At 46.0% G+C, this 144,179-nt stretch overlaps 1 protein-coding gene across 4 annotated transcripts; it reads left to right on the top strand.

Moving 5' to 3' along the window:
* Nucleotides 1-34,876: 34,876 nt before the first annotated feature.
* LOC114602651 (tetraspanin-15-like) lies at nt 34,877-125,820 on the top strand. Of its 4 annotated transcripts, none has more exons than XM_028741106.2 (8): nt 34,880-35,109; nt 54,886-55,071; nt 74,176-74,250; nt 78,966-79,061; nt 92,671-92,784; nt 114,060-114,113; nt 115,062-115,178; nt 125,289-125,820. In XM_028741106.2, exons 1-8 carry the CDS (start codon nt 35,026-35,028, stop codon nt 125,517-125,519), a joined length of 957 nt encoding a protein of 318 aa, XP_028596939.2. In that variant the 5' UTR covers nt 34,880-35,025; the 3' UTR covers nt 125,520-125,820. The 4 variants fall into 4 exon arrangements, with proteins under 4 accessions (XP_077787357.1, XP_077787358.1, XP_028596939.2 ...); XM_077931233.1 differs by lacking the exon at nt 34,880-35,109 and adding an exon at nt 54,187-54,315; XM_077931232.1 differs by lacking the exon at nt 54,886-55,071 and having other exon boundaries at nt 34,878-35,109.
* The last annotated feature ends 18,359 nt before the right edge of the window (nt 125,821-144,179 follow it).

Here is a 144,179-nt window from a genome sequence, read left to right as displayed (position 1 = left end):
GTGCTATGAGTTGCTCCTCGAAGTCAAGTCGCAACTGTATTAACGGTTTTAAGAAAAAGGAAACAAACTTGCAAGACGTTTCCGTCTTGCGAAGCAAGCCCATAGGGAAATTCGTCTTGCGAAGCAACTCAAAAAACCAAAAACCCTTCCGTCTTGCGAGTTTTCCGTCTTGCGAGGCATTCGTCTTGCGAGGTACCACTGTACTATGAAATCCTCCAAAAGCAGCACCATGGACAGTGACACCTCAAAGCCCTTGAAACCCTTTGCTCTGAGGGTGCAATGCCCTTCCAAAAAAGGTTACCTGGCACCTTCTCTGGTGCCAGCCAAAATGCCTCTTTTATTTGCCCGGTGAATGTCCGAGTCCCCTGAATTTTTAATCTTTTGTATGTATACTATACACGCTGGCCACGTGACCCGGAAGTGTCTCCAGACAGCGCTGGCCCCCGGCCTCTTAAGTGAGATGGGCGCACAACCCTAGAGTCTGTCAAGACTGGCCCGTACAGGCAGGGGTGCCTTTACCTTTATGTATACTTTTAAAGATGCTGCCCTTTCCTCTATGCTAATTACCCCTTAGCTGCTGGATTTTTTGGTGTTGCTGCTGAAATCATAAACTGAAATTAATTTATATTTACTGTGTGATGATTATTGTTTTTCATTGCTTCTGTTGTTCATCAGCAGCCCAGAGGCTTCTTCTGGACTCCTTGATGTGGATGTGGGTGTGCTTGAATCCTCAAAGGCTGGGTGTGAGCCGCTTGCATGGCACCGTGTGGGTAAAATGGCTTGCATTCATGCTGATTTGAATAGTATAGTTTTGTTACTTAGAGATGGGTGTAGCTAGGACACTATCTGGTCATGTGGTTATGGAGCCCTTCAACTGCAGGTTATCTTGGAGGAAACTGAGTATTTATATCGTTTTCAATCTGGATATGGGACAGAAACAACTCTGGTCATTTGGTGCTATCTGTGGAAGAACAGTTGGCAGTAGTGCCTTTATCAGCTTAGTCTGGTATGCCGACTGCACCCCTGACAATATCACCCCACCCCAAGATTCCTCTGTAGACCAACAGTGCCATATAGAGCACCTGGGACTTGGTACCCCATTCCTAAATTGATAAACATCCTGAGTTTTTATTCCCAACCATTTCCCCAGTTTAATTCTTAATAATAATAAAAAAGAGCTTGGCTGGTTGGAACTGGCTATCCTTCATACTAGAAGTTCAGAAGGTTGAATCAGCCTCCAAAGTAAATATCTGACTGGCTACTTAGACCAGTGACAGCAGAGATGGAGCTTCTTTCTCCTTTGATTCCATCTAAGAAATGAGGCCAGCTTTTATTGGTTTCAAATTCATCTACATTCCCTTATCTCCTTGGAACCATTCAACTCAGGTGATCAAGATGCCTTGTGATGCTCTGTTTGAACATCTTTTCTACAAGGAACACTGTACATGCTCTGAAACCCTAGAGTCAACTCAAGTAGGTAAAATATAGCTACCTAAGTTAATTGGCTCTTTATTCTTTATTGGAACGTCTGTATATGATCTGTTGTTCTCCCTTCCCCTTCTTTTCTCAAATAAACCCATTTATACACTGGTGGTTTAATCAGTTTAAAAATGTTATTTCTCTAGAAATTATCACTAAAGTGTTTTCCACGTGCTATACTACATGCTTATTAAGCTACCCTTGTGCTCTAGGATATCCCACAAGGTTTTGTTAAACTCTGTCTCCATTGTGCTTTGAGAAAGTAAATCTAAAGCTCCCTTATTTCTATAAAGGATCATGTATAGATCTGAGCTTAAGGGAAGTGGTCCTTAGGGCTTAGAAAGCACCATCCTGCCTGATAGGCTTGATGGTTGGGTAAGAGCTGAGCTAAAAGCAGGCTGCAGGGTGAGAAGCTGGAGAGAGAATTCCATGCTTCATTTGTGCAGATCCAAGCTGTGACTAATGGAGGAGCAAGATCTCTTGGGGCGTTAACGCTGCGAGCCCCTCCATCTTAGGCTCAGGTTGTATATATTGTGTAAATAAAACCATATATCTTAAAGAAACCATAGTCTCTGCTGACCTTCATTCCAAGGGAACTGAACCTTGAGTAAGTTCTTGGAACCCCTGGAATGTCTCACCACCCAGATATCGGAGTGGCATGTAACATTAATTTCTACTCCTAAGCTTTCTATGCCTTCTTGCAGCCATCCTCTTTCTTCATCCCTCTTTCAGCCATATTTTGCTCTGATCTAAGTGAGAAATGAATTGGGGAGAAATCTAAGGAGGAGGAGAACAATAAAGGCTCATTCCACCATTAGTTCAGAAATGAAAAGCCATCCTGATAGCAGCAGCTGGGAGATTGATGCCTCTGATAAAAGACATAATGAAAATTTAATATAGAGAAATGCATGTGGAAAGAGAAACATATACAAAAAGCACACATGAAAAAAGGAATCCTTCCTTAGCAGCCGAGGAAGAAAACAATCCAAGCTCAAAGGATGTGCTCACCCCAGAGACACGGATGGAAATGTATTCGCTTCTTGAAGCTTTAATAAAAGCAGCAGGGATAGGGAGAAGAGTCCCGTCTTGTTCTGTCTCTGTAACAACCTTGCATAGAAAACCTTGATCAAACAAAACCACCTCCATCTTCATGGCACATTAGAGCCCTGGTGAGGAGGTCATTTTATTAGCTGTTTGCTTAAGCAGAATGTTAAATAAGACTGCATAAGTGAATAGGGGAATATCCACATTTCCCAGCACATTCCATTGTGCCAAATACGGTGTTTTTCTTTCATAGATCCGTTAATAATGTGGTATGAATTATGCAAACATCTGAAGATGCATGATGTAAAGTCACACCATTGGTCCATCCCACTAAGTTACCAAATCTTCTCTCTTTTTCGGACAGCCCTTCTCTCTCTTTCTCACCCCCTCCACCAGTGGAGAGGGCTGGATTGCTTGCTTGCAGAGAGCTATTCAAATCAAGCTAAGTGATGCCTGAAATTGGGCTGAAGGCTGTCCATGACCCACAGGTTGCCCACTTCTGGTGTAAGCTATAGTTTGATGAAATAACCCAGAGCCAAACTATAGTTAGTTTCTGATCCTGGGTTCCTTTAACCCTTTAAAGCTAACCTGTGTTTCCGGTACAGTACAGTTTCCAGTGCAGATGAAATCACAAGCTCAGGTTCACTGGAAAACAGAACCTGGCATTTCTGATATTTTCCTTGCAGCTGCTACAGAGGAGAGCAGAACAGGGAGTGCCCAAGTCCAAGGCTTGAGCAGGATCAGCCAATTAGTGTCAAATACCGTTAATGGTTCAGCAATACGCCCAACCTGAGCTTTTGTTATCACCGCACAGGGAGAGCTCTTTGCACTCTTCTGTCTAAGGCATCGTGACGGGCTGATTTTTCCTTGAGTTGTCATATGAGGCTTTTGAAAACTCCTCAGCCTCTTGAGCACTTGATAGTTTAATTATTTAGCAACCTTAAGATATTTTGAAATCCTAAGTAGCACTCCAGAAAAGAGACTCGCTTTGTCTACTGCATTGATCTGCAGCTGTAGATGTATTTCTTTGTAAGAGGAAGTTCATGTTTGTTAACTCTTTTCAAAATAACAAACACTTCAATAAAAATACCAGTATATTTTCTTCTTTTGTGAAGGAACTAAAAAAGATTATGTTTTGCCTTGACTGAGTAGGTGAACTGCTTATTTGAAATGCTCTACAAACAGAGAGCCCAATTCTCACTTCTTTGGGTTCTCTTGGAAAACAAGTTACGTATACATCCTCTATGTGGTAAGTGGATGCAAACTAAATCATACCTATGGGAGGAGCTGGAACGCTTGCCTAATGATTCTCCTCACCATATTTTCTGCACTTCAGTGTCACTGCCTCCCTTCTGAAACCGTCATGCATTCTCTGAAATCTGAAATATTTGATCTAATCACAGAGAGATACAGATAATTTGGAACATTAGAGATACACTTAATTCTCACTCTTGAAAATTGTGAGGGCAAAAAAGAGACTGGGCGAGAGCCTCCTCCTCCTCCGCCATGATTTTGTCCAGTCCTCTTTTAAACCCATCCAGGCTGGTTGCCACCACAGCCTCCGTGAGAAGGAGATCCATAGTTTAACTAGGCTCTGTGTGAAGAAGTCCTGTCCTTTATCTGCTCTGAATCTTACAGCATCCAGCTTCCTTGCATGTCCATGACTTCTCATGCTATGAGAGAGAGAGACAGAGAAACCTTTATCCACTTTATCCATGCCATGCATAATCTTATAAACTTATATCATGTCACCTCTCCCTTTTTCTCCAAACTATAAAGTCTGAGCTCTGCACCCTTACTCCACACCATAATAATAATAATAATAATAATAATAATAATAATAATAATAATAAATTATTTATACCCCACCCATCTGGCTGGGTTTCCCCAGCCACTCTGGGTGGCTTCCAACAGAATATTAAAATACAAAAACCTATTAAACATTAAAAGCTTCCCTGAACAGAGCTGCCTTCAGATGTCTTCTAAATGTCTGGTAGTTGTTGTTCTCTTTGACATCTGGTGGGAGGGGGTTCCACAGGGTGGGCGCCACTACCGAGAAGGCCCTCTGCCTGGTTCCCTGTAACTTGGCTTCTCACAGCGAGGGAACCGCCAGAAGGCCCTCAGCCTTGATCACTTTGGTTGCCCATTTTTGAACTTTTTCCAACTCTACAATATACTTTTTGAGGTGAGGCAACCAGAACTGTACACATTATTTGGAATGCAGTTATTGTACCATAGATTTGTACAACAGCAATCCCAAACTGGGAAGCTAAGAAGAGCTGTTCTGCAGGAGGCAGGCGGCCTTTTGCTATAACAGTGGCTTGGTAAATGACAGAGGAACAGCAAGACAGATGTACACACAGCTCATTACTCTTCGACAATGAGCAAGATAATTAATCTGAAAATTTATTCTGCTGTATGCAACAATTCCCTGCTACAATTAATGTGTTGAAAGGAAATGGTGGGAGGCCGATATCCCACATATCCGCAGTAATGTTCGTTTGTGTCCCAAGTTACTGCAGTAATGTAATTAACGCATTAGGATGAATAGAAGAGGATTTAATTGAGCTGAGCTGGCTTGGACCCAGAGCAGGAGATTGCAGGTCAATGGCAGATGGAGATGTGAATGAACATGCCATAAATGTCTTTAGGGCTGAAGGTACAGAGTGGATATTTATCCAGAAGTTAACAACTCATAACTTGGAGGCTGCCCTCAAATTCCCTGTTCTACAGTAGACAATTTCTCAGTCACATCAAAATTTAAAGAACATGGAGAAGCAGGTGGGTCAGTTTTATCACTTGTGTAAACAAAGAACAAACAAAGCCACAATTGCATTCTTAAATGCCAGTCGAGCCTCCTTTTCCATTCCTCCTCTTTGAATCTGAACATGGAAGTTCTGCATGGGGATCCTTTCCGAAATCCATTGGAGCTTGTTCATAAATGATCTGCACTTGGGGATAAGACACCACATCATTTAAGGGATTGCAAGGTGCTCCAAAGAGATCTCTTCAAACCGGGCAAATGGGCTTTAAAATGGCAAATAAACCACTTAAAAACATCAACTTCACATATACAAGCATAAAATTGTATAACTGGAAATAGACTTTGGTGGTCTTCTCTGCAAGATGCAACTGCAGCACCTCTGGGGGATGGTTGGCCAGCCTCTGGCAACAAATGCCATGTCCGTGGAGATGGAAGCAAAGTCAATGTCATCTTGTCACTGCCCATAGTCAATGAAGCAGAAGTACCGTATTTTTCGCACCATAGGGCGCACCGGACCATACCATAGGGCGCACCCAGTTTTTTGGGGGGGAAATAAAGGGGGGGAATTATTTTTTCCCCCCCAGGCATGGGGCTGGGGCGGGGGAAGCTCGAGCTTCCCCCGACCCCAGCCCCCAAGCAGGCAGCTCTCTGCAAGCCGTGGGAGCCCAGCGCTGGCTCCTGCTGTTTGTGGAGAGGTCTGCGAAGCCTGGACGCGCTGATCTCAGCGCGTGCAGGCTTCGGCATGCCGGCAACTCTCCACAAGCAGCGGGAGCGGTCCCGCTGCTTGTGGGGAGGTCCGCGAAGTCTGGACGCGGTGCGCAGGCTTCGGCATGCCGGCAACTCTCCGCAAGCAGCAGTTTGGGATTGCTGTTGTCCATGTGTCTCTTGTGTTGTTGGAAAAGAGTGTTTGTGATGACCAGCTTGTTCTCTTGGCAGAACTCTATTAGCCTTTGCCCTGCTTTGTTTTGAATTCCAGGCCAAACTTGCCAGTTGTTCCTTTTATCTCTTGATTCCCTAGTTTAGCATTCCAATCCCCTATTATGAGCAGAACATCCTTCTTTGGTGCCATTTCTGGAAGGTGTTGTAAGTCTTCATAGAATTGGTCAATTTCAGTTTCTTCAGCACCAGTAGTTGGTACATAAACTTGGATTACTGTGATGTTAAAAGGTCTGCCTTGGATTCGTATCGAGATCATTCTATCATTTTTGAGATTGCATCCCAGTACAGCTTTCACCACTCTTTTGTTGACTATGAGGGCCACTCCATTTCTTTTACGGGTATCTTGCCCACAGTAGTAGATGTGATGGTCATCCGAACTGAATTCGCCCATTCCCGTCCATTTTAGTTCACTGATGCCCAGGATGTCAATATTTATTCTTGCCATCTCATTTTTGACCATTTCCAACTTACCCAGGTTCATGGTTCTTACATTCCAGGTTCCAATGCAATATTTTTCTTTACAGCATTGGACTTTCCTTTCGCTTCCAGGCATATCCGCAACTGAGCGTCCTTTTAGCTTTGGCCCAGCCACTTCATCAGCTCTGGATCTACTTGTACTTGTCCTCTGCTCTTCCTCAGTAGCATGTTGGATGCCTTCCAACCTGAGAGGTTGGTTCATCTTCCAGAGTCATAACTTTTACATGCCTGTGGTCTTTGTCCATGGAGTTTTCTTGGCAGGGATACTGGAGTGGCTTGCCGGTTCCTGCTCCAGGTGGATCATGTTTGGTCAAAGCTCTCCACTATGACCTGTCCATCTTGGGTGGCCCTGCACGGCATAGCTCATAGCTTCTCTGAGTTATTCAAGCCCCTTCGCCATGGCAAGGCAGTGATCCATGAAGGGGAGGGGTCCCTTTACCTTATTATTCTATTATATATTCTCTATTAACTATTAGCCTACGTGTTGTGTTTGTATTGTTGTGATTGGTTCTTATTGCAACACAGGGGTTTGTTTTTGGTTCGTTGTGGTTCAGTCCTAACAGGAGAGCAGATGTACGCTGAGAGAGAGAGAGAGAGAGAGAGAGAGAGAGAGAGAGAGAGAGAACACAGAGAAAAGTTCAGGAAGGGCTTTGCACACACACTCTTTCTCTTCATCCAGTGCATTCCCACCACAGATTCAGGAAGCAGTGTGCATATGATGTGAAACACAATCCATAGCCACCCTGTCATTTCCTATGAAATACTGGGTTTGGGGCGTCCCCCTCCATTAGATTTGAACTGAATTGAGAAAAAGGAATGACCTAGCTGTGTTCTAAACATGTACCTAATGCATACACTACTTTAGAATCTGCCTTCTGTCACCCACATGTGCATACTGGCTCTTGCTTGGGTTTATTTCCAGTTTTGGAATCAATCTAATCAGTGCTAGATTCCTCTGCACAGGGTGCCGAGCCAAGGATAATAATAATAATAATAATAATAATAATAATAATAATAATAATAATATCTGTATTTATATGGGTTCCTCCTGATAAGATCCATAAAAAGCAACTGTACCAAAATGAATTATTGTGAAAATAAGAAATATTTAGGAGAGGGTGCCAAATTTTGTCCTCACTCAGGGCACCATATTATCAAAGTCTGCCCAATCTGCATTTCCCCCTTCATCACTCATGCCTTATCTTGCACAGTTTTGGCAACCCTTTTGTTAATCCACTAGCACTGACAAAATGTTTTTTGCTGGCCATGATAGGGGAAAGATGGTATAGATAGAGATCAAGCCACGTCCCCCTTGCTTTTGCCCATCCAAAGCTGCATTAAATCTGTCTGTAAACTTCAAACATCAAGGCTGCGTTGGCATCAAATATGTTGGCTTGGCTGGAGGCGATGCCTGTGTGTCTAAGATACAGATTTGAAGCCTTGGCTTATTTCAACACTCCAATAATTCTAATGGCAAAAGAGCAACACCAAGTCCTTCATGTATTTAGCAGTCATTACCTTATTTCTCTAAAGATTTTTTAAATCAGTTACAGCTCCCAACTCTTGACATGCCATCTGAGCAAAACTGATTATCTCTTGCGTTGTGGATTGGCTATGTGTCAAATGTGGTTTAGCTATCAGATCCTTGACTCTGAGATAGTCTCCATGGCTTATGATGCAATTCAGGCTTAGCTAGTCTGGCAAAGTGAAGGAAGACACACAGAAAAAAGGCTTGCATGTTGTTGTTTGTTAATCTTATCATGTTTAAAATATACATGAATTCATCGTGTTTAAAATAAACTACAGCAAGTGGTCTTTTTGTAAAGATGGATCACTGCTTTAGGACAAATAAAAGAAAGTGCTTCTTCACCTGGTGCATAGTTAAAATGTGGACTCCCACAGAAGGCATTGGGGTCAGCAGCATGAATTGCTTTAAAAGATGATTAGACGAATTCATAGAGGAGTGAGCTCTTGATGGCTACTAGCTATTTGGTGCCTCTGCAATTGGAGGCAGGAATATTGTTGAATACCAGTTGAACCACAGGAGGTAAGAGCGCTTGTGTTCTGGTTCTGCTTGCAGGTTTCCTACATGCATCATTAATAATAATAATAATAATAATAATAATAATAATAATAATAATAATATTTATACCCCACCCTCAGGGCAGCTAACACCATAAAATTACAGTAAAAATATAATAGGGGAAAAACCCAATTTAAAATACAGGTTAAAATGCAATTTAAAATGCAGCCTCATTTTAAAGTAGTCAATAAATCAAGACCATAAGGGGAGGGAAACAAAAGGATCAGACTGAGTCCAAACCAAAGGCCAGGCAGAACACTTCTGTCTTGCAGCCCCTGCAGAAAGATATCAAGTCCCGCAGGGCCCTGGTTGCTTGGGACAGAGCATTGCACCAAGTTGGGGCCACGGCTGAAAAAGCCCTGGCCCTAGTTGAGACCAGTCTAATCATCTTGCAGCTTGGGACCTCCAAAGTGTTGTTATTTGTGGACCTTAAGGTCCTCCGTGGGGCATACCAGGAGAGGTGGTCCCGTAGGTACGTGGGTCCTAGGCCGCATAGGGCTTTAAAGGTCAAAACCAGCACCTTAAACCTGACGCTGTACTCCACCAGGAGCCAGTGTAGCTGGTGTAGCACTGGATGAATGTGATCCCACAGCAAGTACCCCGTAAGAAGTCTTGCTGCAGCATTCTGCACCCGTTGGAGTTTCTGGGTCATCTTCAAGGGCAGCCCCACGTAGAGCGAGTTACAGTAATCAAGCCTGGAGGTGACCGTCGCATGGATTACTGTGGCCAGGTCAGGGCGAGAAAGGTAAGGGACCAACTGCTTGATACGGCGGAGATGGAAAAATGCCACCTTTGCTGTGGCTGCAAACTGCGCCTCCATGGAAAGTGAAGTGTCGAAGGTTACACCCAAGCTCCTGACAGAAGGCGCTGGCACTAATTGAGCCCCCGCAAGAGATGGTTGTCTGCTGTGAGAACAGGATGCTGGACAAGAGGGGCCATGATCTTGGTCCAGTAGGCTCTTCTTCTGTGTTCTTAGGGATCAGATGCAAATAAGGACTCACTTCTACCCTGTGCCTGGAATGTTTGTGTACAAGAGGAGACTTTGCCTCTCCTCCATGAATTTGTCTAATCCTCTTTTAAAGCCATCCAAGTTGGTGGCCACCACTGAGTCCTGTAGGAGCAATTTCCACAGTTTTACTATGCATTGTGTGAAGAAGTACCGTATTTTTCCATCTATAAGACGGCTGCATGTATAAGACTGTTGGGATTCGCAGGATACTGAGTAAGTCTGCAGGCTTCAACAGGATGATGCAATACTCTGTGAAGTGCTGGGTCAGAGTGACTCAGCAGGAGTGTGATTAATGTGATTAGCTATCACCTGTTTTAAAAAGGAAAGCCTGTTCAACAGTAACTGTGGTGGTTGTGCTATGGTGTGGCGATGCTGTGGTGGAGAGTATTCGTTTGCCTTAAGGAGCAGGTACTCTGTATGGACTGTTTTTGTAAATACTTGTATATAGCTCACATTTAAAAGACTGCACTGAAAAGAAACCTGGGACTCTGAGCGTTTCTGCTAAAAGGAGATGCTATCCGTGTATAAGATGAGCCCAGATTTTGAACATTATTTTAGAGTAAAAAAACATAGTCTTGTGCATGGAAAAGTACAGTACTTTCTCCCTTAAGCCATTCTTCTCATTGGTACCTAACACCCCCTAATCTTCCTTTTGACCAAGCGCCATGTTCTTCCATTTGTTGCCCAAGTCATTCCAAACTGGAATGGAAGCAAATGAATGAACTGGTTCTTATACTGCAAATCATGACTCTGTGTGTTTTAAAGTAGGTCCCCAACACAGACCCTTCCACAATGTTTTCCAAACCTGACTTTCTTTGCCATGCAAGTTTAATGAATGAATTCGGGCATTTAGTACACAGCTGAATGAAAGATACTTTGGAGAGGCAGTTATACTGGTGTTCTGAGATGGCTGCCTGGAGCTTTAGAGGCAAGCACTGATTAAAGTTCTGAATGTTTGCCTGCAATAGTGCAAACGATGGAACAGCTGTTACCAACCAGCTTGCAAATGCAGTAGCTGCAAAGGCCACATGAGTATGGATGGGAGAAGACTTTGCAGTAGGAGACCAGCAATTGGTGGAGGGTGGGGTTTGGGAAGCTATGAGCAGGATTAAAAGTGCCAGTGGGTAAGAGAGCAATTTTCAAGTTTGAGGACCACCCAGGTTACACCCATAGGAGATTACGTTTTAATAACTGAAGGTAAATGAATCAAAGGCTAGAATGAGTTTTTTCTTAAGTAATGCACTGCATCATGCTATTTTACAGGTTCAGACCTGGCCAGTATAGGAAGTAAAGGTAAAGGTAAAGGTACCCCTGCCCGTACGGGCCAGTCTTGACAGACTCTAGGGTTGTGCGCCCATCTCACTTAAGAGGCCAGGGGCCAGCGCTGTCCGGAGACACTTCTGGGTCACGTGGCCAGCGTGACAAGCTGCATCTGGCGAGCCAGCGCAGCACACGGAAACGCTGTTTACCTTCCCGCCAGTAAGCGGTCCCTATTTATCTACTTGCACCCGGGGGTGCTTTCGAACTGCTAGGTTGGCAGGCGCTGGGACCGAGCAACGGGAGCGCACCCTGCCGCGGGGATTCGAACCGCCGACCTTTCGATCAGCAAGCTCTAGGCGCTGAGGCTTTTACCCACAGCGCCACCCGCGTCCCTAGTATAGGAAGTAGGACTGTTCAAATGCTAGGCTGGGCATGGTCTGTGTGGATTCTACAATCCCACGGCAATCCCCCTAAAGAAAAAGCAGGCAAGCACAGGACAGGGGCATGTAATCCAGCTCCCTCAGAACCTTGCCTCTCCAGGCACATGCAACCTGCTCTGAAGCCACCTTTTGTATTTTGTATCTCAGAAGTTTTCTCAGCTGTATTATATTTGCTGCCTGCATTGAAGTGTAAATAGACCTATATGGGTTTTTTTTAGCTTACTAAAAATTGTGGTTTATTCTCTGCAATGGGTGTGAAGAGGAGAAGTCAGCAGACCACAAATAAAAAGGACAAAAAGGTGTAATTGCCACATTCCTAAGCTTTAGTAAGCTGCAAAACATGTAAGTGTTTTATTCTTCTAAAAAGGCTTCACGGCCCACTTCCTTTTCGCAGGGGTGAAACTAGGCTTTATTTCACCCGGGTCAAAGTCTCAGTTTGGCACATAAAGACCCCCCACACATTTGCATACACACGGAGAGAGAGGGGGGGGGCTGGGAGCCTCAATGGTGCCCCTCTGTAGGCTTCATCTGGGTCTGGCTAGTCTGTCCTCCCCACCCCACCCCACCGCCGTAGCTCCGGCACTACATTTGTATTTCTTCCACATACATGGGATAAAGGTAAAGGGACCCCTGACATTTGGTCCAGTCATGAACGACTCTGGGGTTGTGGCGCTCATCTCTCTTTACTGGCCGAGGGAGCCGGCATACAGCTTCCGGGTCATGTGGCCAGCATGACTAAGCTGCTTCTGGCAAACCAGAGCAGCGCACGGAAACACCGTTTACCTTCCCGCTGGAGCGGTACCTATTTATCTACTTGCACATTGACGTGCTTTCGAACTGCTAGGTTGGCAGGAGCAGGGACTGAGCAACGGGAGCTCACCCTGTCACGGGGATTTGAACCGCCGACCTTCTGATCGGCAAGTCCTAGGCTCTGTGGTTTAACCCACAGCACCACCCGCGTCCCGATACATGGGATAGGAGGCTTGAATTTTAATCTACAGATTTAATCCTCAATCCATCTCCTACATAAAGACATGTGCCTGGGTTGATGATGATGATGATGATTAAAATTTGTATACCACCCTTCATCCGAAGATCACATGGCAGGTCACAATGTCTAGGATGCTTCCACCTTTCCTGTCCTTTCCTTTGCCTCTGCTCTGCCTTTGCTACACAGGCAATGAGACCTGAATGAGCCGCCACCCCCATCTCACAAGCATATGGAGCAGCAATCATCTTTATTCATGCAAAGGTCCACAAAACTACCTGGGCCTCACACAGAGCAGGGCATCTCCCGCAATATATTTTGAACACTTTGCCTCTACCGTTGCTTGGAAGTTTTTGCTCTTGAAAAGCAGTTATATCCCAATCAAGACATTGATTTCTGGCCATTCAGCTGCCATACTTCAATCAAGTGACATTGTAACACACACCTGGGTAGTCACTTCTTCAAAAGGCACAAAACGAGTGCAGCACCTGCAGCTCCTTTTCAGCTTCGGGAAATGGTTCGTCTTGGTGCCTCAGTTCATTAGACTGAATGCAAAGGTAAGATGGGAGCCAGAAATCTTAGAGTCTCTTGTGAATAAGCATCAAAAATGGGATCCGCTTGCCTCCACCTCCAACAGGGAAAGCAAGTGACGCAGGGCCAAACTAAGCGCAGGAGAACCACAATCCATCTCCACTGGGGAGTCCCCCCCCCTTTTAATTGGAGTGAAGACGCAGGAGGGAGAAGATGAAAATTTCATTGGCACAGTAACAGCAGCAGCAGCAGGGAGAGGATGCTTGCAGTTTTTCTTGGATCAAAGCCACTTCCCAAGCTTTCACAGAGGTGGAAATAAATGAGATACTCTTGAATTTAAACCCTGCAGGGGGATAAGCGGCCAGAAGATTGATGTGTAAAGCTTGTAAGGGTTAAGCACACACACACACAGCATTGCCACTTCTTCAGTCCTATTCACAGCTCTCTGTGTTCTGTTTTTCAGGGTGGGGGGAAAATAATCAGAAGATTGCTCACACACCTCCCACATTTTATCATCATTTCAACCTCAGTATAGGGGAATAGCATGAAAATAAAGAATTACAAGCAGTACCTGGAACATTCTTCCATGTGGCATGCACTGAGCATGCTCAGTCCTCCGCTGGCTACAGTGCTTTCCCTCTCTCATTTTGGGGTTGTTGGGTTTTTTGCGGGGGTGAGGATGGGGTGGATCTACCTGTGCCCATTCCTAGCTAGCTTAAAATTCTTTAATTTGACACATATGTCTATGAACAACACTCTCTTCCATCTGTGAGAACATTAAAAAATAGAGTCTTGGTGTGAACCATAAATTGATGTATCCAGACAATCATGTGGCTCTTTCTGCTTTTGAAATGTATTCATGTGTCCTCCAGTTCCAACCACTCAACCCTATTCCCCTCCACAACCCAGTTGTCAGGGTCACAAACGCTCCCCATTTACTCGTTTAACACTCCATGCTATTGAAATATTATGGGGCCATTTTAGAGTTCCACTCCATAGGCTTTTCCTTTGCACATTTCTGCACTTGAGTGTACTCCTCTCTTGTTGGCATAGGTGGTATCATGAGGACTCTAATGCTTCCTCAGGGGGAGAACCATTTGTATTTTATTTGAGCTCCTCCCAGCCAGAAGATACAGCTTTGCCACCAGAGGATGTGTCCCTGAAATAATGATTTCCCTAGCATTGCAGAACAAAAAGACTAGAAAAGAAGGTGAGGACCTTTAACTAGCCTGTGAGCCGGCCTCCCAGGATGGTGGAGCCTACCCTACTCCAGGTCTTGTCCACCTAACTAAGGCTTCACTTGACTCTGGTTCCCTCCGGAGACAACATATTCTGCAGCTGCCTTAGGAGGAGAAGGCCTCAGTCCACAGGGCTCTCTGGAACTGTCCAAGGTCCTAGACTTGCACACAACCCTGTTTCCCTATGAGTTTCAAGTTCCCATGGAACTGGGCAGGTGGTAAGTCTCAAATCAGTATTAGCCTGCTATCTTGTTGCACACAAAGCCCTTCCACACCTCTCCAGTCTCCACGAGTGGTGTGAGATTCCAGCAGTTGCCGGCATGCCTTTTGGACAAATGAGGCACAGCAAAGACTGTGGTGTATCTATGATTGTTGTTTAGTCGTTTAGTCATGTCCGACTCTTCATGACCCCATGGACCAGAGCACGCCTGCACTCTTGTCTTCCACTGCCTCCCGCAGTTTGGTCAAACTCATGCTGGTCGCTTCGAGAACACTGTCCCACCATCTCGTCCTCTGTCATCCCCTTCTCCTTGTGCCCTCCATCTTTCCCAACATCAGGGTCTTTTCCAGGGAGTCTTCTCTTCTCATGAGGTGGCCAAAGTCTTGGAGCCTCAGCTTCAGGATCTGTCCTTCCAGTGAGCACTCAGGGCTGGTTATGATATGTGGTTTATTTCTATGATATATGATATATGGTTTATTTACACACATTTACAGCCTGAGCCTGCTGTGGAGGGGCTTCCGAGTATTACATCCAAAGCAATGCCAGCTTCTTTCAAAGGCAGTAGCATCCTTCCCCCTTCAGCTTTCCTTTCCCCAAGCGCAGTCACATACCACCTGTTCTAACCTTGCTAACCTAAGCCCTTTTCTAACACAGAGAGAGACCTCATTCAACTGCATCCTCACATCTAGTTCTTTGATGTTTTGTTGTGCTAATGGCTCATTACCCCCAGGCTTTCATCTCAAAGGAAATTAGGCTGACTCCATTACCTTTGAACCCGTGTTGATTTCACAGGATTAAGGACATCTGGCACACAGTCCAGCACACGGGTCTGACTTAATTAGCCTTCACACATGAGAATTATGCTCCAACAACTTAAATACACACCTGGATCTCTCTTAGAACTGGGAAATAACTAGACTCAGGTGTATTTAACGCACAAGCTCCAATTAAATTCTAACGTTTACTGAACCCAGACATTTAAAACCCACATATCTATTACAGTACATTTTGGGAAGTGGTTAGTCTCTCCCTTCGGACTTGAAAAGCTTGACTGCCTCTCAGACTAGGAACACCAAGCTTGGCACGAGGGTTCCTGAGCTGGGATTGGCTGTTTTGGTTAATGTTGGGAGGCTGGCTCCCATTTTGAATATGGCAGACCCCAATGTGACTTTGGTATAACGTCACCCAATTTTGGGCATGACAACTCCAAACTGCATCAGTTTCAAACTCAGCATGGAGGCTCCCAAGGTGGGGAAAGCAGTCTTTGGCAACAGTGGGATGCAGGGCATCATTCTGAATCAAAATAGCAGGCTGAAACCTGACTTGGTTTGGCTTCACCTGATTTTTAGTGTGACAGGTGCAAACTCACAAAATGCATCCATTTAAAAATCGCAGTAGTTTTTGGTTTCCACAAAGTCCTGGACAGCCCTAGGCGCTCCTCACTATTATTCAATAACCTAGTTCAAGATAAGAGTTAAGGCTATCTCACATTGACTTGCATTCCACAAATTTGGCAACTGGAGGTTAAGGCTGATTGTAAGCAAGAACCATTGCTGATTATGCACAATGTCACTAATTGTACTTGCTTAGGACTTACCCTCTTTGCACCCACGTTTTTCCTTGGCCTTTCAGGCCCAAATCCAGACAGGGAGGGTGTGGTTCATGTCCTACTCTCATATTGCCTTCTGAAGCATTACCTTACTTTCTCCTAAAGTATGCATTTTTGAATGTGTTATTTAGTGGGAGAACTGCACTTCAAAATTTGAACAAATGTGTGTTTTGAAAGACAGCTGCATTTGGGTTCATGTATTGTATAAGGGAGTTAGAATCACATCTAAATTGAACTGAAGCTAATTTCTCCCCATTCCTAATTTGACCACACTGGACTGTCAATATGACACTGCCTGGTCTTTAAACAACAACAACAATAATAATAATAAGTCCTTCTCTCTGACCTTTGCCATTTCCTCTTCTCATTAATTTGCCCACATTAATTACCGGTAGATCATCAACTTTGTATCCAGTAATGAGATTGTTAACTAATTTTGCTTAATTGTTTTAGCTTAGCAATGGTTAAAGAGGCAAGGTTTAAATGCACCAAATCTATTTAGAAGGAAGCAATCAAGATTATTAAATATCCAGAGCAAGTGGGAAAGCAAGCTGAACAGCACAGAGGAGAAGATTGCTTTTTCTGCTAATATTTGCACTGGCTTCAAAAAGCTACAGATCTTAATAGAAGCCAACCTCAAAGATTTGGGGAGGATGGGTTGTAGTATTGTAATTAGATGAATCTTAGTGGGACTGAGTGGAGAAGACATCAATATTTCATCTTCCTAGTTTCCATTTCATCCTCTAGCCATCTACTCATTGTTTGAAATTCTTTGCTATTCTGTTTTTATTAGAGCTGCTATCACCTTTCACCTTAAATGAAATATTGAGGGAATTTGGAGGTCCATTCCTAGACAGAACACCCGAAGAATTCTTATTTCAGATAATTCCAATAATTAAAGGGACAGCGATTTTTAAGGAGTGGCAAAGAACAATTTCAAGATATATATGGCAGGGCAAAAAGCCGAGGATACAATTTAAGTTATTAACAGACTCAAAGGAAAGAGGAGGCTTTGCCCTGCCAGACTTGAAATTATATTACGAGGCTTCGTGTCTCTGTTGGTTAAAAGAATGGATTAAACTAAAAAATACTAAATTGTTGGATTTAGAAGGATTTGATAACAGATTTGGATGGCATGTGTATTTATGGTCAGAAAAGAAGAAAAGTCATAAAGGCTTTGAGAACCATATCTTCAGAAGATCTTTAATAGAAATATGGGATAGGTATAAAAACCTATTAGAACCAAAAGTTCCACATTTGTTGTCTCCACTAGAGGTTATGAGTGTAAAGAAAATCAATATGAGAGGGAGTTGGGTTACATATGGAGAACTTATAATTAATGAAGGAGGAAAATGGAAAATGAAGCCATATGAACAAGTGAAAGAATATGTATTTGATTGGTTGCATTATTTCCAGGTAGATGAAATGTTTAAAAAGGATTTCAAAGAGAGTGGATATGCAGAAAAGGATTTGAAATTTCAAAGGGAGATAATAAATAATGATTACAAGATACAGTGGTGCCCCGCAAGACGAATGCCTCGCAAGACGAAAAACTCGCTAGACGAAAGGGTTTTCCGTTTTTTGAGTCGTTCCACAAGATGAATTTCCCTATGGGCTTGCTTCGCAAGACGAAACTTCTTGCGAGTTCTTGCGAGTTTGTTTCCTTTTTCTTAAAGCCGCTAAGCCGTTAATAGCCGCTAAGCCACTCAGCCGCTAATAGCCATGCTTCGCAAGACGAAAAAACTGCAAGACGAAGGGACTCGTGGAACGGATTAATTTCGTCTTGCGAGGCACCACTGTACTGTCAAAAATGTATAAGATGTTGTTGGAATGGTATACGATGGATGAGGAAGTAAAGTCGGTTATGATACACTGGGCCAGAGATTTTGGATACAATATACAACTGGAGGATTGGGGGAAAGTATGCAATGAAAATATAAAACTTACAGCATGTACTGCGTTAAAGGAAAATATTATGAAAATGGTATATAGATGGTATATAACACCGGTTAAGTTAGCAAAAATGTTTAAAACGTGTAACAAGTGTTGGAAATGTAAAGAAAAAGAAGGATCATTTTATCATATGTGGTGGGAATGTAAAAAGGTGAAGGGTTTCTGGGAGATGATATATAATGAGTTGAAAAAGATGTTGAAATATACATTTGTAAAGAAACCAGAAGCCTTTCTGTTAGGAATAACAGGATGTGAGATAAATAGAAGGGACTTTAAACTTTTTCAATACGCAGTTACAGCAGCAAGAATATTAATGGCTCAGAAATGGAAACAGGAGGAACTACCGACCCTTGAAGAGCGGAGAATGAAGCTTATGGACTATGCAGAGCTGGACAAACTAACTGGGAAGATTAGATACCAACGGGATCACAAGTTCATTGAGGACTGGGGAAAATTCACAGAATATCTGAAAAGTATATGTGATGAACAAACAATGCTAGTGGGATTTAAAGAAGTTTTGTGAAAGTCAGAGAAATATTGTTAAAAAGAAACAGGATAGTAAGGGTATGCTAAAAGGCAATATTATATACTGGGAATGCGTAAAGTATGTAAAAATATGGATGATTGGCAGAGAAGCTGATGGAAGTCTAAAAAGTTGAAATTTGTGAAAAATATGTAATATGCTAAATTTGTATAATGGAAATTTGAATAAAAATTATTATATTAAAAAAAAAGAATTTAATCAAAAACAGTTTCAGTAGGACTGGCAAAAATTTCTCCCCAAGGTTCTTTAGGGTATAAGCAGCTTTGCACGCCTCCAGTGAGCAGTCATCAGCGTTGGGAATAAAAGATAGTCAGGGGGGAATAAACTTTGTGGTTTCCCTCCAAAATCCCAAGCTCCAGCACTTTATCTTGCCCCCCCCATGCCTCTCTTCCTGCATGAAGCAACCATGAAACTAGCTTGTACTATGTAGTCTTAGAATCTGAAGTCATCCTTAGAAATATGAAGAAACTGTAAGAACAAATGGGACCTCTGTACATTTTATTTATTCTTTTGAGCAATGCTAGGTAAAGGGAAAGGGACCCCTGACCGTTAGGTCCAGTTGTGACCGACTCTGGGGTTGTGGCGCTCATCTCGCTTTATTGGCCGAGGGAGCCAGCGTACAGCTTCCGGGCCATGTAGCCAGCATGACTAAGCCACTTCTGGCAAACCAGAGCAGCGCATGGAAACGCCATTTACCTTCCCGCCGGAGCGGTACCTATTTATCTACTTGCACTTTGACGTGCTTTGGAACTGCTAGGTGGGCAGGAGCAGGGACCGAGCAAAGGGAGCTCACCCCGTCGCGGGGATTCGAACCACCGGCCTTCTGATCGGCAAGCCCTAGGCTCAGCGGTTTAGACCACAGCGCCACCCGCCACCTGCCCTTAAGCAATGGTAGTGGTGTGCAAATGAGACAGAATGAGTGGTAGTGAGACTGGATAGCTCCAAATTCCAAGCACTTTTAACTCTGCTATAAATCAATTTTTATTTTTAAAACCAAATAGTTCTCGCATACATTAATATAGAGCTACTGAGGAAACCGTTCACATCAGGGGGTTAAGAAAATAGGAAGGACCCTGTTGGATCCGACCAGTGGCGTAGCGTGGGGGGTGCAGGGGGGGCGGCCGCACTGGGCGCAACATCTGGGGGGGGGCGCGCTTGCCGCCTCCGGAGTCGCCGAAGAGCCTTGGGCGCAACTCGCCTCAGATCACCTGACACGGACCCGCCGCCGCCGCCGTGGCTACCTTACCATAAATACCCCAGCCCAGGCAGCAGCAAGAAGAAGCTGGCAGCAGTGGCAGGTTAGGGGTTAGGGGGCGCAAATTACTTGCCTTGCCCCGGGTTAGGGGGCACAAATTACTTGCCTTGCCCCGGGTGCTGACAACCCACGCTACGCCGCTGGATCCGACCATCTAGTCCAGCATCCTGTTCTCATAGTGGCCAACCAGATGCAAGCAGGATCTGAGCACAACAACCCTCTCCTCACTTGTGACCCCCACCAATTGGCATTCAGAAGCAGCAGAGCCGACCTGGGCCCCAGATTATGGGTGCCCAGTGGCATGCGCGACATAATGTGATGTCGTAACGGAACGTTACATCGCACATGCCTCAGCGGCTCCTGGAAGACCCAGAAGTCACATCAGAGGCCCTGTGGTATGGATACTGAGCACCCACAACATTTTTTTGTGGGTGCCCATACCCCCAGGGCCCCCTGGAGTTGGCGCCCGTGTTCAGAAGGGAGAGGAGGGATGGCCTCAACACGCAGTTGCCATTTTCAGCAGCAATCCCTTGCAGATCACCACATGGTACTCTAGAGATTTTCCAGAGCAGTTTGTGGAGTGGTAGTGGAGGGTCTACTGTTCAAAGGGAAGCAAGTCAAACATCCCCCTTGGACAACCTACCCCACCAAAGACCTTTGCCTTGGAAGGCGTGTTAGCTACATGGGCAGAATGCGCCCCTGAGCAGGTTGGGTCTCAGTTTCAGCTCTTTGTCTGAATGTGGGCATAACTTCTCCTTTGCTAAAAATGATAAGGAGCAAATGAATATATACCAGTATGCTGTGTTAACCACTTAGCATAATACAATACTCTGACACAGCAGTTAAGTCTTTTCTTTGAAATAAAATTTAGTGCCTTGTGAACATAACAGCAGAAGTCACTTCAATTTTGTTTTTAAACCCTTTTAATAAAATGAAACTTTTAAGTCCATATGCTGACTTCCAAGTCCCAGCGCTGCATTTCAAGCAGGGCTAATGAAATGGTATAATAAATCAGGCAACATTTTATAGTTGGAATGAAGATACACACCCACACATCTATGATTTTTTTTAGTGTCTTTTTATTGAAGTTTTCAATATTTACAACCAAACAGCCCACCTCCACTACAAAACCCAGGATGCAACAGGGTGCAAACAATAATATATATGTCTTAAATTCCTTTCCAGATTATACAAAAAAAGAAAAGAAAAGAAAAAGGAGACATTACAATATCAAATCTGAACCAACAAAAAAATCCCGCAAGCGATGGGGTTCCCTGCTTCATTTACTGTAGATATCATGTAAGCAATACTGTAAAGCTATTCATGGCAAATGTGTCCTTACATCTCACACACACACCCTTTCACAGTTTTCATTAAGCTTTTAATTTAGGGCAATTAGCCAGATTTTCCAGCCCTACACCATCAATGACAAATCCCCTCCGAAATCTAGCAATTAGCAACCTCACTGGCACCAATAAAAGTCCAATTAAAGATTTAAAGTATAAGTCTCTTTTTTCTCTCTACAAAATAAATTTAGTAACACCAGTTGCTCTGACTTGGCCAATTTTTGACACATGATTTTAGCAATCTCTGAAAAAACTGTCCTACAATTGTGTTACCTTGATACAACCCCACCGCTAATCATGTCTTGTTACACCCCCTGCAGAACCACGGCACACACGCTGCTGTGAATTCTAAATTAATTTTATAAAAATGTTCAGTGTGGTTTTGTGAGCAAGAAGTGAGCAAAGCCATTCTTTATCAAAAGGGATCTTTGAATCAGTGACTAACTAGATACTTATGGGAAGCCCATAAGCAACACAGGAGTGCCACAGCCCTCTTCCTACTTGAGACCTCCAGTGACTGGCATTCAGAGGTCTACTGCCTTTGATGCTGGAGATGGTACACAGCCATTATGACTAGAAGAAGAAGAAGAGTTTGGATTTGATATCCCGCTTTATCACTACCCTAAGGAGTCTCAAAGCGGCTCACATTTTCCTTTCCCTTCCTCCCCCACAACAAACACTCTGTGAGGTGAGTGGGACTGAGAGATTTCAGAGAAGTATGACTAGCCCAAAGTCACCCAGCAGCTGCATGTGGAGGAGTGGGGAAGCGAACCCGGTTCCCCAGAATACGAGTCCACCGCTCTTAACCACTACACCACACTGGCTCCCCAGTTCAGTTCAGTTCAGACCTCATGAGTGTATATGTGAAATTGGGGTATGTTTTTGCCCCAACGAGCATAACTTGCTTGCATTGATTTCCATTTGCCATTTTATTTGCCCACACACACAGTTGGGAGAGATTCTTTTGGTCACCTTACACTCGCATTTGGCTGACTTCTATTAACTCAGCCTGGTTCTGATGCTTCTGGAAGCCTCTCTTGCCTTCATTCCAGTCCTCCATCTCTTCTGCCCGCCCGCCCCCAAATTAATTTGGTGTAAGGGAAACAGAAGCAGGAACTGGTGGCTTTCTGTGTGCCTACAGAAATTACTAAAATTCCCCGTTTTTGGCAGATGAGTTCAGAAGTATGCATTCCCATGTAGTGCCAGGTGAAACCAACCATCACGGATCATTGTGTTTTTCTGCATTGTTTGAGTCCAGGGCAGCAGTCCCCAGCCCCACTGAGTCAATTTAGATCTGGTTTGCATTCAGGTCCTTGATGTCCAACTTTGATGCCCCTAGAGTAAACCCCCAAAGGGCAAGTTCCCCAGCCGTGAAGCCCACCAGGTGGCTTGGGCCAGTCCTTGTCTCTCAGCATAGCCAACCTCACAAGGTTGTTGTGAGGGCAAATGGGGTAGGGCACTAGCTGGTGCCCTGAGTTCCTTGGAGGGTGGGCTTCATGAAGGGTGGGATAAAGGTATATAAATTTTGTGTATATATGCAAAATAAAGAGAACTGCAGCCCACATCTTTTTCTGCTCCTTTGGTGAGCAGAGGAAATACCTCCCTTGGTAATGAAATAACTATCTAATTAAGTTCAAGGTATAGGAAAATGATTCACAAAGGACCGGTTGTTACTTGACCTCGATGGTTTAACAAGCAATCCCTCTTCCCAGGGAATTCTGGGAATTGTAGCTCTGTGAAGGAAACAGGGGTTTCCATATAACTCTCAGCACCCTAAACAAACTACAGTTCCCAGAATTCACTGGGAAAAGCCATGGCTGTTTAAAGTGGTATGATAGTGCTTTAAATGTATGGTGTGATTGTGGCCTATGAAGTGCTTTCTGCAATGTGTGATCATTGTGGAAGGAGGGGGTGGCCTCCAGCAGGGAGCTTTCCTTGGTGTGCCCCACTCCTAGGGCAGAGGGGTCTCCAGCCCCCCATAAAATATTTGAGGGGGGGCCAGCCCCCCCCCAAGTTGATGAGTATTGCTTCAAATAGTATGTGTGCATCACATCATGTGATCGATTACGCAGGGCGGAGCTTATCTGCCCCCCCAATTTTATTCATGTTGGCACCCTGTCTCTGATCATTGCACAATAATGCCACTGTTTTTCCTCTGCAAGATAACAGAGCTTTTTGGCACTGTGGCTTCTCTTCTAAGCATCTGAATGACTGGTATTAATGCTTTCCTGAGCACAGCGTGAGGGGAGCCCTCCTGAAGTGACTCATTCTGCCTGCAAAGCACTCAGAAAATAATCCAAGAGGGAGGTGGAAATCTTTCAAATTCAGCCAGAAGAACTGCCTGGCCGATGGGCCTCTTCCTTCTTCCTAATCACTTCATTTAACTCAGCTGTTGTCAGTACACAGGCAAGGCCCCACACTGGGCCAGATTGATCTGTGGATAAGAGAAGCCAGGACCTCCGGCTCTTTGAAAGGATTTATGTCTAGCCTGCCCCATTGTGTATAAAAGCTAAATGATCGAAGGCATTAGGCAGAACATGTTTCTACAGCGGGCTGGGGTTTTCTTCACAGAGGCCTCCTGTCTTGGGGTGGGGGCTGGCCAGCTTCTGCTCAGGCCCTGGACAGGCTCCTTTGATACACAGAAGAACCATTTTCACTGTGCGTCTTCAGTTCAGGTCCACCTCATTGTACTGACCTCTAAAAGAATTGTTATTTACATCATGTTTTGGAAAGGAATAATAAAAAAAGTTATTCAATCTATTTTGATCCAGCCTCCAGGCCAGATACTACAGTGGGCTCATAGCACATTTGTTACATTGCTTGTAACATGACATGATGGACAAGAGGTTATTGCCCTTGCATCCATTGCCCATCTGGGGTTGTAACAAGAATGGGATGGTGGGGGCATCTGCCCAGCAGCTACCTGGGCAGGGGTTAAAAATTTTCAACATATTATGCATTGTTGGAAGTTGGGGGGAGATAGTTTTGATGCCATCTGAAGGGTTTGCATTAAAATCCAACCTGAACCAAATTTCTCCACCAGCAATACATGGGTTTTTTGTTTTTTGCTTTAAATTCCTTTGCTTATTTCATATTTCAGTGATTTTTGTTTTCCCCTGGGGAGGGAAAGGGAGGAGTAGACTCAGTAGCCTGACCAGGGTGTTGAAATTACTAGCAAATTCTCTGTTGTATTTGCATGTACTACTAACACCCTCTGCCTCTTCTAATATAGCAATCAAGTGCCAAAAATGTAATGGAAGGGAAATTAGGTATTTGGAAACAAAACCCATACAAAGAGGTCTGGCAGCAGTATATATATCCCTGAGCTGCTGTCTTAGCTGATGGCTTACCAGTTACATTGTTACTCTTAATTTTAGAAATTAAATTAGAATGTCAGGAAGACTTTGTCAAGGCCTCTTGATAGCACAACCACTCATGTCAAAGCAATATTTGTTATGGAAGAAAATATGCTGCAGGAAAGAGAATATACTGAGGACATTTGGGCTTCGTGACTGCTCTGTTGTAAGTGGTGTGGGGGGGGGGGACCACTTACAGATGCTGGTGGTGTGTGCTTGGTTTAGGAGGCAGCCCAGAGGTAAAATGTACCGTAATTTTTGTGATAAAGGGACACAGAAATTATGGGAATGGCTGATAGCTGTTAGATGATGAATTAACAAAGTATGGCCAATAATATATATCCTTAAAGTTGTCCTCTGTGGTTTTACTTTTGATGTATAATATCTTCTGAACATTCCATTCTAGTAGTAGAGCATCCATCTTTATGTCCATGTAGCAAGGACCTCTGGGATCTTTGCAGGAAGGGGCTGAGCCAATCAGAGACTCATCTTGAGAAATGTTGTGCTAAATGGATAGGGATTCAGAATGCTGACAGCTGAATCAATGCATTTTAAGTTGTTTTGGGTGCAAACCTCTAATGAAGTTACCATATTTTTCGCACTATAGGACGCACCAGACCACAAGACGCACCTAGTTTTTGGAGGAGGAAAACAAGAAAAAAAATATTCTGAATCTCAGAAGCCAGAACAGCAAGAGGGATCGCTGTGCAGTGAAAGCAGCAATCCCTCTTGCTGTTCTGGCTTCTGGGATAACTGCGCAGCCTGCATTCGCTCCATAAGACGCACGCACATTTCCCCTTACTTTTTAGGAGGGAAAAAGTGAGTCTTATAGAGCAAAAAATACGGTATATCAGCTGAGGGGCCTTAGGGCTTGTGCTGCTCTGATCTGCACAGGAATCCACAGAGCAAGGCAGCAAGTTCATGTTGGTCATTGCAGCACCATGGAGAGCACCTACCAATCAACTTACTCTGCAAAAGTTGGAAGGCAGTTTTATAACTCCTTTCCTAATGATCCATGACATGGAATCTGCCTTTTTCATAGCTGCTACCCAGTAGGTCAACATCTTCATTGAGCTGTCCTTTACAACCCAAGGGTCTCATCCCAATGCCGAGACAAAGGATTTTGGAGGCCTGATTAAGCTGTGTGCGTCCCATCTGTATATACATTGTTATAAAATGCCAATAAACCTCCAAATACCCCATTCCACAGGAAACCAAACCTGGGTAAGGGTTGTTGGATTGTTTCACCACTCAGAGAATTAGGAAAAGCGTAACACTATCATATATGTAAGATCTCAGAAAGAGCAACCAAAATGGTCAAGGAAATGGAGTGATTAGTTACCTGTTCTCTGCAGTTGTTCACTCTGTATCAGCAGGAGCCATTAGGTTTTAGTAACTTGCATCTTCTGGAAAAAAAGCAACCTCATATTTCCTACTCATAAATACTTCCTGATGACAGCTAGAAACACTAAATGCTTTTAGCTCAGCACTCTTGTTAATTAGAATAGCAAACCTGCCTAGATCCAAAATACCCCTTTTTCTCATCTCACTTTCCCCCCCTTCAGGAACCTAGAAGAGCAAATATCTCCTCTCACCCGTAGGAACATCATGTTTCATGTTCTTTTCAGCAATGGTCTAATGCACAGCTACTAGAGGGTTTTATTTTTCCTTGTAATGAGAAAGCACTAGGAGCCTTCTGGGGAGCTGGGGTGAGGCTGTAATGGTGGTGGTCCTATTCATCACTGAACATATTAATGTAGGAAAAGCCTTTTGGATCAGAACAGAGGCCCATCTCATCCAGCATGCTATTTTCATAGCAGCCAATCAGATGCCTTTGGGAGACCTGACAGCAGCATGTGACCCATCCCAGACTTGAAAGCCAAGGAGTCAGAAATCAAGATGGAATGCAGTTAGGAAGCTGTGGAGAGAGCAAGCCAGTAGGGGGGAGAGATGGAGAAAAAGTCACAGAGTGGACGGGACAGCGACTGGAAGACTGTGAGAGATGGTGGGCGGGCACATGCACATTATACAGTGGCACTGTTATACAGTGGTTTCGCTCCTTCCTCCTGGGTCGTGTTCAGAAAGTGGTGGTGGGGGATGAGTGTTCGGACCCCTGGGTTCTCACTTGTGGGGTGCCTCAGGGTTCTGTCCTCTCCCCCATGCTTTTTAACATCTATATGAAGCCGCTGGGAGAGATCATCAGGGGGTTTGGACTGGGTGTCCATCAATATGCAGATGATACCCAGCTCTACCTCTCTTTCAAATCAGAACCAGTGAAGGCGGTGAAGGTCCTGTGTGAGTGCCTGGAGGCGGTTGGAGGATGGATGGCGGCTAATGGATTGAAGCTGAATCCTGACAAGACAGAAGTACTGTTTTTGGGGGACAGGGGGCGGGCTGGTGTGGAGGACTCCCTGGTCCTGAATAGGGTAACTGTGCCCCTGAAGGACCAGGTGCGTAGCCTGGGAGTCATTTTGGACTCACAGCTGTCCATGGAGGCGCAGGTCAATTCTGTATCCAGGGCAGCTGTCTACCAACTCCACCTGGTACGCAGGCTGAGACCCTACCTGCCCGCAGACTGTCTCGCCAGAGTGGTGCATGCTCTAGTTATCTCCCGCTTGGACTACTGCAATGCGCTCTACGTGGGGCTACCTTTGAAGGTGACTCGGAAACTACAGCTAATCCAGAATGCGGCAGCTAGACTGGTGACTGGGGGCGGCTGCCGAGACCACATAACACCGGTCTTGAAAGACCTACATTGGCTCCCAGTACGTTTCCGAGCACAATTCAAAGTGCTGGTGTTGACCTTTAAAGCCCTAAACGGCCTCGGCCCAGTATACCTGAAGGAGCGTCTCCACCCCCATCGTTCTGCCCGGACGCTGAGGTCCAGCGCCGAGGGCCTTCTGGCGGTTCCCTCATTGCGAGAAGCAAAGCTACAGGGAACCAGGCAGAGGGCCTTTTCGGTAGTGGCGCCCGCCCTGTGGAACGCCCTCCCATCAGATGTCAAAACGATAAACAACTACCTGACATTCAGAAGACATCTTAAGGCAGCCCTGTTCAGGGAAGTTTTTAATGTATGATATTTTAGTGTTTTTTGGTTTCTATGGAAGCCGCCCAGAGTGGCTGGGGAAACCCAGCCAGATGGGCGGGGTACAAATAATAAATTATTATTATTATTATTATTATTATTATTATTATTATTATTATTATTATTATTATTGTGTTAGAGAAGAGAATGGGAAAGGTGCGTGCTAGGAATCAGTGGTTCATAACATAAGAAGAACTATGCTCAGTCAGGCCTGTGCCCCATCTAGTTCAGCATGCTGTTCTCAGAGTGGCCAACCAGGGGCCCCGAAGAGACACTTGCAAGCAGGAACTTGGTACAATAGCCCTTCCCCCTCCTGCGGTTTCCAGCAATTGGTATTAGGAAGCATTGCTGCCTCCAACTGTGGAGGCAGAATATCACCATCATGGCTAGTAGCCATTGATAGCCTTCTCCTCCATCAATTAAAATTATATCCATTTTAATCTGGCTCCAGCACCTTAGTCACTCTGGTAGATGATCTAGGCCAGGAACATCTGGATTTCTGAGCAGCTTCAATACATAAATCATGGTGTGCTTTTGAAGCATCTTGTAGGGAAATGGGTCTGGGGGGGCATGGCATGTTGAGTGGCTCCAGTCCTTTCTGGAGGGGCCATTCTCCATGGCCACACTGAGGCTCTGAAACTTTCTCCCCAGGGAAGTCCACCTCATTTCCCTATCAATGACTTATCACCAGGCATCCTTTTTAATAAGTGAAGCACAACCATTGAGCAAGAAGCACCTTCAGCCTTTTGCAAGTCCAAAGAAGATGCTTGGAACACGGCTCACTGCCTGAACACAAGAGGAAAATTGCATAGAATTACACCTTTGAAGCTGTTTTGCGTTTGTATTCCACTAGAGAGCTTACGAAAACTCAATATGCACCATTCAAGTCAGACAACAGTTACTCTGTCTCACAGTTTAATATAATAACTGAGCTTTAATGGATCAGAAGTATTCAGATTTTATCTACCAAAGCTTCATATTACTCTGACCAAAATGTGCAAGCCAATAAAGCTCAGACTCCAACAATATTTTTTTTATTAAAAAAATACCTAGAATGACTAATTTTTTAAGATCATTGGATTGGAAATAACTTTACCAAACTCAGTTAGAACAAAAGTGGTTGTGTTTCTGCCATCTGAGGTTTAAAAGCAATAAAAGTGGAATTATTGGGAAGTCATTTAAAAATAAATTTGGAGCTATGGTTCTTCTCTTTCTGCAATGAAGAGTAAGGTAAGGGGAGCACTTTTAATCATTGGAGTGGGCAGGAATCCTCTCATTTTGAATGTTGGCATGGCATTTAACCATTTAGAAAGTCAGGGGAGCAGCTTTTTCTAGGCTCACATTCACACCTTGACTTAAATTACCGCTTTGCTTCCATGATTCTTTGGGGACATGCCCTTGGTGGGACCACCTGCTACTCAGAGTCCAGGCCCACCCACACCTCTCCCATGCCTGCCAAGCTAGCAGGTGAGTGATGGGGCAAGAAGCAAGCTCAAGTCGTTCACCCATCCACCTTATTTATTCATTATTGCATTTATAGCCACTCAAGGTGGTGTACATGGTTTCCCCCCCCTCATTTAATCCCCACAACAACCCTGTGAGGTAGGGCGAGGCAGTGCCTGGCTCAGTGGGGACTGGAACCCTGATCTCCCAGCTACACTAGCCCAGCACTCAAACCACTACACCCCTCTGGGTGACGTGGCAGAGTGTGGCAGAGGGAAATAATAATAATAATAATAATAATAATAATAATAATAATAATAATAATTTTATTTTATTTTTTTATTTATTGTTTATTTATTGTTTATAAGGCCCGCCCATCTGGCTGAGTTTCCCCAGCCACTCTGGGCGGCTTCCAATCAAGTGTTAAAAACAATACAGCATTAAATATTAAAAGCTTCCCTAAACAGGGCTGCCTTTAGATGTCTTCTAAAAGTCTGGTAGTTTTTGTTGTTCTCTTTGACATCTGGTGGAAGGGCGTTCCACAGGGTGGGCGCCACTACCGAGAAGGCCCTCTGCCTGGTTCCCTGTAACTTGGCTTCTTGCAGTGAGGGAACTGCCAGAAGGCCCTCGGAGCTGGACTTCAGTGTCCGGGCAGAATGGTGGTGGTGGAGACGCTCCTTCAGGTATACTGGACCGAGGCCGAAGGAAAGGGGATGCATCCGCCCCAAGTGTGCCAGGCAGCCTGATTTCCACTGGCAGCCATGATCACTGTTGCTTCTCAACTCCAGCTAGCTTGGAATTGGTGCTGTTGGTCCCTCCCAAGGCCCTGGGACCTTCTAATCTGGACAGCAAAGGAGAGAGGGGAAGAGAGAAATCTCAGCAAAACTGTACAGGACACTCTCTCCACGTGTGCTGAGCCAGGAGGGACAAAGGCTGTGTGTTCATTCACGGTTCAGCAGAATTCAGATCTGACAAGGTGCCACCCGCTGCCCATTTCAACCATTGTTTTTTTCTGTTAGGAATCCCTGTCTCCATCCATATTCAGGTGGCATCACAGATGCAGCATTTCCTTCAAATGCAACACAGTCCCCCATTGTTTCCTCCTCTACACCTGGATGCCAGGTGCAGACAGCAAACCACCACTTTACAGCTCCTGTTCCATATACTATACCAGGCTTGGTGGTACTTACTGATGAAATGCCTGAGACTCTGCCTGTGAATGCCAGGGACAGTCTTGCGCCTGCTCCAATCATGACCGAAAGCTACAATTACATTTTGATTAAAGGAAATCTAGCTGAGCTTGTTTTTCTCCCTCCTGCCCCCTCCCCAAAGGCAGCATTTAAGCAGAAGAAACTAGCCCTAAATAATCCTTGCGTCATTGCAATGATGCCAGCTTCCTCTTAGACAACAAGGGGGAAAGGCAAACTTGCTATTTCCAGTGAAATCTTCTAGGTGGGTGTTATTCCCTTAATATGCTCATCCAGTCCAAATTCATTTTGATGAAAATTGCCTTTTCCCTCTCAGGTGATGTCCTTAGTTGCCTAAGAGGAGGTAATGTGAGTGAATTTTGTCTCCTGAAAAAGAGAGATGCATAGTCCATACAAATCCATTTGCTCCAGGTGAGAATGATTGAGGCCAAAGGAGCCAACTCACAGGGGGTCAAGGTCCCTTTGCCTCCCCCCAATAAAATATTTGAGAGGGCTCCCCCTCCCCCAGTTTATGGGCATTGCCGTTCAAATAGTGTGCGCACACCACATCTTGTGATCGATTACACAGTGCAGGGATTACCTGCCCACCCCATATTTTATTCAAGTTGGTACCCCTGCTGGAGGCATTTGTTCTTTGCAGATTCCAATAGGAATAGACCTCATCCCCACCTCCTGCGGCAGGAGCAAGCCAGCAGTAATTCACACCACACACTTTGGAGTTAACTCTTTATTAGCAAGAACAAGGTCTGCACAGGCCTAAGGAACACAGGAACTCATCCCTGGTAGGTCTTGCCTTATTGATCAGTTGCCAAGCCTAATGTTCCCCTCCACCCCTATGTCTTCCTATGTCTCCTCCTCCCCAGGGTTTTTTCTGAGCAATTGGAGACTGTGCCTGCATGTCTGTCTTTGCCCCTCCTGCTTCATGCCTATTCTGGTTCTGAGAGACCATGGAGGAGGGGAGAAACCCACACTCTTCCCCAGCCCGATTCACTGCTTTGTTTCTAATCAATGTACGTCCTGTAACTTCCTGCTGAAATCCACAAATTTCTAGTTTACTTCTTTTTTGTCCCACATTTGTTGTGCCCCTTCAGAAAGCAGTACAGTGGTACCTCGGGTTACATACACTTCAGGTTACATACGCTTCAGGTTACAGACTCCGCTAACCCAGAAATAGTACCTCGGGTTAAGAACTTTGCTTCAGGATGAGAACAGAAATCGTGCTCCGGCGGTGCAGTGGCAGCAGGAGGCCCCATTAGCTAAAGTGGCGCTTCAGGTTAAGAACAGTTTCAGGTTAAGAATGGAGCTCCAGAATGAATTAAGTACTTAACTCGAGGTACCACTGTAATGTAATAACAGTGGGAAAGCATTACAGAACAACTAGGAAAGGGAAATGGTCCAGTATAAACCTAGTGCTAGTGTGTTGTATCAATGCCATGTTGCAGAATACACCTGCCCCCCCCCCCCACACACCCTACCTGGAGAGGCCCCATGGGATCAACCTTTCTTTTCTGTACATTTATGAACAGATTGGAGAACTGGGTGCAAGCTAACAAAATGAATTTCAACAGGGACAAATGTAAGTTTCTGCACTTAGGCAGGAAGAACCAGATGCACAAATATAGAATGGGGGACACCAGGCTTACATGTGAAAAGGATCTAGGGGTCATGGTGGACCACAAGCTTAACATGAATCAACTGTGTAATTTAACAGCAGGGAAAAAAGTGAATGCTATCCTAGGCTGCATCAACAGAAGTTTAGTGCCCAGATCAAGGGAAGTCATAGTACCACTCTATTCTGCCTTGGTCAGACCACACCTGGAATACTGTGTCCAGTTCTGGACACCACAATTTAAGAAGGATGTTGACAAACTGGAATGTCTGCAGGAGAGGGCAACCAAGAAGATCAAGGGTCTGGAAACTAAGCCTTGTGAGGAGCACTTGAAGCAGCTGTGTATGTTTAGCCAAGAAAAGAGGAGACTGAGAGGAGATATGATAAAGGTAAAAGGTAAAGGTACCCCTGCCCGTACGGGCCAGTCTTGACAGACTCTGGGGTTGTGTGCCCATCTCACTCAAGAGGCCGGGGGCCAGCGCTGTCAGAAGACACTTCCGGGTCACGTGGCCAGCGTGACAAAGCTGCTCTGGCGAGCCAGCGCAGCACACGGAACGCCATTTACCTTCCCGCTGGTAAGCGGTCCCTATTTATCTACTTGCACCCGGGGGTGCTTTCGAACTGCTAGGTTGGCAGGCGCTGGGACCGAGCAACGGGAGCGCACCCCGCCGCGGGGATTCGAACCGCCGACCTTTCGATCGGCAAGCCCTAGGCGCTGAGGCTTTTACTCACAGCGCCACCCGCGTCCCCACAGAGATATGATATCCATCTTCAAATATCTAAAGCAGGCTTCCTCAAACTCAGCCCTCCAGATGTTTTTGAGACTACAATTCCCATCATCCCTGACCACTGGTCCTGCTAGCTAGGGATCATGGGAGTTGTAGCCCAAAAACACCTGGAGAGCCGAGTTTGAGGAAGCCTGATCTTAAGGGCTGTCACATGGAAGATGGAGCAAGCTTGTTTTCTCCTGCTCTGGAAGGTAGGACTCGAACCAATGGCTTCAAGCTCCAAGAAAGGAGGTTCTGACTAAACATTTAGAAAAACTTTCTGACAGTAAGAGCCGTTCGACAGTGAAATGGTCTCCCTCGGGAGGTTGTAGACTCTCCTTTCTTGGAGGTTTCTAAGCAGAGGTTGGCCATCTGCCATGGATCCTTTAGCTGAGTTTCCTGCATTGCAGGAGGTTGGACTAGATGACCCTTGGAGTCCCTTCCAACTCTGTGATTCTATGATTCTATGTTGAAAAGCCCAGGTTGCAATACTGACTGCTGATGGTACATAATGATGGCATTATGAGAAATGTTTGTTTATTGCTGCTTTCTGCTTCGTGTTCTTTAACCAGTTCTGATTTGTTAGAGAACATGTAAAAAAGGTAAAGGTACCCCTGCCCATACAGGCCAGTCTTGCCAGACTCTAGGGTTGTGCGCTCATCTCACTCTATAGGCCGGGAGCCAGCGCTGTCCGCAGACACTTCCGGGTCACGTGGCCAGCGTGACATCGCTGCATCTGGCGAGCCAGCGCAGCACACGGAACGCCGTTTACCTTCCCGCCAGTAAGCGGTCCCTATTTATCTACTTGCACCCGGGGGTGCTTTCGAACTGCTAGGTTGGCAGGCGCTGGGACCGAACAACGGGAGCGCACCCCGCCGCGGGGATTCGAACCGCCGACCTTTCGATCGGCAAGTCCTAGGCGCTGAGGCTTTAACCCACAGCGCCACCCGCGTCCCTTAGAGAACATGACATACACATAAAAATGGAATCTGAGTTTCTCATGCCTTTGCAGCATACTCAGTACTACCAGTGCCTTGTTTCCTGTAGGGGAAAAGTCCAGGGGCAAAGCTTGGTGGAGGGTGCCTTGCTTGGCATGCAGAAGGTGCCAGGTTCAAGCTGTAGAATCTCCAAGTTGGGCTCGGAAGGACCTCTGTCCCAGGACCTTCTGCAGCTACTGCCAGTAGTACTAGATTTATGGGAAAGGGAAATAATCTATTGTTTAGGCCATCAGACTACGAAGGGCATCTAAATACACCTCCTCCCTGAAAGCCTTACATGATTCATTAAAAAGTAAAAAGTAAAAAAGCAGGGAAAATAGGCTCTAAAACAGACATTATTGCTCTGATAGGAGAAATAAATATCTAATGGCTTCACAATCATTTGTCATATTGCATTTTTAAATCTCTCCCTCCCTCTATCTATCTTTCTATCTTTCTCCTGCAGCTAGATCATTCTTGCCATTCAGTTGCTATTTTCATTGTCCTTTCTTGCACATTTTAGGGAGGGCAGTGCTATGGGGCCCCTTAAAGCTGACATAGCTTAGGGCTTTAGCATTTTGCTGATTTAGCCACTTGGCAAATGACACTGAGCTTTAAGGATCATGGTCTGACTTGCTGGAAGGCAGCTTCTTATGTAACTATGAACCCAGGAAATAGGTGGGAAGATGTGGCTGTTCTAGCACAGACTTTTTGCAACCATCTTCAACTGACACATTGTATTCACTTGCTGCTTGAAGATAATTCTGTGGCCTTCTAGTGGGAATTTTCCCATCAGGAAGGAACATAGCTAATACCATCCCTGACAGCCTCCAACATAAAGGCCCTTTGCCCTATGGAGCCATTCACATTTAGACATTTTTCTCTGAGCATCTACACGTGAAGCGCAGAGCGGGTCACAAATTTGCGCCTGCCAGCAGGATAAAAGTGTAGCTGAAGCCCTGTGGTGGTGGGAGCGACACAGAACACGCGCAACGATCCTTGGTATCAAAATTGAAATGCTAAACGCAGGCAACCCTTGAAAGTTCCAGGGGGCACAAAACACAACTTGATTTTTGTGTGCGCTTCATGGGGAGAGAAGCTTCCGGTCCTTCTCACTCTGCGCCACAAAGGCATATTTTGGCGGGTAGCGCAGACACAGCGCCTTCAGGGCCAAGGGCGCAAGGGAGCCCAGAGACCCGCTGCGCCGGGCCCTTTAATTGCTTTCACTTTTGCGGGGCGGAAGTGGGAGGGGCGCGCCGCTGCCGAGGCGAAAGAGAAAGTGGAGCGGCACCTGCCGGCGGGGGCGAGGGGGCGGCGGCGGCGGCGACCCAGGTCCCTTTCCCGGCTGGATGGAGGCGCGCCGCTGGCCGGCCTCCCCAGGAAAGGCGCGCCGGCGGAGCCATGGGCGGCGAGGGCTGGCGAGACTCGCTGGTCTACTACTACTGCCTCAAGTTCGCGCTCTCGGCGTACGCCACCCTCTTCTCGGTAGGTGACTCGGCGCCGGGCTCCGGGCGGCTCTCGCCCTCCTCCTCCTCCTCCTCCTCCGCCGCCGCCTCGTGGCTCCCCAGGGCCGCTCAGCGCCGCGCCGGGCGGGGACCAAACCCAGCCCTTTGTCTCGGGCAGGCCGCTCCTCCATTGCAGCCTGCAGCGGGGGGGTGGGTGCTTTGCTGTATATGCGCCCCCCGCCGCCGCCTCTCAGCCCCCCGGGGGTTTGGTTTCTGGACTCTGCATCTTCGAGCATCGTGTCTGCGGGCCTCTGGCGCCGCTGCTCCCCCCTCGGCCCCCACCGTGTCGGAGCAGAAGAGAAGAAGCCGCCTTAGATCGCTCGTAGCCAGTGCGTTCCCACGGCTGGCTTGGAAGCCGCGGTGATTTTCTCTGGTTATTTAGAATTATATACTGTTGGATTGTTTTGCAGACAAGAATAAAGCGATAACATTATTGGTAGAAACGGTTAACAGCCATTTGAAACGTTTTTCAAAGCTCAACATCAGCAATAAACTGAAGCAGAAAGATGTCCACGTTCTGTGTTACTGGCGAAACCCCCTCCTGCCGTCAAGCTCCCTTTGGGCCGGTCACTCCCTGCCCACCTCGCCTACTTCACAGGGTTGTTTTGAGGATAAAATGGGGAGGAGGAGAATTACGCATCACCAGCTGGAGCTCTTTATGAGAAAGATACAAACAGGAATGTTTTTGGCGGCTGCATTTACATGACATTAGTCACAAGCCAGAAGGATCCTGTTGCTTCCTGGAAAATACAGCTGCCTGATGTGGTTTCTCCTCACCCCCCCCCCCAAAAAAAAAACCCCAGGTGCAATCTAACTAGAAAACTGTATGTGGTATAAGCAGTAATCTGAACATACCCTAACAGCTGTCCTGCTTATGCAGATGATAGCTTATTGAATAGGATTTGGGGGGGGGGCATGCAAGGGCAGGGGAACCAAAAAGCCCATGTGCACCCAGTGAATACTTGCCCACCCCTTCTCTGATGTGAACAGTGCCATGCAGATGTGGCTTGAAGCACAGCAGGAGGAAATGACCTCACTGCATTTCAAGATGCTGATGTGAACACCCCAAAGTTGACCACCGGATGTGTTTAGCACAGCATTGTCCACACTCACTGGAAGTGGCGCTATGTCTATTCCAGCCCTCCCTGTGAAGTGTAGGCGCCTTCTGCATGCTCTACCTCTGCGTTCTGGCCCTTCCTTTATTATACACATATACAGGTGTGTGCATATATTCCTGCAACTCAGGATTACCCTGCACGTCCACCAAAAAAAATGTATTTTGTAATAAATGAGTTACTCTTTGATCTGCTGGCCACATTTTTGCCCCCTCCACTAACACCTTTTCCCAGCTCATTATAAGGAAAGCTGTTCATCCTTATTTTTATTTATTTATTGTATTTTCTAATTCACCTTTCATCACCATGTGATATCAGAGAGGGCACGATAATAAAATGCACCAATGTAACCTCCAGTAAAAATGCAGTTTGGTCATGACTCAGATCTCCAGGTCCCCACACAGGTAAACAACAAACCCCAGTCAAGGCTGGCAGGAAAAAGCTTAGACTGATTGTTAGGCAGTTGAGCCTCTGACTGAACATGTGTGCTCTTGTGGGAGAACAGCCCCACCTTGCCTAAGGTAAAGCTACCCCTGCCCGTATGGGCCAGTCTTGACAGACTCTAGGGTTGTGTGCCCATCTCACTCTATAGGCCGGGGGCCAGCGCTGTCCGGAGACACTTCCGGGTCACGTGGCCAGCGTGACATCGCTGCTCTGGCGAACCAGAGCTGCACACGGAAATGCCGTTTACCTTCCTGCTAGTAAGCGGTCCCTATTTATCTACTTGCACCCGGAGGTGCTTTCGAACTGCTAGGTTGGCAGGCGCTGGGACTGAGCAACGGGAGCGCACCCCACTGCGGGGATTCGAACCGCCAACCTTTCGATCGGCAAGCCCTAGGCGCTGAGGCTTTTACCCACAGCGCCACCCGCGTCCCTCCACCTTGCCTAAAGGTAAAGGTAAAGGTACCCCTGCCCGTACGGGCCAGTCTTGCCAGACTCTGGGGTTGTGCGCCCATCTCACTCAAGAGGCCGGGGGCCAGCGCTGTCCGGAGACACTTCCGGGTCACATGGCCAGTGTGACAAAGCTGCATCTGGCGAGCCAGCACAGCACACAGAAACGCCGTTTACCTTCCCACTAGTAAGCGGCCCCTATTTATCTACTTGCACCCGGGGGTGCTTTCGAACTGCTAGGTTGGCAGGCGCTGGGACTGAGCAACGGGAGCGCACCCCGCCGCGGGGATCCGAACCGCCGACCTTTCGATCGGCAAGCCCTAGGCGCTGAGGCTTTTACCCACAGCGCCACCCGCGTCCCATCCACCTTGCCTAGGGAACTGTAATTAAAACAATGGTGCAACTACCATTCCCTCTTTAGACAATACATAAATAACTTGTGGAATTTGCCGCCTTAAGCTGTGTTGATGGCCACTGGCTTAGAGAGCTTGAAAAAGTTTTAAAATTCATGGGACGTTTTGCTAAAAGGAACTGAGTACAGGGGCAGTATCCTGAGTACCAGTTGTTGGGGAAGAACGACAGACTGGCCGAGAAAATTATGCCTAACTTTGTGTATGTTCAGACCATACTGCAACATTTGGGTTTTGCTTCACATAATGTAAATCAGAGTGGAGTCCCTAAGGTGGTTGGATGGTGTCTTGTACACCTCCTTCTGGCAACTGGAGCTATCAAAGGAGGGGAATTTTCTTTGCCAAAGATTTTGGTAAAGAAAGCCCAGGATCTAATTTGCACTAGAATTTTACCAAAGTTTATCCCCGCTCAGAGGTGGAGCTAGCTGCTCCCGCACCTGGAGCAGCATGCACCCTGGGGCGGGGCTGGCCGCCCATGGAGGCGGGGCGAGCGTCCCAAGGATGCAGGGGGAACATCCTGGTGGTGCACCAACCGCTGTGCGCCTCCTGGGGGTACGCCAACCATGGCAAGTGTTGGGGGCGGGGCAGCGATGGCACCTGGGGTGGACCACACCCACCTTTCTCTGCCTCTGCCCCCGGTGCCAGTTTCAATGCCAGGGCAAAGGATAAATGGCCTCTGATCAGGTGTGGAGTGCATTTTCCTCCTCACTGAACATAAGAACGAAATCAAGCCAAGAACCCATCTAGTCCAGCATCCTGCTCTCGTGGTGGCTAACCAGGTACCTGTGGGAAACCCACAAACAAGATCCAAGCACGGTCCCCTCTTGTGGTTTTCAGCAACTTGTCATGGGAAGTGTTACTTCCTCCATCTGTGGGAACAGAGCATAGTCATCCCGGCTTCAGCCACAGGTAGCCCTTAAAGCCATTTAAGTTGGTGGCCATCCTGAGGGAGTGAGGTCTGTAGTTCAACTCTGTGCTGCATGAAGGAGAACTTGGTTGTATCTGGCCTGAAATTCCCAACGTTCAGCTTTGTTGGATGTCCCCAATTTCTAGTGTTGCAAGAGTGGGAGCAGAACTTTGCTCTCTCCACTTTCTCCATGCCATGCATAGTTTGAAAAACTTATTTCATGTCACCTCTTACTCACCTTTTCTCTAAAATGTCCCAAATGCTTCAACCTTTCTTCATAGGGGAGTCTTTCCTTCCTCTTCCTCCTTTTGATTGCCCTTTGCTGCTGGCCCTACAGATGAGGGCTGCACATCAGGGATTACAGATGGAGAAGGGTCATGGCTCCCCATAGGTTTGAGCCCCTGAAGCTGTTCCTCCATAAATCAAGAAGTCATCTGGACTATTCCATAAATTAACAAGGGAGCACTGGGCTAAAGCACTTGGCCTCTCCTCCGCCTCCTCCGCCTCCTCTGGCGATCGCTCGTAGCTGAGTAAGATTGTCTTCCATAAACACGGGTTTAACAATGAGTCTGTAAGTGACTGTGGAGGCCAATTCTGGATCCACACGTCCTTCCACAGTGGGAACATCACCTCTTCCTTTGTCTGATGAGTCTGGTAGGGCTGAAGAGGCAGAGAGGTGACTCTGTCAAGAGGTGCTGAGCAAGCTTGTTTCCTTCAGAAGCTGTTGAGGCTCATCACCTCCTTGGCTTCTGGCCTGGAAGGTGGACCTGCCCTCCCTGCTTTTTTCCTGCTAGCTTAACTGCCCCACCTTTGCAAGGTTGGTGTAATTCAGGCAGCCTGGTGCCTCCTAGATGCTTTGGATTATGACTCCCATTACCTCCAGCCACCATGGGTACAAATTGAGGAAGCGAGCATTTTGGAAGACGGATAGGCTAGTCTTTCTCCCTGACCTGCTTGTCTCACGCAGATGAGCATAAGAGCACTAGAAGAGCCCACTCAGGCCAGTGCTCTGTTCCCACAGTCAACCAGATGCCCATGGGATGCCCACAAGCAGAACGTATCCAAACACGCATTTGTTCCCCTGCAAACTGAAGTGGTTCAGTCCAGGCACAGAGGTGGCTTCACGCCTGCCGGCTGATCACTTCAGTTATAAATCAGTGCACTGGTGGTTGAGACTGTAAAAACTTTGGAGGTGAGCTGGTAGTGGTATGTAGAGTAACTGGTGTCGCGCCCTCCTTGTCAGGAAGGCTGCCTCTGAACATTTCTCTGTAAATTGCAAGTCTCTTGTTTCTTGCAAGAGTGAGGTATTCTTCGGAAGCTCACTGTTCAGTAAAACCAGCTGTATGCCGTTATTCATGTCACTGCTTGATATGGATGGGTGACAAAGAAGCTTTTGTTAATAGTACAAAGCTTAATAGTATGACAGGCTTGTCTGCATGAACTTCATGAAAGGATGCGGGTAAGGAGTGGAACAGAAGCCTTTGAGTAAATGCTGTACTTCTTTGTGATCGCTCCTAATAATTCTACTTGTACCTTGAGCTGTAGTTGAATGTTGAAATCTGCTCCATGAGGAATGTATTGCCTCAAGAGAAAATTCTATTCAGGTCCCATTCAATCTTATTGAATCCTTTAGTCGAAGTAAATGAGAATGATGTTGTACCACGGATACATGGGCCTGCTTCACTGCCTGATTGGTTACCTGAAGAAGCTATCTGTACTTCGGAACGTGTCAAGGTGCCTTTTCTCTCTCAGCTGGCTTTGTAACATTCACATTCTGCGACTTCGTGAATAATGGAATGGATCTGCTTTATTGGACAAAGTGATTCTGAGGATTCAGTGTGGTGAGAAACTGCAACAGAGAAGTATTTAGAGCCGAGGCGGCTATCTGCTGCTGCTGCTGCTGTTGTTTAGTCGTTTAGTCGTGTCCGCCTCTTCGTGACCCCATGGACCAGAGCACGCCAGGCACTCCTGTCTTCCACTGCCTCCCGCAGTTTGGTCAAACTCATCTTAGTAGCTTCAAGAACACTGTCCCACCATCTCGTCCTCTGTCATCCCCTTCTCCTTGTGCCCTCCATCTTTCCCAACAGCAGAGTCTTTTCCAGGGAGTCTTCTCTTCTCATGAGGTGGCCAAAGTACTGGAGCCTCAGCTTCAGGATCTGTCCTTCCAGTGAGCACTCAGGGCTGATTTCCTGAAGAATGGATAGGTTTGATCTTCTTGCAGTCCATGGGACTCTCCAGAGTTTCCTCCAGCACCAGAAATCAAAAGCATCAATTCTTTGGTGATCAGCCTTATTTATGGTCCAGCTCTCACTTCCATACATCACTACTGGGAAAAACAACATATGCGTTTCTGCTTATATGGCATATATGGTTCTTGGACAGAACCGTTGCCTAAGTTGTGACTGTGCTGTACGATTGCTAACTGTTGTGGCAATGTGAAAGGCTGAACTTAAGATTAGAAGAATGAGAAATTGAAAATGACATGTTTGCTCATCCCTAGGAAGGGATAAGGTTTTATGGAGGGTGGATAAAAATCAATGATTTTTTAGAAAATTTAAAAAAATTAGAAAATTAAAAACAAAAAAAATCAGATTTTTTATTTAAATCAGATTTTTTTAAAATTTAAATTGGATTTTTAAAATAAAATGCTTTGGGAGGGAAAATCTTTCTAAAGATAGTTTTCTATTTAAGTTACATTATACCCCAAAGGCTATTCATCAGGAAATAAGGATTTGTTTTACGTTTTTCATGTGTGCTAAAACTCAGTTTAAGGTTTGTTTGGTTTTCTAAAAATCCCGTTTAATCACATCAGTTAACAAATATGGATACATATGCTATAATGTTTTTGTTTTAGTTAAATAAATTGTTTATATTGTTATTAAGGAAATTATTATTTTTCTCCTTCCAACAAAGTACAGCAGAAAAGTTGTCCAAATACAAACAGTTAACTTATTAAACCTGACAATAATTTCATAATTATTTGTCTATGTATTTCTAACAGTATAGCCAAATCAGTAATTTTTGATATAACTGTAGAAACTACTCTGGAAATTTATTATTCCAAAAATGAAACCTAGATCTGGTTGTAAATATTAAGATTATACCAGCAAGAACGAGTATTTCTGTAAAAAAATGATTTAAATCAAGTCTTACTGACTAGTGATTTAAATTGTGATTTAAATCAATTTGATTTAAATCAAATCCACCCTGGTTTATTATTATTATTATTATTATTAAGGAGATGAATGCCCCATGCAGGCGCTGTGGGAAGGAACTTGCTTGCTTTTTCCTCTTCACAGATGACTGCTGCTGATTATAGTACAATGCTGCTTAATTCTTGGGGAAGACGTCCGAGGAAAACTTTGGGCAGGCCTGTAGCATTCAAGAAGAGGACTTTCCTGTGAGGCAGTGGATCCACTTGTGCTTGCTGGCAACTTTAAGCTGCAGCATTTCCAATGAGTGGAGGTGCCTGGGGAGCAAACCCTCCTACCCTGGATCTTAATTGCTGCTGCTTGAAAGCAAGGAAGGTGGCTAAAGAGCTTGTGAGTGGCTGACAGGAAAGGCTTTTTAAAAACCATTTGAGATTGCCAGAGTTAAATACTGAGGGTGAGGGAGAATGCATGTGTGCACATGTGTATTCAGAAAGAAATAGAGGCAATCTATCAAACTGGGAAGCTGAGAACGTGGAAAGTTCACTTCACCAGCCCTAGCCCCGGTCTCATCTGTACAGAGCTCTGCAAGGTTGGTTTGCATTTCCTTCAGGAATGCAGCAAAGTATCTGTAGTGGCTGCATATGTGTTGTGTTGTGTTGTGTTGTGGCCTAGAGACTGAACTGTGAACCAGGAAGTTGCTTGGAATGGAAGGTAACTCAACAAAAGGCGTTTGAACATAATTCTACTCTGAACAGCTGTATCAGCTACATATGAGCTACCGCATTGTAGTAGCTCTGTTGATATTAATGGTCGGAAGCCATCAAGCTGTTGTTTCCCCACTGACCTATGAGGCAGGCAGAAATTCAGCAGATACAGCTCATTTTCTGACCTTGAGGCAGAAAAGCTTCATCTGCTGAATCAGCTGCCTGCCATGCAGCTAGCTAAGAGCAAGGACCCCTGACAGCAAAAAAAATCCATCTTCTCTTCTCTTCTTTACTCTTCTTCTCCACCCCTGGCACACAATGCTTGGTTATCATGCATTTAAAATTGTATGTACAGTTTAATTTTACTTGAGTGATTTTCAATAGCAACTGTGAAGTTTGGGTTAGGCAACTTTTTAGTGGCTTTAACAGTGTTTTTTAAAAGATGTTCATATGATTCTGAATTCTGGGCTTTTGGATAAGCCTTACAGTTGTGTTTTATTTTTATTTATAAAACTATTAATGTGCCACCGTTGGGTGGGCATAGGCCTCCTAAGATGGCTGTCAATATCATAGAAATACAACAGATACAATCAAAACTTGAGAACGACAAGCAGCAACATCAACAGCTCAGGTTGCTAAACAGGATGGCTTTCCAGAACCAGGTAGATGTTGATTGGTTAATTTCATAGACGTTGCCATTTTGCGACAAGGGAAATTGAAAGCTGCTGCAGGCCTGCATCTTGTCATGAATGTGATATATCTCCTGACTTGGAAGGCTGCTGCAACTTCTGTTTTGAAATACATAAAAGAAGATCTCTGTGCAACTGCTGTGCAATTATGGAGGGTTTACTGGCAAACTTTTATGAGGAGTAGTATAATGGAGTGTGTGCCGGGAGAAGCAACATCTTCCAAATCGTTCTTCTGACAGCCGAGCACTAATTAAATTCACATCGTAGAAAAGTTCCGCTGTAGAAAATCTAAGGCAGGGAGGAGGTTTGTGGGAAAAGAAGCAGGCCAGCCCCAGCTATGAGCTTCAGAGTCATTTTCTTCCTCGTTGTGTTTTCATTCGGCCCTCCCTCCAAGGTGCTTCAGAGTGGATGGGTTGGGGCTCCCAGTCAGTCTTGCCTTCACAGTGACCCTGTGCAGGAAACGTGGCTGAGGGGGCCCCGTCTGTCCCAAGGCCACATAGTGAGCTTTGTGGCTGAGGTGAGATGTGATCCTTGGACCCCCTGGCCCTCGTTGCATACCCCAGCCTAGACATCCACAATCAGAAGTGGAGGCTGCCATGCCCCAAGGTTACCATAGCCCCATGCTATTTGGTCTGGACTGAGCCATTAAGTTTTTCCGTTTGCTTTTCCTCGTCCAACCCGAAGCAGCCACCAGATTGAATGCTTAGTGGAGATTGAAATTGATATTGAAATACTTTATTGTCACTTGTACAACTTGTATACAGTGTGATTACACGAGCTCCCCCAACTCAGCTCTCTTAGTCTTAATTCCCCTCGTTTACTAACGCACACCCACCAAACCCAAAAGTCAGTTGCCCTGTTGTTATCTTTTCATTCAGCAACCTAACAGCCCATGGATAGAAGCTGTTCTTTACCCTGTTGGTGCGGCTAATCATTCTTCTATATCTTCTGCTCAAGGGCAGGAGATCAAAAAAGTGCTGGCCAGGGTGTAAATCATCCCTGAGAATTTTCCTCACTCTCCTGAGGCAACGTTCTTCTGCTATTTCATCCAGCGGATTCATGGGACAGCCCATAATATCCTGTGCAGTATTCACCACCCTCTGTAGGCACTTCCTATCAGTTGATGTCAAACCAGCGTACCACACTGTGATGCAGTATGAAAGGACACTTTCTATTGTGGACCGGTAGAAGGAGATCATCAAATGTTGATTGACATTGTTCTTCCGCAATACTCTGATGAGATGGAGTCTCTGTTGGGCTTTCTTAACCACCTGGGTTGTATTTATTTTCCAAGTAAGGTCTTCACTGAGATAAACTCCTAGGAATTTCCTCCTCCAACCCAAAGCAGCTACCAGATTGGACACTTAGAAGGATATGTGGCAGATAGGTGGCCTCTCCATCTGGCAGCAGCACTCACCTTCAAGCCTAGCATGAGTCCGAGTTACAGCCATTGTGGCCTTGTTCAGGTGTTTGCCTGAACACCCGGCAGTTTAAAGAGGGGTGACGGTTTGGGGCCATGTCTCCCCAACACGCCTGCATGTCAAGAGTCATCTTCAGACCTTTGCATATTTAGCACAGAAGTCTGCAGGGGCTTCTAGGCACATTTGGCATGTAGAAGCTTCCCTGTGGTTCCTGACGTTGAGGAGGCTTCATGGTTCATTTTGTGCTGAACAGGTAAAGAGATATTTCCATGCACAAGGGAATTTGAATCATAGAATTGTGGAGACCACAAGGGCCATTTAGTCCCACCTCCTGCAGGCAGATGGCCATCCAATTTCTGCTTAAAAACCTCCAATGAAGGAAAACCCCCCACCTTTCAAGGGAGCCTGTTCCACTGTCAAACAGCTTTTATGATCAGAAAGTTCTTCCTAATGTCTGGTAGGAATTTCCTTTCTTGTTATTTGAATCCATTGGTTTGGGTCCTACCATCTGTAGCAGCAGAGAACAAGCTTGCTCCATGTTCCATGGGACAGCCCTTTAGATATTTGAAGAGGGCTATCATACTCCATCTTCTCCAGGCTGAACATCCCTAACTCCCTCACTCGCTCCTCATGAGGCTTGGTTTCCAGACCCTTCATCAACATGGTCACGTTATAGGGCTAGGCGATACCTGGTTTTCAATATCACAATATATCACCAGATAAACATCACAATATTTCGATATATCATGATGTTTGAAATAAGGCTGGAACTACCGTATGTGGAGGTGAATGTGGTAGTGCCCTGGCAACTGCTACGGGTCTAACTAAAACCTCTGTAGGAGCTTAGAACTGGTTTACACATGCAGCAGACTAGGGTGCTAGGATGGTCTGTGTCAGGTGAGAAGGGAGAATAAACTTTTGCCATACGTGTTTGTTTTTTTAAAGCCTTGCAGGTAGAAATGTAGTTTTTAACCCAGTCTCTTCCATTCTGTGTTAGATCTCCACTTGCAGGTTGTTCATATCTTGTTCTTCTTAAGGGGAATGTAAAAAAAAAAAGTAACTTTGCCCATCTTCCCCCTTCAGATTTAATTGGTGCAACTTTTTAGAGCATATTGTGCTGCAGTTTATATAGATGAGGGCTCAGAGTTCTCAAGGAGACATTTTTGGGCCTACTTCTTTCAGCAGACCAGGCCGATCCAATGCTTCTGAACTTGCCTGCAGATTAGAATGCAGCTCCCAGCCAGATTGTGCACTTACCTGGATTTGCTGTGCATTTTTGGTGTGCAAAAAGCGTGCACACAAATGTATATTTCACATACACTTTTATGTGGAATGTGAAATGGGCTGGGTGTGTGTGTATTCAAAATGCATACAAGTTAGATGTAGACTTACTTTCTTTCTTGTCCTTTAAAATAAAACTTTGCACAGGACAGATGTAAGGCAGAGCACCAGCAAGGCTGAAATGGGATGGAGTTTCTGTGCAGCCACAGTCATTGCAGAGACAAGAGTCACATACCACATCTCAAGGTGTTTTAGTCTAGAGAAAACATTGTGAGAGATGCAGAGCATGGTGTCTGGTAGCCAAAATGAGAGAGAGAGAAAAAGTGAAAGCTGCCCATTTAATTAGGCATGGCCAGTTAATTGCTGCTGCTTGGTCAAAATAACTGACCTTTTAAAAATGGAATTAATCTGGCACCTGCTGGGCAGAAGACCATTTCATCCTTCCCTGTGGTATGTTATGTCGCTAATTGCTAACTATGATTTACTTAGCTGGCTTGTAGTTGAATTAAAACACAGCAGACGTGTGCAGTGCAGCAGAGTAAGGCACATCTCTCTTCAGAGTGCGCCATGCAGGGATGTTCTTGTGCTCCTGTATTAGCCTTGGCAAGGCTGACTTAGACTACAATCATGGCAGGGAATGCTGTTATTTTCTGGCACCTAATGTCTCTGAAAGATTCTTCTGCGGAATTCCAGCTCATCTGGTGGTCTGTCTTTCTAGCCAGGCAGGTAAACATCATGGGTGTAGCCAAGGGGAGGCAGGGGGCAGTTGCCCCCCTAAATCAATAAAAATCAAACTGAGGTTCTGTCCCCCCAACAAAAATCCTGGCTATGCCTATGGTAAACATCCTGTTTGCATTTATTGCAGTGGTTCTGAAAGTGGGCTGTAGCACCCTCTGGGGAGCATTGCGATTGCCTAGGTGGGTGCTAGGAGTAGGCCTGGGCTATGTGCTGGCTGGGCCTGATGGGAGTTGTAGTCCAACAACGTCTAGAGGGCACCACATTGGCAAAGGCTTCTCTTTAGTTTCTTGTGAATAGAGAATACCAGAGATTTGTGGTGTTACCCTTTTCATTTACCCGCAGACACGTTGAGTAAGCCTGCCGTCAGGAGCCTCCCACCCTTATTCTCAGAAATACAGGAAGCTGCCTTAGTCAATCTCAATATGGTCTACACAGCACAAAGCTTCCAACATTTCTCCAATGAAAATAGGGACGTCCGAAGGAAAAGCGGGACATTCCGGGGTGGCTTCTGTAAATCTGGGACTGTTCCTGGAAGTTAGGGACACCTGGCGGGTCTCCACGGGCTAGCTGGAGTTCTCCTGGTTTCTTCCAGCCCCACCTGAAGATGCTGGGGGTTAAATCCAGGGCCTTTCGTAGGCAGAACAGATGCTCTCTCACTGCAGATACAGCTTGTAAAAAAACACCCTCTTATTTCTTCACTGGCCAGAATTCCATTGTCAAACTGTTTCTTCTTGAGAGGCTGAACTGATAGTGAGGTGGGACTAGTCCTACTTGGCTACTTGCCTCTGTGGTTGCATCCAGACAACTGATTCATCCACTTTTGTTTGCACAAAATGTCTGAAGAGGTTAAAGGACACCCACTGTTTTATTGAGTATACATTCTGCTTTGTTTTATGGTGAGCTTCATGTCCAGCCATTATCACCCCACACTTTCCAGTGCACTTTTCTGTCACTCTCCTTCCTGCAAAATGTTTTGTTTTGTTTGCTTTTGGAAGCAGGTTTGTGGTGCAAGATCAAATCCACTTCAATTGCACAATGTGCATTTGTGGGTCCCCTCTGCAAATCCTGACAGCCTACAAGTGTCCTGTGAGCCTCTGATAGCTAATCTGGTGGCAGACACATGTTCACAAAGACTTTATTGGTGTTGACCTTCCTGGAGCAGATGATGTTCCAGGCCTTGTGAAATTGAACAGGTTTGTTAGAAATACCAGCCAAATTGTATACAAGATGCTGAGGGAGTGTTGGAATTTACTTTGAGGTTCTTTCTTGCAGTGCTTGTGGAAGCCTTAGAAAGCTGTTTGTCCAAATCTCCATTGCCTTGTTTGTTTCTTTGCTGGATTAAGATGGCTGAAAGGCAACCCATTTGCCCTTCTTCATTACCACAGTTCAGAGATGATAGACACAAAGTACATGGCTTTTTGACAGTGCACAGCACTTCAGAACAAATTGCCAGTTTCAGTCAGATGTATGCAAGTGAAGGAGGCCAATTGTCGTCCATCAACTTAATCGCTATTGGGATGAGAGTCGAGAGCAAATGCTGTAGATGTAGCAAATGGAGAAAAGTCTTCCTCCAACGCTCCTGCCTTGAGAATCTTTTATCCAAACTTCTTTCCCCCCCCCCTCTCTCTCTCTGTGTGTATGGATATAATAAATTAATCAATTTGTACCTACTTGAGCTTCGTTTCAGTTGAAGATGAGAAGAAAAGTGTAGTTAAGGTTGAGCTAAAGAAATCAAGGAAGTAGTGACATTTCAGAAGGTACAATGAGGAAGAGAGAGAGGTGGTGCAATCCAGGTGCACTGGAAAGAGAGTTCTAGTTATCCATGAAGGTCTGGTATTCACCCCAGACACCCCCAGTCCAGTTGCTCTTCTAGGTTTCTGGCCATCTCAAGAACACCCCACTTGTTGCCTTCTGAGAGCTAAAATCAATTGATGGTATCTGCCCACTGGAAGAAAAGCCATTTGCCCTTCTTATGGCACCATAGTCTTCTTATGTGGGCTTGGTGCTCATGAGTGTATCTACAGAGCTACTCCTCTATGAGCACTATGAGCCTAGCAGGGCAACAAGAGGGTGTGGGGGGGTATTGTGCACCCCAGCATTCCTCCCAGGGCTTCAACAGCCAGCCACAAAAAGATCCAAAAGTCAAGCTCTGTGGAGCAGCTGCTAGTTCCAGTGCTAAACACTCAAGGAAGAGTTCAGAGGTCACTGAGGTGGAAACTTATAACTGTGGTTGTTAAGGAGGTTTTAATTGTTGCTCAGTTTTCCTACGTGAACTGCTTTGAGAATTACTTCTTGAACAGAAATTTGTGGAACTTGCATTCTTTCCATATATTGTGCCTTTGAGAAAAGTGGGCAAATACCTGAAGTGCCTAAACATGTCTCCAATGCTACCATATGTCTCAAAACTGGATTTGTAAGAATTGAGGCCATAGTATGGATTGCCACACTAAATTACTGGCTAAGACTATGCTTCGTCCCGTGTGGCCTTGCTCCCTTAACTATTAAGGACGGTTTCCAAGTGACATGTAAATGCGTAGTGATAAACATAATGACAACTCTAGTCTTCACTTTGCAGATCCTACTCAACATGGGGTATCAACAAGTAAAAAAAAATCATCTTGGCAGCTATGACATGCAACTTCCCTAACATCTGGGAGCCAGGTGATGGGTACAAACCAGGCAAGCCACCATCTACTTCCTGAGTGTGCATCTGATTCACTGCTGTGGGAAGCAGAGTGTTGGATCAAATGCATCCTTGAGGGTGACTGTGCCAGGCTTTAGAATAGCCTTCCCCAACCTGGTGCCCTCCAGAGGTTTTGGACTCTCTCTTCCCATCTGCCCCAGCCAGCATCTGGGGGGCACCAGGGGAGGCTGCTTTAGAGCATCTTCCTGATAATTCAGGCTAGGACAAATGGGTAAGGCATGCGAGAGACAATTTTTTCAGCTTCAGTTGGTGCCAACATACAGGGGTAGATTTAAGCAGACTTGACAGATGTGCAGGCAACACATCAGATTGTAACAAATTGCTTCAAAAATATGCCTTATTCAAGAGAGGCCTGTTATTCCTATAATGGTGGCTATGGTAGAATTATTCTTGTAAACAACATTTTCTCAAAGACCAGCTTGATGTGTATGATCTCAGAGGAGTCAGTTCCATCCATTCCAAGTTTTCAAACAATCTTCATTTTGTCTTCTTCTTGCTAATGAACAATTGTAGTTCCATGCCTTTAATTGAAATGGGATAACGTTGGTGCTCCCAATGCAGAGCTTATCATAGAGCTCTTTCCAAGTTGCCCATCCCCAAGCAGGCAGTGTGAGTGTTTTGCAAGCACCTCAAATTGTTTGCACTCCACTTAAAAGGTAAAGGTACCCCTGCCCGTACGGGCCAGTCTTGACAGACTCTAGGGTTGTGCGCCCATCTCACTCAAGAGGCCGGGGGCCAGCGCTGTCCGGAGACACTTCCGGGTCACGTGGCCAGCGTGACATCGCTGCTCTTGGCGAGCCAGAGCCGCACACGGAAATGCCGTTTACCTTCCCGCTAGAAAGCGGTCCCTATTTATCTACTTGCACCCGGGGGTGCTTTTGAACTGCTAGGTTGGCAGGCGCTGGAACTGAACAACGGGAGCGCACCCCACCGTGGGGATTCGAACCGCCGACCTTTCGATCGGCAAGCCCTAGGTGCTGAGGCTTTTACCCACAGCGCCATATATTTCCCAAATTCAAAAAGTTCTCTCATTGCTGTAAGTGACTGAGGGTGTTCCAGCACTGCCTTTGCAACTCTGGCACTCCAGGCTCCAAGCCATTACAAATTTGAGGGTTTCGGCAAGGGAGACAGAGTAAGCCAGAAAAAGGGACGGAATGAAAAATGTGTCACACATTGTTGATGAAGCTGATGACTGTCCTGAGTGCCAGTTGCAATATCCAGGAGCTGGGGATGTCCTGCCACCTCTTAAACTGGGCAATAATTTTTGCTTTGCTTTTGAGAACTGGGCAGCAGGCGAGCTGTGAATATGCCATGAATAAGAGTAACGGCTGTAGCCTTTTGGAAGCTAATTAACTGTTCTTTGTTCATCTCAATTTTTTTTATTAAAACAATTACTTCATTAACCTTCTGGTTCATCCTTTTAAAATATTTTGTTTCCAACCTTGCTGGAACTCTTCCATGCTCAATGTTGCAGCTCCAATAGGTCATGCAAAATGTTGAACAAAAAGCTAGTGCAGATGCACACTAAGGCTGCAGGGTTGTTTGGGCGGGTGGGCAAGTTCTTGCTGTGCAGTGTGACTCAGGTTTTACAGGAGAATGTCCCAGTGCAAACTGCGTTGAATGAGGTCTCTCCCTCTCTGCTGCCTCCTCTACTCCTGCAGCTGCTTGCCTTAAACAGCTGCTTTCTGGAGGGCCGATACCATTGGGAAGGGGGCTTCATCAGTACTGTAGGGAAAAGGATTGACACCCCCTTTCCCATGCATAATGGCACCAGCCCTAATTGGGTATCCCTGTTTAGAAACGGGGCAGAGCCTAGAGGCATTTAATGGAACTGTGCATCCAGCTTGACCCAAAAGATGCTTTGGTACCTAGAACTTCCCAAGTGAGGCACTTTCCTCCTCCTGTGCCCCTCTATTTTTTTTCCAGGTGGCCAAGCTAAAAATGACTTTGATTCCAGATAGTTCCAAACGAAGATCATGGCCACTGGTCCCATCATCTCCTGGCAAATAGAAGGGGAAGAAGAAGAAGAAGAAGAGTTTGGATTTGATATCCCGCCTTTCACTCCCTTTAAGGAGTCTCAAAGCGGCTAACATTCTCCTTTCCCTTCCTCCCCCACAACAAACACTCTGTGAGGTGAGTGAGGCTGAGAGACTTCAAGGAAGTGTGACTGGCCCAAGGTCACCCAGCAGCTGCATGTGGAGGAGCGGAGACACGAACCCGGTTCCCCAGATTAGGAGACTACCGCTCTTAACCACTACACCACACTGGCTCTCTGGAAATGGAGGCAGTGAGAGATTTTACTTTCTTGGGCTCCATGATCACTGCAGATGGTGATAGCAGCCACGAAATTGAAAGACGCCTGCTTCTTGGGAGAAGGGCAATGACAGGCCTAGACAGCATCTTGAGAAGTAGAGACGTCACCTTGCCAACAAAGGTCCGTATAGTTAAAGCCATGCTTTTCCCAGTAGTGATGTATGGAAGTGAGAGCTGGACCATAAAGAAGGCTGATCGCCAAAGAATGGATGCTTTTGAATTCTGGTGCTGGAGGAAACTCTTGAGAGTCCCATGGACTGCAAGAAGATCAAACGCATCCATTCTTAAGGAAATCAGCCCTGAGTGCTCACTGGAAGGACAGATTGTGAAGCTGAGGCTCCAGTACTTTGGCCACCTCATGAGAAGAGAAGACTCCCTGGAGAAGACACTGATGCTGGGAAAGATGGAGGGCACAAGGAGAAGGGGGCGACAGAGGACGAGATGGTTGGATAGTGTTTTCGAGGTTACCAGCATGAGTTTGACCAAACTGCGGGAGGTAGTGGAGGACAGAGGTGCCTGGCGTGCTCTGGTCCATGGGGTCACGAAGAGTTGGACACGACTAAACGACTAAACAACTACAAAGTTCCAGATAGCCCATCCCAGCTAAATCTCCACTGCCAGCCCCTGTAGCTTTGAGTTTCAGCCACACAGTCTCTGGCATTTAAAATATTAATTCATGCAACCTAGCGGGGGAAAAGGCTTGGCAACATCTCCCCGAGATTCCCAAACAAACTGAGAGCGCTGAGGCAACTCAGTGGCACTTCAGGCACTTTCTGCAACACCAGCTGCTTGTGGTGCTGAGGCAAAAGGCAAAGCAACTGCCATCTTGTACCCCTATAGCAGCCATCCTGGCAGGGTGGGTGCAAGGGAACCTGAAGCATCTCCGCAGTGGGACCAGGGTTCAGCATGCCTAGTCAGTCACATGGGCACCTGCCTCCTCCTCCCTTCTGTTGAATGGTTTCTTTAAATGTAAAGGTTCATCATTGTTCCACTTGATGTGTATGTCTTAAAGGGGCCAGAGCAAGATAACGAGACCCAGCTTTACAGCTGTGAAACATAGCAGGTGCTGCTGAGTTGTATTTGATTAAGCTGTGTCAGCAATTGGGTGTAGTATATAAGGAGCAGCACCTAGCTCTCCCATTACCCTGGGGGATGGGTTGGTGGTTGGGTCTGGTTTGGTTGTTGATGTATTTAGTGTAAATGGAGTTTTTGTTTTTCTTATTAAAACCTTCTTTAAGTTATTTTTGAGTCCCTTTTTAATACATGGTCTCCCCAGCAAGCTCTCTGAAGCGCTACCATACTGCAAAAAGCCAACACCTTCATGATGTTTCTGGACCAGGGTGGATAAAAATCAATGATTTTTAAAAATCAAAATAAAAAAATCAGATTTTTTAAATTTAAATCAGATTTTTTTCCCCATTTAAATTGGATTTTTAAAATAAAATGCTTTTGGGGGGGAAATCTTTCTAAAGATAGTTTTCTATTTAAGTTACATTATAGTCCAAAGGCTATTCATCAGGAAATAAGGATTTGTTTTACGTTTTTCATGTGTATATTGTTGTTTTTTAAACTTTAACCACATCAGTTAACAAACATGGATACATATGCTATAATGTTATTGTTTTAGTTAAATAAATTCTTTCAATTGTTATTAAGGAAATGATTATTTTTCTCCTTCCAATAAAGCACAGTGGTACCTCGGGTTACATACGCTTCAGGTTACATACGCTTCAGGTTACACACTCCGCTAACCCAGAAATAGTGCTTCAGGTTAAGAACTTTGCTTCAGGATAAGAACAGAAATCGTGCTCCAGCTCCTGCAGCAGCAGGAGACCCCATTAGCTAAAGTGGTGCTTCAGGTTAAGAACAGTTTCAGGTTAAGAACAGACCTCCAGAACGAATTAAGTACTTAACCCAAGGTACCACTGTACAGCAGAAAAGTTGTCCAAATACAAACAGTTAACTTATTAAACCTCACAATAATTTCATAATTATCTGTCTATGTATTTCTAATATTATAACCAAATCAGTAATTTTTGATATAACTGTAAAAACTACTTTGAAAATTTATTATTCCAAAAATGAAACCTTGACCTGGTTGTAAATATTAAGAATATACCAGTAAGAATGAGTCTTTCTGTAAAGAAAGAAAAGAAAAAGATTTAAGTCAAGTCTTACTGACTAGTGATTTAAATCATGATTTAAATCATTTTGATTTAAATCAAATCCACCCTGTTCTGAACCCTTTCTCTGCCTCCCTCTCTTGCTCTGTTTAGGCAGGTCAGGATGTAAGAGGAAGCGGAACTGCGCTGGGCAACAAGAACAGCAAACTTGGCGATTTTGTCTTGGTTCCAGAACATGTACCGTTATGGCTTCCTCACCTTAAAATGGAAGTTGTAGAGTTGGACAGAGGCAGATTTAGGGGATCATGACTGGTTTGGTCACACTGACGCCACCGGGGATGTCACAACGATGATTCAGAATGGAGCGTGAGATGCAGGGAGCACCTAAGTATGGCATCACACAGGGGGCCGCTGAAATCTGAGACCCCAAGGTCTGCCACTGAGTTGGAAAAGGTTCGGAAAAGAGCAACCAAATGATCGAGGGTGGAAAGTCTCCCCTATGAGGAAGGGTTGCCGCGTTTTTGGTTTTTAGGTTTAAAGACAAGGTGAATAAGGCAGCATGATAGAAGTTTATAAAATGATGCAGACAGAGCAAAGTTCTTCTTCCTCTCTCATAATGCTAGAACTTGTGGAAACCCAATGAAGGTGAATGTTGGAAGATTTGGGACAGATAAAATAGACCTTGTAGAACTATGGAACTCACTCCCACAGGAGGCAGTGATCACCACCAACTTAAAGGTAAAGGTACCCCTGCCCATACGGGCCAGTCTTGACAGACTCTAGGGTTGTGCGCCCATCTCACTTAAGAGGCCGAGGGCCAGCGCTGTCCGGAGACACTTCCGGGTCATGTGGCCAGCATGACATTGCTGCATCTGGCGAGCCAGTGCAGCACACGGAACGCCGTTTACCTTCCCGCCAGTAAGCGGTCCCTATTTATCTACTTGCACCCGGGGGTGCTTTCGAACTGCTAGGTTGGCAGGCGCTGGGACCGAGCAACGGGAGCGCACCCCGCCACGGGGATTCGAACCGCCGACCTTTCGATCGGCAAGCCCTAGGCGCTGAGGCTTTTACCCACAGCGCCACCTGCGTCCCATCGACCACCAACTTAGATGACTTTAAAAGAGGATTAGACAAACCTATGGAGGGCAAAGCTATCGATGGCTACTAGCCACAGTGGCTCTGCCCTGCCTCCACAGTCAGACGCAGCAATGGCCTGATCCTGCAGACTCTTCTGCTGTTCTTAATGCCATTCACTCCCGAAGCCCTGCAACCTTGTGACAGATGTTTCCCCTTCCTTCCTCTTTGCAGATCATTGGCCTCGTGATATTGTGCATTGGCATCTATGCCGAAGTGGAAAGGCAGAAGCACCGGACCCTGGAAGGGATCTTCCTTGCACCAGCGCTGATTCTCCTCCTCCTCGGCATAACAATGTTTGCTGTTTCCTTCATTGGGATGGTGGGCTCCCTCCGAGACAACCGGATGCTGCTGAAAACAGTAACGCTGCTTCCCCCCCCCCTTCCTGGAACTCTCCCAGCTCCAAAATTCATAGAATCATAGAATTGCAGAGGTGGAAGGGACCCCAAGGGTCATCCAGTCCAATCCACTGCAGTGCAGGAGTCACAGCTACATAATTATTGATGGCCATCCAACCTCTGCTTACAAACCTCCAATGAAGGAGAGTCCACCACTTTCCATGGGATTCTGTTCCACTGCCAAACAGCTCTTGCCATCAGAAACTTCTTCCTAAGATTCAGTCAGAATCTGCCTTCTTGTCATTTGAAGCCATTGGTTTGGGTCCTCCCCTCTGGAGCAGCAGAAAACTAGCTGGCGCTCTCTCCCAAGTAACAGCCCTTTAGATATTTCATGGTGGCTGTCATCTCAGTCTGCTCCAGACTAAACGTATCCAACTCCCTCAACAGTTAGTAGTTCTCGGAAGTGTTGAGAATTTACTACTGCTCCTTCCTTCTGATATATGACAGTTCTGTGGGCACAGAGAGGGTCTGCATGGCCCAGGTGTCGACAGGCGCCAAATACAGTGGTGCCCTGCAAGACGAATGCCTCACAAGACGAAAAACCCGCAAGACGAAAGGGTTTTCTGTCGCGGAGGCGCTTCGCAAGACGAAGTTCCCTATGGGCTTGCTTCGCTAATAGTGCTAATCCGCTTAGCCGCCAATGGGGTTGCTTCGCAAGACGAAAAAACCGCTAGACGAAGAGAATCGCGGAACAGATTCTTTTCATCTTGCGAGGCACCACTGTACTCAGACATTATTGCATCAATTCTGTTTGTATAAGAGGCTATCTGTATCCTTCCAGGTCCAATTCATAGTTCTGCTGGTTACATTTATGGCCCCTAACAGTTTGGAGTCAAGTTACTTGAAGGACCACCTTCACCCATGTTAAACCTGCCAAGATGGGTGATGTGGGGAGGGAGGGAGGGAGAAGTCAGGCTGTTGGGCACGAGAGATTCAGCCTTTTCTGTGGTGGCCCCATGGCTGTGGAGCGCCTTGCCTCCTCCTTGCTGTTGTTTAAAGGTAAAGGTAAAGGGACCCCTGACCATTAGGTCCAGTCGTGGCCGACTCTGGGGTTGCGGCGCTCATCTCGCTTTATTGGCCGAGGGAGCCGGCGTACAGCTGGTCATGTGGCCAGCATGACTAAGCCACTTCTGGCGAACCAGAGCAGCGCAAGGAAACACCATTTACCTTCCCGCCGGAGTGGTACCTATTTATCTACTTGCACTTTGACGTGCTTTCGAACCGCTAGGTTGGCAGGAGTGCTGTTGTTTAGGTGGGCTCTAACAATGTTTCTCTTCATTACTGCTTTTAGCGAAGGTGTGGGAAAAGACAGAACTGGATTTTGGAAGTGAAATGTTTTACTGTTGCTATTTTATTATTATTGTGTTGGTTGCTATTTTATATGGTTTTATACATGGGAAGATTTGGGGCGACATGTCATACTCCAAGTAGATCCACTGTAATGGGTGGATTTAAGTAACTTGTGTGATTGATTCGATATGGTGGACCTCTAAGCTGCCCCAGTTGCTGTGGAATATGCATGCCACCCTATTCTGTTTGCTTCAGATAGTTATTTTGAGAGCCCCAAATGTGCTGCTAAATTGCCTCACAACAGGAGCACCTCTAAACGATGGGAAGCATCTATAGGGGTTGCTTCATTGCCCACGTAAACATCATTTGATGTGAATCTTAATTTATTTTCACTCCAAATTACTTTTTGGGTGCAAGGGATGACTCTTGGATAAACATCTGTGGGGTTTCTTAAATGATTTTTGCATATGAAGTGCAGAGAAAAATATTTTAATTTTAAAGAATTTTAATTTCAAGAATTGGACAGAATGAGGGCTTCTTTCTCCATCTTCTCCCTTCTCATCCTTCAGAACTTTTTTCTGACTCCTCGGGAAGATAGGGGAAGGGTCTGAAGTGGAGAAGAGAGAGAGACTGAAGTTGATAAAACAAGAAACTTAATCTCAGGGTGTGGGTTCGAGCCCCACTTTGGGCAAAACAATTCCTGCATTGCATGGAGTTAGACTAGATGACCCTCATAGTCCCTTCCAACTGTTCTATTCTTATGATTTTTCAGGAAGAACAAGAAGCCACTCCAGAGTGTTGGGGTTTTTTTTGCAGGTATATTCTGCAACTTCTTGTTGATGCAATAATAATGCATCAGGGACAAAACAATTAGTCAGTGTAATAATTTCTGAACTGTTCAGTATACATCCAGCTCTATTGCACTTCATCAATAACTGCATCAATAAAATTTTGCAGAATACTCCCCCCCAAAAAAACAAACAACCCCAGTCTGTAGTGACTCCATCTTCTCCCTTCTCATCCTACAAACTCCTTTCTGGCCCTGTTTGCTTTGCAACAAAGTCCCCCTCCCTTCAATGGGCTGGGGGCTGCTGCAACTGGAAACAAGGCAGACTGCCATATTCCCCCTGCAAAGTCCCGGCTGGAGCATGGCTGTTCCATGTTGAAATGCTGTTCAGGTGAGACATTGTGAGGGAAAGTGGTGGCTCCTGCCCACTTCAGCTGGGGGGGGGGGGATTTTGCTTTAAAGTGAGAAGTGGGAGGGTGCCCCCACGTTTACCAGGAAGCACCCAACCCCCAAACGTTGACTTCTCCCTGTCCTCCCACTCCATCACCACCAGTGAAAAAGTTGCCCCCAAATTCCTTCCATTTTGCCACCAGCAGACAAAGTGAGAGGGCCTTGTTTCCTCAGCCCTAGAAGTATAAGCCCAGGCAATGGAGTCTTCTTGCCGGCCTTTCTTCAGATTGCAGCTGGAGAAAGATGCTTCCTCCCTCTTCCCATTCTTATGGTGTCTTTGTTCTGCATGCAGGCATTTCAGAACAACTGGCACACCCCCCCCCCCTTTGGTTTGGCTCCTCTCTGCTCTGGGTAATAGGATGTTGAATGAAACAGCTGGAAGATGCTTCGTAGTTAAACAACAGGGACAAAAGCATTTGTCTGGCTGAGGATGGAAGGGTAGCATTTCTCAGTGGCCTTTGCGGGAGGTCTTCGGTTTAATAAAACTGTTTCATAACCAAGATAGCGGGTGATGACAAATGCCGCTCCAGGGCTAAGTGGCAGAATTCGGGGCTGTTTTGACACAGTTTGGGAACTGGTGAGCGAAATCAGACAGATAGATGCAGCCTGATGTTCTTTTGTGGGCAGGTGCAGATCCCCCCCCCACACACACATGTTACAATAGCTGTGAGAAAAGGAAGTGCTTCCTTTCTGTCATTTCCTATAAGCCTGAATGAAAACTTACATGAAGGGTTTAATAGCTATTCCCCTCCTCTTCCTCCCCCCAATCCCTGAAACTGTTACTCTGCAGTTCTGGGAGCTCTCTGGCAAATTATAATTCCAGGATGCTTTGGTTAGGTGCAGGTGGGGAACCAGGGTATTCATAGTTCCAGGTTATGAAATGGATATGTTTAGGGAATAGCAAGGCCTTGTATTTTCAAAATGAAATCTGATGGGGGCATCAATGGATGATGTTCAAACCTAGATGTGGTCCTCTCAAATTCCTTCTGTTCTCAATTTTTTGTCTTCATTACACAAGTCTGATTGTTCTTCTGCTGAGCAGGATTCTTTTGCCATGTCATGGAGACCTCAGCTCTTGCCCTCCCGTATGTTATGACTGGAAGAAGGTGAACCCGGAGCAGAGAGGCAAAGGGCACTCTCCAATGGATATTCAGCACCTCTGTATTTTAGGTTTATTGGGAGGAGGCAAGGTCCAGAACTCATTCAGGAACAGCAAGTCCTTCGGGACTTCATAGGTGGCCTTTGTTTTTGCCGCACAGGAATTGTGGGGTTAAAGGCTTTCTCAAGTGGGAGGTGGCTTTCCTCAGTTGTTTGCTCTGGCTACTGTGGTCGGTGTGGGTTCCACCAGTTAGAACAACTTCCTCTGGACAACAGAGTCCTTCTCTTCCCAGTACAGTGGTACCTTGGGTTACAGACGCTTCAGGTTACATGCGCTTCAGGTTACAGATTCCGCTAACCTAGAAATAGTGCTTCAGGTTAAGAACTTTGCTTCAGGATAAGAACAGAAATCGGGCTCCAGTGGCGCAGCAGCAGCTGGAGGCCCCATTAGCTAAAGTGGTGCTTCAGGTTAAGAATAGTTTCAGGTTAAGAACGGACCTCTGGAATGAATTAAGTACGGTACTTAACCCGAGGTACCACTGTATCTTTCTCATAAGAACATAAGAAGAGCCTTCTAGATCAGGCCAGTGGTCCATCTAGTCTAGCATCCTGCTCTCACATTGGATGACCAGATGCCTGTGAGAAACCAGCAAGCAAGATTTGAGCCCATGAGCCCTCTTCCCTCTGTGGTTTCCAGCAACTGGGATTCAGAAGCAGTGCTTCCACCAGCCGTGGAGGCAGAGCCATCCTGGCTAATACCCATCAATAGCCCTCTCCTCCTCCATCAATTTGACTAATCCTCTTTTAAAGCCATCTAAGCTAGTGGCCAGGGACGCGGGTGGCGCTGTGGGTAAAACCTCAGTGCCTAGGACTTGCCAATCGTATGGTCGGCGGTTCGAATCCCCGCGGCGGGGTGAGCTCTCGTCGTTCGGTCCCTGCTCCTGCCCACCTAGCAGTTCAAAAGCACCCTTAAGTGCAAGTAGATAAATAGGTATCGCTTTATAGTGGGAAGGTAAACGGCGTTTCCGTGTGCTGCGCTGGTGCTGGCTCGCCAGAGCAGCTTCGTCACGCTGGCCACGTGACCCGGAAGTGTCTTCGGACAGCGCTGGCCCCCGGCCTCTTAAGCGAGATGAGCACGCAACCCCAGAGTCGGTCACGACTGGCCCGTACGGGCAGGGGTACCTTTACCTTTAAGCTAGTGGCCATTACTGCCTCCTGTGAGAGTGAGTTCCATAAATTAGCTCTGTCACCTGAATCTTCCAACCTTCAGCTTCATGTTCACGAATTCTAGTGTTACAAGAGAAGGAGAAAAGCTTTTCTGTGTCCACTTTCTCCATGCCATGCATAATTTTATAAACCTCTTCCATGTCCCCTCTTTTGACCATTTGTGCGGAGGAGGAGCAGGCTAGTTCTGAAACCCTGCCCTGATTTCAGCCCCTGGGTCTAATAACCACCACTCCTGGTATAATGTGGAGTTACTCCACAAGTATCTGCTGGGTCAGGTCAGTGGCCCGTCAGGTCCAGCATCCAGTTGTCATGGCGGCCAACCAGATGCCCATGGGAAGCCTGGAAGCAGGACCTGAGTGCAACAGCCCTCTCCTCTTCTGGGGTTTCCAGCATTCGGAGCATTGTCTGGGTGCAGATAGTTAAAATGTGGAACTCGCTCCAGCAGGAGGCAGTGATGGCCACCAACTTGGGTGGCTTAAAAAGGCGATGGGGCAAATTCATGGAGGAGAGGGCTATTGAGGGTTACTAGCCACTGCAGGTGTACTCTGCCACCAGTGTCAGAGGTAGCAGTGCTTCTGGATTCCAGTTGCTGGAAACCACAGGAAGGGAGAGCGCTCTTGGGCTTGGGTCCTGGCTGGTTGGCTATTGAGAACAGGATGCTGAACTATAAAATGCGACAGCGGCAGCAAGAGTTTTGATCGCAGCAAAATGGAAGAGTAATGAAATCCCCTCTATACAAGATTGGATCCAAAAGCTGACAGAATATGCCGAATTAGATGGTTTATCAGAAAAGATAAAGAATAAATCAAAACAGGAATTTGTTTCTAAATGGGAGGTTTTTAAAGAATATCTGAAAAATAAATATAGTAGTTTAAATTCTGTTGCAGCATTCGAGGAACTTCAGTAATAGTTGCTAGGTAGATAGAAGAAATTAGATTCATTGAGAACAAGTTTAATTATGAAAATGTGTATTGGCAATAAGTAATATGAATGTGAAATATGGAATAGACGGGAAGTTGGGTATTTAGTGTTAAGACCAATAGATGTTTTATTGTTTGCCAAGAAAATTATGTGTCTATGGTTATTTTTGTAATTTGTGTGTAATTTTGTATTTGTGTTTTTTGTGTGTGTTTTTGTTGTATAAATAAAGATTTCTTTTTAAAAAAAGAGAACAGGATGCTGAACTAGATGGGTCATTGGCCTCATCCAGATGGCTCACCTTATGTTCTTATGGTGATCTTTCTTGGTCTGAGTCACATCTTCTAACATGTCAGAAAGACCTGAAAGTTTTTGTCAGTTCAGTGACAAATGTGTGACATCCTCTTGCTCATGTCCACACACACCTCCGGCAGTTTTGAAACTGGTGAGCCATACTGTGGCTGCATGAGTGATCCATTAGTGGTGAGTGAAGTTACACCTGGCATCCCTCACACCACCTAGGTTGTGTTTGATTAAGGCTAAATCCACACCTGCCACATCTCAAACGTGGGCTGTTTTGGGATTAGGCTAAATCCACTCTCAGTTTCAAACCTCGCAAATGAAATGCTGAAATGCAGTCTTCCAGCGGAGGCTTTCCATTTCATCCAGTGTTTTTACAAGATCTGTTCTGACATTACAAAATAAGATTGAACTTCGAAACTGATTTTTTTTTTTTAGGGTATTGCTGTTTCTCCTTTTGTCAGCGCTGCTGGAACAGCCTGAGCAATTCTATGAATGACACTGGCATTTGTCATGTTCTCTTTAATATTATATTCTGTGCCTATCTAACAAAACTCTTAAGATTGCCGTGTCTGGTATTTCAATTTTTGGACTATTTTGGGGTTTTCTTACAGCAATATTATAGAAAGCAAACATATGCATATGGTGACAAACGAAATGCCAGTAGCCACATCAGTCCTTGTGACATATTGATGCTGATAGTTTCATAGAATTGTAGACTCAAAGGTCTACACTACGCCAGTGTGGTGTAGTGGTTAAGAGCGGTAGTCTCGTAATCTGGGGAACCGGGTTCGCGTCTCCACTCCTCCACATGCAGCTGCTGGGTGATCTTGGGCTAGTCACACTTCTGTGAAGTCTCTCAGCCCCACTCACCTCACAGAGTGTTTGTTGTGGGGGAGGAAGGGAAAGGAGAATGTTAGCCGCTTTGAGACTCCTGAAGGGGAGTGAAAGGCGGGATATCAAATCCAAACTCTTCTTCTTCTTCTTCTTCATCTAATCCAACCCCCTGCCATGCAGAAATCACAGCTAAAGAAGCCCTGACAAATGGCTATCCAGTCTCTTTGAAAACCTCCAGTGAAAGAGAGTCCACCACCAGCTGAGGTTGTCCATTGCATTTATTGTTAGAATCCAGAGGACATGGTTGCCTTGTTTAGCCACTCAGTACCCATGGATACCAAATGCGTGAGTGGGGTCTCTGAAAAGCTTCCAGATAGCCCTTCTCCTTAGATCACCACAATCACCTCCACAGCCAGCATATGACTGATGCAGATCTTGTCTGGTACCCACGCTGCTGAGCAGTTGAATATGACTAACACGGCTGAAGAGCAGAACCAGGACCAGCTCCTGGAATTTTTGTCATGTCTAAGACAAACATCATTAACAACCAGCAGTTCCCCTCCCCCCGCCAATCCCAGCAGCACCACCTACTTGTAATTAGGTGAAGTATTTTGCATTATTTGGGAAACAGCTGCTGTCTGTCTCCACTTGCAACATCCTTACTCTGCCTTAGGAAGTCCTCAAGACTGCCCAGTCTCTGCAGCAGCAAAAAAAAGCCAGTGTGTGAGAGAGTCTGTTTATTTCAGAATGTATGAATCACTTTGCATTTAAAGAATACCTACTGAGTGTACAAAAATTGGATATAAACCATACTACAAATAATAAACAGTGTTAAAAACATGAAGCCAACAATAATTAAAAGCTGCAGCATTGAAATGGACCGATTTGAGAAGGCCTGGGGTGGTGGTGGGGAGAATATTGGAGACATAACACTTTGGGGACTTGCTTCACTTCTAGAAGAACATCTGGCTGTGATTTCTGCATTGCAGGGGGTTGGACTAGATGACCCTTGGGGTCCCTTCTTGGCCACCTCAAAACAAAAACACTGCAACCTACCCAGGAGAACATGAATTAATTATCTCTCTCCCCTTTGATTACTTTTGAATTAAATTTATGTTCTCATTAAATGATGAAGAATGGTCAGGGGTGGGAGGAGGAAACACAGGAGAAACTTTCAGCAATGCTAGTGAAAAGCGACCAGCACCAGAACCCAGGTTTAAAAAATGCTGAAAATGTGTTTTGTGCTTTTCAGTTTCTGTGCTGTTGCTTTTCCTTTTTTTTGTAAGCAATACTAAGAGGTTGTTTCACCTCCTGTCTCCTAGCATCCCTGCTCCACTGCAAGCTGAGCTGTGTTTGTATACACTGCAAATCTCTGCTTTCCGTTGTGCTGGGTGGGGGGACTGGGTTCCTTGAGTTGGTTTTGTTGACATGCTGTGGAGATGATGTGACTGCATCTCCCGGCAGCCGCAGGAAAGCTGTGTGTGACTTGTTTGGTCACTGTGTTCTTCTGGAGAACTGATGAGATGGAAGATGCTCTTGCTGTTTAGCAGCTGGCAGGCTTCAGGAGCTGCCTTGTGCTTGCCTCGCTTGCCTCCAGGTGAGCTTTCTCTTGTGCCCCTTGCGGTCCAGTTGGAGTGAACCAGATTTTGGAGGAAGGAGGTGTGTGCCAAGCAGGAGGGGCACTTTAATGCAACAAAGGATGACAGTTTGGGGTTGGGTGGAAATTTGGTCAGTGAGAAGAAGTGAGGGGAGCAAATTCTGTGCTAGGGATCATTAGGAAAGGTACTGCCAGTATCATAATGCCATTATACAAATCCGTGCTGTAGCTGCATTTGGACGACACTTCTGGTCACCTCACTGTTGTAGAGTGGGGGAAGTGTTCAGAAAGGGGCAACCATAACGATAAAGAGGGTGGAGCAATTCCCCTGCGAAGAAAGGGTGCAGCATTTGAGACTTTTCAGTTTAGAGCAGTGGCGTAGCGTGGGTTGTCAGCACCCGGGGCAAGGCAAGGCAAGTAATTTGCGCCCCCTAACCCGTGGATTTTGTGCCCCCTAACCCGTGGAGCGCCCCCCCAGATGTTGTGCCCGGTGCGGCTGGCCCCCCCTGCACCCCCACGCTACGCCACTGGTATAGAGGAAAGGTGAGTAAGAGTTTACATGATAGAAATTTAGATAATTATCAATGACATGAGAAAAGTGGATAGAGAATACAGTGGTACCTCGGGTTAAGAACTTAATTCTTTCTGGAGGTCCGTTCTTAACCTGAAACGGTTCTTAACCTGAAGCACCACTTTAGCTAATGGGGCCTCCTGCTGCCGCCACACAATTTCTGTTCTCATCCTGGAGCAAAGTTCTTAACCCGAGGTACTATTTCTGGGTTAGCGGAGTCTGTAACCTGAAGCGTATGTAACCTGAGGCACCACTGTAGACAAATTCATGGAGGAGAGGGCTCTTGGTGGCTGCTAGCCAGGATTATTGTGCTCTGCCCCTGCACTTAGAGGCAGTAATGCATCTGAATACCAGTAACTGGAAGCCACAAGAGAGGAAAGCGCTCTTGTTCTCAGGTTCTGCTTGGGAGTTTCCCACAGGCATCTGACTGGCTACTGAGAGAACAGGGTGCTGAACAAGATGGCCGAAACCAACAAGCTCTCCTTATGTTCTTACGTAACTTCCATCTCTCTGGGTACGTGTCAAGGCGGCCTCAGCTTCCTCGGGTCTCTTGATTTATGATGCAGGGCAACAGCCTTCACCAACCAGGTTGGTGCCCTTCAGAAGACTTTTGACTCCAGCTCCCACCAGCCCCAGCCAGCATGGTCTGCGCTCAGAGATGATGGGAATTGTAGTCCAGCGATACCCAGAGGGCCCCTAGTTTTCCCACTCCTTCTTTAGAGTTGGCTCTTACTTTGTGTGAAGGAATCCTTTCCAACACAGGGGAGGACAGCGTGAAAAAGCACAAGATGTGTCTCTAGATTTTTAGTTGATCTTGTAGTTAAATCTCAGAGGTGGTTGATCTTTGTAAAGTCATGGGATTGCTCCTTCCTTGTGAGAATCTGGCTTCTGCAAGCAGCACAGTGTCTTGTTCATAAATAATGGATTTTAGAGTTCCATTGCTTGTCCTTGGTGTCCGTCTGGTGTGGCCCGCCTCCTTCATTCTAGCTGGCCTCCAGCTGCAAATGTGTAATGAAGGAGAAAAGTGTTCCTCACTCGTTATTTCAATGTGGAGATCTGTGAGATGCAAATGGGCAGCAGCCTGCCTGCCTCCCTCCCTTCACTCTCAAATATTCCTTCTAAAGGCTGCAACAGCCAAGTCAAGTGTAGCATCAGACAAGCCTGACAGAAATGAGCTGGTGATAGGCACCTTTTCAAACCTAAAGCACATCTTGGAGACAGGATTCTGATCCTTCAAGGCAGCTGAAAGCATAAACACCCATCGTTCTCTGCTTGGTTGTGGAAAGATCTCACTGCCCTTTCCACATCCACATTTGAATTTATACCTTATTGTCATCAGTCTCAGATGATGCCTCTTGGGCTTCTTATATTAGTGTTGTTACACTTCACCACAACCTCCAAGCGGTGAGGGACTCCAGGGGTTACAGGAATTTACTCAGCTTCAGTTTCCTTGGATTGAAGTTGTTTTCTCATGAAGTGAGTGCTGCCATGTGCTCCTACAGAGGGCATGAAAGGGATGTGCGTTTGAGAGAAGAACCTGCCCAAATTGCTACCCAGTTCTTCAGTGGTGAATTGAGAAAGTGCGTGTGCATGTTTCAAGTCAGCCCACTGTTTTGGCCCCAAACTATAAGGACGTGCTTACCAAGTTGCTGGTGGAAATGGCAGGAGTGGCTCATCTGGTGTGATGGAGCCACATCAATAGTCTCCCACAAGAAATGCAACTCCTGCTTAAGGCAAGGTGAGGCTGGCTCTGTGCAAACACACCAGCAGAGCCATTCCAGCACTCCTGCTATGATACCGCTTTAAACAGTCATGGCTTCCCTCAAAGAATTCTGGGAGCTGTAGTTAAGAATGCTGAGAGTTATTAGGAAACTCCTAATTCTGCTCCCCGAGCTACAGTTCCCAGCGTCTGACAACTAACCGTACATCAAAGGAAACTCTGGGAACCATAGCTCTGGGAGGGAAATAGGGGTCTCCTGATGACTCTCAGCACCTTTAAACTACAGCTCTCATAACTCTTTGGGTGAAGCCATGACTATTTAAAGTGGTACCATATATGTATGGTGTGAATGTGGCCTTAATTCAGCTTGAGCCTAATACGTTAAGTCAGTGTAGGTCATGCCAGATAACAGCAGGCATTGGGCACTCTGTCAGATGCTGCTGGTACTCACCCAAGGGGCACCGTGAAGCATCCTGAGGCCTTCTGAAAACTGACTGATCTGGACCTGTTGTTACACCTGCCCCTGGGGAGAAACTGCCTGTTTTTTCAAGGGACATTGCTCAGGTCTGCAGCCATTCATTCTTGTGGCAGGAGGGGGGGCAGTGAGGATGCATGGTCAGAGGACTTGAGCAAAGCCCCAGCTAGGCCTGTGGAGGCATCATTCAAAACCAGTTTGAAGCCCACATCATGATAACCGTTTCATTATATTTAACCGGCAATGAATTGTGAACAGCCTTCAAAACGCCACAGGGTGGTATAATTGCAAGCGATTTGAGAAGTCCTGTCCCTTTGTGTGCTGATTGCTGGCTGCCGCCTTCCAAAAACCATTTTGCCTCCCCCAAAGTGAGATTGGCTGGCTGCTTCCTTCCAAGCGGCAGGAAGGAGAGGAGAGCGGGAAGTGCTGAGATGGACCATGCTCTGTCACAGCTGGCTGGATGGCTGGCTGGCTGCCTGCCTTCCCTTTCAGCTGCATTTCCCCTCCCCAATCCCTCCTATAGCAGAACAGTGCCAGCCTCAGCACCTCCCCTTAACCACAATAAAGGTAAAGGGACCCCTGACCATTAGGTCCAATCTTGACTGACTCTGGGGTTGCGGCGCTCATCTCGCTTTACTGGTCGAGGGAGCTGGCGTACAGCTTCCGGGTCATGTGGCCAGCATGACTAAGCCGCTTCTGGAGAACCAGAGCAGCACACAGAAATGCCGTTTACCTTCCCGCCGGAGTGGTACCTATTTATCTACTTGCACTTTGACGTGCTTTCAAACTGCTAGGTTGGCAGGAGCAGGGACTGAGCAACGAGAGCTCACCCCATCGTCGCGGGGATTCGAACCGCCGACCTTCTGATCGGCAAGCCCTAGGCTCTGGGGTTTAACCCACAGTGCCACCCGCGTCCCTTAACCACAATATTGGTGCTTTAAGAAAGAGTGATGCCCCTCTGTGCCTTCCTTCCTTCCTTCCTTCCTTCCTTCCTTCCTTCCTTCCTTCCTTCCTTCCTTCCTTCTCCTGGTTGCTCCTTCTCTCCCTCCCTCTTCAGCTGAGGCACCACAATCCTGCACGTTGCTGGAAAGGACAGCCTAGCCACCCCTCCTTATTTCAGACATCAAGATATACTGCTGGTATATCATGATGGTTAGCTGGTGAAAAATCATTATGCTGAAAACCAGGTATTGCCCAGGCCCAACTTCTGACCTGGATGGAAGCACATCTTTCCAAGGAGGCACCATGAAATAGTCCATGGAGTCAACCCTCCTGAAATTATGCCCCACTTTTCAGCAGGGTGAAACAGCCTGCCCTTGAATTTGACCCATATCTGGAGATTTTGGGGATTGGCACCTTTGTGTACAAAACAAGTACTCCACTACTTTTGAAAAAAGATAGGATTTGTATCTGTTTAGCAAAGAAGCTAGAATAAAGCAATTCAAATTGAGTACGCATATAATCATGTAACATACATGTGGTTGCAGGGGGCAAATAATAAGTGAGAAGTGCCAAGGTTAAGGGCCTGAAGTCAGTACAGAGTGAGGTTTGCAATCTCAGAGGTCAACCTTCTGGGGCACATTTGCAAGTTGAAGGAGCTGTTGTGGGTGCCATGCACACAGGTACAACCAACAAGCACAGAGAGTCTCTCTCTCCCACCCCCTCCCTCTCTCTCTCTCTCTCTCTCTCTCTCTCTCTCTCTCTCACTCACACACACACACACACACACACTCAATCTCTCACACACCCGTCCCACCAAATCAGACTTGAAAAAAGCTGTATATCAATTACACCAGTGCAGGTCTCTGAGGGCGCATTTGTGCATGCAGGGGCCACACGGGTGACCCATGAGTTAGGCTGCCCTTTGTTTATGTATCTGTGATCCCTTCCTGAGACCCTGGAGAATTCCTTTCCATCAGTGGAGGCCATGCTTGGCAAGGTGGACCAATGGCAGCTTCGTATATGAGTTCCAACAGCCAAAGTGGCAGCAGCATGTCTGATTCCCTCCAGCTGAATGAAGACTGAGCAGTCCAGCTCTCCTCTTGAAAGCAGTGGGTGGAACTTAAGAGGGCAATCCATGGCCTTGCTGGCACAGAGCCTTTGTTGCCTGTGACTTGACTTGAGAGGCCTAGAAAATGCATCCCAAAGGATTGCATTGGCTGCCCTCCCCTTATTGCCTTCTGTTTGCTCTGCAGATCTCTAACTCCTGGTGCTGATAATGGCACTCCTAGCACAAAACACCCGAAGGGCTTCAGGTTTGGGGAAGGCTGTGGAATGGGTGCTTTTAAGGGTCCCAGTGTGGTGTAGTGGTTAAGAGCGGTAGTCACGTAATCTGGGGAACCGGGTTCGCTTCCCCGCTCCTCCACATGCAGCTGCTGGGTGACCTTGGGCCAGTCACACTTCTTTGAAGTCTCTCAGCCCCACTCACCTCACAGAGTGTTTGTTGTGGGGGAGGAAGGGAAAGGAGATTGTTAGCCGCTTTGAGACTCCTGAAGGGGAGTGAAAGGCGGGATATCAAATCCAAACTCCTCTTCTTCTTCTCCCAGATGCACACATTCTGAGTTGAAGACTCTGCAGGGACACTGTAAAAAATTTGCAGAATCTATTTAATAAGTTGAAAAGACCACTTTAAATGATAGTGTCAGAAGCCTTCATGAAGATCCAAAAAGAACAAAATAGCACAGCCTATTTACTGGGACGAACTGAACTAGAAAACTTACAATATTTACTTTAAAAGAACACCAGTCTAATCAAGCACCAGCAGCTGCAACACAGTGTGGCATTGTGTCTGCTGGATGTAGAGCACCTTGTATGCAACACCACTAAAGGCATTGAGTTGCCAACAGCTATGCCCTCCTCCAGACTTGCGTCTGTATTCCTTGTTTTAATAAAATGTATCTTCAGAAAGACTTTGAAGTCCCCTGTATGTCTCTGTGTCAGAATCAGTCCCCACCCACCTTTGCTTCCATGGTATCAAACTTCACCCACAAAGGAATGTGCTGTTCTGATTCGGCTTTTGCACGTACCTACACAGCAAGACAGGCTGGTGCTTTCATGCTCCAATGGAGGCTGGAGGTGAACTGGGGACTTCCAAGGCCCTTCATCCAGTTTGCTTCTAGCTGAAGGTTCTGTAAAGGGACCATCCCCAGCTGTTCTTTACACAAATGCTTTTTCAAGGCTAAGCAACAGCTTCTTCTCTCATATCAAAATGTTACTTGAGCCATGTTCAGTTGCATCTCTGTCTGACAACAAGCTTCTCTCCCCGTTGCTGAATTCTTTTCTCCTGTCGTAAACCCATCCAAGTTAAATGAAATTAAAAGCAAACAGTTAAATACTCTCCCTGGGTTATTGTGGAAGCAGGCACCACAAAGTGATTAATTTTGGCCCCGAACTTGGTGCTGGAACAGTAATTTATTGTCGAATCTGGAACTGATTCTTAAGGATGGCTGATGGCCGTTTGTGTTTAATGGAATGAGGGATTTGTCCCTGTTCTCCTGTCCCATTGAGAATGTGATAAATTGGTAGCTGAACCCTTTATTAACTATCTCGTCTATTTTGAACTTGAGCCAAATTTCTTTTCCTTACTTAGCAGGTGACATTATTGCCAGGCACTTGAGCCAAATTAATCCTCCAAGAAGCTCTATTGAATTTGGCCCCCTTAGCAAATAGAAGATGATGTCTCTTGTCACAAAAGAATGCAAAGATTAGAGGGTTCCAGCCAAATATGAAGGTCACGCAGGATGACTGTCAAGTGGGGTTGAAGCAAACGACAGTTAAAAATCAGCCTAATGAACATGTACTCTCTTTACTCTCTTTCTTGGTCCAATGTTAAGTACAGATTTCCAGTACAGTCATACCTTGGAAGTTGAACGGAATCCGTTCCAGAAGTCTGTTCGACTTCCAAAATGTTTGGAAATCAGAGTGCGGCTTCTGATTGGCTGCAGGAAGGTCCTGCAGCCAATCGGAAGCCGCGAAAGCCCTGTCGGACATTCAGCTTCCAAAAATAGTTCGTGAACCGAAACAGTCACTTCCGGGTTTGTGGCTTTCAGGAGCCAAAATGTTCGAGAACTAAGCTGTTCAAAAACCAAGGTGTGACTGTACATGTTAACAAGCTATTTTGCTACAGATACCTTGTTTCCTCTTAACCATAGTTTGCAAACTCTCTTCAAAACATGGTTCTGATCTGTAGCTTTGAGGGGAGCTGTGATTTGTGATTGGTGCACATCATGTAATTGCCAGAGGAGGGGAAGGAAAAGGATGAGGGCGTCTGCTTTCAAGACTAGGTCTCAGTTTGTCCAGGAGGACGCTGGAGCCCAAGCTATGGCTATGGCCTTATGAAGGCAAGAATGTTTTCAGCTCTCCCTGTTCTGACCATGATAATGCTAGAATTCAGCTAGTGAAGAGTAAAAGGTTTCCTCAGGCAAAGGCAATGGATTTAAACATTTGAACCATAGAATTGTAGAGTTGGAAGGAACCCTGATGATCATCTAGTCCAGGGGTCAGCAAACTTTTTCAGCAGGGGGCCAGTCCACTGTCCCTCAGACCTTGTGGGAGCTGGACTATATTTGGGGGGGGGGTGAATTCCTGTGCCCCACAAATAACCCAGAGATGCATTCTAAATAAAAGCACACATTCTACTTATGTAAAAACACCAGGCAGGCCCCACAAATAACCCAGAGGTGCATTTAAAATAAAAGGACACATTCTACTCATGTAAAAACATGCTGATTCCCAGACCGTCTGTGGGCTGGATTTAGAAGGTGATTGGGCCGGATCCACACCCCCCCCCCCGGGCCTTAGTTTGCCTACCCATGATCTAGTGTAACCCCCTGCAAGGGAGGAATCTCAAGTAAAGCATCCATGACAGATAGCCACCCAGCCTCTGCTTAAAAACCACCAAAGGAGAGTCCACCACCTTCTGAAGGAAACTGTTCCACTGTCGATCAGCTCTCACTGTCAGGAAGTATTCCCTGATGCTTAGAATCTCCTTACTTGTAACTTGAATGTGTTGGTTTGGGTCCTAACTTCCAGAGCAGGAGAAAATAAGCTTGCTCCACCTTCGATGTGACAGCCTTTAAGATATTTGAAGATGGCTACCATATGATGGTAAGGGACGCGGGTGGCGCTGTGGGTAAAAGCCTCAGTGCCTAGGGCTTGCCGATCAAAAGGTTGGCGGTTCGAATCCCCGCGGCGGGGTGCGCTCCCATCGTTCGGTCCCAGCGCCTGCCAACCTAGCAGTTCGAAAGCACCCCCGGGTGCAAGTAGATAAATAGGGACCGCTTACTAGCGGGTAGGTAAACGGCGTTTCCGTGTGCTGCGCTGGCTCGCCAGAGCAGCGATGTCACGCTGGCCACGTGACCCGGAAGTGTCTCCGGACAGCGCTGGCCCCCGGCCTCTTGAGTGAGATGGGCGCACAACCCCAGAGTCTGTCAAGACTGGCCCGTACGGGCAGGGGTACCTTTACCTTTTACCTTTACCATATGATGGACTACATGGAATTGGCGGAAATGACTGGCAGAATCCGAGACCAGGGAGAAGAGTTGGTGGAAGAAGATTGGAAAAAATCTAAAGTATATTTACAGAAATATTGCAAAATTAATGAATGTTAGAAGGATGCTGGAATGAAGCTATATGGCGTTAGCAGAAATGTTATAAAGAATTAAGTAAAAATAGATTGTAAATGGGACAAAGTGGAAAACTCAAGGTTAGATTGTGCTAAGATAAATTATAGAACAAAAATTGAGAAAGATGGAAAGGATTTGCTGAAATAGCTAATTGAACTAGAATACAAAAAAGGGAGGGGTGAGGAGGTCGATGAAACAAGTAAATGAAAAGTAAAGATACGGAAATATCGGATGTGTTTTTAAGTGTTTTTGTTTTTCTTATTGTTTTGCTGTATTGTTTTTTGTTTTTTGTTTTTGATGTATTGTAACTTTTTATTGTCTCTTTTCTCTTTTTTCTGTAACTATTAAACTTCTAATAAATATCATTTTTTTTAAAAAAAGAAGATGGCTCCCATAACTGCTCTCATTGCCCTCTTATCCAGGTTAAATACACCCATTTCCCTTCTGCGTTCCTCATGAGGCTTTGTTTCTAGACCCCTGGCCATCTTGGTCGCCCTTCCAGCTTGTCAATATCCTTTTAAAATTGTGGTGCCCAGAACTGGACATAGGACTTCATCTGTGGTCTGACCAGAACAGAACAGTACTATGACTTCCCTTGATCTGTTTTTGGTTTGTTCGTTTTTGCTGCTGCACCACACTGTTGATTCATGCTAAGCTTGTAGTCTACCAAGACCCTTAGATCCTTTTCCCATGTACTACTGGCAATAAAGGTGTCCCCCATTTTATATTTGTGCAGCTGTTTCTTCCTCCCTAAGAACCTTACATTTGCCCCTATTAACATTCATGTTGTTAGTTTTGGTCCAGTTCTCTAATCTGTTAGTGTGATTTTGAATCCTGATTCTGTCTTAAGCAGCATTAGCTGCCCCTCCCAGTTTGGTGTCATCTGGAAATTTGGTGCTTCAACATCTCATTTTGTGGTTTTATGTAGGAGGCTTCTTTTCATTCCACAGCATGCTGAATTTGCAGTAATGGGAAGGTAACTTGGGAGTGCCCTAATTTATGTGTCTTGGCTTGTGCTAATATTTGCATTGTCTTAGGAATGTTAGTCGGATGTAAGCAGAAGAAAAATGTGACCAATTTGGTTTGTCTTAATCTGTTTATATCCAGTTTATACCCATCCCGGATCCCTGCTGGATCCTTTGCTCTGCAACTCCCAGCAGCCCCAACCAGCATGACCATAGAATGCTGGGGCTGATGGCAGTGGCAGACCTTGGGGTCTTAAATTTCAGTGGCACCCTGTGCAGTGCCAAAATTCGCCCCCTCCACTTCTTGCCTTTCAATCTGCATCATAATTGCAGTGCCCCTGAGGCTCTGTGCCCAGTCGACCAAAATGGTTGTGCTCTCCTAAATCCTCCTCTGCTGGTGGGAGGATAGAAGCCCCAAGCTTTGCCCAAGACACAAATAAAATGATGCCCCCCCCCCCGTGCCCAGGAAGGATTGGGGGGGGCATGGAAGCAACATATTTGGGATGGGTTGACAAGGATGCAATAAGAAGGCGGAACCAGTTCCTTCTTGAGGAGTTTAGAGGGGCTGAACCTCTTTTCCCTGGCCTTTGACTCCCATGATGAAAGCTTTCGCAGCCCATCATATTCCCATGCCTGTAATCTGTTTTAACAGTTTTTAATCCTGAATTTTAAATTGTTGTAAGACGCCCTTGTACCTGCTGGTACAGGTTGGGTGGGTGACGACGATGATACAACCCTGTCCTCCAACATTGCACAGGTGAAAGTGGACCTTCCTTCATCCCAGTTTTCATACCAGGCATCACTGCCTGAGTCCCTCTCTCTCCTATTTCACATTGATGAAGGCTTGACACTGCGTGCTGAATTATCTTATTCTGCTGTCACCTGATTTAAAAGCCAATGGTGGGTAGGAGGGGAAATGTGTGGAGCTGAACTGCCCAGGGGGGAGGGGGAGAACGTTCTGTGTCTAGTTCATATTTCAGCATGGCCATAGGATGCCAGGTGGGAGAGCACAGCTATGCCAGCTAGGACTGATAGGCATCCAGTTTAGTGTTGGCCTGACTCATAGAATCAGGGGCGGGGGATTATTCATGGTTTTTTGTGACCTCCTAAAGCGTCCGCGACTGGACTAACGGTCAGGGGGTACCTTTACCTTTAAAGAAATACAAAATCGCCTTCTCTTCCCCACCCTTCTCTCTTTTCTGCCTAGTTCTTCTGGGTCCTGCTGGCCATCTTTATTACTGAGCTGCTGCTGCTGTGTATCGAAATAATCTTTGAAAAGCAGGTGAGCCTCCCACATGAGTAATTGCAATGTGTGTTTTGACCCCTTTGGGAGAGACTGGAGATCATCTTGTTCAATGGACTGTGGATGTTCAGAAGGACTGGCAGGTTGGTTTTTTTACCCAAGTAATTTTTCTGTGTGTGCATAACTTAACAGCCATGCCAGAGCAATTAGGTGTATGATTGAATGCCGAGCTCTTTTCTCCACACTTTGTTCTCCTCTTCTTTCAGACTGAAATTTATCTCTGCCCGATGAAACTGCAGAACTTGGAGAAATCATTTCTGCATTGTTTCAGGCTGGCACCGGGATATAGACAGGAGCAGCAGGTGTTGCACAACCAGGGGTGCACAGATCCTGCTCCATAGCACAGCACCTGCCCTGCCCATGCAAACCCATCTTCCTTCTTAAAAGCAACAAAAAGAACAAGGAGCCCCAAGTCCTCATGGATGCAAAGTGTGTCACAAATGCTGTGACTCCCCAAATCACTCCCAAGCTCAAAATGACTCCATACGTTGCACTGATTGTTTTCCATCTTCATGCAATGCAGAATTAGACCATGGAACTGGCTTCCCCAGGAGACAGTGAGAGCCATCAGTCTGGATGACTTTAAAAGAGGATAAGACATATTCACAGAGGAGAGGGCTACTGGTAGCTACTAGCCATGATGGCTACGCTCTGCCCTCCACATTCAGAGGCAGCGATGCTTCTGAACCCCAGTGGCTGGAAACCCCAGGAGGGGAGAGGCCTCTTGCGCTCAGGTCCTTCTTGGTGGTTTCCCCCAGGCATCTGGTCAGCCACTGTAAAAAGCGGATGCTGGACTAGATGAGCTACTGGCCTGATCCACCAGACTCTGCTTATGTTCTTCTCAAGGAGCTTCAGGTTCTCATGGATGTGTCACAAATTCTGAGACTGCAACAGTCACAGGCTGCTTTTCACTCTCAAGTCCTTAATTCTGTAAATTACATGGCTTGTTTTATATCTATTTGTCTAGACCAGAGGTGAGCACTGAACAGCAGAATCTGCAGGTTAGGGTTGTTAGATTAATTTGGTCAGAATCTGGACATGCTCTCTGGTGCCTGTTTAGGGCATTAGATGGTTTTCGTTGTTTTTAGAAGCATCTTGCCTTTGTAGAAACAGAGGTGCAAAGGCACACACTATTTTGCCAGGCAGACCAGTCTTGCTGCTTAGCATCCCACTGACGCTTTCTTTCCAATTAATAACATTTATTTAAATGTGTTACTTCCCCCCCACCTTTTAATTTACCTTTCAGACCCTAGCTTTCTAACTGAATTAAATAATGTAAATCTAACCAGCATTTGGGGCGTGGGTGGCGCTGTGGGTTAAACCACAGAGCCTAGGACTTGCCAATCAGAAGGTCGGTGGTTCGAATCCCCGCGACGGGGTGAGCTCCCATTGCTCGGTCCCTGCTCCTGCCCACCTAGCAGTTCGAAAGCACGTCAAAGTGCAAGTAGATAAATAGGTACCGCTCTGGCGGGAAGGTAAGCGGCGTTTCCGTGCACTGCTCTGGTTCACCAGAAGCAGCTTAGTCATGCTGGCCACATGACCCGGAAGCTGAACGCCGGCTCCCTTGGCCAATAAAGCAAGATGAGCGCCGCAACCCCAGAGTCGGCCATGACTGGACCTAATGGTCAGGGGTCCCTTTACATTTACCTAACCAGCATGCATTTATTTTTAATGACAAACACAGTCTTAGAGAGGGGAAGCAGCAGCACTAAGAGCCAGCCCCACATAGCTCTAGGTAGCTGACATATTTTGTGGCAAACAGGTCCAGGAGTCCAGAGTCTAGCTGCTCTGCTTCAGGTGAGGCAAGCAGTGTGGGAGGGTGCCAGCTCCTCTTCCCATGTTCGGAAGCCCCAGCATGTTGGGAATACACATCTAGAAAGGCAGCAAGGAGGGTTTCAGAGTTTTCCCCATGCAGATAGCTACTGGCCACAGTGGCTGTGATCTGCCTCTGTGGCTGGAGGCAGCAATGCTTCTGAATACCAGTTGCTGCAAGCCACAGCAAGTGAGAGGGCTCTTGGGCTCAGATATGGTTGGCTGCTGTGGGAAAATGATGCTGGACTAGACTGGCCACCGTCCTGATTCAGCAGACTCAACTTAGGTTCTTGTGTTTTTAAATCTCATCCATCCAGATTTCTAACCTGCATTTGCAACTGAGCTTTTGTGCTGCCCACTGTTCATGCCTGACTAGGAAACAAAATGTGTGATGCCTCTGTTCTCCAGATGAATGTGGGAACTGCCCTGGGGGAGTCAACTGCTCGGGCAGGAGATTGACTGTCTTTTTAGAAGGTTGGCAAGGTTGTCAGCTATGAGACAACTGAATTTTTTTGTATGTGGTTTTCCTTTAAGTTAATGTTGGGGATTTGAGGGGGGGAAATACCTGTCAGCCTCATCTTAAGTATGGAAGTGTTGAAACTGACATTTTGTGTTTGGGATACAGGGTTTTTTTTTTTTTGGGGGGGGGGTTCATAAAAAAATATTCTTTGTGTTTTCCACCTTGACATGCCTTCACTTCTCCCTGCCTTCTTTGCTCTGTCAGATTCCTCCTTTTTGTATTCACATTTATTCTCCAGCTCACCCAACCTCTGTAATTTTCATGTCAGAATTAATTAGGCCAAGTAAGTTGGTGAGTTAGTGTGTTTAAGCAAAAAAAAAACCCCAAACAGCTTCTTTTCATTAATATTTCTCGGGGTTTGTGTCTGGTGGGGCTTTGTCAGAAGTCAGATGGCAAATGTTCTTTCAGAAGGTAACTCCTCAGGCATTAGGGGCTCAGCTTTGAGGGATGCAGGAACCTTCTGAAGTATTTGTGAAATGCATTTTAGATTCAATTACTGCTTAATTTGAAGCATCTGCCGTGTCAAAATAACCCCAAGGGTATGTTCTCTAGGAATATATGGGAAGAATCTTTGATTGCACCCATCTTGGGTTTTTCTCTATATATGTATCTTTTTTTTTTTTAGTAAACTTTGCTATGTGCATAATTAAATTTATCAAAAGCAACTGCTGAAAAATTGAAAAGCAATGTCAGTGCCCCATGCAGAGCAGCCTTCCCCCCAACCATCACTTTGCTTATTCATTTGCATATTTTTCTTAATTTCCATGGTTGGATTCAGGACACAAAATGCAGCACAGGATCTACAGTGTGTGGGTTCTTACAAATGTGTTCATGGATGTCATGGAGAGGGGAGGCTCTTTTGCAGAATCAAGGCTGTTGAAAGAATGGAAATGTCTTTTTTTTAAAAAAAGATGGTGTCCTTCACATGAGAACATTGTTCGTATTCAGAGGGACTGAGTTTTAGTTGTTAACTTAGTTGTGCCCAGTTACAGGAGAGACCCTTTGCTTTCTTCAGAGGCACTGTGTCCTGTGACCCACAAACACAAAGGAGACCCCTTCACAAAGGAAAAGCTTTCAGGTCTTTCCATTTTTGAAGGGGACAGCACCACAAATATATTGCTCCAGGCCAAAGAGCTTTCCCTGCTTTAAGTTCTTTGGGTGGGGCTCTGGCATGTTTTGGAATATAAGAGCTCAGCTGGGCTTTGGGCCTCATGGGAACAAGTCGAGCTCTCTGTACTGAGAGCTTTCCCAGGTCCTCTGATTCTGGCCCTGGTCAGTGGCAGAATGCCAGCAGGCTACCTGCCTCTAGTTGTCTGTCCTCAGTTCCAGGCTCTGTTCCCCACAAATCTCACTGGGCGCATAACAAAGTCTCTGCCTGGTCAGAAGAGGAGCTGTGCTGAGACTTGCAAATCCAGCACTTGTCCATTGCACCAAGAATACACCCTGATGGCTTCGGGGCACCATCTCTGTAAAGGTAAAGGGACCCCTGACTATTAGGTCCAGTCGTGGCTGACTCAGGGGTTGCGGCGCTCATCTCGCTTTATTGGCCGAGGGAGCCGGTGTACAGTTTCCGGGTCATGTGGCCAGTATGACTAAGCCGCTTCTGGTGAACCAGAGCAGTGCACGGAAATGCCGTTTACCTTCCCGCCGGAGTGGTACCTATATATCTACTTGCACTTTGATGAGCTTTCAAACTGCTAGGTTGGCAGGAGCAGGGACCGAGCAACGGGAGCTCACCCCGTCGCGGGGATTCGAACCGCCAACCTTCTGATCAGCAAGTCCTAAGCTCAGTGGTTTAACCCACAGCGCCACCCACGTCCCATCTCTGTAGAAAGTGCCAAGTCTCTTCCTGTTGTGTTTACGAAAATGCTTGTTGTCTAAAAGGTCAAAGAGAAATGGACCTTGATTATTTCAAAGCACTGCCTTTCTGTAGCCAGTACAGTGGCACCACGGTTTACAAACTTAATCCATTCCAGAAGTCCGCTCTTAAACCAAAGCCATTCTTAAACTAAGGTGCGCTTTCCCTAATGAGGTTTTCCACTGCCAGTGCCCTTCCACCGTTCAGATTCCGTTCATAGATGAGATAGAGTTTGCTAACCGGAACACTACTTCCGGTTTTGCAGAGTTCATATACCGAATAGTTCGTAAACGGGGCTGTTCTTAAACCAAGGTACCACTGCACTACTGCTTTCTGAGGGTGGGAGTTGTTTAGCAACTGATGCTCCGACAGCACATCATTTGTTGTCCCTGCAAGGGAGATTGCACCAAACCTTGCAATGTTGTGTGAAGGCCTTTCCTTGCTAACCTCCTATCTGCTGCTGGAGAGCATTTCTCTCACATTTGGGACTCTGCTTCTTTCCAGATGAATGCAGTTTTCCATTCCACTGTGCAGGATGGGATAAGACACTACTATGATGATTTGGACTTCAAGAATATTTTGGACTTTGTCCAGCAAAAGGTAAGTTTTTGTTTTTCTCAGTATGAGCATAAAGTATTGGTGGGTCTGGGTAGGGTGGGGTCTGGGAACCAAGGCTGGTGAGGGAGTTGGGTATGTTTAGCTGGTAAAGAGGAGACTGGGAGGTGATAGGAGAGCCATCCTCTGATTTCTAAAGGGTTGTCACATTGAATTAGCAAGCTTGTTTTCTGCTGTTCCCAGACCTGAACAACTGGATTTAAGTTGCAAGAAAGGAGATTCCAAATAAACATTAGGAGAAACTTTCTGACGGCAATAACTTCAACAGTGGAACAGGTGACCTGGGAAGGTGGTGGACTGTCCTTCATTAGAAGTTTTTAAACAGAGGTTGGAAGGCCATCTACCAACCTTAGCTATGTTTCCAGCATCACAGGAGGTTAGAATAGATAACTAATAACAATTCTGTTGTTAGCAGGCTGTGTACAAGGTTTTTTGACTGACCTCAGAACAAATGGAGGTTGACCTGCCGGTTCCTCTAGAGTCCACTGTACAATCTAGGATGGATTCTGAGGTCCATTCTGGGCTCTGAAATGGTTTCTGCACATGTAGAGTATCCAGCACAGGTATAACAGGGGCGGCGTCAAATGTTGTGTGGTGAGGCAGGGATGTGCACAGTTTTCCACTCACGCTTAGAGGCCTCTAAGCCCAGTGCCAGGTTGTTGTAGTCAACTGTGCATACACCAGGGGTGTATTAGGTGAACTGGGGACTTCTCTGGGCCCACATTAAGCCTTGCCTTATACTTCACATCCAAATAACATACAAAAACATTGTTGGGGGAATTGCTTGCAAGATTGACCAAAAAAATGTGTAGAGTAGGAAAGATGCCCACTAGAATGCTGACAGGTATTTCCAAAAGCATAAATTGAAAGCTGACATGGAAATTCAGGGAGCAGACTTAAAAACTGGGGAAAGTAGAAACCAAGAGAAACTGAAATTGACCGATTTCTCCATCCCAACTCCCAGTGACTATTCCTTCACTCTTTTACAAAGAGATAAGCCAATCAAGCATTTTGGGAGGAAATGTTCCAGATTACTCGCAACAATGTTTTTTTGCAGCTGCAAATTGCTGCTGTGTTCAAAACTGGCCAACAAAACTAAGCAAACATTATGCTTTGTTTTGCTCTTGTGTATATCATCAATTACCACTTGAGTACATGATAAAGTTTGACATCTTCATCTTTCATCAGTAGAGCAAATATTGTGGAAAAACAAAGTCCTGTGATTGCCAGTGCAAGTGTGTGTGTGTGTGTGTGTGTGTGTGTGTGTGTGTGTGTGTGTGGTTGTTGTTGTTTAGTCGTTTAGTCGTGTCCGACTCTCGTGACCCCCTGGACCAGAGCACACCAGGCACTCCTGTCTTCCACTGCCTCCCGCAGTTTGGTCAAACTCATGCTGGTAGCTTCGAGAACACTGTCCAACCATCTCGTCCTCTGTCGTCCCCTTCTCCTTGTGCCCTCCATCTTTCCCAACATCAGGGTCTTTTCCAGGGAGTCTTCTCTTCTCATGAAGTGGTCAAAGTACTGGAGCCTCAGCTTCAGGATCTGTCCTTCCAGTGAGCACTCAGGGCTGATTTCCTTAAGAATGGATGCGTTTGATCTTCTTGCAGTGTGAGGAGTTTCTGCTTTTCAAATGAGCAGAATTTGAATTCTTCCACCTGCCTTGCCCCACCCTCCAGTCTCTGCTTCTCAATTTGTATTGTATTATTTTATGCACTGTGACTTGCCATTGTTTTATTGATTATAGTTTAGAAATTATTTATTATAATTGTTAAGAGTGGGTTTCTGTTTAATTTTTATATGCTGATATTTAATATTATTCTATACTATTCTAATGGATTCTTGAATATTACTTTATTTGATATACCGTATTTTTCGTCCCATAGGACGCTCCGTCCCATAGGATGCACCTAGTTTTTTGGGGGGGAAATAAAGGGGAAATTTTTCCCCTTTATTCCCCCCCCCCAAAACCAGGTCGGGGAACAGCGGGATGGCGGCGCTGCGCCTCCCCGCTGCCCCCCGAGCTTGTGGGGCTGGCCGATGTCTGCCCAGCGCAAGGGGCACTCCGCTTCAGTGCGCGCCGGCAGCAGGCTGCTATTCACAGCCTGGGGAGCCCTGCGGGAACTCCTGCCGGCCCCCCAGGCTTGCTGATAGCTTCCTGAAGCCTGGAGAGCGAGAGGGGTCGGTGCGCACTGACCCCTCTCGCTCTCCAAGCTTCAGCGAAAGCCTGTTTTCACCCCATAGGATGCACACAGATTTCCCCTTCATTTTTGGAGGGGGAAAAGTGCGTCCTATAGGGCGAAAAATACGGTAAGTTGCTTATTTTAAAGTTATGTTTTATTATCACCTTTTTGTATTGGATTAGATTGTTATAAGGTTTACTTTTTTTGTTTCTTCAGCTTGTAAACCCCCTTGGGTATTATGAAATAGATAGATGGTATACAAATTAAAAGTGATGATGATGATGAGGTAATCTGCCTTCCTAAAACAAGGCCATTTACCAGAAGTCTCAATTTGCTTCTCAGTAATCCTTTAAGTGTCACACCACTACTGAAAGACTCGCACAGGCTACCTGTTCGCTACTGGGCTTAAGTTCAAGGTGCTGGTGTACAAAGCTTGTTACCAGCTTGTTACCTGGATACCTAGAAGATTCTCATAGAATAATAGGATTGCAGAGTTGGAAGAGACCCAAAGGATCATCTAGTGCATGGGTAGGCAAACTAAGGCCCAGGGGCCGGATCCGGCCCAATCGCCTTCTAAATCCGGCCCACAGACGGTCCGGGAATCAGCGTGTTTTTACATGAGTAGAATGTGTCCTTTTATTTAGAATGCATCTCTAGGTTATTTGTGAGGCATAGGAATTTGTTCATTTTTGCTCTCCAAAATATAGTCCAGCCCCCCACAAGGTCTGAGGGACAGTGGACCGGCCCCCTGCTGGAAAAGTTTGCTGACCCCTGCAATGTAGGAATAACCCCTTATATACCCAACTGGTCACTGTACTCTGCAGAAGAAAAGGTCCTGCAAATAACATCTCATCAAGAAGTACTCATGCTATATTATGGATGTGCCTTAGGGGGTGAAGTCAAACCATTGGAGAGTTAACAGCGCCTGCTCTGGCTGTAAAGACTGATAGGAGAAAGACGTGTTTTGTCACACCTGGGGTAGGTGAAGGGATCCAGTTTTGCTGTCACATATGCACCATGGCGTTTCTTCTTTCCGCACTCCTCCCAACAGTTATTCCTTCTCTGGTCACTGCTGTGGATACACAACCTGATTGTCTCCAGGTGCTGCAGTTGTCTGCAAGGGGTTAATGTTGCCAACCTTCACGTCACATTTGCAGACATCTTTATAACTCAGAGTTGGTCCGTGCCTGAAACTATCTCCCTGTAAAGCACATCCTCGGGGATCCTGCCATCTTCCATTCTGTAGACATGACCAAGCCAGAGTAGACATCACTGAGACAAGAGTGCGAACGTGCTGGGAATGTGGGCTTGGGAGAGCACATCTTTGTTTGAACCTCTGTCCTGCCATGTGATACCCAAATTCTTCCTGACACAGTGCATGTAGAAGGCATTGAGGTGTCACTCCTGAGGGTTGGAAGTTGCCCAGGACTCGCTTCCATAAAGCAGCATGCTCATCAGGTAACCCTGCAAGACCTTCATCTTGGTATGGGATATTAGCATCAGATTCTCCCTTTTGGAGAGGCAAGCCATTGCCATAGCAGCCTTGCTAATATGCTTGTCCAGCTCAGTATCGATGGAGGAGCTGCTGTTTGTGGTGGAGCTACCACCTCAAGCATGTGGTCATCATGCTGATGCATGGAGTGCTGGCGCTGTTCTGACCCAGGATGTTGCTCTACGTAAGGCAGATTGTAAGGGTGAACTCCATGCAGGCTTGGGCAAAATGGTTGATGAGTCTCTGTACAGCTTCCTCGGAGTGCGCTGTTATGGCTGTGTCATCTGCAAATGATATCTCTTAGATAAGGATCTGCCACAGTTTTGCCTTGGTGTGGAGGCAGGCCAGGTTCCTCCTTGAATGGATGGATACACCATCTTGAAACTCCCTACCATGCTGTCTCTGTTTTCTTTTCAGACTCTCTTGAAGAGAGTTTTTTTTTAAGGGGAGATTTTATTATTCCTGTTTGTATCTGTATTGGATTTGAAATCGTTTTTGTTTTGATGATTTTTACTGTTAAATCAGTTCAGGATATTTAATGGGAAGAGATTCATAAATGAAATGAAATAAATTTTATTTCACACACACATTTTCCCTTTATGATGCTTATTCATTACTTTACATTCCAAAACTCATTTCTTAACAAATCAAAGGAGTGGGAATGCCTCATTGCCAAAAAAAAAACAAAAAAAAACACTAAGATTTACTCGGAGTAGACCCATTGAAATGAATGGACCTAATTTAGTCATATTCATTTCAGTGGGTCTACCTGGAGTAAAACCTATTGAATACCACCCATTATTTTAAAAACTTTGGGTCAGATTCAAATAAACTGTTGTGCTAGCAGGAACCAGTGCAATGAGATGTTTCAGTCTGGCAAACTGACATTCTATCAGTAATGGAACAATGGTAATAGAACGGCATTCAGTTCTACCCTTTGAACTGAGTAAACTATTTTGCTGTATCTCATAAATATAAACTGCTTTGACAATAGGTTCACCTCTGGAGCTCTGCATTTTACAGGAGAATTTTCCTCGGGAATGTAATTGAAAGGCATCCTTAACACACATCCCAGACGATTCTCTTACGGTCCAGCTAGCAGGATGCATGACTCCCTCTGTCTCCTTTTGTGGCTCGTTCTGTTTCATCTCCATCTTCCAAACAGCTGGTCACAGCCATGGCAGCCATTAAAAACTCAATGCAGGAATTTGACAGTGACAACCTATTTATAAAAGCCAACTCCAGCATCCCGTCATACTCTGGTATGTCCAAGAGACAGAATCCAGAAGTGAGCAGAGTTTGATATTTTAACAGGACATGCACATGTAAATGGAGACAGGAGCTGGAGGCAGACTGGAGTGGGGGATGGGCTGGTGACAGCAGCACCATCGGTATTTACCTTGGCAGTCGCGACAGGGGCTGGCCAAGTCAGAACACTGCGGAGGGAGGTTTGGCCAAGAGAAGGGATGTAGAGGAATCTGCTAGGATTCTGCGGCAGAGAGCAGCCTTCCTCAACTGCTCTCTTGCCTCCACCATCCCCACAATGGGAGCCATGAGTGTCACCTCCCTCTGTGTTCCCACCACCCTCTCCAAACTTGGCAGAGCCTCTCTCTGGCATGCCCACTCCAGCACCATCCTATACTGGGATTAGCTCTGCCTGCCCAGAGGGGGATGTTTCAATGGTCCCAGCCACCTTTTGGGGTGGGGGAGACACCTGTCCTGTCACCTAGGTGGAGAAGGAGTCAAAAGAGAAAGGAACACAAATGTAGCAGGAGATTGCAGAAATGCTTACAGCCTTAAGAAGAGTCCTCCTTGTTCCTATCTATAGGAATGCCAAGGATTGTGATAGAGTCATATCAACTTTCAGAGCTTGCCAGCTAGAGAACCTGCCTTTGTTGTAGCTGTATTTAGGATTACCTCTGGAGGGCCTTGACGCGGGTGGCGCTGTGGGTTAAAGCCTCAGTGCCTAGGACTTGCCGATCGAAAGGTCGGCGGTTCGAATCCCCACGGCGGGGTGCGCTCCTGTCGTTCGGTCCCAGCGCCTGCCAACCTAGCAGTTCGAAAGCACTTTCGGGTGCAAGTAGATAAATAGGGACTGCTTACCAGCAGGAAGGTAAACAGCGTTCCGTGTGCTGCGCTGGCTCACCAGATGCAGCTTGTCACGCTGGCCACGTGACCCGGAAGTGTCTGCGGACAGCGCTGGCTCCCGGCCTATAGAGTGAGATGGGCGCACAACCCTAGAGTCTGGCAAGACTGGCCCGTATGGGCAGGGGTTCCTTTACCTTTACCTTTACTGGAGGGCCTTAAACCAACCGTTTCCATGTACCACAGTAATATAAGCATTTAGGCTTTTGGAAAGAACTTTTTGTCTAGTCGTTGTTCTCCGGCAACTGGGAGACAAGACACTGTGTGGGAGCAATGGTGGAGACAATCTGGTGCTCCCACAGAGGTGCCCAACCCCAGCCCTGCCCCATCTAGGTAAGAAGCAGCAGCAATGCCACTGACATGCATCCCGGCTGCTCCTGGCTGGAGAGGACCCTGCTATTGCCCCAAGACTGCACCGGAAATTGGAATAGCATTGTTCATCATGGGAATCTCCTAGCTGAGAGATGACTTGGAGAACTGGGCTAGAAGTTGCCTCTGGCTGCCTCGTTTACCTTGGGCGTCTTTCTCCCTTGGCCCCCACAATTCATGGGCTTCATAGTATGCACTGATAACTCAAGGCAGCCTTCCACATTCAGAGGCAGTGAGCATTAGATGCTGTAGAGAACTAACAGGAAGGGTACTTGCCTATATGTCCATATTATAAGCTCCCTAGAGGAATCTGGCAGGCCCTTGATGGACATGAAGGATACCCACCCAGTCTTATCCAGCAGGATAGCTCTTATGTTCTTAGTTTCCCAGCTAGCTGGTTTTTCTGGGATATTGTCCAGACCACTTCTTATCTTTTGGAGATTGTCAGAAAGTCCCATGGTGGCAGCTACTTCTCAGAGGTGTGTGAGTTGCTGTTGGCTAGGAAATGCTGCAAGTTGGATCTGAGTGATATGCTTTTTAAAAGATGACCTCCTGTTGTTTAGCAGCACTCACTCAGCACATCTGGGAACACCGGGAATTAATCACAGGGCACCAGATTGGTTTTGGTACCAGATATGTGTGGATCACAGGAGTAATGCAGAAACTCTGGGGCAGAACAGACTTCCTAATTCAAGCTTAGAAAATGAACATTTGGGAGAACTGGAGATTTGGGGACTTTTTAATTGTGTTTATTGCATATGGAACAGCTTAAGCCTTTGATTAGTTTTCTGTTAAAAGGCTAATACCTTTACAATTGCTATTCATTTCAGCTTACTCTGCTTGAATAGATCCTTTCATCTATGGAAGAGAGATCATTTTACAAGCTTACTTGTAAGATAAATCAAGATTATTATTATTCTTATATCAATGGGAAAACATACCCTGATTTGAAACACAAGATGCAGGAGCTAAGTCTCATAGGTATACAATCAATTTTTGCAGGACTTTGTGCAAATAATAGACCAAAATGAGAGTTGTAGCTGAAAATATCTGAAAGGCTACAGGTTGGGGTGAGCAGACTTATGTCAACAAAATGATATTTGCTTTCCTGTTGAGACTTAATATTGAGAAAAACTGGTCAGGGATCAAAGTTTATTTGGGTGTTTGAAAAACCAAGAAGATAAAGTGCAGATCTGAAACCAAAATTCTCAGGTTCTTGCAGTTCTTAAGATCATTCTTTTGCAAATGATCTTGGACATCTTCAGTTCCTTTGACTGAGGAGCCAAGTATGAAAGGAAAAGACCAATTTCAAAAGCAATAAATAGTACAAATTACAGTCCAATGAGAGAGTGGTTGTCTTGAGTCCATAAATCTTCTTGATTTCTGCTTATTTTATCCAGACAGCTTAATGGCTACAATTTTGGGAGATGTCTCCCTTGATGACTGACTTCTTATCTGCATGTCAAGCAGATTCCACAGTGCATGTCCATAGCAGGCTGAATTTGAAATGTCCTTTCTTATTGAGAGGCAAGGATTGGGGTGTCAAACGCATCCCTCCTCATTCCACCCCCAAATCCATCTTGTGTCGCTTTTCTGGTTCGTGCTGTATACCGTATTTTTTGCTCTATAAGACTCACAGCGATCCCTCTTGCTGTTCTGGCATCTGAGATTCAGAATTTTTTCTCTCCTTGTTTTCCTCCTCCAAAAACTAGGTGCGTCTTGTGGTCTGGTGCGTCTTATAGAGCGAAAAATACGGTAATTCTCCCTTTCAGAGTGCAGTGGGGATGTCTCCTTGGCTGTACAGTCTGAGGGAGAGGACAATATAACAGACCACTGATGACCAGCCTGCAGCCATTTTATTTATTTAAAACATTTATCAACCACTTTTTCAGCACTGATGGTGGGGTACCATAATAAATAAAAATGTTTTTTTAAAAAATAAATTCAACAGACTAGTGAAAAGGAGCAAAAAAACAGCAGCAGCACCACCACCGACAAAAACCTAAGCAAACCATCCAGTCAAACCAAAAACCAAGCAGAAGAGATGTGCTTTGCACACACACACACACATATGGAAGCCCAATGAGAAAGTGTAGAATTATGTGCTCCAGGAAGCAGTTCACTGCCTTGGGGCAATTGGCATGAAGGTCCAGCTTCTCTCTGGGACAATTTCCACCTTCCACAAAGTTAGAGGAGCATCAGAACAAAGGGAAAGGCAGCATCTAAGTGGGAACCAGGCTGCGAAGGGCTTGAAATGGTCAGTACTGGCACCTTGAATCAAGCCCAGAGGATGGAGTGGACTGAGAAAGCCATTTCCCAATTTGCCGCCCTATTTTTCCTATTGGGGTGGCTGTTTCAGGGGTTGCCATTCCATCCTTGAAACAATGTCAGTGGAGACAGGACAGGGCTTACTGGCCACAGAGATAGGGTGGGGCGGTGGTAGCAAAGCTTTAGCTGCTCAGGAAGGCAGGCAGGCAGGCAGGCTGTGGCCATAGCACTGTTCATGCTGTTGCACCACTGAAGGTAGCAGCTTTCACAGCTGTTGTTTTTTTTTAAAAAAAGAGGATAGAGAATACCTGCCCACAGCTGCCAGTCCTTTCCCAAGAGCTGTTGAACCTCCCCCCCCCCCCCAAATGGGAGCTGAAGCAGCTGCCCCAATTCACCACCTGCAAACAGAGTTGTGGATTGAGGCTGGCAGTTCCAGTCCCATAGGTTCACTTCTTCATACACTCAGGGAAACATGCCTTGGAGACTGGCTGGTCTCCACCAATGTCTGCTGCCTGTTGTGAGCTGTTTGTCTTTGAGAATTGAAACAGGTAGCTGGATCTACCTGCCACAAACCATTCCTGGAGAAAGGGATGCTCATTTTGCTCATTTGCTGTGACCGCTGTGGCTGATTTCCCACATACTCCCTAGAGGCCTCTGGTTCAGTCTAATTTCCCAACTAAATGCTGCAGCCAGAACGCACGAGCTCCATAAAACTGCTGGTGTTTAAATGCAGCCCAGCAGGTGAGTTACAAGGAGGATGGATGTAGCCAAGCGCTGGCCAATGAGAACAGAGACAGGTGGAAGGCGATAGGTCTCTGCATCCAGCACTGAAATTTCTTGATTGCCTGCAGAAATAATGTATTCTCAAAGCAAATGAAGCCGATTGAATTTCAGCCCTGTGAATCGGAGAACCAATATAGTATGAATGATTTTGCATGCTATTAGCTTGTGTGGATTGTGTGGTGAGAGGGGAAAGGAGAGAGGGCAAACATTTCCCTCTTTTTGCAGATATGAAGACATAATGATGTCAGGGAACTGACATCGGAGCTAGAGGCAAAGGGAGGGCTCTCAGATGATGCCGGAGAAGGGCCCAGCAGGGAGAGAGGCAGCTCAGTAGAGGGGGAAGCAAATCAGCGCAACACCAGGGATAAAGGGGGGCAGATGGGGGAATCGGCGAGAGGGCTCCAGGACTCTTCACTGGACACCAGCGGGGAGAGCACAGGTCCTCCGCTACCCACGCCCTCCCTGCGCAGAAGACTTCCGCGCAGTGAGAGGAGGAGGAGACTGGGCGTCAAACAACTTTTATGTTGGAAGAGGTTTAAGAAACGCCCGCTGACGGATTCTGCTAGCGACTGAGGCAGCCACGGTGAGAAGGGCTGTCCGGTCAGAAAGGTTTAACAAGGCAATTTAGCCTGGAGAGGCGGCAGCTTACGCACGAGCAACCCATACGCATTACAGGTGGCAAGAGGAAATTAGGACGCATGGCAACCTTCCCCAACCTGGTGCCCTCCAGATTACTTTGGACTATGACTCCCATCAGCTCCAAGCAGCACAGCTATATGATCTTGAGACTGAAGGAGGTTGTAGTTCAAGCCGTCTGGAGGGGACGAAGTTAGGGTTATTATTCGTATACCACCCTTCATCCAAACATCACAAGGCACTTTACAAAATACAAATACAAAATGAGAACACAAAATACATAGCAAAATACCAAAAACAAACCAATAAGCTCTCTCCCACAAACACATTTAAAAGGCCACAGATTGTTTAATCAGTCTAAAGCACCACAGAAAAGGCCTGTTCCTGTGTTGCCACCCTCTGAACCTCATGTGGAGCAGGCACACGGAGAAGGGCCTCAGATGATGATCGCCCATTTAGGCTTGTATAATAGAGGATCAGTCGTCCGTGTTTCAGTGTAAAATGCTACATCCTATATTGATTCAATAAAGGATGCAGTTAGCCCTGTATTTCTCTCTCCCCCCCCCCCCCGCCGCCCTTTCTAGGCCAAGTTAGGGATCCTCTCCAAGTGTAGAGTGGTACCTCTGGTTACGAACTTAATTCATTCCGGAGGTCTGTTCTTAAGCTGAAACCGTTCTTAACATGAGGCGCGCTTTCGCTAATGGAGCCTCCTGCTGCGCGATTTCCGTTCACATCCTGGGGCAAAGTTCGCAACCAGGAGCAGCTACTTCTGGGTTAGTGGAGCTCATAACCAGAAGTGTTTGTAACCAGAGGTGACACTGTATGTGTGTGAAAGATTGCGCATTTAAGCTCTGGGTGGCGAAGCACAAATAGATTTACCGTATTTTTCTATTACACGCAGATTTTTTCTCCTAAAAAGGAAGGGGAAATGTCTGTGCGTGTTATGGAGCGAATGTGGGGGGGGGGTCCCTGGAGCCGATTAGGGGAGCGCAGGAACAAAAATCAGCAAAAATCAATCGTGCGTTGTGTCGGAGAGGGAAACCTGAAAAGAGGAAGTGGTTGCTTTCCTGCATTCTGCCTCAGGGTCTTACTGCCCACTCGCTTGTGTTTCGTTGCTGTGTTTGCTCAAACGGAACAAAGAGCAGGCAAATCCCCTCCCCTCCAGGCAAGCAGAGGGGAAAGCAGAGGTCTTTCCTTCTAATTCCTCTCCGTGCTCCTCACAGGCAGCCAGAAAACATGCAGGAGGAGAGAGAGAGCTGGCTTTGGTTTGGGGAAACTTTTGCCTTTCTTTTCTCCCTCCCCTTAAATCCCTCTCCTGCTTTCTTAGCCAGCTGCTTCTCTGCACACCGCTCTCTTGTCCCTTCTGTGTTTTTCCTTCACTCCCCACTTAAAATGTAGTTACAAAGCATGGATCCACATGGATCCTCAGGATCTTTGCATTGGGCCACCCCAAATTCACCATCGGATCACATAGCAGCCTGCCCCCCAAAAATCACACACCCACTGTTGCCTGGGGCTGCAATGGTGCAAAAATGTGGTTAAAAAGCATGGATCCACATGGATCCTCAGGATCTTTGCATTGGGCCACCCCAAATTCACCATCAGATCACATAGCAGCCTGCCCCCCAAAAACCACACACCCACTGTTGCCTGGGGCTGCAATGGTGCAAAAACGTGGTTAAAAAGCATGGATCCACATGGATCCTCAGGATCTTTGCATTGGGCCACCCCAAATTCACCATCAGATCACATAGCAGCCTGCCCCCCAAAAACCACACACCCACTGTTGCCTGGGGCTGCAATGGTGCAAAAACGTGGTTAAAAAGCATGGATCCACATGGATCCTCAGGATCTTTGCATTGGGCCACCCCAAATTCACCATCAGATCACATAGCAGCCTGCCCCCCAAAAATCACACACCCACTGTTGCCTGGGGCTGCAATGGTGCAAAAATGTGGTTAAAAAGCATGGATCCACATGGATCCTCAGGATCTTTGCATTGAGCTACCCCAAATTCACCATCAGATCACATGTCTGTGGCCACAGCATGAAGCACAAAAATGATACATCCACTGTTTCATTCAGAATTTTTTCCCTTGTTTTCCTCCTCTAAAAACGATGTGCGTGTTATGGTCAGGTGCGTGTTATAGAGCGAAAAATACGGTACAAATTTGTGTGTTCATGTGACAAATTCTAGAGAGGCCGTCCTGTTAGGCAGCAATAGATTGTAATACAGTGGTGCCTCGCAAGACGAAATTAATTCGTTCCGCAAGTTTTGTCGTCTTGCGATTTTTTCGTCTTGCGAAGCACGGTTTTCCATAGGAATGCATTGAAAATCAATCAATGCGTTCCTATGGAAACCGCCTTCAGACCAGGTCCGGGGACAGTCTGTCCCCCGACCTCTTCTGAAGGCTGGGGGGGGGGCTTTTCTTCCCACCCCCAGCATTTTAAAAAACCCCGGGACAGCGGGGGACTTCTCCGCTGTCCGGGGCGATTTTAAAATGCTGGCGGGCGGCAGCGGAGGCTTCGCTCCCGCCCGCCAGCATTTTAAAATCGCCCCGGACAGCGGAGAAGTCCTCCGCTGTCCCGGGGTTTTTAAAAAACCTCTCCGCCCCCCCGCCCCCCGCCAGGCTTCGGAAGGCTGCTCCGAAGCCTGGCGGCGGGAGGAGGTCTCTCCGCCCCCCCGCCAGGCTTCGGAGCAGCCTTCCGAAGCCTGGCGGGGGGGCAGAGAGACCTCCTCCCGCCGCCAGGCTTCGGAGCATCCTTCCGAAGCCTGGCGGCGGGAGGAGGTCTCTCCGCCCCACCACCAGCCTTCGGAGGAGGTCCGAGGACAGTGGGGAAGACGCGCTGCGCTATTTGCTAAAGAGAAAGAAAGCCTCCTTCATTCCACTATGGCCTCCAAGATGATAAAACAAGCAGTGGCAAAGGTTAGCTGAGATGGGATGCTTGAGGATGCAAAGGCTTACCTAGTGCATTATCCTCATTCCCAGTTGCTCAGCAGATGCAGGTGGGAAGCCTACAAGCAGGGGGTGAGGGCAACAAAGCTCTCCTCATAATCCCCAGCTGCCTCTGAACATGGGTGTAGAATACAAGCGAATAGCACTGGCTCCAAGCTTCTTGTTGGGTCCTCCTGCTCCTGAGATGTAAAACAAGCACACAAACAAACCAGGCCTTACAAGGTTGAGGGATTTGAGGATGTTTAGCCTGAAAAAGAGGAGGCTGAGACGTAATGTGATAGCCTTCTTCAAATATCTAAAGGGCTGTTACTTGGGGGAGAGAGCCAGCTAGTTTTCTGCTGCTCTGGAGGGTAGGACCCAAACCAATGGATTCAAATTGCAAGAAGGGAGTTCCAATTAAACATTAGAAATAACTTTCTAACAGCATGAGCTGTTTGACAGTGGAACAGGCTGCCTCAGGAGGTGGTGGGCTCTCCTTCATTGGAGGTTTTTAAACAAAGGTTGGATAGCGACCTGTCAGGGATTCTTTAGCTTTTGTTCCTGCATTGCAGTAGGTTGGACTAGATGACCCTTGGTGTCCCTTCCAACTCCACAATTCTAAAATTCTGTGGGTCAGGAGAGCATTGTGTTCATACCCTGCTTGTGGGCTTCTGAAAGTGGGCACCTGGTTGGCCACTGTAAGGGCAGGATGGGCCTTTGGTCTGATCCACCCAGAGCTCTTCACATGATCTTATCAATTATCTCCTTTCTCCCCCCCCCCCCCCCAGTTTTCCTGCTGCGGAGGCGATGAATTCAGAGACTGGCATGTGAATCCATACCATTCCTGCAACAGCAGCGGCCCTCTCTCCTGTGGGGTGCCCTACACATGCTGTATCAAGAAGGTGAGATGAAAGAAGTGCAAACTGTGAGTTTCTAAAAGAAAAAGGAAGTTGTTAGGTGGACCCCTCTCCAACTTCATGGGCTTCCTGCAGTGGTTCAGTTTTTTGTGGGTCACTGGCAAGCACCCTACACTCCTGCTGAAGACTCCTGGTGGCTTTCTTCCATTGCTTCACTTCAGGCAGAAGCCCTAGGTTCTGTTACAGCCCCAGCAATACACATCTAACCACAGAGCCCCCAGAAGCATCGCCAATCTGATAGGGGTGATGAGAGAGGCAGTTGGTTAATAAATACAGGCAACTCCCCATTTGTGCAGAGGTTGCATTCCAAGGCACCATGTGTGCCAGCCTGTTCCGCCCCGACCCCTGGCAGTGCCCAAAACGGCGCACACATGTTGATTGCACACAGATGGGAAGTTGCCTGCATATTATTGTACAGTGGTACCTCAGGTTAAGAACTTAATTTGCTCTGGAGGTCCGTTCTTAACCTGAAACTGTACTTAACCTGAAGCACCACTTTAGCTAATGGGGCCTCCTGCTGCCGCCGCTGCACAATTTCTTTTCTCGCCCTGAAGCAAAGTTCTTAACCCAAGGTACTATTTCTGGCTTAGCGGAGTCTGTAGCCTGAAGCGTATGTAACCCGAGGTACCACCGTACTACAGATACACTACAGTGTCTTGCTCCATTTTCCAACGCTGCCTACAGCTTTGCCATTTGCCCTTCCCACACAACTGGCCGAACCCTTTTCCCTTTACACCCCAGCCACCTTCTTGCCTATTCCCTGCTCCTGTCCTCACAGCTCACCCCAAGTCTTTTAAAGGAGAGAGGAGGCATTTCACATAATTGCTTAGCCCTTATGTGGTGCCTCCACACTCTTCATTAAACCTTGCTGCACCTGCATTTAATGGAGGGAAGATAGGCTTCACATAGCAGCTTGCTAAACCACTGTGCAAAGGGCACCCCCCCTCCATTAAACAGCTCGCCTGAGCCTCCTGCCCCCCCCCCCATGCTGCTTTCTTGCTTGTCTGCTTGCCATTTGTCATTCTGCAGTTGGTGTGGCCACCTGTTGGCAGCCATGTGAACTGCAGCATGACAATAGCCTTATTTCTATGTATATAGAATGCATATACAGTATATAGAATATATATACATGAGAGAGAGAAGTTAAACAGGCATAGTGACTGTGTGCTGCAACTTTGTCAAGTTTTAGCATGTTTGGTGAATGTGAGTTGCCCCCAAAAGACTAGCATCTAGATAGATTTTTGTAGTTCAGGTGTATTTTCTCCCCCCCCCTTCCATCTTAACCTGTATTTATAACTTATTTGTCCCCATGAACTGTGACATTGATCTTCCAGAATTAAATAGGTTTTTACAAGAGATGGGTCCTGCTGCTCCTATATTGTCCAGCTCTGGATACTGAAACCAGTAACTCCAAGATCCCCACATTCTCAGCCTAGCTCACATTGTCTGAGGCATTTTCCTTCCTCTGCAGCCACCTGATTCCTGCCACTTTGTCCCTTTATATCCAGTATTCAATATTGCTTCCTTCTTCTGTGTCACACCAGGCCACCAAACCCTCCTGAAAACAATTCCAAATCCTTCGTCTGATAGCTTTGGGGGACAAAGCGGGGGCAAAGCACATTAAGCTGATATATATGAACTTGATGCAATCCACATAAGCTTTTAATGACATTTCATTGTTTTAATAGTTTTAGTCTTTCCCCTTGAATGACTATTGATTCTTGGCTGCTTTTATCTGCTGCTTATAAGACTGTGTTTTTAATATAATGACTGATCTTAGGCGCCTGGGGGCAAAGCAAGATATACTTGGAGGAGGGGAGGGTTGCTGCAGAGTTTCTACCAAAGGGGTTATCGGAGTTCAGACCATCCTGCCAGATATCGGCAGATATCGTTACCTTTCATGAATTGGTTGAGTCTTAAAAAACAAAACAAAACTTCCAGTCACAGAGAGTTCAGTGGTTTGTTTTTGTTTCAAGAAATGCCTTCAAAATTAACCAGTTAAGATTGTGCCCTCTGGACCATGTGGTACTCATTCCCCACTGACTTTCTGAAATCCACTCAGTATTGTACAGTGAGGGGGGGAAGTATTTGATCCCCCGCTAAATTTGCCTGTTTGCCCTCTGACGAAGAAATGACCAGTCCGTAATTTTAATGGCAGGTTTATTGTAGCTGTGAGAGACAGAATAACAACAGGAAAAACCCCCAGAAACCCAGAAGACAAAAGTCAGAGATTGATGTGCATTAGAATGAGTGAAATAAGTATTTGATCCCCTATCAACCAGCCAGGCTACCTGTCAGGCTACCTGGTATCTTCACTGTATGTAAGGAGCTGAGATTAGAAGCACCTGCTGTAAGGGAGAGGTCTTACCTGTAATCTCAGCTCGTTACAGTACCTGTACGAAAGACACCTGTCGACAGAAGCAATCGATCCAGCAGATTCCAAAGTAGCCACCATGACCAAGACCTAAGAGCTGTCCAAGGATGTCAGGGAAAAGACTGTAGACCTGCACAAGGCTGGACTGGGCTACAAGACTAGTACCAAGCGGCTTGGTGAGACGGTGACAACGGCTAGTGCAATAATTTGCAAATGGAAGAAACACAAAATAACTGTCGACCTCCCTTGGTCTGGGGCTCCATGCAAGATCTCATCTCGCGGAGTTGCAATGATCAGGAGAATGGTGATGAAGCAGCCCAGAACTACACGGGGGAAACTTGTCAATGACTGTTTATAGTCCCATCATAAATAGATTTAAGTTGATTTTCAAAGCACAGGACCATTGTACTTCCCTCCCTAGAATGTTCTATTGGTGGGTTTTTTCCTATTCCTTAATTTTTTGTATGTATTAGGAATCCTGCTTAGTTATCTTTGGCACTTCTATGTGGCTGCAGATATTTCCCCCCACCCCACCCCCATGCTCCAAAATACGTAAACTTCATTGCCTCCAATGACGAGCTGGAATGTGTTCAGAGGTGGGCAACCAAGACGAACCATGTCTTACATGGAGTGCTGGAGAGAGTTGGGTATGTTTTGTCAGCATCGCCCTTGAGCCAGTGCACCAACTGGACTCGTGCACCTCAACCCCGACTGGGCTAGGCGAGCTGGGTAGCACTGCCAGAGACCTCCTTTCTCACAGGAACAGGTCACAGTGCTGTGGACTCACAGCTTAGAGCTGAGAGCACCGGATTCACTGTCTCAATAATAATACAGTCGTTGCGCAGCAGAGTTTTGCAGAGTCTTGCAGAGTATAAACCACTCGGAGAGCAGCTCTGTAGGATATCTTCCTTTTATTCTGTAACTACAACTATGATACAAAACTATATACAGAGCTGAATATTCTAAGCATAAATCAATGCTACACTGAGAGTCTGCAGCTGCTCTTAGCAGCAACCTTATCTCTACGATCTCTAACACTCTCTCTCTCTCTCCGATACACTGACTGACTGACTGACTCTCTCTCACACACACATTGATGTGGTGCTGAGCAGAATAAGTAGATAGCAGGACACGCCTCCTCCTCTCTGGAGAGTCAGCAGAGACCATCAGGAGATCATCAGGAGATTCTTGGGTATGGGAGGGGTGAAATCTCCTCATGTTTAACCCAGAGAAGAGAAGACTGAGAGCCATCTTCAAATACTGGAAGGCTGCCACATGGAAGATGGAGCAAGCTTGAAGTGAGCCAATGGATTTAAATGACAAGAAAGGAGATTCCACCTAAGCATTAGGAAGAACTTTTTGAGGGCAAAAGCTGTTAGGCAGTGGAATGGATTATCTGGGAAGGTGGTGGACTCCCCTTCATTGGAAGATTTTAACCAGAGGTTGGATGGCCATCTGTCAGGGATTCTTGAGCATTGCAGGGGGTTGGACTAGATGACCCTTAAGGTATCCTCCAAGCCTATGATTCTCTGACCCAGTGCAGCCTAGTTGAAGTGATCGGTAAATCGCTTGGTCACTCTTCCTCCAAGATAAAGTTATTTTTGGTGCAGACTAGAACGCCATGGGTTGTTTTTATTATTATTATTATTATTATTATTATTATTATTATTATTATTATTATTATTATATTTATTTATATCCCGCCCTCCCCAGCCAAAGCCGGGCTCAGAGCGGCTAACAACATTAATGAAGATCAAGTCCCATGGAGGTTAGCAGTAGCAAGAGCTCTGAATATGTGGCTGATTCAGAAAGTGCTGTGTTTGTCACCTCTCTGTGGGAGCCGGCACAGCTCTGCCATTGCTTTTGAGTTTCCTTGGGTTTTAGCCTCTGTGATTCAGAGTGCTGCGGGGTGCCAAGCTGGCGCATGAAAGGCACACGAGGGGAGGTATTCCTGGGGTTTTAAATCCCATTGTCGGTCCCCTCTGTGCGCAGTTCTCTGAGTGCACGTGATCCCTGCTACACAATTGCTGTGTACAGTTCAGTAAGACCTTTTGTCCAAGGATCCACGTGATTTGCAAACATTAGGCAGTCTAGTGGTGGGAGAGGTGTAACAGAGTGGAAGACAGAGGGAAGCCTCTTCCTTCTCGGTTTGGGGGTGGGATCCTGCTTCCAAACTGAGCTTCATCACAGTTGCAGGACTGGACCACCCTTGTAGGCTGTGAATGGCACTCTTGCGACTGTAGCTCAGTGACAGGCCATCTGCTTTGCATGCAGAAGGCCTCAAGTTCAGTCCCTGGCACCCTCAGATATGCCTGGAAGAGATTCCCTGCCTGATACCCTGGAGAGCTGCTGCCAGTCAGTGCATGCAATACTAAGGGAGACCACAGGCAGCTTTCTCCATTCACAATGGTGGGGAGTGGATTTTTTTAGATGTGCCTCAGAAGAACTTGGAAGCTCCCTTCTGAGAGCCTGCCTGCTGTGATGGTTAGAGTGTCACACCCAGACCTGGGAGACCAGGGTTCATATCCCCCACTCAGCCATGAAGCTCACTGGGTGACCTTAGGCCTGTTGCTGCCTCTCAGCCTAGCCTCAGTCTACCTCATAGGGTTGTTTGGGGGATTAACAGAAGAGGGGGCAAACCATGTCAACCAGCACTGAGGGCTTTTTGGTGGTTCCCACACAGTGAGATGTGAAGCTATAGGGAACCAGACAGAGGACCTTCTCAGTAGTGGCACCCACCTTGTGGAATGACGTCCCTTCAAATGTCAAGGAGAAAAGTAATTATATCACTTTTAGGAGGCATCTGAAGGCAGCCCTGTATAGGGAATCTTTTTAAGATTTAATGTTTTACTATGTTTTTATATATGCTGAAAGCTGCCCAGAGTGGCTGGGGCAGCCCAGTCAGATGGATGGGCTACAAATAATAATAACTGATGATGATGTCACCTTGAGATCCTTGAAGAAAAAGGTGGGGTGTATATGCAATAATAAATATGAAAAATGAATAAAATAGAGCAAGCGCTTTGCATGCAGAAGGTACAGTGGTGCCCCGCAAGACGAATGCCGCGCAAGACGGAAAACCCGCTAGACGAAAGGGTTTTCCGTTTTGGAGGTGCTTCACAAAACGAATTTCCTATGGGCTTGCTTCGCAAGACGAAAATGTCTTGCGAGTTCCTGCAGGGGTTCCCCCCCCCTTTTTCCCAAGCCGCTAAGCCGCTTAAGCCGCTGATCCGCTAAGCCGCTTAACAGCTGATCGCTAAGCCGCTTATCAGCTGATCCGCTAAGCCGCTTAACAGCTGATCCGCTAAGCCGCTTATCAGCTGATCCACTAAGCCGCTAATAGCGCTAAGCCGCTAATGGGCTTGCTTTGCAAGACGAAAAAACCGCAAGACGAAGAGACTCGCGGAACGGATTCTTTTCGTCTTGCGAGGCACCACTGTATTGGATTCAATCCCTGGCATCTCAAGGTAGGGCTGGGAAAAGATTTTTGGGTCTGAAATCCTGCGAAGCTATTGCCAGCCAATGTTGACAATACTACAATATTGTGCTAGATGGGAAATTGCAAAAGTGTGGCTCAGCTGCCCCTTCTGGAACACCAAGCGTTCCTATGTTGCATTTTCACTCCACTCTGTGTTTCAGGAAGGGGCAGCTGAGCCAGACTTGCAGTTTTCTTACAGATTTAAGAGCGGCTCCCGATTCAGCTCAGGACTGATGGCCAAGCTTCATGGCACCCATAAAAGAAATGGAGCAATCAAAATAACATGCTCCATTGACACTGTGAACTAAATTCTGCATAGGATGCTATCTCCCTTGAAATAGAAGCAATTAATTCACATCCCATGGGATTAATTTACATCCAAAAGATCATTTGTGTGACCGTTCTCAGAACATGACCAGCTGTTTTTACTGGCGACTTTTCAAAGCCAGTGGCTTGTCAGAGCAGGAGAGGACTTAGCTTTGACACTGCATCCTGCCTTGGCCTTTACTGCAAAGGTGACTGAACTAATTTCCACACTGAGATCCACTAGATGGGCCAGAAAGAATTGAACTAGCTTTTTCATTATGACAAGCATTGCATCCCACCAGGGTCAGATTTAACTTGTCATTATCACCAGGGCCAGAGCTTCTGCCTCCTCATTCTTGGAAACTTGCAAGATGGCAAGCAAAATGAGTGCTTATTTTCATTTGATTCAAAAAATAGCACTTAAACTGAATCACATTAGTTTAAATGGCTTGTGAATTGGGCTGGAAATTGATTTCTGAAGCTGCATCCTTCACCTGGCCTGGGTGGTTTTCTTTCCAGTGCTTCTAGATAAATATAACCATTTTAAAAAAAGAAAAACAGAATCATAGAACTAGAGTTGGGAGGGACGCCGAGAGTTTTAGTCCAAGCCCCTGCAATGCAGGATTCAATACCATCTTTACTAATTGCCTCTGGTGTTCTCTGTGTTTTGTGCAGTGATTTGTTGTTGTTGTTGTTTAGTCGTTTAGTCGTGTCCGACTCTTCGTGACCCCATGGACCAGAGCACGCCAGGCACCTCTGTCCTCCACTACCTCCCGCAGTTTGGTCAAACTCATGCTGGTAAACTCGAAAACACTATCCAACCACCTCGTCCTCTGTCGCCCCCTTCTCCTTGTGCCCTCCATCTTTCCCAGCATCAGTGTCTTCTCCAGGGAGTCTTCTCTTCTCATGAGGTGGCCAAAGTACTGGAGCCTCAGCTTCACAATCTGTCCTTCCAGTGAGCACTCAGGGCTGATTTCCTTAAGAATGGATGCGTTTGATCTTCTTGCAGTCCATGGGACTCTCAAGAGTCTCCCCCAGCACCATAATTCAAAATCATCAATTCTTCGGCGATCAGCCTTCTTTATGGTCCAGCTCTCACTTCCATACATCACTACTGGGAAAACCATGGCTTTAACTATACGGACCTTTGTTGGCAAGTGCAGTGATTTAGTCTATCCCAATATTGGAAGGGGGCAGAATATGGAGGACAACTCAGCTTCACAGTCTTTGCCCCCCCCCCCATTCTACTCTAAGCTCCCATCCATCTGGTGTAACAGCACTGGGCTACTTTAGGGAGGCTGGCATTGCCCACACCCTCTCAAATCCAGAGACATACTGTTGCATAATGGTTAGGGTGTTGGACCATGATCTGAGAGACCAGGGTTTGAATCCCCACTTAGCCATGGCACTCGCTGGGTGACCTTGGGCCAGTCAGTGTGATCTCTTAGCCTAACCTGACTCACAGAACTGTTGTGAGGGTGAAATGGGGAGGAGGAGGACTACATGCTCCACAGTGAGCAACTTGGAAGGTAAAGGTGCTATATAAATCTAATAAAGAAATAAAACAAACATCAGCCCTGTTCCCTGAAATATGGGTATGGTAATCATTACCTATATCTGCAATGGCACAGGCAGAACAAATTTCAGGAAGCTTCCAAACTAAGAAAGGGGAGGTCACATTTTTAGCTGAAACATGACTTCATCTATAGAGTTCATAAACGCCAGTCTTTGCTGCTACTTTTCTTGTTCCTGGGATGTCCCACTAATCCATAGTCACAGTGCACTAAAATCCTGGACACCTGAATTGTTTTCTGTGCGACAACATGGATCCCTTCTCCACCAAGGAAGAGCAAAAGGGAAGTGTCTTCTCTGAAGTCTAGAGATGCTGGATATTTCACTCTTCGCCATTCCTTTTTCTTATTGACCAGTTGACTGCTTCCGGAAACATCAGTTATTAATGTGACTTTGTTCAGTGGAATGAAACCCTGAAGGACAGCCAACAGGCTAGTTTCTCACAAAACAAGTGAGGAGAATAATGCCAGCATGATTTGCTTCAGCTCTCCAGTTCCAGAAGTGCCTTGCTCCTGCTAGATTGTTTACAGTGGCTGATTCTGACTATGATTCATCGAGAGAGCTCCACAGGGCTGCCCCATTCTGTAAGTTGGGGAATTCTCTTTACATATAACTTCAACTTGGAGAGAAAAATATGGGGCACAGCAAACATGTTAGGAAATGATGTATGTGTGGTTGGAGGCCTACAGCATTTTGGAATGTGTCCACAGAGTCTTTCCAGTGGGGAACTGCCATGGCCATTGTATCCAGCAGAGATCATGACATGAGAGTCAGAGGCTGCAGGCACACCAGATGGTGGGAGCAGGGGCTGGGACTCGGAGCTCACTGAGGGAGATGGAGAGGCCATTGCACCTGAGATGGCTGGGCAAGAGCTCCCAGATGACCACAGCCTATAGGGACCCTCACAGACACCTCCTGAGCTGATGCCTATTACATCACCAGTCCAGGAGCTCTGGAAGTGCCCTGGAAGGAGGCTGTGGAAGGGCCAGAGGGTTGGCCCTTAGAGCTATGAAGTTCCCTCAAGGGATTGGAGCCTGGAGGAGGAAGCCTGAGGATAGTGGCATAAGAGGCCTCAGTCTGCTCCTGACCTTCATCAGAGCAAGTGGAGAGTCACCCAGGACTCTCCATGGACCAGCAGGCTTTGAGCAGCTTCCCCTTGCCTCCAGCCTTGCTGCTTTCTCAGGAGGTCCTGGCAGAGGACCAGAACACAGCAAGTAGACATGTTAGTCTGCTGCAGCAAAAGTAGCAGGTAATCTTGTGGCACATTAATAGCTACCACATTTCTTCTGGCGCAAAATGCCACAGACTTCATCAGGAAAATGGGGAGTCAAGCTGGAAGCCAGTTCCTGGGAGAGCCTACGTGAAAATCCTCCATTCGCAATAAAGCCACACAGGGACATACAGGGCCAGGAAACTTTCTCTGGTGCATAAATGGCACTTGCCAGCCTTGACGCAAATCAGTGCTAATGCTAAGTGCATCATTCTTGAAAACTGAATAGAAAGTCCTACTGGCTTCCTGGAAGAACTGCTTTATTGTTTCCTAAGCAAGAGGTGGTTGCTTTGAATTAGGCTGAGAGCTGGAAAAAGAAATGATGTGGCCTGAAAGATGGTGTGTGTGTGTGTGTGTGTGTGTGTGTGTGTGTGTGTGTGTGTTAGCAACTTCTGCTTGATGGTTATCCAGCAGAGAAAGAGAGTCATTTTAGTGGAGTGTTAAAAATGATAAGGTTGGTGCTCTATGAATTATGAAAGTGTACAAGTAGAGACGTCACCTTGCCAACAAAGGTCCGTATAGTTAAAGCCATGGTTTTCCCAGTAGTGATGTATGGAAGTGAGAGCTGGACCATAAAGAAGGCTGATCGCCGAAGAATTGATGCTTTTGAATTATGGTGCTGGAGGAGACTCTTGAGAGTCCCATGGACTGCAAGAAGATCAAACGCATCCATTCTTAAGGAAATCAGCCCTGAGTGCTCACTGGAAGGACAGATCCTGAAGCTGAGGCTCCAATACTTTGGCCACCTCATGAGAAGAGAAGACTCCCTGGAGAAGACACTGATGCTGGGAAAGATGGAGGGCACAAGGAGAAGGGGGCGACAGAGGACGAGATGGTTGGATAGTGTTTTCGAGGTTACCAGCATGAGTTTGACCAAACTGCGGGAGGCAGTGGAGGACAGAGGTGCCTGGCGTGCTCTGGTCCATGGGGTCACGAAGAGTCGGACACAACTAAACGACTAAACAACAACAACAACAACCCAGAAACCAAACTTGTCCCCTGTTTGGGGTTGCTGCCACACAAAGGGACGTGCTTTAAATGTATGTTGTGGACACACCCTTAGAGTTACAAGTGGGATCATTTTATTTAAATGTTGAGATGAAAATAAATCCCTCTTTTGATGCTGGAGCTATCGCAGTGGCAGTGCTGTTGCTGTGCGCTGGATTCAAAGTGGGTTCAGGTGAGGTTCCAGAGGGGCATGAGTTTGGCAGAGTTAACAGGAGAGTTGCTGGGCTCATTGATGCAAGGGCGCTGCCTCATCCTGAAAGTCTTGCTGGATCTTTCCTGTGTTGACTAGAGGTGGAACAAACTTGTGTTTGTTCCAGCATTTTTAAGCAAACTGATCTAATTCAGACCTGCCTTATGGACTGGAACATTATTATCATTTGTACTCCATTCTTCTCCGAAATTTACAATACAAGTCCTCAGGTCAAGAAAGTACCAAAATGCATTTAAAATTTATATTTTGGGTAAAATTCATTCAGAAATGCATACATATAAATACAATGCATATTTAAATACATATTTTGTGATAAAATACTTTATTCAGTACTACTTCAATAAATACTGATTAATTTTTGTACATTTTTTAAATTTGCAGATTAATGTGGAAATGGGACAAAATGAGAATAAACACATGATAAATTGAATTGGACCAAAAGAGTGGCCCATCCCAGTGGCGTAGCGTGGGGGGTGCAGGGGGGGCCGGCCGCACCGGGCGCAACATCTGGGGTTAGGGCAAATCCACAGGTTAGGGGGCGCAAATCCACGGGTTAGGGGGCGCAAATCCACAGGTTAGGGGGCGCAAATTACTTGCCTTGCCCCGGGTGCTGACAACCCACGCTACGCCACTGGCCCATCCATCTCCAGTACTACCAGCTTTATTTGATGGATTGGTTAATTGAATCCATTTCTATACTGTCCTTCCTCCAATAGGAGCTAAGAGCAGTGAACTGCATAAAGATACAATCTAAAAAATACATATCCAAAACCAAAAATACAAAGCAATACCAGCTTCTGAAATTTCAGCAAACATATATAAACATCTTTAAAATATAATTGATTAATATGCATAAAACATCTTAAAGGGCACCACACTATTCCAAAGTCATTCAAAATGTCTCAGAACGAGAAAAGAACAGTTCACCGGTTTTTGGAAATGTGATCAAGCTGCTCAATCCCATTCTCTTGCCTCAGAAGTAATCACAAAACAGCTGGGATTTCTCTTGGGTGCGTGTGTGTCTGTCTGTGAGCCACCATCTACTTTGCAGCCAGAAGGTACCCAGATTCCTCTTTGCAGAGGGAGGGGGAGAGAGAATTTAAGCATTCTGTGTTGGCACAGAGTGTGCTCCTCCATCAACTGACTGCCTGCCCTAGTTGTCTCTCCCTGAAAGGATGTTCAGCCTGTGTTTGGCATGCAAGTAAATGTTGCTTACATGGTGGAAGGCTCCCCACCCCCTCCGCTCCAAACCATCCTTGAGTATTTCTTAACGGAGGTGCTAGAACTCAAGTCCTTCTAACTCCTTTGCATGCAGATCAATGTGCATACAACATCAGAGGTATGCATGAATAAAGAATCACCCAAAAGAATCAGGAGACGATTATGATACCTGGCTTTAGTCAGGTGAGGAAGTATGATATAGTTCAAGCACATTCAATAGTCACTTCCTAGGAACAGAAATGTATTCACGAGATCTGGGATGGATTACGTTCAAAGCCATTGGTCACATGGGAAATATATAATCTGGAGAACCTCAACTAATTGGGGTTTTTTAAATGAATAATTTGTCCACAAGTCTTAGGTATTCAATAAAAGCAGTTTGACAGTCCAATATTCATTCTACCAACCCCCAACCCCTGAAATGAAATATGCCTTTCTCCAAGGCTAGCTTTCTGGAATCACACACTTGGAAAATCAGTGAATAAAAATATTCTGCCTGCCACCTTGCTGCCAGCCCTTTAAGAATTTTTTGCATTGCACATTATTAGTATTCGTATTAATTAATTAAACACATAGATTAAAACATCTAAAACTCATTGATATATTATATATTTAAAGGCATTGGAACTGTTCATGGAAGGCAAATCTGAGTTTTTCAGCTGTGCCCATTGATGTTCTGAATGGCAGCAGAGTACCACTGAGGGAATTTGTAACTGTGTTAGTTCTGCTCAGTCTTATTTTCTGGAGTGTTCTTCTCTAAGCACTTAGGAAGGGAGAATTATTGGTAAAGGACTTCATTGCTTAATGTGACTCTCACACCTAAAGGCATCATTCTAACAATGGGGATAAGAGGCAATATCTTTTTGGAGGAAACAGAACACCTGAGACCAGTAGTGCATTCAAACATTTTTGCGTTTGTCTTCTGAGATCTCCAACAAATTGATGGGCTTGCAATAACAGCTGGCTGGGAAGTGTGTTGTCTCTAGATCAGTGTTTCCCAACCGGTGTTCCGCGGCACACTAGTGTGCCGCGATACGTTGCCTGGTGTGCCGCGGGAAAAATTGGCGGGGGGGGGGGAATAAAGGGGGGAAAAATTATTCCCCCACCGCCAGGCGTGGGGCTGGGGCGGGGGAAGCCCGAGCTTCCCCCTCCCCCAGAACGGGACCCAGAGCCATGCCGAGGCTGCGCGCAGCTTTGGCATCGCTCTGGGAGCTTGCGGGGCTGGGGGGGGAGGAAGCCCTCCGCCAGCCTCCAAACCATGTCGGGAGACAGCGGGATGCCGCGCTGCGCCTCTCCCGCTGTCCCCCGAGTTTGCAGGGCTGGCGATGGGGAGGAGCAGGCTTCTCCCCCCGCCAGCCTTCCAGCCAAGTCGGGGGGCAGCGGCAAGGGCGCGCTGCGCCTCTCCCGCTGTCCCCCGAGTTTGCGGGGCTGGCGACGGGGAGGAGCAGGCTTCTCCCCCCGCCAGCCTTCCAGCCAAGTCGGGGGGCAGCGGGAAGGGCGCGCTGGGTTTCTCCGCTGTCCTGGACGGCTTTCAAAAGCCTGCCTTCAAAAGCCGTCCGGGACAGCGGAGAAACGCGCTGCCTTTCTCCGCTCTCCCAGGAAGGCAGGGAGGGGGGAGCAAAGACTTTCGCCCCCGCCCACCTTCAGAAGAGGTCCAGGACCTCTTCTGAAGGCCGGCGGGGGGCAAAAGTCTTTGCTCCCCCCTGCCTGCCTTCCCGGGAGAGCGGAGAAAGGCAGCGCGTTTCTCCGCTGTCCCTGACGGCTTTTGAAGGCAGGCGGGGGGGAGCAAAGACTTTCACCCCTGCCTGCCTTCCCGGGAGAGCGGAGAAACGCACTGCCTTTCTCCGCTCTCCCAGGAAGGCAGGCAGGGGGGAGCAAAGACTTTTGACCCCCGCCGGCCTTCAGAAGAGGTCCAGGACCTCTTCTGAAGGCGGGCGGGGGGCGAAAATCTTTGTCCCCCCTGCCTGCCTTCCCAGGGGCTTTTAAATCGCCCCGGACAGCGGAGAAGTCCTCCGCTGTCCCGGGCGATTTTAAAATGCCGCCCGCTAGCATTTTAAGATTGCCCCGGACAGCGGAGAAGTCCTCCGCTGTCCCGGGGTTTTTTAAAATGCTGGGGGTGGGAAGAAAAGCCCTTGTCCCCCCCCCCCCAGCCTTCAGAAGAGGTCGGGGGACAGACTGTCCCCGGACCTGGTCTGAAGGCGGTTTCCCTAGGAACGCATTAATTGATTTTCAATGCATTCCTATGGGAAACCGTGCATCGCAAGACGAAAAACTCGCAAGACGAAGAGACTTGCGGAACGAATTAATTTCGTCTTGCGAGGCACCACTGTATCCGGAGAGGCGGCCTTCAGGCGAGTTTTAATTTTAATTTTCCTTCTCCCACTTAATGCCCCACGCTCGCCCGAGCAGCTTGCAGTCCTCGGTAACCACGGCGACCCGAGGGAGGGGAGGGAACAGGGAAGTCGAGGGCGGCGGCGAGCCGCGATGACGTCAGTGGGCCGCGCCGCCTCGCCCTGGCACGGTGTGAGAGCCCCGGCTAGTGGCGCGAGCTTCAGAATAAGTGGGATCCGCGTGCACGAGACCGAGATTGCGGGTAAGGAGCTCAGCCCTGGGCAGGAGGAAGCGGGGCCGCGCGTGCGGGCCACATCCCCACAGAGAGCGAGCCTCCCCCGGCCCACCACTCCGGGCAGGTCCACTCGCATGAGGGGGCGGCGATGGCGACGGCCGGCAGCTTGCCTGCAATGCCATCCCTCGAGCAGGCGAGGAGCCCGGAGGCTACCAGATGCGAGTCCTCTTTCCCACCCTGCTCGGGAGTCCAGAGCACTTGGTCGCATTCAGGATCTAGAGTGGGGAAGCGGGGCTTGTGTCTGGGCTGGACACATTGGGCTGCCTGTGCCGCTCGACCTGCGGGGAGAAATCAGGGTGGGAGTCACGACCGTGAGGCAGGGCTGCCAAGTGTGGCAGAAGAGGACACGGCCGTCGCACCTGTCCTTAGGTAGGAGCTTCTTCCGTGTCGACCTGCTGCCCTAAAGTCTTGGCTTTTTTCTTGGCTTTTTGGCGGTTGGCACAGAAGGAAGGCAAGGGGGAGGGGAAAAAATTGAAACTTACACTTTCGTGCGTCCCTCCCGGCGTGACGCTGCGCGCTGACGTCACGGGGCTGTAATGGTGGTGTGCCTCGAGATTTTTTTCATGAAACAAGTGTGCCTTTGCCCAAAAAAGGTTGGGAAACACTGCTCTAGATCAGACCCCTACAGCAGAACTATCCCTTAATACAATAGTCCAGGGCAGAAAAGACAAAATGACAGTGCAAATGTGTCTTGTACAAAAATGTTCAGAAAAATGAGCTGTTCAACACTGACCTCCTGAACACCAAGTTATGGGGTCAAATGAGGCTTGGGGGGTTAATTTGTTATGCCTGCATGTTATGCCTCGTTGTTGTTGTTTTGGAAATATAGATACTTGGGTAATATCAAATGAGAAATTCTAACTTCGGTTTATTTATATATATTTTTAAAATAATATTTTGGTTTTATTTTTTAATACTGATGACTGGTGTTTTAATTTATTTTTAATCTTTTGTTGGAAGCCACCCAGAGTGGCTGGGGAAACCCAGCCAGATGGGCAGGGTATAAATATTGATTGATTGTTTGATTTATTATTATTATTATTATTATTATTATTATTATTATTATTATTATATCAAGGTGCTAGTTTTGGAATATGACTACAACTATGTTTGGGGGGATGGGGAATAAAATCTAAAAGTACATTTCTGGTTCATTTGCTTTTTGTTGTTCCATTTTAAAATGGGTGTGCAAATAATTCAGTTATTAACTGAAGTGTATCATATACAAGAACGGACCTCCGGAACGAATTAAGTTTGTAACTAGAGGTACGACTGCACCAATTTACTGCTTTGCAAGTGGTACCATTAAGAAGCAGGTATCAGGAATTGCTGACTGTTGCCCCATATATGCAATTGCAGCTGCTCAGTGAAGAGTCTCCCCAACTTTGGTCTGGCCTCCACCTCCATTGGTGACCAGTGGATCCCTGGATAGGAAAGAGGCTAAGAGAAAGAGAAAGATGTCCTTTACAGTGCTGAATTTTGCAAATTCTGCATTCCAGGGCAGAAAAACACACCTAAAGGTTTAACTATATTTACACACAGCCGTAGCAAATGAAACTCTGTTCACCAAAGCAGTTATGTGTTCATCTCCGGAATATGACTGACCTCCAAAAAGGAAACCTGAACTCTACTCAATGTTTCAGGAGGGCCCTTTGTCGACAGAAGAAATTATCACTTTGGGGAGAATCTTGGAAGTCCAGCACAGGCTTTCATGAGGAACATGAGATGAACAGCTGGGCCTTAGCATAAGGATGTGGTATGAAGAAGGTTCTATGGTTGATCTAGTCATTGACAGTGCAAAATCTTAGTGGCCTCCCCTACTGTCATGACTCAGCCCAGCAGCTCCAGCTTTAAAAAACCCAGTGCTGAGCTTGAAGAACTTCTGGAACAATGTATATTTGCCGGCTCTCAGCTTCTGCCTGCTTTTGAATCTCTTGCCTGTGTAAAAAATGACCACGGAACTGCCCTGACTTTGCCACTCACCTGACTCTTTGCTGTGTGCTCCACTTGCTTGGACTCTGATCTTGGGCCAGCCCTGCTTTGGGTGTGGTGTGGCTGCTCGCAAGCCCCCTTGTAGATGAAGGGGACTGCAGGTTGAGACCTCATGTTTGTGCATGGACGAAGATGTATCAGCTACACAGACCATCCTTGCAATGCTAAAACCAGAACAACATTGTAACTTGAGTGAGTGTAAGTACTGGGTGGCATGGGTGTGAATATAGCCAGGATACTGATTCATGAATACTGAGGAACATGACTGGGAAATTAGCCTATATTTGTGTCTTTTTAAAGAAGAATAGAGCTGTGACTCTGGGGTCAGAGAAAGCAGTGAAAATTGATGGCAAGGAAGTACATGTTGTCCAAGATCTGTTCCAGAACTTCGCAGTGATCGCTGGCAATGAATGCCCACACAGAGATCAAATAAATTGTGGCTTATGAGTTAGTTGCCTAGCTTTGTTCCAGTCCAAGTGTTTCACCAGGTGAGCAAAGCATCATTAGAAGATGCAATTTAGAAGATTACTGATCCAACAACCATTAAGCACAGTCTGCATTCATGCATATACATGACTGATGGTGGTTGGCTTCTGCAAAAGAAAACATGATATGCAAATTTGGTATACAACTCCTTATGTGATGTATATACAAGCAGATTGATTTGGTTTTTGTTTTCAGAGGCTATAACTCTGGCTCGCCTAAAGGTTTGGAACTATTGAATTTTCTGGAGCAATGAGATTCATTAAGAAAAAAGACATGCTCATTTGGAATCCAAAGAACTAAGAAGCATCATTTCTGCTGTTAGAATGGAACTAATCTTAGTTTCCTATGCATCTGGTGTCCAAGGAAATGACATCTGGTGGTATGCATCATGAGGGAACAGTACAGGCTTGCTGGTCTCCCTATTGCTATCTGGCAGTGCTAAAAGCCCAGGGACTCTATTGTTCAAATCAGAGCTTTTTTTCAGCTGGAACTCACCAGAACTCAGTTCTGACACCTTTCAGATGGACACCATTGCCATTCTAAGAGAATGAGGAAGGTGTTCATTGTGAGTTCCAGCACTTCTTTTTCTAGAAAAATAGCACTGGTTAAAAGTCTGGCAGAAAAACCATTTGGTCCATTCATGCTATTCTGAACTGGGTTGAGGTGCGACATCTGGTTTCCATAGAATTGAAAAGCAAGTTTGATTGTCACTCCATCTTGACTATACTAAAAATAATGGAGTTGGAAGGTCTGTCATCTGGCATGAAACCAGAAAAGCCTGGGGCGGGTGTATTGTTGGAGAAGTATATGTGCTGGTCATGTCAGACAAGAAACCAGCTCCTTAGAGCACTTTCTGAACAATTCATTGCATGCACAAGATATTTGAGAGTGCAGTGTGAACAATTCATTGCATGCACAAGATATTTGAGAGTGCAGTGTGGAGGCCGAAGGAGACAGCAAGTCACCATGTTGACATATGAGACCTAGGGAGGAGACCACATTAATTATTTTACACAGAGAAAAAGATATAGTCAAACTGCTTGATTAGTTTTGCATATGTGCCTGAGATCCTATCTGGAAAATGCAGCAGGGAGCATGGAGGGCCACCCCTATAGTGGCTATAAGCACCTGGATGTGGTGGCCTGTGCCACCTTCCAGTCCCTTGCTCAACCGCAGTGTTCTAAGCAGTCACACCAACCTACCCTCAGGTCTTAAGGGGCTATATTATTATTGTTTGCATTTATATCCCACCTTTCCTCCAAGGAACATACAGTGGAGTGTATGGTTCTCCTCCCCCTCCATTTTATCCTCACAACATCCCTGCAAGGTATGTTAGACTGGCCAAGTAGGAATTTGACCCCTGGGCTCCCAGGTCCTGGCTCGACACTCTAACCACTACACCACACTTGGTGCTGGTCAGTATATATCAAGGCATCAGTTTTCAGGACCTACCACTAGTCGGGGGGACACCTCAGTTGCCAGATGTTGGCAGGGTGTGTGGAGAACAGCAAGATGCTGGAGAAGAGAGCTGCATATGGCTGTTTTGGAGGCCCTGCCTTGTGCCTGTCACCAAGGTTCAGTTGCCTGTCTGCTCAGCTTTTGTACATTGAATGGGGTTGGAGAATTTTGTCCTTTGCCTCAGAAATCAAGTCATCCACAATTGGATCATGAGTGAGGGAGTCTGAGCTGGCCTGCATTAACTCTGGAGGGTGAAGAACCCAGAGTTGTTTTCTCACAGGGTATCTCATATGGCAATGACGTAGACTCGGGGGTTGCAGAAGAGAAGCCACTGTGGTTTATAGGGTTTCAGTCTCCTTCTCCAAGCTTCCCACCAGACGAGTCATTGGTTTTGAGTGCCTCCCTCACCATCTTGCCACAAGGACAATGTCATGACAACACAGCCAGCTGTGGGGGACACCATGCTCCTTAAACAGCTCTTAAACCCAAAATCAGCCTTTCTCAACCTGTGGGGTCCCCAGATGTTGTTGAACTACAACTCCCATCATCCCTAGCTAGCAAGGCCAGAGCTCAGGGATGATGGGAGTTGTAGTCCAACAACATCTGGGGACTCACAGGTTGAGAACTGCTGCCCTAAATGCTTGCTCAGCTCCTCCTTATGCCCCTCTGGCTGCCCCCCCCATCACTCACTTCTCATCTGTGGCAGATTGTAGCATGAGGAAATAATTTATTTATCTCTCCACACATTTCATAATTTTATAAACCTCTGTTGTGTTGCTGTCTCCCACCTTCTTAGTCAACCAAATGCTACCTTTCATATTTAATATCACCCGTGGCCTGTGGTAAATAAAGTATTTCAGTTACTGCAACTGCCAGGGTAACAATTACCCTGAACCAATGCCTGAACTTTCCCTTGCTAGGATACAACCTTAATGGAATTGCTTTCATTTTGGCCTTGGGATCCAAACCTCCCTTCTTTGCCTCTAGCTTAAATGCCATTGACAAGGGACAATTGCCTGAAATGTAACCCAGATAGGAATTCGCAGTCACTTCACGTTTATGCATTAGGCCCAAGAGCATTTCAATCATGTTCTATGGGAAAAATCACTTCTAGACTTCTTTGTTCTTCAGAAATCCTCAGTTTTACTATGAGGAGGACTGATATTACTGCTCTGTTTGGCTCTACTACAAATGTGTTTGGCTGACAAAAGAAATCAATGGAAAGGGATTCCTTTGCTTTCTGGAGGCCCAGTCATGACTTGCGTGTTCAGTTCCTGGGCCTTGTGTTCCGCAAGAGTCAAAAGGAATACAGGATTATGCAAAGACGTCACACATTATTATTTATGGAAAACCTTTTCTGTCAGAATGACAATGTCTGAAAATGAAAATTAAGTCTGCCTTGAAGGCATGGAGGAGAAAGAAAATGATCAAAAGATGCAATTTGCATTTCTTTGGGCTGGGATATAAGGAATTAGATGATCAGATGTGTGGCTCATATCCGCTAGTAGTTGTGTGGGCCCAATTTTATGGCTCTCCTTTCGAGCTGAGGTTCAGCAGGACCCTCCCTACAGAAGTTCTGACACCTACTGGAGACTGTTTTTATTCCAGCAGGCATTTTAATTGAAGTTGGAATTTGTATTTTTAACTGATCTTTATATATTTGTAACCCGCTTAGATACTACAGTGGTGCCTCGCAAGACGAAATTAATTCGTTCCGCGAGTTTTGTCGTCTTGCGATTTTTTTCGTCTTGCGAAGCACGGTGTCGGAAAAGTTTCGGAAAAGCTTCAAAAATCACCAAAGTCTTCAAAAACCTCAAAAAAGGCTACCACACCGCGTGCTATGAGTTGCTCCTCGAAGTCAAGCCGCAACTGTATTAACGGTGTTAAGAAAAAGGAAACAAACTTGCAAGACGTTTCCGTCTTGCGAAGCAAGCCCATAGGGAAAATCGTCTTGCGAAGCAGCTCAAAAAACAAAAACCCCTTTCGTCTAGCGAGTTTTCCGTCTTGCGAGGCATTCGTCTTGCAAGGTACCACTGTATTGTAGTTAAGTGGTATATAAATTGTTTAAATAAAAAAGAGATAATCACAGCTCACCACCTACTCAGCTACTTAGGTCCACACTATACATTTAAAGGGCTCCCCGCAAAGAATCCTGGGAGCTGTTGTTTGTCAAGGATGCTAATAGGTGGTAAAGGTAAAGGTAAAGGTACCCCTGCCCGTACGGGCCAGTCTTGACAGACTCTGGGGTTGTGCGCCCATCTCACTCAAGAGGCCGGTGGCCAGCGCTGTCCGGAGACACTTCCGGGTCACGTGGCCAGCGTGACAAGCTGCATCTGGCGAGCCAGCGCAGCACACGGAAACGCCGTTTACCTTCCCGCCAGTAAGCGGTCCCTATTTATCTACTTGCACCTGGGGGTGCTTTCGAACTGCTAGGTTGGCAGGCGCTGGGACCGAGCAATGGGAGTGCACCCCGCCGCAGGGATTGGAACCGCCAACCTTTCGATCGGCAAGCCCTAGGCGCTGAGGCTTTTACCCACAGCGTCACCCGCGTCCCTGCTAATAGGTGTTAGGAGACCTCTAATAACTGCTCCTGGCACTCTTAACAAACTACAGCTCCCAGGATCCTTTGTTATAATAGTTCAAATTTCTAATGCAGACGGGGCCATAGGTCAGCCTTCTCCTTGAATGAATAGGAGGAGTTTGGAGTAGATGGAGTTTGAGGATTCTGTGAATGGAGGTGGCATACTGGAAGTGAATAGATCTACCTTGGCAAATGGAGCAAAGGCTGAAAAAAGACACATTTCCACATGTACTCTTGATGTGCCTTCAGGCTGTCCCCACTCCCCCTTGCATCGCCCTCATCACTGCTTGGAATTTTGCAAAATGTTTGGCAGTTATACCTATTTCCCCACCGCTGTGACAACCGGGGGTCAGGGGATTGATGTGCCAGAGGGAAGACCCAAATATATCTAAAGGAGACTTCCAGCCATCTTAAAAGCTGCTGCAGAGTCTGAGATGCTTTCAGTGCAAAGTTTTGACTCTCCAAATGCAAGTGTTCAAAAGGTCAGAGAGTGGCCTTTATTAAACTCCTTTGTGGCTTGGTTTGTCAACAGTTTTTGTGGTCTGGTGAAAAGTCTTAACAGAAAGAGAGAGAATCCTACCCTCTTTTACCTTTCTTGTGACTTTTAAAAACAACAAATTCCCACCATCCACCTGCACTGTTATTGAGCTTGGGTCTTCTTCCTCCTCTCTTAATAGGCCCCAGGAGAAGTCATTAACACACTGTGTGGATACAAGACACTAAATAAAGAGGTAACAAACATTTTTAAGGTACCTGAGGGCTGAGCCAGGCATTAGGTAGCAGACATTTGTGGAGGGAGGAGGTTGTGCTTTGTGGGGCAGAAGAGGGGGGAGTAAGGGGTGCTTAGTAAGGGAAGAGGACATCATGGAGGCTATAAACATACGCATGGAGCAAAGCAGATAAAGAGGCATTTTGTTCCTCCCTTGTGTAATGGTAGAACCAACTGAGGTCCTCACGCAATGAAGCCAACTAGTGAGAGCTTAAGGACAGGTGACAGGCAAGGCTTCCTCACTCAGCACATAGTTCAGGTATGGAATTTGGTATCACAAGATGGGCAGCTATCTTGGTTGGCATTAAATGCAAGCTAGACAAATTCATGGGGAACATGGCTACCAACACCTGTGGGCTACCTCCAGTGGGAGGTCCTAGTACCAGGTGCCAGGGATCATAAGCTGGACCTCGTGTCTTACTTGTGAGCTTCCCATTGCGGCATCTGGCTGGCTTCTGGAATAAGAGTGTAAGAAGAGCTGTGGAAAATGCTTGCAGAATATTTAAAAACTCAGTGTAAAAAAGTTAGAACGCAAATTGGATTTGAGTAAGAAGAGCAGTGGGGGCGAACTTTTTGTTTTTATTGTGAGATAAGGTGAAGGTATAGAGTAACTATAATATGCAACATAAATTGACATTTTGAGGGAACCATGGAGGAAGGGAGGGGAAGTCGTAGGTAGAATGATTGATTGCTAAATTTGAAATGTTGTTGGATTGTTTAAAAATTATAATAAAATAAAATGCAAGAAGAGCCCTGCTGGATCAGGCCCAAGTCCCTTCTGGTCCAGCCTCCTCTTCTCATGGTGACCAACCAGGTGCCCCCAGGGGAAGCCCACAAAGAGGAACAGAGCTCAACCGCAGCTCTCTCAGACTCAAAATATTGCCTTTAATGTGATTTGTTCTCTTTGTAGCGCCTGGAGCTGGTGGCCACTATTCACGTACGTGGCTGCATCCATGCGGTCGGCTTGTGGCTTAAAGACAATTTTGAAGCCACTTTTGGAATTGTTTGCTCTCTGCTGTTTCCACAGGTATGTAAAAAATGTGTTGCTCCTGGCTGACTATTCAGAGGTGTGTGTTTCCCCCAAAAACAGAGGTGAAGACATTACTTCTTTGCTATAGATCACCATGAAACTACATTCCAAATACTTTTTTTAGAGACAAAATTCTGCATTAATTAAGCCAGATGGTTGGGGTATTGATAAAATTATTGTCAAAAATTATTCAGTATGGCTATTTCCATTAACTGACAGACCCTCGTTTCTTCCTCTGGAATTCTGATCCTTACCTCGTTTTTTCAGAGACTCCAGATAGCAACATGGAAAAATTGCCAGAGTTTGCTTCCATGTTTTTTCAACTTGATTTGTGGCACTGAAAATGGGTTGCAATAAACCCCAATTGCACTCCAGTCTATCCAGAGTGGGTAGGCAAAGCACAGCTGAGGTTTTGCAGGTCTCCTGTACCTTTAATCAAAAGCTTCCTGCTGTTGCTTTCTGTTTCATTGCTCATGGACATCAAGTGTCCTAGATTCTTACCTTCATATCTAATAAAACTTCTTTTAAAGGCATAGATACATAGATAATTGATCAGTGCAGATAATTTATCATACTTCTGGTTCATATATCATAAAATTATTCAGTCATGTACCCAAAAATGCTCTTGTTACTGTTTAACAGCCACTTATGATTAATTCTCCATTTGTAACAGCCATGGCATATTTCATTAGCTTTCAGTTGTGGTTCCAATCTGTTACACATATCAGAAAACCGCTCTGTCTCTTCATCTCTAGGAAACTAACATAAGGGAAGTCATAATACTGCTTTATTCTGCCTTGGGAAATCCTGTTTGTGGTTGGAGCCCTTCAGCCTTTTTTAATGTGTCCACAGACTCTTTCCAGTCAGCTAGTGCCATGACCTTTGTATCCAACAGGGACTGGGACACGAGAGTCAGAGGCTGCAGGCTCTTCACACTGATGAAGAATGATGATGTTGGTGACAAGCAGGCACATCATGTGTGTTGTTAACTATCCTAAAGAGCCAGCTGTGGCATAGTGGTTAGAGTGTCAGAATAGAACCTGGGAGACCAGGGTTCAAATCCCTGCTCAGCCATGAAGCTCACCGGATGACCTTGAGCTAGTCACTGTCTCTCAGCCTGATCTGCCTCACAGGGTTGTTATGAGGATAAAAATGAGAGGAGGGAAGTGTGTGCGCCATCTTGAGCTCCTTGAAGGGAAAAGTGGGGTATAAGTGTGCCGAATAAATATTAAGCCAGTTGAGCAGAGGTTTGTATTGTGTTGCAAATGCTCCGTGAGTTTGTTGAGCAGCTTTCTCTAACTTCTTCAGTTGTCTTGGATGGGAATTCTCATCAGTCTACACCATGCTGAGTAGATCTGATGGGAGATGCAGCCTAATCTGGAGGGCACCAGCTTGTGGAAGGCTGTTTTTGAGCATCTACAGTTGTGAATTCATTAGATGCCAGCCTTCCAAGGGCTCAGTCTTCAGGTAGTCTGGTTGGAGACTTAGGCTGAATAGCCAGAGTCGACCTCATGCTAACAGAGCCACAAGCAGGTTCATGTTCTAGCAGGAGAGAAGATTCAGAAGCTCACATCTGGGATGCACAATCCAAGCCAGGCAGCGATCAGGATCCAAGGCAGATCGTTGGATCAGAAGGGAGTGGAAGCTAGGCTGTTTCCACACGCAAAGGTTGAAGAGCAAGCATGGGGAGTGGTCTCCATTTATACACCGCTTGATGACTAAAAACAACCACAACCACAAAGCGGTTTACAAAAAACGATAAAACAATAAAATTATCAATAAGAAAAATTAACAACAATAATTTAAAATTTTCAAAAAGTTAAAATTACTGACTAACACTCGCATGAACTTTCTAAGCTTCTGGGTAGGCTTGTCTAAACAAAAATGTTTTTGGCAGTACAGGGAAGTACCTGGCTGACATAATCAGGAAGGGAGTTCTTACAAATTGACAGCAGGAACAGAGCCAGGTCTGCTGATCAAAGCAGTGAATGGGTGCATATGAAGTAAGGCGATCTTGTAGGTAAACTGGTCCCAAGTTGTTAAAGGCTTTATACTAATAGTAACGGCCTGAACTTGGCCCAATAGCAAATCAGAAATCAGCGGAGATTTCTGAGCATAGTTGTTCTATGCTGACAAGTCCTCACTCCTGTCAGTAGTAGTAGTAATAGTAGTAGTAGTAGTAATAATAATTATTATTTATTTATACTCCGCCCATCTGGCTGGGTTTCCCCAGCCACTCTGGGCAGCTTCCTATTAAACATTAACCTATTAAACATTAAAAGCTTCACTAAACAGGGCTGCAATCATGCTGTAGCATTTTGCACCAACTGCAACTTCCGAACCAAGCACAAGGGAAGCCCCACATAGAGTGCATTGCAGTAATCCAAGCTTGAAGTAACCAGTGAACTACTGTGGCCAGGCTTTCCCAGTCCAGGAATGGCCGTAGCTGTCAAACCAGTTGCAGCTGGTAAAAGGCACAGCTGGGTGCACCAGGATTGGTGCTTGCAGGTTGGCTAACTAGAGTGCTGAGGGAAGCCAGGGCTCCAGCCTAGCTGGGGAGCTCCAAGCACTGAGCAGTTCGGGAACAGAGCCATGGACTGCCCTGGCATTGAGCTCTGGTTTGAAATGGAAGTCATAATACTAGCTGGCGTTTTTTCTGGAAGCTAATCAGTGAGGCCACTCCCTGGCTGCATTGGATAGCATAACCTAGTTGGTGGAGTGCAGGGCAGTACCACACAAGCCGCTTCATTACGACTTTTTGAATTATCTCTATCCCACTCTTCAGCCAGAAAGAGTCTCCAGGACAGGGTACAGATGCCAGTCCTGGACACTCCCTGCTCGGACTTCCACGAAAGGAAAAGGGACTGCGAGAGCAGAGGGAAAAAAGAAAACCCAGGCACTGATTCATAGTGACAGAATTATTTCAAAGACCAGCTGGAGCAGAACGGTTTCAATGAGAGGAGGAGTTGGGGGTCTTTTGGCCCCTGTGGGGCTGCCCTCTCCCTTTGCAATGGCTGCTGTGATCAAGCAGGGGAATGCCATCCTCCTCCCATTCACTGCTTCTGTTCCCTTTAACATAAGCAGGTGAAATCTCTCTCTTCCTCGAAGCACGCAAAGTCCTCTCCAGCCATAGCAACCCCCGAGCTGATTAACATCCATTTATAATCCTCAAAGAAGACTTTCTGAAAATCAGGGAAGGTTGCTAAGTGACAGGGAGGCACTTAGCATATCATTTACAAAAACAAAGTGTTTTAAAAGAAGGAAATGAATGCTCTTTAGCACCCCATAAAACCGAAAACTGTCCATTGCTTCAATAAACACATTATTCACACTAAGCAAAAAAAATTGTTAGTGATGGTTTTGCCAAGATAAACAAACTTGAGCTCTCCTCCTTCAAATGTCAATATAGTTTTGTTAAGTAGATGATTCAGATGCAGTAATAATATCCTTCACTGCATTAGCCACAATCTGCATGGCTTTAGAGAAAAGCATATTCTGGATGCTTTATTAATATTATAGGACAGTAAAAACAATTTCTGGCCTTTTGGTCTTCACACATCACAAGGCTCGGTGCACTTTGACTGTATAAATGTTAACAAAACAAAACAAAAAATGAAGAAAATGTTTTAAAAGCTTTTCTCTGTGTTCTCTCCAAGTCATCAACCATCCCTAAAATTAGAGGAAGTGAAGGAGAGTGTTCATCTTGCTGGGTAACATTCATGCAAACTGGGCAGACTGGGTAGGTGGTTAGGGAGGTGAAAACCAGGGGGACAGTGTCTGTTCCCCACAGCGGTCTGTTGAATTGCAAGTGTTACTCTACTGGTTGCTCTCAAACTGATCCCATCCATTATGCTGGCATCCTTCATAATTTTTTGCAAGGGAGATGGTTCTCTTTCGGTAAGAATCCACAGCTACAAGCCAGTATTTGAGCCTTATGATGGCCCCTGGAGCTTCCCCATCGTGGGGGACAGTAGAAGAGTGGGGGACAGTAGAAGAGAGAAGAGAAACAGCTTGCCTATGAGTTTTCCCCTAACCTTCCCCAGTCCCTGCACTTCCCATGGTGCTACCACCAGTGGGGCAGAGGGATGAAGGGGAGACAGTTATGTTTTTAAAAAACCTAGCAGCTTGCCTTATTTTCAGTTTTGTGTCTTCGGTAATAATAATAATAAATAATAAATTTTATTTATACCCCGCCCTCCCCAGCCAAGACCGGGCTCAGGGCGGCTAAGAACCAATAATAAAAACAAGTTGATTAAAATACAACTTAAAAAACAAAATTAAAACACAACATTAAAACATTAAGATGCAGGCTCTTCACAGGAGGAGAAAGGAAAAAAGAAAGAGGGGGAGGGAATCAAACTGACTCCAAGCCAAAGGCCAGGCGGAACAACTCTGTCTTACAGGCCCTGCGGAAAGAAATCAGATCCTGCAGGGCCCTGGTCTCATGAGACAGAGCGTTCCACCAGTGTTGAAAAGGCCCTGGCTCTGGTTGAGGCTAATCTAACCTCCTTAGGGTCCGGGACCTCTAAGGTGTTGCAATTTACGTACCTTAAGGTCCTCTGTGGGGCATATCAAGAGAGGTGGTCCCATAGGTATGAGGGTCCTAGGCTGTGATGTACACAACTGCATACAGCTTAAAATAGTGGTGGTGAACCTACAGCCAATGTGCTGGATTGGGCCCACCAGACCGCCTTTTTTGTCACCAGTGTTTGACCTGAGACAGCAGTGTGGTGTATTACACACCACAGGCAATAATGGCTCCCTTGTATCGCTTTGATAGAAGGGATACAACAGGCTAGAAGTTTATAAAATGGTGCCTGGCATGGAGAAAGTAGGCAGAGAAAAGTTGTTTCTCCCTCTCATAACACTCAAACTCATGGACATCCAGTGTAGCTGAATGTTGGAAGATTTAGGACAATTGGAAGATTTGGGACATATTGAAAAAAAAAAAGGACTTCTTCAACGCAGCACTTAGTCAAACTATGAAATTTGCTCCCCAAGGACACAGGGATGGCCACCATCTTGGATGGCTTAAATTCAGCCACAATAGCTCTGCTCTGCCTTCACAGTTGGAGGCAGCAATGATTCCAAATGCCAGTTGCTGGAAACCGCAGGAAGGGAGAGTGGTCTTCTGCTCATGTTCTGCTCCCTGGTCTTCCACAGGCATCTGGTTGGCCCCTGTGAGAACAGGATGCTGGACTAGATGGGCCCTTGGCCTGATCCCGCAGGCTCTTCTGTCCTTATGGCTATGCCCTGCAATACACAAGCCCAGTTCGCAGCACTACTGCAGTTGTCTCACACATATACTTTACAAAATGGGACCAGAGGAGCACATGGTACCTTTAAGTAATGTACCATGTAATGTAAAACCAGATGCCTTTTTTTTTTTTTACTTGAACTATCACAGAGAATTCAGTGACTATCATAAGAGTGCATCCCAGCTTCTCCCAGGTGTAAATGGATTTGTCAGTGAAAACATTCACCTGTTAATTCATAGTTAAGTGGATATGGCTGTCAGCAGCACATTGTTCAGCCCATCTCCTGACTTCTATATGTTCCTTTGCAATTAACAGAGACAGTGTTGTCTAATTGATAGAGCACTTCATATAAACTCTTCTCTTCACCCATTTCAGTTTACAAGGCTGTTTACCAGAGCGATTAGCACTAAAGAAAGTCATTAGTATTGTTTATACACAACAAAGCCAACACGAAACAGAAATTGTTCAGCTTAACTTAATAAATATTGCTCTTGTCACTTAGTTCTCTTGATATTGACACTAATCGCTATTGGTATAAATCTAATTTTCAAGAAAGTGACAATTCAGAAGCTCTGAAGAAACAGCAGTGAGAGCCCTTTATAAATCAAATGTAGCTAAATTGGGCCATGAGAGTCAATGGCATTAATCTGTCAACAGGCTGTTGCTTGAAAGTATCCCACCAACCCAGGGCCAGATTAAGACTTAAGAAGAGCCTGAGTAGGGAAACTGCATTTTCTCACTGTTCATGGAGAGCATGTAACATGCCTCAAGCAGAAACTACAATTTTGCATGCACCTGTTTAGACCACACTGTGGCTGTTTCTCCTCTGCTGTGGCATCTCCACGTAGATGGGTGGTCACATTATAGACACAGTTGTGTTTTCTAGCCAAATGCTAATTTCTAGCTGTACTTACAGCACCTGGAGCAAATTACGGTAGCAGTCGGTGTGTGTCCATCAGTCACAGCTTCATTTGATTTAATTCAAATTATTTTATTCAGTCTAAAGTTAGGCAACTCAAACCCTTGAGAATTGCTATGCTAAAAAAACAAAAAAACCCAACACTGTTACATGCAGATACAGTGGTATCTCGGGTTAAGAACTTAATTCATTCTGCAGGTCTGTTCTTAACCTGAAACTGTTCTTAACCTGAGGTACCACTTTAGCTAATGGGGCCTCCTGCTGCCGCTGCGTGATTTCTGTTCTCATCCTGAAGCAAAGTTCTTAACCCCAGGTACTATTTCTGGGTTAGCGGAGTCTGTAACCTGAAGCGTCTGTAACCCAAACTACCACTGTACTTCTGAGCTAGCAAACTGAGCTAGCAAATTGAGCTTGTATGCATTGCACAAATCTATCTTCACCAGTGACCATCCTGCCTGGGAGCCGTCTATGGTATTAATCTGAAAACTGACTGTTGCGTGAAAGCATCTCACCAAGCCAGGGCCAAATGGAGAAATAAGAACTTAAGAAGGGCCTCCTGGATCAGGCCAGTGTCCCACCTAGCCCAACATCCTGTTCTCAAGAGTAGCCAACCAGATGCCCCAATGAGAAACCTGCAGGCAGGATTGGAAGGCAAGAGCACTCTCTCTCTCTCCCCACCTGCGGTTTCAATCAGCTGATATTCTGAAGCATTGCTGCCCGCAGCTATGAAGGCAGAGCATAGCCATCATTGCTTTTAGCCATCGAGAGCATTCTCTCCTCCTCTGTGAATTTGTCTAATCATCTTTTAAAGACAGCGAGGTTGGTGGCCATCACGGCTCTCTGTGGAAGCAAGTTCCATCATTTAGCTAGGCACTTCGTGAAGACTTCGTTTTATCTGCCCTGAATCTCTATAAAGACGTTTAGAGGTCCTAAGCACAGAAAAGATTGTGGCGCCCCACCCCTGCCCTGTATGTAATTCAAAATAAAACCAATACTAAACCAAAAGAAAAACTTTTTTTTAAAAAATGAAAAGTTTACATGTGTGCTGAAATGTGCATGCATGCATGTCATGTGCAGCACATGATAGGATCCATTTTTCTTGCATTATTTTGTTAATGTCTCCCTGGTTTAGGTGGATATTAGTAATAAAAAGAGGACCGAAAAATGTGGGAGGAGTGTGGAGTATAAGGAAATCTAGCAGAGTTCTGATTTTCCACATGGTGATTACTTCATACTTAGATGCTTTATTTGTAATATGTCAAATTCTTTCACAATTTTCTCATTTTTTTGCTTTGCTGGATCCCTAAGGATATGTGTGGTCTGCCTATTGGGTAATTCAGCACAGCACCAAACTTACTGATTCCAAAGACCTACCACACCAGAAATAATTTCTTAGGAGAACAGCAGGTATGCAAAGAGAGTCAGCCATGACTCAAAAATTACTGTATTTTTCGCCCTATAGGATGCACTTTTCCCCCTCCAAAAATGAAGGGGAAATGTGTGTGCATCCTATGGGGTGAATGCAGGCTTTCGCTGAAGCCTGGAGAGCGAGAGGGGTCGGTGCGCACCAACCCCTCTCTCTCTCCAGGCTTCATGAAGCTATCCGCAAGCCTTGGGAGCTCGAGGGGGATACCGGCAAGCAGCCGGCCGAGGCTCCCTCTCTGCCCTGCTGCCCCAGGAAGCGGGGCGCCGCTGCGCAACAAGGCAAGGGCGCACCATCGGCGATCTGGAGACAGGCAACGTGGCCAGCCTCATCAGTATCTCCGCAGCGCACCCCAGGCTTCGGGCAGATGTCCGCAAGCCTTGGGAGCCCGCAGCCTGCAGCCCAAAACCCGGCAGGGTTTTCCCCCCCTTTATTCCCCCCCCCCCAAGAAAAACCCTAGGTGCGCCCTATGGGGCGAAAAATACGGTATGTTGCAAGTAGAGGTTTTCATGCAGATGCTTGTTTCTTTATATCCCATCTTTCAAAACAAAGATCCTACCAAGGCAACATGCACAGAGTACAACCAATAATAATATCCAGATTGCTGGTGCTACCTCTGGAGGTTTAGAGTTGGAATGGCTTATAAGTATAGCAGTATTTTATAAGAATGAGAGGCTGCAGGGATTGGTTTTAGTTTGGGGTGTGTTTATTATGGCAGCAGTGCAACTTAGTGCAATTTTCAAAGGTTTTTAAGGCAAAAGAAAAGAAAACCAGGCAGGGTAATTTTCCAGGGACAGTTACCAGAAAATCCCCGACTACCCCTTGTAAGTAGAAATAGTTGGTGCCTTTTATGTGAACCTCACTAGGTTGAAAAGCTGAATGAAGTTGAGCCAAACAACTTCATCACAGCTGCTCTTCATCACAGCTGGTGGCATCAAAAAACCGTCATTACCTAGAGATACAGGAGACTTTTAAGAGACTTGAGGGCAGTATGATAGACTGATGCAAACACTTACTGATTTTTTCCCTGGCTAAGATTGTCCAATCAAAGGGGCACTGCAGATTTTTAAAGCACACACATGCAGACATGCACACAACCTGTCTGATCTCAGAACCATAAAATTGTGAGCTAAAATTTTATGGGCTAAAATTATGAGCACACATATAATGGGTGGCAGTGACTCTTAAACAATATATCTGGGGGAGGGAGAAGAGACGTGTCTGCTGTAGGCCATAGTTTCATTGAATTTGGTTCAAGCTGTTTTCCTGCAAATAAGCTGTCGTTGGAGTGATCAAGGAGTTAATGCAAATCAAGCAACTTCTCTGATTTTTCCTGAATGCCTGCTGTTCCTAGTGCACACAGGATGGTGCTGATTAATGCTCTTACAATCATTATTTATCATCAGCATCTGTTTCCTAGCTAACAGCTTCTACCTGATTATTTTTTGAAGAACAGAACACATTCTCTGTTATAGTATATTGCTTGCAATTGCTGCATTGGGACCGTTATCAAGGGAGATATCAGGTGGAAAGTTATAAATAAGCCCACTTTGGGAATGAAGACGTAGCGCTTGTCACTAATGAATACATTTTCCTGCTCACAATATACCATATTGAGCTCTCTCTTGATCTGAAATAACAAAGGCCCAGTTTATAGCTTTTTAGGGTGATCTGGCAGTTGCTGGAATCTCAGGTTCTGTCAGCGCTTCTCCAGACAGTTATCTACATTATGAATAGCAGCCCACATAATAGGAAAATAGAGTGGGACTATGACTTCTCTTGGGACACAGGTGGTGCTGTGGTCTAAACCACTGAACCTAGGGCTTGCCGATCGGAAGATCGGCGGTTCGAATCCCCGCGACAGGGTGAGCTCCCATTGCTCGGTCCCTGCTCCTGCCAACCTAGCAGTTCAGAAGCACATCAAAGTGCAAGTAGAAAAATAGGTACCGCTCTAGCGGGAAGGTAAACGGTGTTTCTGTGCGCTGCTCTGGTTTCACGAGAAGCAGCTTGGTCATGCTGGCCACATGACCCGGAAAAATGTCTGTGGACAAACGTCGGCTCCCTCAGCCAGTAAAGCAAGATGAGCACCACAACCCCAGAGTTGTTCACGACTGGACTTAACTGTCAGGGGTCCTTTACCTTTACGACTTCCCTTGACCTGGACACTTGACTTCTGCTGATGCAGCCTAGAATTGCATTAGCTTTTTTGCAAGGACCGACTAAAGGTACCTCTGCTGCTAATAAGGTTAGCTTCCAAGAGTGCCCAAATGGACCCATTGCCTTTTGCATGTTGGCCGCTGTGCTGGACCATGGAGGGTAAACGCAGGTGTTCTTACTTGCTGTGAACTTTCCCTGCAGGTTCTTCTATCAAAGCAGCTTTGCTTGGGTTACGCATACTCACACTGTTGTATTAGGGAAACCCTGGCTATACACATACATACCCTGTCATAATTGCATTTTAAAGCAAACATGTTAACAAGTAATTTTGTCTCCATCTTTTCTTGCAGGCAGTAGGTTTGGTGATGGCCTGGTTATACTGGCAAAAGCTCAATGAGATTCATTACAGGCTGGACACTGTGGATTTCAAGGCACTAGACATGGCTGACTTCGACTTTGCCTCTCTGGACCTCACTGGTGCTGGTTGGTGCTGGTGTTTGCCCCGTGAAGGTGGCTACTTGCCAGTCCTTGACAAAGAGGACGAGACAGTAAATGATGACATCTTCCAGAGCAAAGTTTGATTGTATTTTGGAACTGTCTGCAAGACCGGCCTTCTGAGAGAGTCTGGTCAAGGCTTAGTGCATCCGTAGATGCAAGGTAGCATTGTGATTTGTTTCATTTAGCAAAGCGAGAAGTAGGTATGACAAAGGGTGCTATGTCTTTAAAATCCCACAGTCTTCAGAAGGGTGTGGTTGGTTGGTTGGTGTTAATGTGGATTAATTTGGGTTTGGTGAGTGTCCTGAGATAGCATTTTTTTATTCTTTTATGATACCACACTTTTTTGTATGTCTTTTTTGGAAATAAAATATGGTCTTGCCTTTATCCAATATCTTCCACTGAAAGCATCCTAGAATGTAGGAGCAGGTACAACATGAAAGTTGCATATGTTTGCATCCTGTGTAAAATTCCAAAATGCTCCTCTTTTCTCACCCAGATGCATCTGGTCCCCTGAAATCCCCTCTATTTATCTGCAGCCCTAACTTCACACCATTTTAAAGGTTACATAAACCCAGTCAGCCAGGGATAATGATGGTGTCATAGCTGTATAGTCATCAGATCTGCCTTTGTGGGCATCACTGAGGAACAAGCATGTCTTCATGTAAATTGGTGTCACTGTGCTGCCAGAAAACATTGAGGGGATTTCCTCACGGCACTCTGGCAATTTCACTACAACAAAGTGTTGCAAAAAAGGGGGTGTCAGCCTTGGCAATGAAGACCCTGTTTCAGCTCAGCAATAATCACACACTGCACACTCCCAAGCCACCAAATGGGTGCAAAGTAGTTATCTGTTAAGCACAGATCTGACCTGGTCTTTGTGTGTATCGAATATTATATATATAGGCAGGACCCCAACCAATGGTTTCAAATTACAAGAACTTTCCAAGGGTAGGAGCTGTTTGACAGTGGAATGAGCTACCTCAGAAGGGGTTGGACATGATGATGGGGTCTCTTCCAGCTCTACCATTTTATGAGAGAGAGATATCCTGATAATAATAAAAGGCGAGACCTAACAGAACTATATAGGGGCGCGGGTGGCGCTGTGGGTAAAAGCCTCAGCGCCTAGGGCTTGCCGATTGAAAGGTTGGCGGTTCGAATCCCCGCGGTGGGGTGCGCTCCCGTTGCTCGGTCCCAGCGCCTGCCAACCTAGCAGTTCGAAAGCAACCCCAGGTGCAAGTAGATAAATAGGGACCGCTTACTGGCGGGAAGGTAAACGGCGTTTCCGTGTGCTGTGCTGGCTCGCCAGATGCAGCTTTGTCACGCTGGCCACGTGACCCGGAAGTGTCTGCGGACAGCGCTGGCCCCCGGCCTCTTAAGTGAGATGGGCGCACAACCCTAGAGTCTGTCAAGACTGGCCCGTACGGGCAGGGGTACCTTTACCTTTAACAGAACTATAAACCTCATCCTTACAGGAGATTGTGTCCTCATTCAGAGCAGGAATTTCTCCAGCTTACCGGTGGAGTGGGGAGACCCCTTGCACCAGCAGCTCCATCTCATCTGCACCAAGTTGAAATTTGTTCACCCACAACCAGTTCACCACTGATGTACACCTTCCAGGGATATCGCCATCCACCAGCAATGTTGTTGGCAAATGTGTATCTGTGTTTAGCATTGATGTGGGCTGCTGTAGAGCTCTAACTGTAACATCTTTGACACAAAAATATATGCATGGTCTGGAGGAAGTGGGTAGAAATCAGTTTTTCTCATTCTCTCATATTACTAGAATTCAGAGCTATCTAATGATGCTGACTATTGGAACATTCACATTGGTTGGCATCCATCTGTCTTGGGAGGCAATGGAAGAGTTTGCCTTCATGGTTGGACCTTCAGAACAGACATAAAGGAGCTACTTCTTCACACAGCACATAGTTAAATGATGGAGTTTGCTCCCACAAGGTGTAGCGATGGTCACAGACTTTGATGGCTTTACAAGAGGATTGGGTCTGCAATGACTACCAGCGCACCCTCCAATATTTATCTGATAAAATGTTGCCCCAGCCATTCTGGCTTCCAACATATATAAAAACATTAAACATTAAAAAAGACAAAAACCTCCCTTTACAGGACCACCTTCAGTGCTATTTTTCTAGAAAAAGAGGTGCCGGAACTCACCATGAACACTTCCTTCATTCTCTTATAATGACAATGGAGCCCACCTGAGAGATGTCAGAACTGAGTTCCAGTGAGTTCCAGCTGAAAAAAGCCCTGGTTGTAGTTATTTATCTCCTTGGTTTGGGGTTCGCATAACTCCACACCCTCCAACATTTCTCTGATGAAAATAGGGACGTCCTAAGGAAAAGTGGGACATTCTGGGATCAAATTAGAAATGGGATGGCTTCTATAAATCTGGGACTAACCCTGGAAAATAGGTCTATGTTCTACAGCCATATTTTGAAACCGTATGCCTCTGAATACTACTTCTGGAAATCACAAGAGTTGTACTCACACCCTGCCTGTGAACTCCCCACTGGAAACGGCTGGAGGAAATGGCTGGCCCATGCGGAAATGGCTGGAGGATTAGACCTTTGGTCTAATCTAGCAGGGTTCTCCTGACATTCTTAGAAGTCCTCAGCACCACCAGGCTATGGGACTGAACAGAACGAAGGAGCTTCACTTGTTGCAGCAGGAGCTCCCTGAGTGGCTGGGCAGTGGTGGCTGGTACAACCCTGGGTCTAAATAGACCAGGAATCCTAATTTAAATTGCACTTGGATCCAGATCTTGGATCCCTGCCCAGATCTAAGTGCTTTGCCTTGGGCTTTCCCAATGAGTTGTAGTAACAAATTATTGTAGTTATGGAAAACATCTGGTACGTTCTAACATACATAGCACTGCTAAACAAACACTCTGGTGTTATTTGATCAGCACCCAATAAAGCAAATAGGCCCTTTTAAACAGATGCTGTATGCTGGTCCAGTGAGTAAGTAGTTGAACACAGACTGGGGAATTCTGGATTCATCCCACCTCTGCAGTGGCACTCACTGGTCATATTAAATCAGGCCATTGGTCCATTTAGCTCAGCATAGTCTACACACTGAGGTCCAGCACCGAGGGCCTTCTGGCGGTTCCCTCACTGCAAGAAGTGAGGTTACAGGGAACCAGGCAGAGGACCTTCTTGGTAGTGGCACCCTCCCTGTGGAATGCCCTCCCACCAGATGTCAAGGAAATAAATAACTGTCTGACTTTTAGAAGACATCTGAAGGCAGCCCTGTTTAGGGAATTTTTTTAATGTTTGATGTTTTTTTCGCATTTTTAATATTCTGTTGGGAGCAGCCCAGAGTGACTGGGGAAACCCAGCCAGATGGGTTGGTTATAAATAATAAATTATTATTATATTAAGACTGGCAACAGCTCTCCTTAGTTTCAGAGGGGTAACCTACAGATGCCAGCAACTAAACATGGGATCCTGTGCATGTACAACAGATGCTCTACAAGAGAGGCCCAGTATACCTGAAGGAGTGTTTCCATCCCCATTGTTCAGCCCGGACACTGAGGTCCAGCTCCGAGGGCCTTCTGGAGGTTCCCTCACTGAAAGATGTGAGGTTCCAGGGAACCAGGCAGAGGGCCGCCTTGGCAGTGGCACGCACCCACCATCAGATGCCAAGGAGATAAGGGGGGGTCTTATTGGGTTGTTTTTATTTTGATTATATATCTTGTTTTATATTTTGATTTTGTTCTGTGAATCACCCTGAGACCTCTGGGTATAGGGCAGTATATAAATTCAAACAACAACAACAGAAGACATCTGAAGGCAGTCCTGTATCAGGAATTTTTTTAATGTTTGTCATTTTACTATGCTTTTATATGTGCTGTACAGTGGCGTAGCGTGGGGGGTGCAGGGGGGCCGGCCGCACCGGGCGCAACATCTGGGGGCGCGCGCTCGCCACCTCCAGAGTCGCCGAGGAGCCTCGGGCGCAGGCTGTAGCAGAGCCCCATGTCTTGCGGAACCGACGAGCTGGCAGCGGCTCTCAGCGCTCGCCGCGGAGAGCGCGCCAGGCAGCCCCTCCTCACAACCCCGCCACCGCAGCTGCTGCAGCTGCTGGGCCATGTTGCATTTTCCTCGTCTCTCTGCCCTCCTCCTCTGGGCAAGCGGCGTCGTTTGGGCGGCAGCGCCAGCGACAACTCGCCTCAGATCACCTGACAAGGACCCGCCGCCGCCGCCGTGGCTACCTTACCGTAAATACCCCAGCCCAGGCAGCAGCAAGAAGAAGCTGGCAGCGGAGGCAGGTTAGGGGTTAGGGGGCGCAAATTACTTGCCTTGCCCCGGGTTAGGGGGCGCAAATTACTTGCCTTGCCCCAGGTTAGGGGGCGCAAATTACTTGCCTTGCCCCGGGTGCTGACAACCCACGCTACACCGCTGGTGCTGTAAGCTGCCCAGAGTGGGTGGGGAAACCCAGCCAGATGGGTGGGAAACAAACAAACAAAAACAACAACAACGTATTATTAATAATAGTAGTAGTAGTAAAAAAAGGTAAAAAGGTAAGGTTGACAGTTAAGTCCAGTCAAAGGTGACTATGGGGTGTGGCGCTCATGTCACTTCAGGCTGAGGGAACTGGCGTTTGTCCACAGACAGCTTTCCAGTTCATGTGACCAGCATGAATAAACCACTTCTGGCGCAACAGAACACCATTACAGAAAACAAGACGGTACAGAAATGCCGTTCACCTCCCTGCCACAGTGGTACCCATTTATCTACTTGTGCTGATATGGATTTGAACTGCTAGGCTGGCAGAAGCTGGGACAGGGCAACGGGAGCTCACCCCATCGCAGCGATTCAAACCACCGACCTTCCAATCAGTGAGCCCAAGAGGCTCATTGGTTTAGACCACAGCGCCACCCGCATCCCATGTTTTTTACTTTTTATCATTATTATTATTATTATTATTACAACTGAGCTACAGCCCTGGGTCTTGGACCAAGCCACTAAGCTGCATTGCAGGTTTTCTGAGATGTAATCTCAGAAAACCTCAGACTCTAAAGCAGACGACATGTTAAAGCAGAGGTGTGTATGGATTTACTCGTAAATTATTAAGTCCTATCCTCTTCCTTCCACCTTAGTAGACATACATACATACATACATACATACATACATACATAAATAAATAAATAAATAAATAAATAAATAAATGGGGCTCTTAAAATACCCTCATTTTTATTCAGGAGCCTGTCTCCATCTGATATTTCCAGAGGCCATTTCCCACTGGTCATTTCCGCCTTGTTTTGCATGAAGGCTCATCGGTGGGTGCTTTGCCTTGTCAAGCTGAAACAGCAGCGTTCATGGAGCTTTGATTTCCTCCATTGCCAGGCCCCTTGATGTATAATTCATGGCTGCAGAGCAGCATAAATCATTTAGCACTCGTTTCATACCTAGCTGGACATGAATCTGCGCAGGAATGAATTCAGCCTGTAGGATCCCAAGGTGAAGCTTTTCAGAGAAAACAAAAAAAAAAGTCTTGTGGCACCTTAAATATTTAACAAATTTAGTATGGCACCAGCTTTTGCAGATCATGCCATAATAAATTCACCAGTCAATTCAACAAAATTCTTTGGGGTTTTTTCTTCTTCCGCAACATAGCCTAGCACGGCTACTCCTCTGGAATATCTTCAGAGAAAATATTAATCCCCAAATAGCACATTCAACCCAGGTCTGTTCTTAGACCGTGGAATTGAATTCTACTTTTCTTAGCTCCTGTGTGGATTCACCAGTTTGTCCTCAACAAGCCTTGCCTTATCTTTAAAATAATAGCAATGAGCAAAGGTGGACAAACTGCATTTGCAAACGATCTGGGGCAAGAAATTCAGATGGCTCTGAAATAAAATCCCTTTTGTCTTCCACAAACCTCTGCATTCCGAACTAGTGGGCTTCTTTTCACAAGGAGAAAACTCTACAGTCTTTAGGGATGGAAACTGCTCCTTCACTTTTAATTTGTGTGTCATGTTTGGCTGAGAAATGGCAGGCATTTGTCATCCCCAGGCAAAAATACCACTCTGTAAATGGCACAGGATAATTATAGTACAGTGTTTTGTATTTTGTCCGCTAAGCTGCCAGGTTTCACTAATGCTAGAGAGATGAAGGCAGATGGCTGAATGAGTATTTCCATTTCTGGGTTAATGCTAAGCATGGTGATGTCTAACCATTAATGCAAAGGGCAGAATTTCAGCAAATGATCCAAGGACAAACTGCATAAAGGAACCCTTTTGCTGCAATGCACTGCTGGTAGCTAGTCAGGAGTGATTCTGACACGTGGGGCTGGAGCCATTCATCTAAATGCTGTGCTGAAGCAGTGGGAGGGACAAGGCTAGGGACCAGCTAAGGTGGCCATCACCACGACCAGGCAGAACAGCAGAATACTAGCAGAAGCAACAGGGCAACAGATGACATGCTCACAGTCTCCCTGGCAACTCCCTCTTGCCAGCCGCCAATCATGACAGCCCTGGTATTGCTACCATGTGAGCCATACACATGCAACACCAGTCAGTGCACAAGAACAGCAGGGTGGAACACAGTTGCATATTCCCTCTGAGCGTCTTGGCTGGGGGTCCATTTGGATTTGTTGCAATTGAAATTCAATTACAAGGAGAGAAATTCTTGATTGTAGGTATTTATGCACCAAATGAAGGAAAATCGGAGTTCTTTAAGAAGCTACATGAGACTCTGATGGATTATATGGACTATAATATGATCTTGATGGGAGATGTGAATGGAGTGGTGTCTACAAATATGGACAAGGCACAGAGACAGGTAGTCACCAAAGATGGTAGACTACCAAAAACCTTTTTTGACATGACTGAAAATATGGACTTAGTTGACATTTGGAGAATGAAGAACCCTCTGGGGAGAGAGGGAACTTTCTTCTCTGAGGCTAAAATGACTTGGACAAGAATTGACCAAATCTAGGTAACCAGGGGACTGGTTCCGAAGATCTGCAAAACGGAGATTTGCCCCAAAACTTGTTCTGACCATAATGCTGTGAAGATGGAAATGAAATTGATGCCAATTGGTTCCTTTAGAATGATACCTTGAGGTATTTTCAAGGACTGGTTGGATGAAGAGATGGTGAGGGGCTTGGGGTGGCAGACGGTGGTTGACTAGAGAATAAACAGCTCCTGACTCTGATACGGTTACATGGAATAAAATACCTTGCATGTCCAAGTAATCAGAAGTAAGCCCCAAGAAATTCAGTGGGGCAGACTTTCATGAGTCACTATATAGGACTGCAACCTAAAGCTCTTCTATAATCAGAGTTAATAGATTCTCAGTCTCTTGTGTTTTCTTTCTGTGGCTGATTACCCGATTAGAAGTCAGATCTTTATTTAATTTAGGAGTGGGGAATGTTTTCCCTATGAAGAGCCATTGACCCACAATCAAGTGGTGGTAGCATAATAGATGGGGCAGAGCCCAGAGCTGAGGGACAGTAGAGCCCATGTTGGGTGGACGTCTACAGCATTCCAAGCACCCCACACAGGGGAAGCGATGCCCCCAGAAAGCTGGGTGGTGCTTAGGGCCAAAAGAAATGAGGCCAAATGCTGAAACAGCCCCCCCAACCCAGGTTTAACTGTACAAACGCTGTAGTTTGGAATTTGTGAACATGCATAGCACTATGGTGGTGCGTGGAGGGGGCATGGCAGGAGACTAATTTCCACCTGGGGGGCAGACTGAACTTCATTTGCATAACCCATCCTGATGGCAAGTCAAGACTCTGCACACTTGGAAATGCCCCCAAGTGTGATGGGAAGCATTCCTTGTGCTCAGTTCCTGCTTTCAGGTTTCCCATAGGGGCATCTGACTAGCCACCGTGAGAACAGGATGCTGGACTAGGCAAGTCATGGGCCTGATCCAGCAGGATCTTCTTATGTTCTTGCATGAATCAGGTCTTTGAGACAGGATTTGGGGTTGGAACTGGGGCAGGAATGGGTAGAAGATGCTGATTTGCCTACAGGATGGTCAAGATGCCCTTACACAATCGCCAGAAGAAGAAACAGCTTCAGAAACAGGGAGAGTGAATGAAGAAGGAAAAACAGTAAACACAAATGCACCCCAGCAAGCATGAAAGGGCCTTGGGGAAATAATAATAGAATTTTGGTTGGAAAAGTTCGTGAAAGGTTAGATTATACATCACTGGGCCTTTCACAAATTAGCCCACTGTGGACTGGGCATGACAGCTGAATGATGACTAATAAAGGCAGTGGATTTCTGGAGAGCCCGCTTCTAACAGAGAAATAAGTACCCAAAAATAACTGTAACTCCAGTCACCAAAATGAAGTGAGCTGGCCAGGAGTGCTGCAGAGCCTTGGGGATGTTGCTGGGAACACTGCAACTATGATTTATAGTGGAGCGCTAGAGGCAGAGGGGCACTGGATTTTGGTGTTGTGTAGTGTGCCGCAGGTGGGTAAACAGGTGGGTGAGGGACGCGGGTGGTGCTGTGGGTAAAAGCCTCAGCGCCTAGGGCTTGCCGATCGAAAGGTCGGCGGTTCGAATCCCCGCGGCGGGGTGCGCTCCCGTTGCTCGGTCCCAGCGCCTGCCAACCTAGCAGTTCGAAAGCACCTCCGGGTGCAAGTAGATAAATAGGGACCGCTTACCAGCGGGAAGGTAAACGGCGTTTCCGTGTGCTGCGCTGGCTCGCCGGAGCAGCTTCGTCACGCTGGCCACGTGACCCGGAAGTGTCTCCGGACAGCGCTGGCCCCCGGCCTCTTGAGTGAGATGGGCGCACAACCCCAGAGTCTGTCAAGACTGGCCCGTATGGGCAGGGGTACCTTTACCTTTAGTGCGCTGCGGACTGCAAGATCCCCCACTGCACTCCTCTTGGTGTGGCTTTTTTCTGCTGCATTTAGCCTGGCTGGGGCAGCAAGGAGGTCAAGGAGCAGCTCTAGCTGCTGCAGAGGGGCCGAACTCCTTAAACAGGAAGAGTTAGATGCATTGCTTTTGAGTAGTGCACAGTTTCTAAGCAGGGGCTGGTTTGGACTCTTTACTTTTTGTTGGGTATTTGGAACTGCCACAACCAGGTAAATGCATCCTAATGAAAGCTCTTCTTCCCTCTATTTGGTGGATAGTTTTCTTTGTTTGTTATTAATTTTAAAAATCCCTATGCAGCCACAAAGCTTGCTGGGTGACCTTGGGCCAGCCACTTGCTCCCAGCCTAACCTACCTCACAGGGCTGCTGTGGGATTACTTTGTATACCACCTAGAACTCACTGAAGGAAAAGGTGGGATATAACTCCAATAAATGCATAATAAGAGTATTTCTATACCATGAATTCATAAAGAAACCATCCAAAGTGGTTCACAACAACTGTATGCAAAACCAAACAATGAAAACCATATGAGAAAGTTAAAATTGGAAACTGGAGAACTACTGTGGAATGATTCCTTGTTAATCGCCAGCATAAGACTGATGGAATAGCATAGTTTTCAGAAGGCGCTTAAAAGTTGGCGCAGAAAGTGCCTTTCTGAACCTCTAGTGTTGCCCTTGGGACTGTGCCCTTGGAAAAGCTGCTGTTGTGTTTACAGTGATACAAACCATGTAATAATGCAAAATCTTGGTAAGAACAACAAGTAATAGCAGTGGAGAACGCACAATCTCAATAAACACAATAAACACAAACAAATACTTGTCTGAATAAAAAGTTTTCAGCCACCCATTTGGAACAGGAGATTCAGCTGGCACCTTCATTTTACACCTTTAGGTGCCAGGCAAAAACGTTCCTCTTTAACCAGGCATTTAGCTCATTCACATCCAATGCCCTTCGAAAATGTGCTGGAGGGGGGTTATTGGGTTGGTTTTGTTTCTATTTTGATTAAGTATTTTGTATTTTTATACTGCGATTTTATCTTGTGAACTTCCCTGAGACCTGCGAATATCGGGCAGTATGCAAATTTAAATAATAATAATAATTTATAATATAATTATATTATAAATATTATAATAATTATGATGGTGATGTGGTGGTACATCTCTTCACTTTGGCTTTTTGACACTTGAGATGCCTGTGTTTAAGACTTGGCTTCATTTTATGTATGTAAGTTGTTTTAAATTGTTCTTAATCTGTTTTAATGTTACAAGCTGCCCTGGGACCTTAGGGTGAAGGGTGGGGAATGAATGAATGAATGGCATTCCTCTATATTTGTGTCCTTCCAACAATGGAGAACATTCCATTTCATGCAAGCTTTTGTTTCTGTTGCTGCTGGCGCTGCCCCTTCATTCTTCAGCTTTTCTTCCTGCTTTTTTTGGCTTTATGATTTCTGTTTCGATGACTGAATCAAAAGGTGGTGCTGGTCAACTCACGCATGAAGGAACCCTGCTCTGAGAACCATCATGCTCACAAGTGCATTAAACCCAGATAAGAGCTTCCCCAGCCAAATGGGATTCTGGGAGAATGTGAGGCAACCCCAGAGCGGGAGTTCTAGAAACAGATGCCATGGCTCAGTTTTCTCTGGGAAGACCCCCTCTGACCTAGAAACCCTCCCCTCTTATCATTTTTTGATGTGATTCAGCAGTGAGGAACATGTCCATCCCACCCCAACCATCAAGCTGAACGTTCCACACCACCATCAAGGACAGATCCATGCAAAGTCCATTACAGTCATTCAGGGTAGAGCTAAACCATAATTGTACGACAATGGGCAACTTCTTGTCACTCAGTGGGTCAGATGTAGCTGGTTTTGCACTTGGATCCATGGAGGAACACAGGAAGCTGCCTTTTTCTGACTTGGACCACTGGCCCATCTATCTCACTGTTGTCTACACTGACTGGCCGTGGCTCTCTGGGGTTTCAGGCAAGGGTCTCTCCCAGCCCCACCTGGAGGTACTGGGGATTGGACTTGGGACCTTCTACATGCAAAGCAGGTGTCCTGCCACTGAGCTATGTCCTTTCCCCAACACAGGGTTCAGGATTAGTCTGGGAAGGGTCTGATCCCATGTAGAAAAACTGATGTTCCTCCCTCCATAATGCATGGAGTGTCAACCATCAACACTTCTGCCTTGTTCTGGATTTCACTTTTTTTTTTTTTTGCTCAGCCCCTTTAGAGCACGCTTGAGGAGGGAGGGAGGCTGCATGGATAGGCCTGCATAACAACAGAGAAGGCTTTCCCTCCATATCAGGCATTTCAGGTGTTGACAAATAAAATGCCTAAAAATCCAACGGAAAGAAATGGCTTCACTCTCCCTTTGCCCACTTTCCTCCGGCAGAGTAAAGAGTGTGGTTGTGCAGCACCACCTTGTGGACCAAAAGGCACTCTTATAGGTTTGAGAAGGAGTTGATTGGGCTTCTTTTTTTGTTGTTTGGCGTCTCTGTGTGTGTGCTTTGAAATTCACAAGGGAAGAATTTGTTCAGATTCGGCATTTTCTGATTTGTCCTGATGGAGCCAGTGCAAAGACTAAAACACAGCTGTCTTTCAAAATTCACACTTCTCCAAACATTGCAGTGTGGTTCCTCGACGTAAAAATGCATACCAAAAAAGAAAAACCAAAAGGGGAAAGTGTGCACCAAGTTGTATATAGTAAACATACGAAGAAAAATGCATTGTACTGGGGACATCTGCTTGCAAAAAAGAGTATATTGGGCCAAGTATCAGAGAAAAATGTGTCTGTTAGAGGAATGTGCAGGAAAATGCATGCAAATGTTCACTCAGATTTTATTTAATTTTTAAAAAATCCACTCTGAAGCAGAAATATTGAAATATTGAAATACTTTATTGTCACCTGTACAACTTGTATACAGTGAGATTACACGAGCTCCCCCCACTCAGCTCTCTTAGTCTTAATTCCCCTCGTTTACTGACGCACACCCACCAAACCCAAAAGTCAGTTGCCCCGTTGTTATCTTTTCATTCAGCAGCCTAACAGCCCACGGATAGAAGCTGTTCTTTACCCTGTTGGTGCGACTAATCATGCTTCTATATCTTCTGCCCGAGAGCAGGAGATCAAGTAAGTGCCGGCCAGGGTGTGAATCATCCCTGAGAATTTTCCTCACTCTCCTGATGCAACATTCTTCCGCAATGTCATCCAGCGGATTCACGGGACAGCCCATAATATCTTGTGCTGTATTCACCACCCTCTGTAGGCACTTCCTATCAGTTGATGTCAAACCAGCATACCACACCGTGATGCAGTATGAAAGGAGATCATCAAATGTTGATTGACATTGTTCTTTCGCAATACTCTGAAGAGATGGAGTCTCTGTTGGGCTTTCTTAACCACCTGGGTTGTATTGATTTTCCAGGTAAGGTCTTCACTGAGATAAACTCGTAGGAATTTAAAGGAAGAGACTCTTTCCACACAGCCCTCCCCGATGTACAGCGGGGCTAGTTCTCCTCTCTTCCTCCGAAAGTCCAACACCATCTCCTTTGCCTTGCTGATATTAAGGTGTAAGTTGTTCCCTAGGCACCATGTAGATATTTTTTGGACCTCCCCTCTATACGCTGATTTGTCTCCTGCAAACTTAATAATTGCAGTAGACGGGTCAGATGATACACATTCGTATGTATACAATGGATACAGGTAGGGACTTAGCACACATCCCTGTGGTGTGCCAGAAATGAGGCAAACTGAAATTAAGATTGGGAAATGAGATAGAAGCCCAAATGGATCTATTTCTCTCTCTCTCAAACTGAGGTTGCTGAAGGTGCCATTTGTTTCCTGCCAAGAGACTATTTCTCCAGTGTCCATTGAGGGGGTGTGGTTGGGACTTCCAGCTGATCATTAGATTTCTCCTGGCCATGTGCCAGAAACTTTCTTGGAATACATGTTTCATGGTTTTGGTAGCCATAGAAAAGTGGCTGGCAACTTTGCCAGGATTGTAAAATGGATTCAGACTATCACTGGGTGGCCTGACCCCTTTTTGTCTCTACTCAGCTGTTTCAATCAATCATCTGGACTGAGCTTCAGTTTATTTGCTCCCATCCAGTCCATTACTGAAGCTGGACACCAGTCCGGCTCATCTACTGCCAGACATGCAGATGCAGAGCAGAAGAAGAGAGCTGTGCATCATCTGTAGCTGTTGGTGAAGGGGGAGAGCAGAATGACCAGCTTGGAAGGCTTTGCTCTGCCTCAGGGGTGGTCTGTCAATGAGGCAAGGTGAAGCCACTTGCCTCGGGCAGCAGATCTGACTCCCGCCCCTGCCGTTGCACCATTGCCAGCCCCACCACAATGCTGTTACCATCACTGCTGCCACTGCACCCTCACCACAGCCCCTGGCAAGGGGACAGTGGTGGTGCAGGTGGCCGTGCGGGCATGGTGGTGGGGGAGGGGCAAGGGCCCAGATCTTCAGTGGGGCATCATCACAGGGGCAGGTCAGGCGTTGGGGGTTTGGCCTATAGCAGCAAAACCTCTCAAGCTAGCTCTGCTCTGCCTCCACTGCCAGAGGCAGCGATGCTTTTGAACACCAATTGCTGGAAACCACATGAGGGGAGAGGGCTCCTGTGCTCAGGTCCTGCTTTGGGGTTGTGTAGAATCATATAATCATATCATTGTGGAGTTGGAAGGGGCTTCAAGGGTCATCTAGTCCAACCCCCTGAAATGCAGGAATCTCAGCTAAAGCATCCATGATCCATGCTCTGCTTAAAAAACCCCAAGGAGGGAGAGTCCACAGGGGTCCATCCCACTGCTGAACAGTTCTTACTGTCAGAAAGTTCTTCCTTTAAAAAAAAAATATATTAACGATTTCCACACAACAGCATATCAAAACATATCATTTTCATTATTTCCCCCCTTTTTTCTCCCACCCCCACCCCCCTCAAACCCACCCCCCCTCCCTCAAAGACTTCCCTCAGCTCCTCTCTCTGATTTCTCCACATGTATTATTCTCTGCATGTTATAAAACTATACGAATCCTTACATTATCTGTCTACCATGTTATCAATCAGTAAATTTGTGTATGTTCATTCAAAACCTGCCAAGGAGTCCAGCTCATTTTGTTGTCTTTTTAAATAATTTGTGAAAAGTTCCCATTCTTCTTTAAAGTCGCAGTTGTCCTTATCTCTCAGTTTGTATGTCAATTTAGCCAGTTCTGCATAATTCATCAATTTCTCTTGCCACTGTTCTTTTGTCAGGATTTCCTCATTCTTCCACCTTGTGCTATCCAGACTCTTGCCGCTGTTGTTGCATACATGAATAAATTCTTTATTTTCCTTGGCAGGTCTTGTCCTTCAATCCCTAACAAAAATGTTTCTGGTTTTTTAACAAATGTCATTTTAAACATTTTCTTCAACTCATTATATATCATTCCCCCCCCCCCAAATTAACTTCTTTACATTCCCACCACATATGATAAAAAGTCCCTTCTCTACATTTACAACATGTATTTGACCCAGTTTTGTACAAGAAAGTTCTTCCTGATGTTTAATTCAAATCTCCTTTCTTGTAGCTTATTTTATTTTTTACCAGTCATCTTTATTAAAAGTTTAAACGTACATAATTATATGTGCACTAAACATAAAAAGGTAAAGGTACCCCTGCCCGTCAGGGCCAGTCGTGACCGACTCTAGGGTTGCGCGCTCATCTCGCTCAAGAGGCCGGGAGCCGGCGCCATCCGAAGACACTTCCGGGTCACGTGGCCAGCGTGACGAAGCTGCATCTGGCAAGCCAGCACCAGCACCGCACACGGAAACGCCGTTTACCTTCCCGCTAGAAAGCGGTCCCTATTTATCTACTTGCACTATGATGTGCTTTCGAACTGCTAGGTGGGCAGGAGCTGGGACCGAACGACAGGAGCTCACCCCGCCGCGGGGATTCGAACCGCTGACCTTTCGATCAGCAAGTCCTAGGCTCTGTGGTTTAACCCACAGCGCCACCCGCGTCCCAACATGGTGAGATGTAAATAAAAGAAAGAAATAGAAACAGAGAAACATTACCCGTGTTGAAGGGAAAGTAAAGGGGGGAGGGAGAAAACCCCAAAACTGTATACTTTACAAAGCTGTTATTGTACTTCACCAGATCTTAACCTATCACAGTATTTGTAAGAATGGATTCCAAATATCATTGAATTTGTCCATGGCAAGTCTGCATTTATATGCAAGTTGTTCACATGTTGCAAGTTTGTATAAGTCTTCAATCCAGTTATAGAAGGGAGCCACATTTTTATTTTTCCAATTTATCAATATCAGTCTTTTTGCCATGGTCAGGGCATGGAGAGTCCACTACCTTACCTTTCCTTTATTCGACCGATAGTCAGAAATAAAACATTACACAATAATTATAAACTATAACATCATAGGGGTACATAAATAAGGTAGGGCCACAGTACTAGACCTCTCACAGATAACCCACATCAAAGCATTCAGTTATACGTTTCCAACACTTGAGTGCCAGGAAAAGGAATTTAGCCACTGACAAAGTTGTTTTCCCAGAAGACTTATTTAGCAGATATGCTGTCTGCTTTCCTCTTTGTTGGGAACTGAGCTGGGGTAAGTATGGAGTTATAAGATACTGTCTTAAATCGTTGTAGAAGGGACAGCTCAGTAAAATGTGCTCTGTGGATTCTACCTGCACAGTGGCATAATCTCTGGTCATATGGGACTTCCTCCATATCTTCCCTTCAGAACCGCCGAGTCAAGAACATTCAGCCTAGCCGCAGTAAATAGTCTGCGGTATTCCAGGTAGTGGATATCCGCCAGGTAGCGAGCTGGAGCAGCCCGATACAACTGCTCCCCCAGAAACAACCCAGGTTTCACACGGGCTATGTCCTCCTGTCTGGCAATATCCCTTAATCTTTGAGCGATCACCACCTTTGCGTGGCTATATGTCATGGACTCTTTATAAAGGGAGGACAACCCGCACTTCTGCACTTCCTCCACTATCTCCCCTTCCCATGGAGATTTAAAGTTATCCCTCAGAATCAAGGGGGCCAAACCCACCGGTCTGAAACAGAGCTTGAGCCATAGCCATAACTTCGCTTCCAGGGCCACATACCTAAAGGCTTGACAACCGGAGAGTCCACTTGTATTGTCCTTTTGTAAGGTTCCATGTGTTGGGCATATAATTCAAAAGGATATATTGCTCTGTAAATGTAAGGTTGTTCCATACAGTTCTGTTGATAGTTTCAGTTACCTTCTGCCAAAAATCTTTCAATATAGGACAATGAAAAAACATATCTTTTAGAGAAGCATCATCCCTATTTCATCTCCAACAGTTAGATACCTTAGATGGCCTTTTTAAAACAAACGTAATGGGGTTCAGTATTTTCCAAATGTTATTTTTTCTTGTATGAACCTCAATTTAAGGTCCAGGGACACCCTTGTTTAAACAATTTCTCACTGTGTGGTCAAAATTGAGATCTCTAATTCTTTCTTATATTCCTCCCTCAATACCTGTATGTCAAATTGGTTTGCTAGTAACAAAGATTTATATACAGTATGTTTTTTGTTGCGTAAGAATTAATCAACTTCAATATCTCTGGGGTCTCTGAGGCTGTAAAAGCTGCTGGTCCATAGATGATGGTTAGCAAGTGTTTTTTCTGGATATATTGCCATTGAGCATTTGTAGGTAATTTGTATTTGTCTCTTAAAACTGAATATGTATAAAATTCATCCTCTTTGTTTATCAGCTGGTCTAACGTTAATATACACAAATTCATCTACCCCTTCCATACGACCATTTCTTTCCCTATTTTTAAGGGTGGGTTTCCCCACAAAGTCATTTTGTTGTGAGAGAAAAGGTACAATTTATATTTTTGGGACATGTGGTGCCATATCATTCGAACTGATATTATTGTTTCAATAGCATCTTGAGTATTAATGTATTTGACACCCAAGTGCCGCCCATCTTTCTAGCAGAGCTACATAGGAATATTCCAAAGTAGCCCAATTTGGACAGTTGTTTTCAGTTGTGGGTCCCCAGAATTGTGTACCTGACAATAAATACATTTGGTGATATAATTCTAAGTCTGGGATCCCAAATCCTCCTCCTTTTATTGGTATATGCGTTTTTTGCATAGATATTCTTGGAACTGAAGAGTCCCAAAGGCATTTTCTAAACAAAGATTTAATTTTGTGAAAGTACGTATTTGCTCAGTATATGAACTGGAATTCCTCTTAAGATATAAACTAGGCTAGGTACAGTGATACCTCGGGTTACATACACTTCAGGTTACAGACTCTGCTAACCCAGAAATATTACCTCGGGTTAAGAACTTTGCTTCAGGATGAGAACAGAAATCGTGCTCCAGTGGCACTGCAGCAGTGGGGGGCCCCATTAGCTAAAGTGGTCTTCAGGTTAAGAACAGTTTCAGGTTAAGAACGGACCTCCGGAACGAATTAAGTACTTAACCCGAGGTACCACTGTATTATGTTCATTTTAAGAGCAATGACTTTTCTTCACACAGTCAGGTTCAATGACTCCCATCTGTTGATGTCTATTGATACCTCATGATATATTCTGTTGATGTTTAATGATGCTAATTTAGATAAGTCTTGCTGTATTAATATGCCTTGATATTTAATGTTGTCTATGCAAATATGAATAGGGACGCGGGTGGCGCTGTGGGTAAAACCTCAGTGCCTAGGACTTGCCAATCGCATGGTCGGCGGTTCAAATCCCTGCGGCGGGGTGCGCTCCCGTCGTTCGGTCCCAGTGCCTGACAACCTAGCAGTTCGAAAGCACCTTCGGGTGCAAGTAGATAAATAGGGACCACTTACCAGCGGGAAGGTAAACGGCGTTCCGTGTGCTGCGCTGGCTCGCCAGATGCAGCTTGTCACGCTGGCCACGTGACCCGGAAGTGTCTCCGGACAGCGCTGGCTCCCGGCCTATAGAGTGAGATGAGGGCACAACCCTAGAGTCTGGCAAGACTGGCCCGTACGGGCAGGGGTACCTTTACCTTTACCTTATGCAAATATGAAATTGGTATTGTTTAAACGGTTGAACCAAAAAGTTATTTCCCATTACCATCAACTCTGATTTGGACCAGTTTATAGTATATCCAGAGATATTGCCAAAGCATCTATATTTTGCATTAATATTGGAACAGTACTGTGAGGTTTCCTGAGAAACAGAAGAATATCATCTTCAAACATTACCAATTTGTATTCAAGTGAGTTTTGAATTACACCAAAGATTTCCTTATGCTCTCTAATAATAATATATGCCAGGGGCTCCAAGCAAAGGCAAAAGTGGGCAGCCTTGCCTGGTACCTCCAGATAATGCGAAAGGTGCAGACATTATGATGTTTGTCTTAACTTTAGGTGTAGGGGAGCAATATAATATGTTTATCCATTTTATAAAGTCAAATAGAAAACCATTTTTTGTAGTACTTTTTCCATATATTGTCTGTGGACCTTACCAAAAGCTTTTTCCGCATCTAGAGATAGTATAGCTAAATCTTCACTATTTCTGTTTAAAATTATCAAAGCCACTACCAGCCTAATGTTATCTGCAGCTTGTCTCATCTTTATAAACCCTGTTTGGTGATTTTTAATAATAGTTGGTATTACTCCTTGGAGTCTATTTGTCAATATCACTGTTAATATTTTTGTATCAATGTTTATCAAACAAATTGGGAGCTAGTTGGCAGATTGTGTGAGGTCCTTGCCGGGCTTTGGAATAACAGTAATATAAGCCTGGTTGAATAGTGTTAAGCCGATTCCTTCTCTAAACATCTTATCATATAACTGATATAATCTAGGTGACAGGAGATCAATATATTTTTTATACCATTCCACTGGAAAACCCTCTGGCCCAGGTGCCTCTTTACCAA

The sequence above is a fragment of the Podarcis muralis genome, chromosome 7 (assembly GCF_964188315.1).
Source record: "Podarcis muralis chromosome 7, rPodMur119.hap1.1, whole genome shotgun sequence".
NCBI lineage: Eukaryota > Metazoa > Chordata > Lepidosauria > Squamata > Lacertidae > Podarcis > Podarcis muralis.
Note: the sequence above shows the minus strand (reverse complement) of the source record. Positions and strands in the feature narration are given on the sequence as shown.

What these genes read in the sequence shown, in the direction of transcription:
- LOC114602651 (XM_077931233.1), top strand. Translation starts at nt 54,217, where the DNA reads ATGAAGGTGAATGTTGGAAGATTTGGGACAGATAAAATAGACCTTGTA. An exon ending in ACAAGACACTAAATAAAGAG is followed by an intron (nt 114,114 to 115,061) that starts GTAACAAACATT and finishes TTCTCTTTGTAG; the next exon opens with CGCCTGGAGCTGGTGGCCAC. An exon ending in GCTCTCTGCTGTTTCCACAG is followed by an intron (nt 115,179 to 125,288) that starts GTATGTAAAAAA and finishes CTTTTCTTGCAG; the next exon opens with GCAGTAGGTTTGGTGATGGC.